Below are 124,373 nucleotides of genomic sequence, written 5' to 3' on the forward strand. Positions count from 1 at the left end.
CCAAAATCCAAAATGATTTTATTTGCTATAAATTAAATTCTATTTTCATATCCATAATGTGTTGATTTTCGGTAAACAGACAGAGAAAAAAAAAACTGGACATGCATGAATGCCTTGGAATGAGCACATGTGAATCTTAGACTTCCCTAGTAACTCCACAAGGTCACTTTCCAGTATGATATGGATTAACAATTAATCAATTAAGTCTTTAATACAAGTAAGTTTAACATCTGAAAGCCAAGTTAATCTGGAATTATATGGCTGATAATATTGTACCTGACAAAAATAAATAAAAATTATATTAAAAATTAGACACTTCACAGAAAATTTGTACTTCCATAAAACAGGCATACTTGATATCAGATAAAACTAGCTTTAGGCAAGGAAGAAAAATATCTTTATTAATATTTTTCATTTAACAGAGTTGTACTATTTTAAATACCGGTAAGATTAACTTAAACTATAATGGGTAGTCTCTGCTTCATATTCACCAATATTAGCTGCTATTTTCAGGCACACCAGATAAGTCTAATACATATTTCTATTTGTTATTTAATTATTTTACATTATTTAATAAAAAAAATAAACACAGCAATCAGAAGAAATAAAATTCATTTTAAAAATTTTTTTAGTAACAGATATAGTACACGAAAAGGTTTATAATTTTACCTATCACAGCTCAGCAAACTTACAATGTCCACATAAAACATTGTTTTGGTGGCAGTATGATTAATTAGGGTATATTTCAGTGGACATTAAAAATAAATAAATAAAATTAAAACATTTCTTCTGTGTACCATATTGTACTTACAAACGTTTAATGTAAATCACACAAATCAAGAAATATATTTTTCTTACCAGGAAGTCATTTTATAAACCGCTTATGAATAAATTAAATGAAGCCTGATGACTGCTAAATAATCACCGCAAATATTTCAATTGTCTAATAGAAAACAACAACAATACTGGCACAGTTCATTTCTAGTTAATTACAACTTATATTTAGAGCAATCTTAAATTTAGAGCAATTTTACAATCCTTGTTATGTACGTGTGAGACAGTAAAAATAGTACCTACAAGGAAATTCAGGGTGTCTACCAGATCTAGTAAATTAAATTCCCTGATTTTTCCAGGTTTTCCAGGTCTAAAACTGAATTTTTCCAGGTTTTCTTTAATACACAATTACGACATTCCAAGAAACTGAAAAAAATTGCATAATATTACATTGACAGGTTTCAAAGTATTTCAACTTACTTAAATTAGTAAAAAAATTACCTTCTTCCAAACGTAGCCAAAGTGACTCAATTGATGGCAAATAAAAGATGCTGCTACAAATATTTCACACACTTCCTTTTGCAAAAAAAAATTAGTAAAAGGAAGCTCCCATCAATTTCGCAGTGACTCAACTTTTGCGTCTATTGCACTTACTTCAGAACGAGCCAAATCCAGCATTCGAGCCTTCTTCAACTGCAATGCCTTGATCTCCTCTTCAACTCTTCTTTTTTCTGCCTTCTTCTTGTCTGTAGCTTCCTTTCCTTTTTGTTTTGTTTGCAGGGCTTCCTTACGCCTACAACTAGCATTTCTTACATACTGCTCTACACCTCCAGAACGTTGAACAAAGTCATACATCTGTCTTTGTGCGATCAGTATTTCTTCCTGCAAGTTTTCAGTCAGCTGATTAGAATTCACTGAAAATCCTCTTTCCAATGATGCATTTCCATGGGAAAGTACCAACACCATCCTCACAAACTTTAGAAGGCCTGTTTTGGAAGCTACTGTATATGCCTTAAGAATGAGCATCCACAAGTGATCAAGGCGCCCGTCTTCTCGAGAAAAAGACGAGAACAGTGCTGCAGAATCTTGCAAGGAACATGCCAACTGATATGATCACTCAATGTTATCAGCTTCTTGTCCTGATAGCCACCTGTTTTGAAGACAACATTCTAAACTGTACTTCACACGCTGTTTCCTCACACCCGAATTTAAAGCCACAGACGGACATAAGCAGGAAATTCCCTTGGTAAGATTGTACTTCAGGGGACTTTTGTCTTGAAGTTTTTTTACCATAACCTTTAGACAAGTCCTATCATTTTTCTGTAACAGGACAGACTTTTCTGGTACTTTCTCTTTCTTGATGGCATGGCGTACTGCATAACCCAACTTGATATGGTTAGCAGTCAATAGATTTTCCTGGTTATCTACATCCAATGGAGATACATTGCGTTTCTCCCTAAAGCTCTTCAGTACTTCTGGTTTCAAAATTTTCCTGCCAAAGCTAATAAAACCAGTGAATCATAGAGAAAAGGTGCCATGGGTGCTTCACTTTGGAACATTGTGAGAAACAATTCCAGCTCTGATGCCAAAAAAAGGAAGAATGTCAATTTTACTTTTAGAAGATTATCTTCAAGAGCACATTTCACTACACTGAAAGAAAGAGATGAAATAGAAACTTCACTAACCAATTTCTTTAGGTGGGGTAACGTTTTCATGGCACGCTCAGCAACTGCAGTATTCCATATGATTGCACAAAATTTATTGGGAAAAAGCTCTGATCCAGTTATTCTAATGTAATCTGCCCTCCTTGCAGATATGTGCTTAAACAAATAGTAACTGTGCCTCAAAAAACTAAAAACGTCCCATTGTGTAACAGAAATTCCAGTTTTGAAAGCACCATGGACCGTATGAACCCCACAGCTACCAATTTCTAGCAAAGATGGTGAATCTTCACCAAAAGTGTCGGTGATATGTATTTTCAACGCTAACAAAAATGTCCAGTTTACGTTGAGGGCATCCATACCTAGATACTTAAAATTAAATGCACCTGTCGGTATAATCTGAACATGGGAAGCACATGCTGCAGCACGTCACGTCAGCAGGATAACAGACCATCTTGAACCAGTTTGTATCACGTGATTTGATGCCACTTCCGAATCTGATGGTAAATAAAAGAATTTGGACGTGGGAACTGTTCGTTATTTGCCATTCAAAAATAAAAATGGGAGGGGATACACATGATGCCACGCCAATGCAAGCTGATCAATAAACAAAAAATGTATTGCCAACTACAACCTACCAAACAAAAATTCCCTGATTTTTAAAAAAATTCCCTGATATTTCCAGGTTTTCCAGGTTTTCCAGGGTCAGTAGACACCCTGGAAATTGTGAATTAAATAAATGGAAAAATCAAGAATCATTCAATGAAATAATGCAAGTCTCACCTAATTATGACATAGTGCACAGCCCACCTAATTATGACATAGTGCACAACCGCCAACAGAATGTACCAACATGTGTTCTCGTAGTTATAAGTTGTCCTGCGGTATAAACTAATATGTTTTAGTTGTTTAAAAACACTGCACACTTATGAAAGTTAAAAAATACAGATGTGAGGTAATATAGGTGGCAAGGTATTATAAGTCGTATACTAGCCAACTTAAAATAAAGCAAATGTGTAGTAGTTAAACATGGGTAGATTCCACATTTCTTCGATCCCGATTCAAATCCCACAATTTCCCTCAATTCCTAGTTCAATTTCAACTCTTATTCCCAATTTTACAAATCCATGAATTTGTGTTCTTGTGAAATTCCTCTCTACTGTCATACTTTTTTTAAAAGTCTTGTTTTTTGTTTTACAAAGTTACTTTCCACAAAATTGGAATATATTCATGGTTTAGACAAGTTCATAGAGAAACACTTCATTTTGGTAAAGTTTTGATAATTTTTTTTTAATCATCCTGACCTAGGCAATATTTGTAATCATATCCACAGGAAAAAAAATCAAAAGAAAAAACATTTTATTCCATGACTTTAAAATACAATATTTGCTTATGAAAAAAAAAGACAGTTGTTGATTTAAGAACTTTTTGAGGTGTTAGAGAATTTTCTAATTAGAATGTTCTGATAAGTCTTGTGGAAAGGAAGTTCATATTTGATTTGGAAGTGATACAACAGAAGATAATTTGAATTTATAGAGTTATATAAAGCAGTTACTGTTCATTAATTTTTATAATCAATATTATATTAAGAAGAATTGATATAACTTCGAGAACTAATAATTTAAAGACTTTATAGTCATACTTCCTTCTACAAACTTATGTTGTAGAACCTAGGTTTAAAATGCTGTCATCAAGGATAATTGTTCTACAAAGACTTTCTAAAGCTACAATCTCTATAATGTGTTACTGTTCTGCAATTATTATCTAAAGCTACATATTACACGTTCGTGTGTCAACTCTGCAGCATATATCGACTTTGACTTGTAATTGTTTCATAGACAGTTTGCAACTGCTACCCGAAAATAATGATCTACTAGCATCGTAGAAATGGTCCAATGACAACTGAATGGTGTAGAATTGAAAACGCTACAATATCCTTTTACGTGCTTGATGAAAGCTTGTTCCCAGCACCAAATGGTATGTAAAATTATGGTAAAGGAATTGTGTAAAAGTGTTGTTATAATTGCTCAATTGGTATTAGCATTCCCATTATAACTGATCCAACCTATTTTAAATATTACTGCAGATATAACATATTTCCTAACTTCAGGTGTTCTATATTATCTTAACACAAAACTACAAGATATGATTCTGCATTAATCTACACACCTATAAGAATACCTTGTTATAGATAATAGTTTCTTATGCTGCTATACTGCATTGAACTTAGCTATTTTTTTATTTGCATTTAATAATTTTTCTATTAATAGAAAATACAATTTACATGATTTTTTCTTTTGTATGTGACTTAATAGTTTACCTGGTTGGAAATGTTTAAGAGCTGAGGTGAAATTTGAATGGTAATGCTAATGTCTAAAATCTTCATTAATCATTGAGATAATAGTGTAAAATCTATTTTTTTTATAATCATTGTAATTCTCGGTGTTACATCCATACAAGTTCATTAAACAGAATACAGGGTTTTATTATAATTCTCAAGTCAGTAGCTATTTATTTTCAATCTTATCTCAGATACATATTAGAATCACAGGTAAATATATTGTAATCTCTCATTGTTTTGGGAAGCAAAAGATATATAAATATATATGGAATAATTAATTTGTAAGAGTATTCTTTTAGTGTTTCACTTGATTTACACTGACATTAAAACACTAACTGATTATGAGTAGAGACAGGTGTTTTTCGCGATGCGCGAAATCGCGAAATATTAACGAAATTAATATACATAAACTTAAAAACGCGAAATTATCAATTACTTGGAGAAATCATGAAAAAAAAATTAAGAAAAAACACACTGAAAATAGCTAAATGTCCGTATTTTGATGACTCGATAACAGTAGTCGATTATAATTGATTGTTAACGAATTTCAATAGTCTAGGAAGTCGTATTCGTGTCGCGCTATCGCCTCACCAGAGTCGCCACTCGCCACAGTTTGTTAAAATGGCGTGGATGTAATCAAACTTTTTGCTCTGTTTCTTTTTGTAAAACGTTGATTTTAAAATGGTTGTGACAGTATTTGACAGGGCGGCGAAGTTTGCGAGTGAAGGATTCTACGTCTTTGACAAAGTGCAAAAAATTCTCATGTGCAAGTACTGCAACGATAGAATAGAGTGGCAACGGAAAGACACATGCTTGAAACACATAAAAAAAAACAGTGCGTCGCATAACAAAAACAAGGAAAGTCAACAATCCGGTGCAAAAAGGCAAGTTTCCCTGGAATCAGCCTTGTTGACGGCAAAAAAAGCAAAATTTGACAAGAATGAGTTCATTATGTCAACAACTCGAGCTTTTATCGAAGCGAAATTCCTGATTTAAAAACTGGATGACCCGAAACTTCGTCAATGGATGCACAAGTACATTGTAAGTAGGGCGTACAATATTTTAACAGTTTTGTGCATTCTTAAGCAGATAAACAGAACGTTACGAAAATAAATTTTGTTAGGCCTACCTACTCTTGAAATGAGAGTTACATTTAATTATGTTACAGTAAAAATTTTACAACACATTTTAATTATCCACCACTTTTTTTTTTAAGGCGCTGGGAACTTGCCGTCTGCCAGTAGAATACGGAAATGCTCTGCATAGTTGTTGAATTGTTGCTTGTTCTGTGCAAATATTTGGTAAAGTTATGTATGAAACTGTGTAGTTCTACTCTTAAATGACATATTAAACACAATCATGTAAACTTATATTTATAAACCTCATATTGAAGTTTTAAAAACAACGAAATTTTTGATGAAACTACTGATAAAATAGCGAAAAATATACCGAAATCATCTCGTAAAAAGTAACAAAATTGTGCAAATTTTTTCACCGAAAACACCTGTCTCTAATTATGAGATATTTTCTGTTTATCATGATTCAAATTCACAATAGATTTAATAACGCAAGTTATCGGGGTGACGGTAAATGTAACATCAACACAAACATAAAAACAGTGCATTGTGTAAAATAATTTGTTTACACATGGTAGCAACATGTTATGCACAAACAATAAATCTTAGGCATTTAATAACTTTATATATGCATAAATCATATTTTAAAATAACTTCATTTGAGCCAAAAATATTTACATAAACGTATCAAAAATATTACGAGACATTAGCTTTAGTATACGAAAGAATGGAATAGAATAAATGCTTTTAAAAAAATAATGCTTTAAATATTTACTTCATCATGACTAGTGATTGCTCTTGCAGATGTTGGAAGTGAAAGATATTATGTGTAAGAGAGAGGAAAAAAGTTACGTTAATATTTTATTGATGAAATAATATTATATTGAAATAAAGATACACCTTTTTCCCCATAAATACAGAAACCTAACTTTTGTTAGTACAGTGTTGTAGTTTATAGGTGATTGCAGTTGTAATCTAACCTTTAAATAATGTACCACGACTTTTGTATATTAGTGCTAGGCGATTTGCGCAAACATTGTAGCTTACTGGCCAGAAAATACGGCAATTGTGGCAAGAATCACTTAATTTATGTGAATCCATTTCACATCCAAATTATCGACAGTTTCTTATGACCTACCTTAAATATGATACATTTTCCTTATATGGTACAATTCCTTACAGCTTGTGAATCGACAGTTCCGATTCCAGGTAGACTCAGTGGAATCAAAGTACCGAAGAATCAACATGCCCATCCTGGTATTCATACATTCCATTTGTTTCTTTGAAAATGTATTTATCAGTGAAGAAATAAAAATTAAATAATCCAGATGTTTAATCACCCATTAACATATTAATGTTATTTTTACGTAAAAAAAATCTGATCACACGCATTTCAAACCAAACACATTTTCACAGGCACAAAACATAACTCGTGGTTTCATCAGCCTATCACAAGTCACCCACCCCCCTGTTCGCAAACAGAGCCAAACAGTTGGCAACACTGTGCCACAGAGAGCACATCTGCTGGAACTGACACACCAGAGCTTACTCAGGAATGGCACACCAGAAGGCCTTTACAGTTATCAGCCCCAACATCTGCCATGAAACAGGTGGAAGGTAGAAGATGAATTCTTCCACACTGACACTGTCCCAAAGCCTTAATACGTAGTTAATAGTTACTGTTTCAGTATGAAATAAATCTGAAATGCCTTGAATTGTAAAATACATAGTTCACTCTACTACAAACTCAAATGAAATTTTTTTGCTAACTTGCTCCAATTGTTAAATTTTGAACCTAAATGAGGTTACCATTAGGCACAATTTTTGTTTGTAAATACATATGAACTGTTCCAAATTGGTTTTTAAAACTGCTATTTACACATATTTATAGTAATTCAACAATCATCAGACTTGCATATACATTTCGAAAAAACCACTAACATTAATGTACGCTTAAAATGTATAAAAACACCCCTTAGTATAACAGACAGCTAAAACTTATTTTCACTTCACAAGCTTACAGAATAACATGATACAGTTTTGTACGACATACTTATACATAAATAAAAATTGATTATTATTTCACACACCTTGCAAATAAAAATAATAAACTGCCACAGCTGCATTATTGCCGCATCAGAAAAAAAAAAGTAGAAAAAAGTAAAGAATGGAACATCTTGTAAATAGAGAGCCATCATCATAGAAGGAACAGAACTGTGAAATCTCATTACAACGTACCAGAAATCCTGCTGATTAGTACTTAATAATGTAAATACCTAACAATGAGATGTTATTAAATGCACAACATCTCGTAGGGAATTGAAAATCAATACCTTAAAGTGGGGTAGTTCAGAATGAGGTTCCACAGCAAAACATTAGAGGCACAGCGACGAGATCATATTAAAAGGGCACATTCGGTAGGTGACATCAGCGACAACTTTTTCAAAGCCCTTTTCAATAGAATGATAATAATTATTTTCTGCCGGTGTGAAATGACAGACGCACCACCCGAGGTGCTACACGCAGCCGTACTCGTACCAGATGGAGCTCTCCTTGGCCTTCTCCTTGCCGGCGGCCTTGCGGCCCGCGTCGTCCGAGCCGGCCTTGGACGGCGTCTGGCTCGCCTGCCCGGGGCTGGCCGCCCGCGTCCCGGGACTGCCACTGCGGGGCCCCTCGGCTCCCACCACCGTCGTCACTCTGTTGTACACCACGTACCTGGAACCACCATGCCTTATGGAGTCCATGGAGTCCATGGAGTCCGTGCCTTGGTTCGTCCAGCAGCTGACTCTCAAGTTCCAAGTGTATTGTCCAATTATCTTCTGCTTATGTAATGTAACACACACACTTAAACCCACAATAGTGTATTTCATATTTCAGGCTACACGTTGTAATTATGATTATTCCTACTCACCTTACAACTCAGGCCAGCCCACACACATCACTTTCCATTTAGTATTATATAAAAAAAAAATTCCACATACGTAACTATATTGGCTCTAAATGCAGATGTTTTTAAAAGGTGTTAAACCAAGTACATTGAGAGATAATCGAGAGATATTAGGATCTGACAAGCACAGAAGGATTGGTAATTTGTAAAATACTGGATTAAAATAAATTTGATTAAAATAAATTTATCACTAGAAAAAAATTAATTTGGTTGGTTTAAAATGCATTAAGAAAAGTTTAGGAAAAGTCTATAAAAAAAAAACTGCACATAATCATTAGTAGTAAATACCTGTCGCTCTGTCCATTTTGTGATGAGGATGCGGGTGAGGATTGGTTGGTAGGTGTTCCAGCCTCTTCTCTGTCTGCTAGTGTCTGAAAATTAATAATAATAATATCATCTTGCTAACATTTCTGAGAGCCACATTTATAGTCTCTAACATCCAAACAGCCACACACACTTTCTAACAGGAGAAAACATAGCCAAAGTAACTCTGGTAACTAAATCACTATAATAATACTTTACCAGACAAAAAAAAAAGTATTTTCACAGATTAAAAAAAATGGTTTCAAATATTCACACAAAATTTTGGCATCTTGGACGTGGCTATTGAAAGAATGATAGCTTGCTAGAGGTCAAACAGCTACACATATTATATTTCGTAAATATTAAGACTCGCGTGCAGTTTTGGTTGTTTCAATGTCTCGTCATTAAGATTATACTACGTATTATGAGAGCTTTCCCGGTGAATTCATCATGATAGCATTCGTGCGTTTTGTTTTATCTCAAATTTTCTCAGTGGATATTTACTACATACTATCTAATAGCTGTAAAAGTTATTATCATTTGGGCGACCTACAGTATGAAAATAAGATCTGTTCAGAAAATTGTGACCCAACAACAAAGAACTATAGGAATAAATTTACAAGGAAATCACTCAAACATTATTAATGACAAGATAATGAAATAAACTCGACGAGACCGAGCCTTAAAGGCAAGAGAGTAAACATGAAAGAACAAAAAAGAAATGACAGGTAGGGCCAAGATTAATATGGTGAATTGTGATAAAACCTAAACAACCCTGCAAAACATGCTAAAACAACATATCACAGAAATGCACGTTAATACACCATTTAGCACCGAAATGTAAATAACACCATAATATCCAATTAGTGATCTAACAAAAATTAAAACAAAAAACAAAAATTTTCTTTTACTATTGTAAATTAATTCACTGTAATTTATTTAGCAAGAATTTTGTACGAAAATGCAAGAACTAAGTAACTTGTAAAAAATTAATGTTACGTAGTTTGATCTAGCATTTTTTTTATTAGTAACAAAATTTTACATTAACAACATTGGCATATTTTTCAAACACACAAAAATTTGCCTATTTATTTTTATTTTCTGAGTAGTTTAGTTCTAGACGAGTATTATAGTATATGTGCATCAAATGTTGGTAAAAATGTGAAATTGTCAAACAATGCACTCTTTTTACAAATAAAAATAAAAACACCGACTCTGTTCTAAAAACTAAATTTACTTAAAATTAAAAACCACAAAATCTTGTGTCTATTGATAGGGGATAATAACGTCTTACGGTTGCACAATATTAGGCAATGTAAGGTCCGCAATATAATGAGTTGGCGTGGGATAAATTCTGAATATTTTGCGTAAAATTTTAAGACACGGGGTCGCTGGCTTCTTCGTGATCACCCGAACATGAAGACCATGACATCCCATCATTAATGGACTTGTTATGTCTTCAGTAAATTCTGAAAGATATTATATTCCTTTTTCCTAAATTGAAGCTCTGGCTGCAGTCACTGCACTAACGATGTGGAGGTGTATGAGCATCTGGCCAGTCGCTGTGTATTACCGCATGGCATGTCAGGCTGCGTCCTTATTCCTTACATTTTTAGATGCATGTTTTTTACCAGATAAAAACAAGTTTCCTTCGCCTCTTTTGAACGGGACTTATAACTGGACAAGTTCTCTTCCTGGTAAAACACAGGCTATAAAGTGGTTGTTAGATGTGCCTCTGAACAACCACGTTAAATTTTTCTTTTGTTCTGCATTAGTTTCCTCTAAATTTATGCTGCTGTATGTAGTGGAAAATAAAAACCCTCCTCATATTCCAAAAAAAATTAGGACTTTTTTCTCACATAAAAAAAATCACAGTGACCCTGAAACTGCAGAGCCCTAAACGAAACAGCATAAGCATGGGTGAGTGCTTCCAGTTTCATCTAAATGAGAGAGGAACAGGCAGAGACAAATAAACAAGCTGCTAGTTTTACACCTGTCACTTATACTGTCATTATCACAAATACAGTTTTTTTTTTTTTTTTTTCCCCCCCAATTAAAACTGAAGTCAAAACCAGAGTTTCTGCATAAAAATAGGTTGTGTAGCTGCATAATTATGTAGTGAAGTATGTTGTAACATTTTAGAAATCCTACTAAAAATAAAGATTTTTAAACTTACCCACCCTGTCCTCTTCACCTCTTAACCCCAAATGACTGCTATTGTTGATACTATCAAGGAATTGTGTACCAAAGGGTCTTTAAAGTTCCATGTACAAAGCGAAGACTGTTTATGTATGTGGTTCCTGCTTATGTGGGGTGCTGGCTGGTATTGTTTGTAACTGCTTGCTGTTGGTTTGTGCCCACCTACGTGGATGCTTCCTGTAGGTGGTGCCCACATAAGCGTAGTGCAGACAAGCTTGTGGTGCCCAGCCACATGCAGTGACTATCTCTCTTTGTGTATTTGCACATTTGTCATAAATGTAATTTTTGTCATTTGTATTCAGTTTTTTCGTGCCCATCATAAAATTGCCACAACTGTCAAATGGGCATGTCACAAATCAATCAGTTTGAACAAGGGGCACGACAACTAAATTTCCAAAGGAGGGGGGGGGGGGGGGGGAATATACCTTTTTTTTTATAAAGAATCATCGATCCCCCCCCCCCCCCCTTATTGAAGCGGGAGGGGGCGGGGGGTCCGGGGGTCCTCCCCCGGGAAAATGTGTATTTCAAGGTGGAAAATGGTGCTATTTAAGTATGTAGTTTTATTATCTAAAAATTGATTACACAGCACTTTCTTTGCCCCCGTTTGCCGCCCCCACTTCAAGGTTTCAGGGGGGGGGGGGGACAATACACCCTTGCCCCCCCCCCCCCTGTTGTTGCGTCCTAGGTCTGAACATCCCACACCACAGTTGTCCGTCTGTACGTCTTGCCGCACCACCGGACACCGTAGAAACCACTTGCCCCTGCTGGCAACACGATGGCACAGCCGTGTCGAGGCCAGGACCCACCTGGCTGCCGGAGGGGCTGGCGTCGCGGGACTGGCTCTTGTCGCCGGTGTAGTAGACGGCGCGCCTGGTGCCGGTGCTCCCCAGGCTCAGCGTGCTCTGCGCCAGGCTGTCCGGGTCGCGCTCCCCGTCTGGGCAGGACCACGCGATGTGCACGCTCATCAGCACCGGCTCATCGTTTCACAGTTACACTCCCCCACACATTCATTTGTTGAATTGTTCAATTTACAATTATAATTTTACACGGGTACTCTCTCATGAACCAATGAGCTGAGCATCGTAAAAAAAAATATATATTTTAAAAAAATGTGCCGACAGCAGACTTAACGTTAGCAGCATTAAATGTTTAACTTATCAGTTGTGCCACATTCGTTTACTGCCATGTACATGTCATAATTTTTGATGCAGTGAAATTCCTATGCATTCGTATGCACATGCATTGTTGTAATTTTGTCACCATGGATATATTTCACATTAGTATCCTATTTGCAAAAATTCCAGCATATATTCATAATTTAAATTTTGCCCGACTGAATTATAAAAATACAACTGCGCAGTAAAAAATTTAAAATGCTTTGATTTTCGTGATGTTCTTAAACAAATATAATTTAAAATTACATAAATATTAGGACAGTAAAAGTAGGTAATCCATATTTTTAAAATGCATTCTGGCATACTTACATTTAATCAGATCATTGCAGTTACTAATAACCCAGTCCCACGTACACAAGAACCCTGTAGCCGCTTTAGCAGTTACCGTACAAACCCCCGAGTACAGGGCCGGGTTTTTTTCACAAAAACTGCTCACTGTCCACTTAGAATTGCGCACCTTGAAACATTCAAGTATGCTTTAACATTAAAAAAAAGTAAAAACAGATAAATTTACTTGACTGTGCACAAAATAGCAATAACATTATTTCTTAACACTGAGTTATTGTGTGTCTTGATTAACCTTCATTTAATAAACTGTAGTAAATTTGATTTCCGTGTGTGCATAATTTTTTTCTCTGTCAACAAACTGAAAGAAGATGTAAACAGAATTTTTTGTTGCAGAATAACCATCTACATAGAAAAGAATATGGCAAATGAATCAGTGTGTGTTCCATTATTTCTAATTGCCTACAAGTCTGAAAAAAATAATAGCTAAAGGAACACACCTTAACACTTAAAAATATTTTCCTTCTTAAATATAACAAACTCAATTGTATGGTAGACAGGTTGTGTGCAAAACAGAATTTTACGTTTCAGTTTTTTATAACATTTGTGGCATATATGCATCTTGCATTCCAAAACAAAAAAGTCTCTCTTCTGATAGTAATTACTACCTCAGAGTTGTACACTATGCCAAACAGACAAATAACTGTGCAGTAGCATGCCAATATAGGGTATGAGGGAATAATAAGCGGTGTTAAAGGATGTAGAAACACGAGCGGATGTAGAAAAATTAGGAATGGGCCAATCAAATCCACAAATATGCACCATCTAATCCTTAGTATTTAAAGGATTCAATATTCGAGGAAAAAAATTCAATGAAAAATATTAGTGGAATTAAGTAAACTAAATAACAACACTATTAACCTCTGAAGATTAGTAGGTCAATTTTCATACCTGTCATGTTACGATTCCCCAAAAATATTGTACTTTTAAGATGTAGTTATATACATAAAATTACAATAAGTATTGATTCTAAAAACTTAGTGCATGAATAAAACATTTAAATGGTTAAATGTTTCAACAGTATAATTAACAATTTTCATGTTTTGTATGTTATTTTACTTTGGACCCTTGAAACCTAGATTCAGATTCGAGGGGTGTATTCAAAATACTCTATGGGATTCGAATTTGAGAAAATTGGGATATGAACCCCATCACTACTATAAATGAGTGGGTTAAAGTCACTCCGATGGAGACGAAAAATAAAATTTAACATATTTCGGTGGAGGCGACGTGCAAATGTAGCGGACGGCCCGATATCGAGGTCTGTCTCTATTCAGGTTAATATGGTTATCAGTAGAGACCGGAAAAATTTGCGGGTTCAATGACCTCCAGGATAGACTCCAATAAACCTCTACACACTCGGGAAAATGCCAACTGTTCATTGGCTGCTGACTTGTGAGTCGTCACGACTGGGTGGCCTGTGATTCGACACTTCTATGAGTGAGGGTCTCTAATTGGCCCTCATTACTCCAGATTAACAGTGAACCAATGGCAGAAGCAGCACTAAGGTATAATTATTTGAATTTTAGCATAACACGGAACAAACCCGCAAATTTTTTCAGGTCTCTAGTAATCAGACAAACACGCTGGCCGCACTCCTATGTGACGGGAACCCGGGCCAGCACAAGGTAACCTGCTGCGGAAGGCGGGCGCACATCCTCCGAGCTGGAGCACAGCTCGATCTCCGGCTCCGAGATGCAGGGGTGGGTGTGGGACATGGTCAGCTTCACGCCCTCCTCCTGCTGCGAGCCCTCGTGCCACGACTGCCGACTCTGCAACCCAACCAGGTCCAATCCAAGCACGGCCGACTATCTGTTAAGTACTTCTGTGTTTGAAAAACGTTCATGGTCTTAATATAAAAATTAGTAGCTGATAACTGTTGTAAGATTAAAAAACTGAACTTTTTTTCATTAAACGTGGTACAAACATCATGCTAAATAAATTACTTTAATGGAGTTTAACATTTAAAAGAAGAAGAATTTGTCACGTAATATTAGGGTTTAATTAAAAATTTTCATTGCATTTTGGTGCATTGTGGTGTATTAACTTGAATTTCTGTGTTGTATGGTGTATCGACAAGATTTTCGGTGTTATTTTGGTTTTATTGCAATTCACCACATAATCTTGTCCCTAGTTTAGTAGATTTAGTAAATGGTCAGGCGGGACTTTAGTTTTGATGTGGAGCCGTGTAATCCTTGCTTGTTTAGTTTGTGGCCTATTCAATGCACGCACAACAGGTGCATCCACTTGTAGGAACACTTACACAGGGTCGTTCATGGGTTTCTTGTGGAGAGTTAATTCTCATAAACTGATGTATTTCTGTACTATAAACGCTCAATTCGTTTATAGATAACCAACTTGATATAATTAATGTAACAAATTATGTAAGGGAGTTATAGTTCTGGAAGACGTGCGAATAAAGCCTACATTTTATTTATTTTATGGTTTAAGGAGGGAAAACAGTTTTGGAAGTATTGATTAGTCATTCATGTCTTCTATGGAATTTATAAATTTTGATATTTCAAATTTAGCGCTGTTATCTTCTTCTTTTCCTTACTGGTTTTGTTTTATGAAAGTTTTAACGTCGATGGTTGTCAAAATAATTTGGCTGTTGTTTTAGAATGTTTGAAGGATTCGAGGCTTTTGGGTAGGAAAGATCTACGAAGGGAACATACATGTATTCGGGTCGAATCACTATTTTTAACCGTTATACTATCTATAAATTGATCCGGGACAACCGCAGAGTTCGTTATTTAGCTGACAACGACGAGTGAATAGAAACTTCTGCACTTTTAGTGACGGAATTAGGGAAATTTCCGAACTTCAAGTAAACTACACTACTGCGTCGGTCGTTTCGTTTGTTGAAGATTATGAACGAGAAAGACATTTAAAATCTTCGGAAGAGCTCCAGAGGAAAACCACCAGGCGTTCCTAGCGTTTGGCGATGCCGATCCTGAACATCCGAAGGACGAGTCTTTGCCGGGACGACATCCCGCTGTCTACAGATGTGACTGCAGTTTCTTCAGTGAACAGACTGTAGGTGAGGTCCATCCGTTTCTGATTTTACCACTTTCCAGAGCCAGAAGGACGTCCAGTCGCGGAAGAACGAGACGACGAATTCGCCGTAGTTTTGAACTCTCTTTTCAGTTCGAATCCAGTGTCTACCCAAATCCAGGAAAAACCCAGGAGTCCTACTTCATCACTCATACTCTCCGAGACACTAGTTTAGTCGATAAACTGCTGACGTGATTTTAGATAATACTAAACCTACAATGCAGGTGTGTAAATACTATTATTTAGGAAAGGCTTTACTCTTATGTACTAAAGGAAGTTATGACTCTCCCAGTAATATTAAATAATAATGGAAATATAAATTGATAGTTTCAACTATATGGTGATTACTGTGATGAGTAAACGAGATTAAATCCTAATGGTACGAATTAATCCTTTTCGGTTTGTATGATTTTTAAGTCAGTAGTTTCAAGGCGCCCTTTAACATATAAATTTATATACCGACTAAGTTTCGCTGTATATATAGCACTGGCAGTCAATGACAGTGAAGTATTATTTAAGGTCATGTGGATACTAATATATCAAGTCATTGAAGAAAGAATTAGCTATCAAATGAAAATCGTAAGCTAATGATAATTTATTCGTTGGTATTACGAATTCCTATACTGCCAGTTTATCTGTGGACTCACCTGATTGGTCTAGCCAGAAGTAGAGTCATCTTAGTATGACTAACAAAATTAGAAGCAGGTGAGCAACCATAATACATTTAAAATAAGCTTACAGAAACACCACACAACTTGTGTTACAACACCAGCCCAGGATGGAACAGAGACTAAGTATTACAATTTAAACGTAAATTTTAGGCATTTTAAAATTACTTAGGTGTCAATATTTTCAATAGACGAGCCCTTGCCCCCTGGTTCTTTTAATAATTTTAAATGAAACTAACTTTGCTGAATAACACATTATTTGTTGCTTGGTTTTGGAATGAATTGTTTAACGTCCATTGAAATCTTAACTTATTGATTTACATTGCTATGCTTCTTTCTCAGAGTGTAAACACACCCTTGACTTGTCTTCTCTCTGTACCAGAACCGAATATGTTTGTGTGCTGATTAGTTTTCCCTCCTCAATCTCGTGGGATTTTGGATTGCTTGATAATCCAAGGAGGTTTCATTATCTCTAGGAAAAGATTATAATACTGAAATGCAATAAAATTGAAATAACACTGTTCAGCATGTCCATACAACATCAACACATAAATACAAGTTAGAACATTATATGGAACCAAAATATCACTGAAAACATGAAATCAATCAGCTATTTAACAAAACTTAACTCAAATTACAAAAATATTTTATTTTAATACGGTAAATTCATTTAAAGTAATTAATTTTTCATTAGTTTTGTACCGAAATATTGACTAAAAAGATCGGAAAAGATCTATATTACGTTTTTTGATCTTGCATCTCTTATTAGTAGCACATTTTTACATTAATGACAGTAGCTGAGTACTAAGAAATTTTTTTTGCATCAGATTTGTAGAATACTCTACAGTATGTCCACAAAAGAATGTCTCAGTTATAAAATTTAATTGTATCAACTGCAAGTGTTGTAGTTTGTTAATTCAAATTCACAGTTAAAGAGTAACTTGAACGTTTTTAGATAAGCGCATGCATGAGTACTGCTTTGTTGTTTTATCGCTTGCAGCACGAAAGAATGGCTCTTTCCCCAATTAGTACAGGGTGAACCTGTAAACTTCATTTCGCAACAGGAGCAGCTCCACCCCATTGGAATCTCTTTTTACAGGAGTGGTTGAATGAATGTTGAAATCCCTGACCGTTGGATTGGTCATAACGGTCGAGACGACAGAGATCTTTTTCGCTGATCTCCATGTTCACCTGACATAACACCATGCAACTATATCCTTTGGGTCTTTTTAAAAGATGGTGCCCATGTTCCACCGCTATCTAATGATTTGCCCGAGTTGAGATACATAACTGAAGAGGCTATTGCTTCAATTACTCCAGATGTTTAAACAAAGTGTGGGAAGAATTGGACTTTAGCCTGGAGGTGTGCCATATAACTAAAGGTGTACATTTTGGACATTTATAGAAAAACTAGGTTAGTTTACCTTCAATTTGGTGTATGATTTGTTGTAAATAGTCTAAATTAAACTAATATAATATACCATTGAAACTGGGACATTATTTAAGGATATCCTGTATTTTATTTAATAATCACAATGTATAAAAATAAAAACAATAAAACAGAAATCTGTTTAAAAAAACTGGCCTAAAAATAAATCATAAAATATTGTCTTGATTTATTAATAAATAATTGTGATATTAAATTGTGCATGATATATGTTGTAAATGGAAGAATTCTGTTAAAAAATTGTTACACAAGATGTCCACACAAATTTGTAATAATATTTCCCTGACCATAATTTTTAACTGAACAACACTAATTATTTTAAATTATAATTTACCTCTGTTGAAATTTTCTGAAAGGAAAAAATAAATAAACTAAAAAAAGAAACAAAATCCAGCCTCCACCATCTCCATAGCTAACCCAGTTCTCTCTCCCTCCACTTTACTTCAAAAAGAACCTTGCACACACCATTTTATAGAGCATATGATTATGCAATAAAACAACTGGGGAAAAAATACTTTCACAGTTTGAGTGATGGCAGACTGCAACATGTATTTTCCCCCCAAATTACCATCACCAGAAAATTTTCATTATTTTCTAGGAGTTTTAAAGTTAAACTCCTGATCGTGGAATAGGGACTATACTTGCTGGTAATTTTTTTTTATATATTTGAGAAAATTTCATTTGGATGTAACATTATTCTTATGGCTAAACGTGATTAGTAACTTATTTTATTTTATAAATCTGCAAATTCAAAGAACACAACTTGACTTTACTACATGGTGCATTATCTACTGTATCTTCTCTCATTGTTATTCCACACCCGTCAACAAAAGTTTGGAATACTGCTAAAAAGAGTATTCTGAGGTATTCCATGCAGCATTGACATAGGTGACTATCACTATAGACTGTCACAATCCTGAAATCCGATAGTTTACTACAGACATACTTTGAGCTCATATACTAGTCATGTGAACATACTCTGAGTGCTGTAGTAACATATTACCAAATGCTAAAGTCAGTTTGTGTTCAGCCTTGCAGTGACATGCCACGTAGACGAATACAAACGTTTGACAGGATTCAGATAGTGGCTTTACTTTCGGCACGTCATATACAGCAAGATGTTGCTGATCTCGGTTAAATGTCACACAAAGCAGCATGACTAAGATGTGAAGAAAATAGAGGGAGAAGGAAAAATGTGGCCGATAAGTCTCGTTCTGACCGTACTTGTGTTATAACACTGTCCTGAGGGGGGTTTTCGAATTGGCGTACGTTTATATCTTGGGTGCCACCGCGTGGATGGGCACGTGGACCCTGCTACCGAATCTGTCCCAGGACCATGACGTGACCCATGTAGAGCTAGGCTCGACTTGCTAGCTCTCAGCGGCGGGCACGCTATGTCACTGCTCGTCACTGTGCTGGGAAACTCGTGGTCGAGAATTAAGTGCAACCAGCTTAGTGAATTTTGAGCTTTATTGGCGCCGACACGTACACTCAAGACACACACAGAAAACAGCACATAGTCCAGGTTTCTTGCTGACCAGGACACCGCGTGGCCTGGCTCCGAAAGTGTAAGTCCGCCAATTAATCTAAAAATGCTCAGGGGAGCTTTAATTAATTAAGTTAAACAGTCTGCCCCCGGGGTAGGCCTCCAAGGTTGATTAAAAAAGGTTTAAAAAATAGTTACGATGGCGGATGTTAACGGATCGGTTACAAGCGAAAGTTGAAGTCGATGAGGTGCTGAGGTGCGTCCTACCCCGCACAGCGAACGGAAGGGACTGCTGCTGGGCCTGGGTGTCATGGCCACAGGAAGTGCTGAACTTACCGTTAGTACATTAATATTAAAGACAGTTAAACATAACTATTAAAACCTTTTAAAACTTACAAGTTAATTATGATATAAGGATTACATATTACAGATATTTAAGAATTACATTATTTAAAAAACATACAGTCTCCACTGCTCCAGTTAGGGTGGGCGCCGAAAGGGTTCGTGCAGTGCGACCGGACCCACGCACACACGCACTTGTTGGCGGGAGGCGTGAAACAGAGGGTGTCGGTAAGAGGAGAGGGGGTAGGCAGTGGCGTGAGGCACATCGGGCTTAGGGAGGGCGTAGCCCTGGTCGACCTCAACACCAGTCCAGGATCTCTATCTCCCAGTGACAGCTCGCAGACGTCCAACATCAAATGCCAGGGCTCTTATAAATTACCTTTCCAGAGCTACAGGGGTTCATATAGCAGACCAAACAGTGCGCAGAATACTGCATGAATCTGGTCTTCAGTCCAGAAGGCCAATGAGAAGCTTTGCAATGAACCAACGGGACCAAGCTTATCAAAGGAACTGGGCTTTTTCTCCATAAAAATTTGACAGTTTCAGAATAGAACCCATGGCCGACAAGGCATGACAATGCCTGCCTATTTGCATAAACCTGAAAAGTTCCTGCCTGCTAATCTGAACTTTCTTGAATATTTCGAAGTAAAAAAAAATTCCTGGCCATGACTTTTTTACCTACTTGCTTGTTATTTAGTTTGGAATACAATTATTTTGAGACCTGACACTCGACATACAAGAGTGTGGAGAAACTCTGGAAGATGTCAACAATCTAGGCATGTCATAGAAGTTCATGTTCAGGGCAGGAATAATGCTGGGATGGCAGAACCCTCTCAATTCCCATCCAAGGTGCCAGTAAATGGCTTCTATACATTCAAGAGGTGCTACATCCATTTGTGTGGCATTCTACGATCATTTCATCCTAGCAGATGACAATGCAAGACCTCGCCATCATGGGAGAGTGTTGCAGTTATCTCCAAAGACACAATACTGTATAACTCAACTGGATTGGCCTGCACAATCCTCAGACATGAAAATACAACTGAGCATTAGGGGTGTGCGAATATTCGTAAACACGAATAGTCGCGAATAGTAACTGACGAACTATTCGCATTCGTAAGTCAAATAGCAAAATTTAAAATTGCGAATACTGTATTGGCCCGAATATAAGGCGACCTGCAGTTTTAAGAGGCCAAACAAATGTAAAAATAATTTTGGTAGAAATTAATGTGAAAATTCATTAGACATACATTTTGTGTTGATAAATCCTTTTTGCATTTATGTATACTGCATTTACTTTCCGTTTCACTTAAGCTACGTATTACTATTAAGTAGTGTGTTAAACGTAACAAAGCAAACAAAGAATGCAGCTTGCCGGAACAAAACAAGTGGCTAGCTGCCATGTGAAGCATACGGCCATGAATAACTTCGGTGACGTGACCGCGAATATTTGTCCATATTACTCTCTGACAGAGTGTCTCTGCCCTATGAATTTAAAAAAAAAATCTATGATAATTATGTTGTTTGAAAGGTTTTTACATAAATAAAGAGTGGATTACTGTGAAATTATTAAAATAGCTTTTGAAGAAACGTACCAAATTCCTGTAAATATGGCGTCTTCGTGCGTGTTCGGCAATGTTCGTTTTACAACAAAGAAATATTGTGGAAAGACAGTTGGCAGCCGTATATTTCCAAACATTACATCCGAAATGTTCTTAACATTTTCTGTTTGTAAACGAAAACAATCCTTCTGAAAATAGCTGTGATATTTTAGTACAAATATGTATTTCCTTTGAAAATCTGAAATTAAATTACCGTAAATGTTAACACGCGATTGTACACAAAGAACAAATATGAATTGTGTAATAAAAGGTTGCCATTTTGAGATGCTTCAACATTTACATTTTTACTCAAACACAAATATTTTAATTTTCAACTTTAAACAATTGTAAATTACTGGAATATTGAGTGGATTTATCGTTTTCCCCATGTGAGTTAACGTAGTTTTAGTTGATAATATAAAATCGTGAACATTTTGTTTAACAATGTTTCTACTGTGGGGTCGTCCATTAATCACGTGATGTTTTTTTAGCAAATTTTTAACCCCCCCTCCCCCCTAGTGATTTGTGGTGAGGTTTCAGACAACCCCACCCCCCCACCCCATTTATCACGTGTATTTTTTGGTGCAAAATATTTTTAAAAATTTCGGAATATTATCTTTAAATATAGGTACAATCTAATTTAATTCTGGAAAATTAAGCACAGTGATAAAAATGTCCAGACACACATTTAGGTTGCAGGTTTATTCTCACTGGCATAAAAATAATAAAGGAAAGGCTTATATGTGATTTACGCATGTATTCGGTGCCAAAATCACAGTCTTACTAGCGACTGGCAAGCCGAGCCGGATGGTTCATGTTGCGGCGGGCGGGGATATTGTTGACTGGCTACGGCGAGTCAAGGTCACGCATCGCTTTGCGGTTTAGTAGAAATCGGACGAAAAAAAAATTACACGTGATATCTCTCTACACCCTCCCCCCTTGTGATATTTCGTGATTCTTCCCGACCCCCTCCCCCCCTCCCTTTCGAGCCTCACGTGATTAATGGACGATCCCTGTAGCTTTCAGCTTGAAACTAATGTTTGCGGTGCTGACGTCATGGGTGCGAAAATAAGGCGACTTCCAATTTTCTCATCTCTCATTTACGTAAAAATGGTCACCTTATATTCGGACCAATACAGTATTTACATGGCTGTGTTTTATTTCTCTTGGTGGTTCCAAGAGCTTCAGTTTTCACCAGCTTCTAATATAATTTCCAAAGTATTTATACATTCTTACTAACATAACCGCAATGTATTTTTAAAAGGTTCATTTCAAGGAAAAAACCAAACCAAAATCATCCTACATTAAATCAACTTGTTTCAAAAGCCAGACGGTAAATGTTAACACCAAACACGACACCATAACTCTTAAAAATACTAAGTGAACTTTTTTTTGTGGTTTCATACACAGAAAATATCTTGTATAAACTAAATATATGAAAACCTGCAATTGTTCAGGGTGGTAACATATAAAAAAAAGTATATATATATTACAACTATATGACTTCGAAACTATTCACATTCTATTCAAAAAATTTACTATTCGATTCAAAAATATTCTACCATCAAAATCCACTATTCGCACACCCCTACTGAGCATGCATGGGGCATGCTAAAACTGGCAATTTTAGACAGTCCAAACCTATCAGACAATCATCAGGAACTTACTGAAGCTGCAACACAGCAGTGAGACAGTTTGCCACAAAACAATCTCAATGAACTCATTCGAAACATGCAGCAAAGTGTGGAAGAACTCATCCATATGCAGGTTGACCATACCCATTACTAAAGACTGGTAGCACCGTGCGATGAAGTGTTACAAAGAGTTTTTGTATGAACTTAATTTCAATAATTGCCTTATGGTTTGCTTGTTTCGTAAATATTGCTCAAAATGTTTGATTCCAAGGGAAATATGCTTCTTTTGTTCAATATTTTCTGTAAAACCACCAAATTGTCGACTAATAATCCAATACAGTCACATCAATGTTATTCCAGACTTTTGTTGAGCAGTGTACATACGTCCCTATTTCGATCAGTTATACAAATGGAAGCATAAACCTACCCTAGGCACCTTGTTGATGAGATCAGACCCAGCTTTCTTAACTCGCCTTACCAGCGAAGCACCAAAACTCTTCCTGTTGGAAAAACAAAAAAACCATTATCAAATTCACATCATTAGCAAAAAATTAATTTTAATTATAATTCATCATTCAAAAATTAAAAATGATCTCATGCCTTACCTGATCAAATGTTGGAAAATAGCATTTACAATTTTTTTCAAGCATTTCAAGATCCATCATGTTTTTTTGACATTTTTTTTGCCCCAGATAATATATTTAAACTATTTTACAGCATTTTAAATGTAAGCTAACACTTACGGAAAAAAATTATGCATCTTCAATTGCAGTGACTTGAATAGGCACCAACTTATTTTGTTCAGCCCATCATCTGATACGAAGACTTCAAAACATTATTTCTAATTCATGTGTTTTCTGATGGGCAGTTTGGCACAGGAGACATTTGGGTATCAAGGTGTGTAGTAGTTCTACATCCATGACATCAAAATAATAAATTTCTGAGAAAATTTTTTATTTTTTTATTATTAATGAGTGTGCTGTTATTTATTTCACGTAAGGGATTTAAATGAACAAACTAACATCTGCTATGGTCTCCATCCTTACAAAGCTAACAAACTTGCTTGGAATCGCCATTTTAGAGTCTAAATCAAACAATTGTGCGACCAAGTTATGGCTAGGGCCAAGTAGTTCTGAGATTTCAGGTGGGAATGTAATTTTACAAAATATTGACTATACCATTAAGAAAATCTAAAAATGGTATTTTCAACCACTAGATTTACTTGATTATCCCACAAAACTAACATAGCTAACCTAACTTAACCTAAACAAATGTTCAAAAGATTTTACACTATTTTAAATGTACCTAATAAACTATTGATTTTTTGTTTTAGGTAGTAATACTTAGAATGGCAAAATAATTTATAGGAAGCACTCAAAAAAATATATATACGTATTTATATTTTTTACATAAGTCACAGTTTTAAACTGTTACCACAGTCAATTTACGGATAACCCATTCAGCCTTGATACAGCACCATTAATACACCTTCCATAACAACTAAAACCTAAATCACTGAATTGGTACTGTTTTGAACATGGCTTCAAACATAAAATCCGTTGAAAAAATACAGCAGAATGTGAATTGTTTAACATTTAAGTGTGCTCAACTTTTACATAAATCCAAACTTGTACTAGCATTAATCTTAACCTGAATCCACGCACCGTTTCAGCAGCAATGTAAACATTAGAGCTGTGCCGATCCGTATCGGCAGGTACCGATATTGCGATATTTTGGTGTATCGGATCTTATTCAGGATCTACCAAAACGAGAAAAAAATTGCTGATATGGTACTGTATGTTTTTGCCCAGATATTGTTATTGTTGAATTGTTTTACTTAATTATTTCGAGGATTTGTAATAAACTTTACCATAATTATTGCACGAATATGTATGTAATAATTATTTAAAATTAGGTTTCATAATTAACTTCGCAACACGGTATAAGTTTCCCCGAATTATGTTTCCTTTTTCTTGTCATGTTTATCGTGCGACATAAACTGGGGATGTCTCGCAGTCTGTACACAAAGACCGGGCGCGGTAATAAAAACCGTAAATATACATCTAAGATAACGTGTGTACAAAATACAAAGTGCTTTGGCAGTTTTCTTAAAACATTAGTCTGTTTAGCTAACTTATCCCCAAAAATAAATTTTCACCAAAGCCAACTAATACACAGTTTTACTTCTGTTTACATTACATACAAAAGGTCGGCCGGCAGTAGTTTGAGAAGTTAGCGAGAGATGGCTCTCCCGTCGCTACATTAGGTAGTTTTTATGTTTCAATGCAGATGGCTCTCAAAGCGTAATCGATTGACCAAATTTCGATTTTCTTTTAGAGTACTGCTTGAATACAATACTAGTGATAGGCAGAACGGTTCTTTTTACCGAATCGGTTCTTTTGGATCAGTTCCGTGAAATGATTCGTTCAGAACGATTTGTTCATCTCGTTCATTTCGTTCTTTTCTGTGTATGGGATCTGGCTCTTATCAGGTGTCGTAACTTATGAAACAAGATTATTTATATGTTATTACTTTTTAAGTTACAAATATTAATATACAGGCTATTTACACTCTAGTGACAGTAAAGTGTTTACATGTAGACCAACACATTTAGAGAAAAAAAGACAAAAATTTAATACTACTACTGCGATTCAGTATGAAGAGAGACAAATGAAGTACATTAATTAACCCAAAAATGGTAAGTGTGAACATTTGTAGATACTTTCCCTGTTATTTTTAATTCATACTGTTTTTTTAGTTTTTTTTTCCAAATTTGTGTATGTGAATGTGAAAAAGCAATTTTAAACCACTATTTAACAGTTGACATTTTCAGGTATAGATACTTTTCATGTTACCCTATTTTATTTGACCAGTTATCGTTTGCTCTTGTGAACATGCGCACGCTTCCCTATCTATGCTGTGATTACTAATTCTTCAGACTCCTGACGTCATGAATCATTTCACGAACGAATCAGACCGGGCGCGTGGCCGGTTCTCTCATCTCGTTCTCTCCGCGTTTTCGTTCTTCCGAATCTTTCAAGGTATCGGCTCTCAAAGAGCTGGTTCTTTACATCGCGAACAAATCGCACGATTTCGTTCTCTCAAAGATTCGTTCACGAACGACCCATCACTATAAAATACGTGTTTTGTTTATTAACTGCAACGAAATTGCTCAAAATTATTATTTATTGTGACGCCTGTAACTTTACGAGATACTTCGGCTTTATTATCAAAATATAAACAAATGCAGTAATTAATGCATTCTTGAATTTTTTTACTAGACTTTTTTTTCGGTTATGCTAAAAGTCGGCAATTAACACACGTGGTTGTTATTTTTCTGTATGAGTGGTGTTGAGTCAGTACATTTTAATGGCTGAATAAAAAAATATATATATTTGTGAGAATACCATGTTATTCATTTGAAAATACTTTACAGTTTTAGAAGACGATAACTCCAAAGCTAAATGTACAATTTGTGGTGTTATAAGATCGAGAGGTAAGTTGCAAGCATTCATTTGCATATTGGAGGGGGAAAAAAAAACACATTCAGACATTAAACACAAAACAAATTTGCAACTCCTGTTATATTTTAAATTTTTATTTTAGTAAGTGAAAATTGAAGGTTGGAGGTACGTATATATATAATTTTTATATTAATAAAAATTTTAGCTATTGAAACATTCACAAAAATGTAAAAATAAGTACACATAAATATTAAAATTATTTTATATTGTATCGGTCCGGGATTGCCGATATTAAAAATTAATATCGGTAGATCGGTGTATCGGCAAAATTTGTAGATCGGCACAGCTCTAGTAATACATACATGTTAGGTTTGTAAAACATGGCACATGCTGCAAAAAAAGTACAGCTTGAATCTATGATTCCATGTTTTCCAACCTCATCTTTCTGCAACAATTAATATTTCATTCACAGAAGAGAGCATTGTTTTACTCATAAAAAAGGAAGTGTGACTCTTACAATGGAAACTAAAAACTACGTTTTGTGTGATATGTAACACTATCTATTGGGTCGGCCCATAAGTATTAGCAAAAAGACTTGGGTCGGAGGTTCAAATCCAAAGTGTTAGCTTTATAATGTTAACTTTTCATAACAAATTTCTTAGTAGAAGAGATTTACACTGCAAAAAAACACAACACTGTTTTGCAATAAAAAGAATGTTCTATTTAAAGGAGGAGTGGTATAACACATCACAAAATATGTAGCTACTAAAATAAAGTGAATTCATTTTCACTGGTTTGTTTTCAAGAAAATATCTGATGGATTACTTCTCACAATCAATGTAGCTGTGTTAGTAATATATATGTATTATGAAAACGGCTGGCCCAAAACGTCTTTAAAAACTAGGTCAGTCACCCCCATGGTTTTACTGTTTCCACATGTCTATGGACATAGCTTCCGATAAAACTGGCCCAATAGTGAAAACAAGGGTATCCCAGAAATTTGTGATTAGTAATATTATAACATTTTGTTGCTAATGAATGTGTTTAATAAATTTATTTGCTGCAATATCATTTAAACTATTTTCAATAATCTCTACTTACACATAAAACATGACCTCCATCTACACACGAGAAAAAATTTTTAATGGAAAATCATTGCACGATATATTCAAAGAAAATTGGTACAAAAATATGGAAGGCAAAATAAAATCTCATTAAAAAAAATTACATATAAATTATTATTATTGCATGATCTTGACTAAACATCCAACTGACCCAAAATGAAGAACAGGAATGATTTGAAAAACAAGAGAAAGCCCGCAGTACTCACTTCTTGGTGGAACAGCTTTCCATTTTGCGATAGTGCTCCATGATTTTCTCTTCCAGCTTCTCCTTCTGACGACACAGGTTGTTGACCTTGTCCCTGTGGATGCAGAGCAAATGGAGAGGTACAATTAACACTGGCTTGAAGAGTTCAGTCATCAGGCTCACGGATGAGGCATGAAGACAGATTCTCTTGTGCACAATTGCATAACATTGGTTTACCTACCACCTGCCAATAGAACTGTCAAATTCAACTGATGTAAACAATGTCACTTATGTGTTTACTTATGGTACACCCACAGTAAAAAATTCTATTGTTAAAATTACAAAAGGGAAAATACTAGAGATGTACGAACCTGCAAATTTTTAAGTCGAGTCGAGTCGAGTCGAGTCGAATTTTACAATAATTAGTTCGAGTCGATTCAAGTCGAGTTTGTAGATCATAAATTCAAGTCGAGTCGATTCGAGTCTGAATTTTTATTTGAATCTTTGACACTTAAGTCGAGCTTGAATATTTGCACTTTATTGCTAAGAGTCCTTAGATAGTTGTCTTGTTATATCATGGCCCACTTAATCAAATATATTTAAAATACAAGTATTAATACAAATAATTCATTTAGGTTAAATTCTTAACTGATATAATACAATTCAATAATTGAGGTATAGAGCATAGAATAAAAGTATTTTCGGAATTTTTAAATTTTATTTAATAAATATCGCCCAACTGTGAAAAATAAACAATTCGATATGTCCTAAAGTAATTGGAATTTCTTATATCCACCGGCTTTAATGAAAAGAGGAATTTAAAGAGCATATAATAAAAGTATTTTCAGATTTTTAACATTTTTTTTTTTCGCAAATACCGCTCAACTACATATTTACCTTATTTTGAACCGAACGAGTTAGCTGCGGCCTGTAGCATTCACGAGTCAATAAAAAACATTGAATATAATTTAGGCTTGTTGGCGCGAAGGTTAGGGTAAGATTCACACAATCATTAGAACATTTTTGAAAACTTTCACTTATAGGAAGTGTAAGGCCATGCTACAATTGGCGCAACATTACAATAAACGTTCCCATAACAAATATAATACATTTAAAGATTATTGCTACAACACTAACGCCGTTACGTTGCCGGCCGATCGCAAGCTGGCACTTCCAACCAATACATGCTTTTGTATTTGTATTGAATAGTTACACTTTATAAAATACTTTATACTTCATAATTAATTTTAACTTGCCACTTAACTTGGATAGCAAACAATTATACAAAACGCAATCTCGCCGAACGTAATAGTGTAAACAAACACGGAAAAAAAATTCATGTTCGCCAACCTATACTTCCTAAAATTAGTGGAGCAAAGTTTTTTAAATGCCATTTCGTGATTGGTGGCGTATCAGTCGCAAACATGCGCACAAATATAACGATACCGTTAATTTATTATTGTAACGTTGCGCTGATTGTAGTACGGATTTACTAAAAAAAAAAAGTAATATTTCTGCCGATATTATGATTATAAAATTTAATTCATGTTTTGTTTATTAAAAATGTGTTCGTCTTCTTTACTATGTGGTCACACCTGTTAAGTTGGCAATATGTAAAACTAAAATATAAATAATATGGCCGATTGTCGTCATTGTTTGTAAGTACGTGTTTCGGTCTTACGTACGTAATTTTTAGTGTCGGCCGAAGTCACGTAAGGAGACATTAAGAATTTATTGTAATTCAATTTTATTATATTTTATCATCGAGTTTTACCCGAATTTCCTTTCGAGTTTCGCCCCGTCGAGTAAAATAAAATCGAATGCCGAGCCGAGCCGAGCTGATGCTACTCGCTCGACTCGACTCGAATTTTCGAGTCTCGGCCCATCACTAGAAAATACATATACTGACAAGGTCTGCAAGTACGTATTTGAAAAATATTAAACATTTGTGATTAATTTGATATTCAATATTCATAAATAATTTGATATTAAATTTTGTTTTATTATTCGTTACCAATAAATAAACCAAGTGTGACTCGTCAACAAAAATTTTACTGAAATAATTTAACATGTAAAAATTTCAGATCATTTATTCAGAAATTTATAATTGTTTCAGCAACATACATACATACATTTTTTTATGTGCAACAATTAATCTGAGATTACAATTTCAAATCTATACTATAAATATAGGACCATCGTGTCTGTACATTGAAATTAATTGCCAAAAGCTGATTGTGAGTGATGTAGGGAGAGTAACAGAATATAATAAGACCATTTTTAAAAACTTTGTCCTGTTTGTCTGTTTGAACACGCTAATCTCCAAAACTACTCGACGAATGTTCATGGGGTTTTCACAGATAACTTGAGCGTAGCTTGGGGCAACATATAGGCTTTATTTCATTCAAATGGGTTCACAAAAAAAAACGGCATCTTAATTTGACGTTTTAGGAGTCTGCTCAGATGAATGCATTTCGTAGAAAAATCGAAACATCGAGCTTCATTAGTTGCTTTTTAAAAGGCACTCAAACAAGTTTTCGGAAGTTTACCTAAGTGACACAATCATCACGGCATAGCACACATTTAATTTAATTTTTTTTACCTTTTATTTACAGCGTAGTACACCTTTTATTTTTTAAGTACCACAATCTTATTTTTAGGATTACAAACTAACATGAAATTTACCCGTAAGGATTTACTGATTTCACTATGTGTTTTGGATGTTAAAAACTTAACGAAATTGCTTTGGTGCTTCTGATAGGTTTTATTTATATTTGACGTGTTAGCTTAAAAAAAAACAATTTATTGAGTTTGTTTTGTGATTTGGGAGCCTACTTATTACATTCTCTTGAAAGTAACATCACAGAGGCGGAAATGTTGACAGGAAGTGGCGCAGACGAAAATTTAATTTGAAAGGTTTTAATTTCTGATATTATTTTGCCTAAAACTTTGTACCATAGCTTTTCATTTATATTAATGGCACTTAATGCAGTAAACAAAATAGCTATGGTCTGTAGCCAATCCATTTTCATGGTGCTTTTTTCCTTGTATTACAGTACACACATCATTCACAGCGTATCCGTACATTGAATAATTATTGCCTGATATAAGAAATATATAATTACATTAGGTATTTTACTGGAAATATTGTAACTATGTTTATTAGTACTTTTGTGGCAAGAATAAAGACCACTATAACAATAACAGGCTGACTTAAGTACCAGTAATGCTTTTTTTTTTTACAGAAATCCTTAAAGAAAATTAATACTTTGCTCATATTATGACATGAATAAAAATTTAATATAAACTTTAAAATATGGTTAAAACTTCTTTTTTTAAAAGGTTTTACGAGGCAAAATTCTTGCTTAAGATCTAAATGTTAGTGCTGAGAGGCTTGTTTGTGAAAATAAATATGGTATTGCATGCAGTGCGTATTATTATGAATTTTTTCTGGAAGCGATAAGTAAAATTCAGGATTTTAAGGTAAAAACAAAATTGTATCCCCGAGGACTTTATCTGCGAGATAATCACTGCTAGTGTGTGGTACTCTTGCTCTCGTTTGCTGGCCATCTGTAGATGTTCTCCTCCTACGGTACAGACGGAGGTGGGAGTCCATACACCGGTAGTGATAACTGTGTTCCTGTTATTGCATGTAGTGCCCGCCACTAAAGTCTACGACTGTTGGTGGGCATGTGACAAATAAATAAATAAATAAATAAAATAAGCACGTCAACTCGTAGGTCACGACAAGGCTGCGGACACTCACGTGAACAGGCGTTCCTCCAAGTGGTGGTGCTCCTTGTCCTCCAGCGAGTGGGTGAGCAGCTCGTGGTACTGGGACAGCAGCCGGGACACGTGGTCCATCAGGGAGCGTCGGTCCTCCTCCAGCCCACTGTTCATGTGCAGCAGCAGCTGTCCACACACATACACTCACACACTCGCTACCCTGACGCTCGCCGATACCACACGTCCGGCAGGTCGGCGAGTGGAACACTTGGAGCCTGGCGCATTTTCAACATGACAGCGAGAGGTGACCAGATAAGAATGAAACACGAGTACCCCGAGACAAACCACAGCTCACTGCAACAGCCACCAACTTTCCCAACTGCGAAAAATCTCCATTTAACCTCGTACTATATTGGTGGGAGACCAAGAACGGACTGTCTCACAACAAATCACAAAGATTCTAAACATTAAACTTATTCAAAAAAAATTTTATTTTGGCAAAGTGGTCCACATTATAATTCATGGAAACTAGGAAAGACCTCAGCTGGGACAGTCGGGAGAGTGAATGACAGGAGAATGTTGGAAAAACAAAAATAAGGATAGCTAGACTGAGACACAAAACCAGGATTTTACCACTGCGCCATTGGTCTGCGAGTTTTAAACGTGTCGATTTCTTGCGACTGAACATTGACTTAGTGTGAAAAATGGCATATTTAGACATGCTGGGAATGAGAAGGAGGCGGAGAGTTAGACGGTCCAAAATGTTTATTACAACCCCCCTCCCCCCCGGCAATTTCAACGCTATTCCAAGGAACTGTGAGGGGTCGTATAAACTGGGTTTTACTGAATTAATGTAATTTATGCTAGATTCATGATAAACCAGTAACGTGAGATGGGATGGCACACAAGAAGTCCTAAACTATTGATCCAATGCACCATACACATTTCAGACTGGATAAAAAAAAAAACTTATATATTATTTCTCTTTTGAAAAACGGTTGATTTTATAATGAAATGGAGCTCACGATCTTAAAAACCAGCTATCCTGTTCAATTAACATATTTACCACTCTAGCCTGTATGAATGATGAAAAAGGTTATTTAAATAAATTAAAAATAGTAAAGCAACTAAAGAATCCATTTAAAAGGTGAAACAGGAGTACCCAGTGAAAAATCTACCATTTCATTACAACGACCAGCACTTGGCACTTGCGATATAAATCTGAGTTTGAACCTGCCGACAGTGAAACAAGGATCGCCTGGCTGACGGAGAGGTAATGTTGAAGGGGTTACCTTGCAGCGGTTGGTGAGCTTGGACATGTCGACCTCGAGAGCAGTGAGCTGGTCGGTGCGCACTGCCAGCTCGCCTTTCAGCTCGACGCTGCGCAGCTTGAGGGTTCCCGCCTCCACGCGCAGGGCCCGGTGCTGGTCCTGCAGCGTGCGGTACTCGTGCTTCAACTTCTCGCTGGCCGTGAAGAGGTTGCGGAAGTCATCCTGCCGCAATGAGATGGACCCTTCACTTACTGCGTCTACGTGAATGAACTGAGCTGATGCTAGCACACACCGACGAACTTCGGATGTCAGATTTTGACGGTTCCCACGCTGATTAATTTGCTGAGGACAGGTGGAACCGAGAACCGGAACAGACCCATCACTACTCCTAGCCTTTTTCCCGGTAGGACATTACCTTTCACACGCCCCTCTGTTAACACCTGTTCAACCAGCTTTTAGCACCTCTACCCCTGCGAACCACGTCCCAGCCACAGATTTAAAATAAAGAATAATGGAACGGTAGGATGAAATAGCATCACATGCTGAAGTCTTTCATTTGTAACAAATGCCTATTTAATCATTTCTGCATCAACTAAATACATTTCTTGAATGGTTACCAAGAATATCACAATTATAAAGTATGTATAATACTAGATTTCTCCAAGTTTGTATCAGTTAGGTTTCACTAACGTCTAACGTATGTAATTATTTCCCTCAATGTATGTATAATTCCATTTTGACTTTAATACTGTAAATTTTACAAACATCGCACCAATTCAACCCATGACAATTTATTTTTATGAGTTACCCTATTAATAAGTTTTCTTGCTTAGGAAGCACATTGTTTGGTTTATCCAATATTTTCTTAAGAGGGTTTTACTAATAAAATATTTCACATCTATCAAGCAATACGAACCTGTCTAGATACAAATATATTGACTTGTCTAGCAACTTGTACACTGCACCCTCTAATTCATTTCATGAAAACAGAGCAATATTCAAAACAGCACTAATCAAGTATGTATTTACTATAAAAGTATATGTTAATCAAAATAATTAGTTTTCCAATCAGGTAAGTGTGCCTGTTGACTTCCATCGTAATCACGACACTGCTCCCGTTAAGAAAATTTGCTTACGACATTGTTTACATAATAGGGCTTGGGCACAGCATTAATAAGTAGCTGCTAACAACATTTCTGAGTTACAAAATATAGGAGATGTACTTCAGTTCTAATAAGAATTAAAAAAAGCATAAACTTAACAGTTATTATTATCTAAAAGATTATTTAACCTGTTAACTAATTCCTGGCTGTATTGTTTACAAAATGAGCATCTACCATGATTTGCCAATAGTGCATCCTAGTAAACGCGAGGTAAACTAGCCCTGAAAAATTCTACCTCTACCCTCTAGAGATGCTGACATGTGGGATGGTGTAAAATAAACATTGGCTCAACAAACACATGGGCATTGTATAAGATAAATACACAATAAAGAAAGCAAATTGTTATTGAGGAAAGAGAAAATTTTTTTTATGATTCATTGTGTAGTATATAATGCTACACAAGTGCTATTGCCAATGAATGCGCAAGAAAATAAAAATTCACGTAAAAAAATTCTACTCCGAATCTATGACCACGCTACTTCAAATAATGCTGTAATTTATTGGCTTCGTTACTTCAAAACAGCCCAAATTGAACAGTGTTACTTCAATTAGAGGGTGTACACCATTTTGGCTACATAATATTGTAAGATTTTTTTTTTAAATATAATATAATTTTAATAGTTTTTAAGTTACACCGTGCTACAATTCATATTACTAGTTACATAGCTGCTTAAGTATTACCAACCTCAGTTACTGTTATAACTAATGATTTACTCACACACACTATGAATCTTTTTAGCAATAACTAAATCCTATTGCAGTTAAACCTTATTTTAATATATTACTCTAAAAGGGTAACTCATGTTGTACCTACGTATATAGTACATACCAGGTAGGTACCTTCTGAGCTGTCAACACAGGAGTAAGGACTGTAAGTGGCAAGTGGGATGGAAGGAAAAAAAACACGTATCAGCAAGGCATGACCAAAGTGGTCTGAAAAATCTCCTTCGGTACTGCATTTTTCTTCTAGTGCTATCGCGATCAAAATGTATATGAACCATATACAATTAGAGCTGTGCTGATATGAATCAGCAAGTGATTTTGCTGATATTTAGTTGAATCTGCATTTCTGCAGATTCACGATACGCTTGTTAATTTTAGGCAGATATTATTGAAAAATGAAAGTGACTGTCATAACCTAAAAATCCACCAGTACCTTTTTCACTTTTCTACTACTATGTACTTTGAACATCATTTCTTAACTACTTGTACCTGCCATACATAACAAACTAAAACATCCTATGATTTAATAACGTTCTTGAATCGAATAAATCATAAATAAATATATCACCAGCACAGTAAAGTCCGATAAGAACAAAAACTTTTTTGTAAAATACCAACTGCTTGAACTACAAAGAAATGTTCGTAATATCATAACAGAGACTTTTTTAATTAACTTACGTAAGTTTTGAATTGATTAAAAAAATAATAATCAAATAATTTAGGACTTCACATAACGTAAATTACTTTTAATGTTTCCTATGCAAAGCGACCACATGAATTCCATTTCGGTATAAATGTTTGGTACCGTAAATTTTTGCTGAATCACGTGTTAAGATGGTATTGGAATTCCTGTTCTTGAAGTATAAACATGTACTAAGACTCACAATTTTGCTCATTTTAAACTATGTATTTTATGTATCAATATATTTCACAATTACCTATCATTATATAATCTTATCTTATATAATTATGTATCCAGTCTCCAATAGTAAATTCATGTTTCAATAAGCTACAAACGGGTCGTCAACAAACAAATGAAAAAATGTTTTTAAAAAAAACGGTTATATTTTGTTTATAAACTAAAATACATGTACATTTGCATTGCATGCTTTTCTTAGAATGATTATATTGTGTAATTTAGTAAATTTATAAAAAATACTTTAACCAAAATGTTTCTCCTCTTATCAGTTCGGAATCTGTGAATCAGACACAATTGTATCGGCATATCAGCAACAGTTGTATCGGCATATCGGCGTATCTGCAAAATTTTGGTGAATCGGTGCAGCTCTACATATACATAATGCTTAGCGAGCAACACTTACATACATGCAGCCATCCTTATAACGAGGATTTAAGTTTCAAGAGAGCTGACATGGACCATGCCCAAGTTGGCAGTACGTATTTGGTTCCGCAGGTTCCGCAAACTCTTTGGCACTGCCGGTCTATTCCGAACAACACTTTTCCACCGAGCTATGGAGATCAAATCGCAATACCGTGTTTTATCGCATAATGGTCGCACGCGTGTAATCGTCACAACCATATTTTAGGCTGTCAAAATTGGGATAAAAAAACTTCTCGCGTAAACGTTGCATGATGTTTTTGGTCCCGCAAGTAGTTGCCGAGTGCTTTGTGTAGGTATCTTTTCCGTATCAAACTATGTATTTTAAAGTAAAAATCTAATATTTATTCGGTCATTACCACTTACTTAATAAATTAACGGAAAAATAAGTTGTTTGACGCGTAAATTTTCTTATAAAGATGTTTTTAAACGTTATTTGGTTATTTCCTTTATCTGATTGTCTGCGTCACCGCGGCGTAGCACTTATAAAAACGTCAGATTCAAGTGGCTTGCGTTCGCGTTCGCGTTAAGAGTTTTGGTTCTTCTATTTAAAGTTGAAGAAAGGTTTTTGTTTAAGGAATTATTAATATAGATTGTTTGGCGTGCTCTTGTACACTCCATCTTTTTGTAAATAAATGTACTTTCCATGAACGGGTATTGTTTTTATGAATAACTTTACCTAACAAAATTTTTTTTTTCCCCGCACATTCGTCGCACCCCTACTTTTCAAAATTTGAATTTTAGAATAAAATGTGCGACGATTATAAGAGAAAACACTGTGGTTTTCAAGTTTCATCGCGATAAAGTTCACGCTGCTGGTAACCTATCACTTCGCGATGTTCGCAGTACAACTGATACCTTTTTACGAAGAACGTGGGAAGAGAAAACTGATACCTTTTTGACGCTGGTAACGAGAATGCTGGGACCGCTACTGCGTCAGCTACTTGTAACCAGTAACTGGTTGGTGCAACAACCCACCTTGAGGCGGGAGTGCTCGGTGCGCAGGCCGTCGAGGGAGCGGAGCCGCTCCTGGTCGTCCCGGCAGCGCGCCTGCTCGGCCTCCTGCTCCGACAGCTGCTGCCTGAGGGAGCGCACCTCGGCCCGCAGCTCCCTCTGCTGGGTCCGGGCCCCGTCCCTCTCCCGGGCCAGCGCCTCGTACTGCCCCGCCAGGGCCTCGTGCAGCCCCCGCAGCATCACCTGGTCCTGGGCCAGCTGCTCGTGGGCGCTCCGCTCCGCCGTCCGCTCCTTCAGCAGCTGCCGGCCGCCACACAACACACCCCTGTAGCGCTGCCATCACCCTGTCCTCACCAACACACACTGGCGGCGGACAACTCAAAAGACAAAATACAAAGCACCCCACGATTTTTTTTTAGACGTGACAACGTCTAATAAATCGATGAACGCCGGCTGCACGCACGAAAAAGTGTCCCACTACGGGTGTGTCCTGTTTGCTCATTGTACGCATGCGTGGCATCTCTCTTCCACTCGATTGGAACAACCATCGATTTGACTTTTCAATCATATTTTCGTCGATTGAATTATTAATATTATGTAATTTAACGATCGTCCACCGATTTTCAGCACAATTGGTACGGTTATTTAAAAGTAATGTTGAAAATTCAAATACGTTTTGAACCAACAATGGTGTTTTACAGTTACACATAATAATTCAAATTACACCCAGAATATTTTGCACAATGTTTTAAAAAATATTGTAACACATTATAAATCAGTTTGGTGTATTTGGGATGCGTATTTGTTATAAAATCGTGTTAATATTATACCCCTATCGTGAACAAAGTTTTTATAAATATATATATAACATTTGAAACTACCTTATCTTAGTATGGCCTCGTGGGCGTGTGGTTAGCATACCTAACTCTAAAACTAAAGGTTGTCTGTTCGAAACCCGGCAGCTGCAAAGTTTTTTTTTGTACTTGTAAAAATAAATATGGCGCACGCAACATTTCAAAAGTAATAAATATATTTGAATTAATGAATGCAAATAAAAGTAAATTTATTAATTCAATTGCACATTTCATTTCACTCCTGTGTATCCATACAAAATAGTGACAATTCAATAAAAATTATTCAATTTTATTCATAAAAGTATGCAGAGGTAGATTTTATCATGCAAAAGATTGAAAAATTAAAAAAAAATTCTTCCTCAAAGAATATAATATTTTTAATGCCTAAATGGTTTGGTTGCAAAAACATATTACGGCTCAGTCTCAGGCCGAATATTATATTTCCTTTTCTTCTGGATCAATCATTTCATCAATGTTTTGTTATGACGTCACGTTAAACTATCGTCCGTAAACCGACTTTACAGACAAAAAATTTTTTTGTTTCATTAAAATTAAATGGTTTTGTTTTTACTTGATTCTTATTCTAAGTTCATGCATTTTAAAAAAAAAAATTTATACAGATTTGTAGTTAATTATTTTGCTGTTGAACAAATAAATTAAATTTAAGATTACTTTTTTTACTTTAGAGAGTTCATACGTTTAAAGCGTGTTTTTAATTATTAATAATATAAATTTATTAATTTTATTATTAATAATGTTTATGGCATGCATTATTGTGGAACACTGCAAGAAGTTATTATTGGCTCCTGGTTGGTGCTTATAGCACGGTATCCCCTCTTAAGTACAATGTCTGAACGAGCATGCAATCTTCTCATCGGGCATAAGGCAACTATGAAATATAAGTAGTAACTATAACATTAGCCGAAAAATAAGATAAAGGTGTTATGCAAGTCCCACGAGTGCTTTCAAGCATCTGTAATAGACATTTCATGCCTAATTATTCTGAAAACACACGTTTACAGTAGAATACCGGTACAACGTACCTCATTATAACGTATATTTCACTTTAACGTATTTTTTTTAAGTCCCCGCCAAAAATCGTATCTTCACCATACAAAACAGTTTCAGTTTAAAGTATCATGTTTTCACTATAACGTATAAATTCTACTAGAAGCGTGGCATTACTACACTAAAATTTACTTCAACTGGTAAATAAATTTCCAGCTAAATGATTAATGTTGTAGAACAAACATACACAAATACCACCGCAACATATTTTCTAACCTCTAAACCCTCAAAACAAAGTTAACAAACAGTTGCGCGCGCTACCATAGATTAAACCGTACATAGTGTGCGACGTGAGCAACACAACACCATTCGATACATCGAAAAACGGAAGTTCGAGAGAAGTATTAATTATTTAGGCAAAAGTGTTACGCTACGCTAAAAATACTGTTGATGTCTGTGCCGGGATTGTTATTGTTGAGTTTATTTTCAGGTTACGTTATTTAGACACCGCATTGTATTTGTACTACAATATGAGCGATCCTGGAGATAAAAAGAAACGAAAGCAATTCACGCTTAAGGAAAAAGTGGAAATATTCAGAGAACTAGACAAGGGGGAAAAGCAAGTCATAGTTGCAAAGACATATGGCCTTGCGGCTCTCCTGTAGCTATTTTTTTTAAATATTTTTTTTCTCTCTCTGTATAGATGATATGTATGTATGTTTCAGTACTAAGTACTTTCAGTACTAAGTACAAAAACTTGAGGTCCCTGTAAGTACTTAGTACTGAGATTCTACTGTAAGCCATTTTCACCCTTCTAAAAATATTTCATAAACAAAATATTGAAACCAAACTATGTACTCATCTGTCCTCAGCATATTCTTACATGGTTTACATAAACAGATGTCATCAGATATCTTGAACAATTTTTAAATTGCATGGTTTTTTTCTGAAGTTCTGCACACTACATGTGGACCCAGGTAGGCTGGGCCAAAAAGAAAATGTGTTTTATATCCGTGTCTTAGATTGCAAATATATCACTGCCTGTGCATGTGCTGATCACACTATTCAAAATGAACGGGATTAAGAACTCTTAAAGTTTTAAAAGTCAAGCTAGAATCATTAGAATGATTATTTTGGTTATGTCACATTAATATGTTCAAGTAGATAACATTTCCACACATTTCAGCCCTTTCCTTTGATTTATTTCGTTACAATCCATGCATTTAATCACTGGAATTCGATTCTATTGAAGTACACTTATTTCTTTATAAATGGGTTGTTTTGGTGCTGTTTAGAAGTGTCGGTTGCACCGCACAGGAACGCACCTGGACCTTCTCGGCGGCCAGCTGGGAGTTGGCGAGCTGCAAGGCGGTGTGCTGGGTGGCGAGGCTCGTCACCTGCGACTGCAGTGTCGCCACCTCCACCTGCAGGCGGGCGTTCTCCCCCTGCAGCGCCCCCAGCCCGTCGTCGTGGGCCATGGTCTCCTTCTCCACCCGCCCCTGGGGCTCCTCCCCCTCCCGGGCCAGCAGCTCCTTCACCTTGAGCCGCACCTCCGCGCTGCCCGCCAGCCTGCACAGCTCCTCTTTTTAGAACTGAACACCACATTTCTTTTTTTACAAATTTATAGGGATGTGCGAATCCTTGATTTTCAGTTCGGTTCGAATCCGATTCGAATCCCTGGCAATATTTGAGTTATGAATCCGATTCCAAATATGAAGCACAGAATAATTAAAAATAACTGATTAATTTAAAAATAATGTGTGTTCTCTTTTTTTAAACTGTATATACTGGCAATTATTTATTACACTTGAGATTGAAATTTTTATAATTATGTAAACTTAATTAATAATAAACAGTTTAAAATATGAAAACCAAAACATTCGATTCTCCAACTCAATCGTAATAAACTGCATGCCACAAAGAAATCTCAATTTTATAAACGTTTCAGCAAACGAAACAATTTATTCTCCAATCAATAGCCATGACATTTTTTTCTTGTAGGTATGTAATTGTTTTTAGTTTATAGTTTTATATACGACAAAATTCGTAATTATAGTTTAAGCTCTCAAAATCTCGAAATTCTTTTAATGTCACTGTGTTAATTATTTAATTTACATTTCTTTCTTTGATACATAATATATTAAATACTTACGTAATACAGTACACTCCCTATTTAACGCGGTTGTCGGGGGACATAACTTTTACCCGCGTTGTTGCATAACCGCGATGTTTCTATGTGACCAAGGTCAAAAGGCATAAAACACCGCCTGTGTTGTAATAGGTCGGCAAGCACGCACAGTATAGACGGCCCGCCTTTGTGCGGACTTTGCATCCGCAGTTTTCACTAAACGCGGGTTAAAAAATAAAAATAATAAACTTTAAAGATAAATATTAAATGTTGAATTTTATTTTTTATTTTTCCGCATGCCGCGCACAGTTTGTCGCACGGCCTACGAGCGCGCCACACGCCGCCATACACACGTGCGGCACACAAGCTGCTGCCAGTCTCGTGGTGTCAGGCACAGTATCTGCTTCGTCTGAGTGTCCGTAACAAAGTAAGTGCAGTGTGTGCGGTTACACACGATTCTGTGGTCAAAGTCTTCTAAATAGAAAGGCCATAGTAATACTTCAAACCGAATATGAATCGCAAAGTACCGAGTTTGATTGACAAAATAAAAATTCTAGATTTACGTACTTACAGATAGCGTGTCTTTTGCAGAAGTATGCAGCAGATACTAAAAAACCATTCTAGCATTCGTACAATATAAAATAAAGAATCGTCTATCGTGTAAAGTGGTTAAACTTTGTTATCCATGCTTACATTAAATTATAAATGGTCACATGTGGGATACAAAAATTGTGCCAAAATAATTTTAGCGCAATCAGTGGCGCCGTATTAAAAAGTCTGTTAAACATTGTCTTTACTTATTCCATCAAACGCTGTGTCAAGTTGCTGAGTGTGTGTGGCTCGGATCGGCAAGTTTTATATTCCCCAGCCTCTGGTTAAAGGTCGGGAGGCCGCTACACATAAACATATCCGGGGCTTGTTTACTACCTCACGGCAAAAGTGGTACAGTATGGTTCACAAGTATTGGACCACTGGGAATTCCTCGGCAAAGATTAAAAATACGCTAGCTGATTTACTTTACTATTTAATGTTAAAACATTATACCAAAGTAAAAAGATGAACGTGTATAATACAACGAATAATATTACGTCTGTAGGTTCAAGTTATAACAAAACATTTATATGTCTCCGCTTGTCAACACACGTGAACACGAGAAGTGTGCCGACGGAAATGAGTGAACCAGACTTCCCCCCTTTCGGCTTAATCGCCCCTCTCATCCCTGGCGCTTATATTCCACTCCTCCCGTCTACCCGGGTGTCTTGGTCGCATATTCTCGACTCGCCTCTCCCCTCCCAGCGCTTGCCGTCAACCAAACCTATCCAAAATCAATCCCCAGCCGAGTCACGCTGGATAATGTCGCTGGACGGTGGGCTTTATCGGGTCCCCTGTTCGATGCTTTATTTGTGGGTTAAAAAAAATGTTAAGAACTAGTGTTTCAGAAAATAACACTGGGCTGGATTGGACCATAATTGGAAAACACTACAAGATAGAGGAATAATGTACGGAGATATCTTGTTTAGAATTTCACTGCGGACATTTTCTACGCCTAGGCTTTTTTCTGCCCGATGCTTAGTTTGTGAGTTACAACGCAAAATTATCCTAATCGGCTGTCAACCATTTATTCCATTATTATTACTGTAGAACCTCGTTAATCCGTGACGCGCTAATTCGGGAATCGGATAATCCGGGACGATTAAAAAGTGCAGAAAAAAAAGAGAAGTAAAAATTGTCAGCGCTTAAAATTAACGTCACGCGGGCCGGCGGCCGGCAAACACTGCAATCCTTCGCGTGGGCCGCCAAACTCTGCAACGCTGTTTGTACCGACCCTTTGTGTCGTCCCCCTTTCAGCTGTCACATTTGTCACTCTTTAAACTTGAGGGGGATGTCTTGACTTCTGCTTCCCGTCTCCAATTGTTTGTTTCCACCCGCCAACGCACGGCAGGCGCCTGGCGAGTGACGTGTCTGGCTGGCATTCGGCTGGACGAAGTGGGATGATTGGGAGGGGGGGAGGGGGGGGGGGGGGGGGGCTACCCAAAATTTATGTGTGCAAGTTCAGCACGATCTTATCTTTCTCTCTTCGGCTGTTGTAAATGACCGTGAACTAATGGCTAGGCAGTGCCGTATTTTTTTAAGCCGAGACTAATTCGAAGACGGCCCTTACCGTGAACGGATTATCCGGGTTTATTACTTTTTTTTTACAGGATTTTAATTATCCGGGCATCGGCGGGTCCCAATTAACACGAATAATGGAGAGTTTACTATTTTTTATCCATCTGCTGCCAAGGCGCAGTAAGCCTCGGTAGATGTTACGTCACATGACCTTGGCCTTAACCCAGCTGCACGCCGGTGTCTGAGAAGCTTGACAAGACCTTCCGGGCTTTTAATCGCTAGTCCGTGAAATTCTGTAATCCGTGATTATCTCGGTCCCGACCACGAATTAACGAGGTTCTACTGTGTTATTATTATTATTCATTTATGATTGGGGGACATGGTTTGACCCGCGATATACCCGATTCCGCGATCTATCGGGGCGCGGTATACCGGGAGTTTACTGTAGTAGCCTAATTTGATTTTTCACTGCTAGTATTTTTGAACTGTATTAAATTAATTTATAACTTTTGTGAATATTCGTAATACTGTTCGAATCCATGTGCGTACAACGATTCCGGGTTCGGGTAATTGTGGATTCGAACCGTACCCGAAAATATCGGGTACTCGCACATCCCTACAAATTTAGTCTCTCTACTGTTAGAAAAGTAAAATAGCACGGAACCTCATGGGTAGAATACGTTACACGATGTCCAAAGTTATGAGTCTTTTAACTATATAAACAATAGAACATATATGTAGTATTTTTGTTTGGTACCACATTCGTCTGTACAAGCGATTTACACAGCTCCTTTTAAAGCAGTGAGCGAAATAAAAATAAAAAGTTCACCAGCTGCAACACAAAAGTTATCCACAGAGAAGATGTACACAGTAAACAATAATGCAGCTGTACACCGGAAGGACAGGGAAAAGGAGAGGAAGTGGGAATAAGCCTGCGTGGAACACCATTAGCAAACTTTTCATTATATCGTTTAAAACTTTTGTCTGCAAATCTAATGATTAGATAGTCCATGTACCTGCTCCAGAAGCTAATTCTATGGTAGGTGCAGAACCTGCATGTGATTCTTGTCTAGAAATGTAGTTGAAAACAAAATTTGCGTATATTTATCAGCATTATTTAAAGAATTATATGTTAAATTTAATATCAAGAGTTTCGTATTATGAATGTATTTGCAACATGAGAACACATGTACTATTTGCTCATTACCGAGGTTAGATGTTACACATAACTGACAAATACTGAAAGACTCGCTCACTTGTTTCTATGTATTTTTACTCTACAATTTACAATTTTTGTAGATACAGTAAACTCCCTATTATCCGCGGGCGGATGATACGTGGTGCAGATTATCCGCACATGCTACGAAAAAATACAGCACATATGTAAATCTGTATTTTATTACACGTGAGCAAATTTGAACTCTACTGACGCGTGTTATTGTGTGCAGTATACAGTAAAACGCCACAGGCCTTCTCGGAACTCACGCAGTAGGCTGGCATGCATTGCTATTTTTGTCTCTGTCACACTTTGTTTCTAGTCGTATGGTTGAGCACTTTTATGTTTACATTACTGAAATGTATTGTATGTTGATAATTCAGTAAAATACTAAAATTTTAACATCATTTAAAATTTTTTACTGTTGATTGTAACTTTTACTGTACTTAAAGTTTTAGATTTTAAAGTTGAAATTAATGTTTCCTTTTTTGTTTCCCATTTTCGGCTCTTTTGCGGATTATCCGCGATTTTCACTATCCGCGGTGGCCCTGCCACTTAATTTCGCAGATAATCGGGAGTGTACTGTATAAGAAAAGTTTTGTGGAAATCAAACTTTGGATTTAATTTTTTTTAATGATTCGGCTGTTTGGAGTGTTTGTAGTTACGGTAAAGTCTTCTGCCATAATAATTTCTCATATTTGCACGTTTCCACTCAAGACCAGGATTACCAGTCTCTTTTATCCATCATTTTTTTTTTTTTTTTTCGTAATTTCATTCTGACGTCAGGATATGATGCAATTTTAAGTTATAACTGGTCAAATCTTAGCAAATAGCAAAGCTCCTCTGTATGAAGTAAAATACTACCAGAAAATGCATTAGTAGAGACAAAATTTTGTGGTTTTATTTTAGTCCAGTTTCATGTTTAAAACAGAAGATTTCGGTTTTATTATTTTTTTTATTTTTACAAAAGCTGTTTAGTAATACTAACTCCACCAAAACAGTGATAAAATTGATATGCTGCAATTATTACAACTAAACAATTTGTAATAAATTGGTCTAAGAACAGATACATTCAGATTTTAAAAAAAATTAATGAACATTTGTAGCTTAAAAGTGATTCAATAAGAATAATAAAACCGATTTAAATTAATTTTTCTTATCCATGCACTTTATTAAAATAATTTGTCCAGAAATGACATTCGTCGAATTTCAAACATTAAAATATTATAATTTTACGATTTGAATTATGTTTTGGTTGGATGCTACTCGATTCCACTAATAAACTTGCATTTCCTGTGTCATGCGGTGATTTGACGCATGGTTTATCAGTGTTGTTTTGGTTTTATCACAGTCAGTGGCGTAGCCAGGATTTGTGTATGGGGGGTGTTAAGAAGCATGGCCCCTCCCCCAAATTGTAGCGGGGGAGTCCGGGGGTCCTCCCCCGGGAAAAATTTCGATTTTAAGGTGTAAAATAGTGCTATTTTAGCAGTTTTCGGTTCTTAAATTTAAATATTGTAAAGGTAAAAATTTTTATTAATTTTTTTAATATGAAATTTGTTTGAGTGATGAATAAGAAATTTAAATAAAGATTTGGTGCTAAGGGGGGATAGGGGGGAAGGGGTTTAAACCCCTAACCCCCCCTCCCCTGGCTACGCCCCTGATCGCGGTGCATGAGACTGCGAGCGAACCTCTCCAGCAGGGTGTCCGGGTCCAGCAGCTGCTCCAGCTCCAGGCCGATCCTCTCCAGCGCGAGCCGGGCCTGCTGCTCCGTCTTCTTGTGCGCGATGAGCCTCGCCTGGAGGGCGGCCAGGGCGTCCCGGTCTGCCGCGGCGCCTCGGGCCGCCTCCTGGCCGTCCCGCACCAGCCCCTGCAGCCTGCGCACGCCGCTGCCCCGTCACATCCGACCCTCTCGCGCAGCATCACTTCCTGCATCATTTAACACTGGACCCATCCACACAAATAAAAAATTTTAAAGGTTCGGTTCGTTCGAAACCTCAACCGACCGGATGTTCTTCCACCGATTACTTTGAAATTTTTGACACGATGATTTCATTCGAATACACGCGTGTGTTGTCGTTCCGCCAGCTGTCTCATTTAATCAAAATTTAATTGGCGTTTAAATAATTTGTGGCGGTATTTCATTTTGCTTTTATTAAATGTTAGTTTTTCATACCTGAAAAAAAAGAAAAATCTATTTTTTTCCTCCAAATTCGCGTACAGGCTTTTTTGGAGTCGAAAATTTGGAAGAAAAAAAAAGGGGGGAGCAAATACAGGAGTAAATAAGGTACCTATCTCACACCTGTGACAGGTAAAAAGATAAATAAAAATGAATGTTATATGTTCATCTGCTGTTTTATAAAGATAAAGATACAGATAAGAAGATATAATAGACATATAGAGACATGTGAGAGGTATAGATAGATATAGATACAGGTATTTACTGTACATGAAGTAGCCAGCATTGTATGAACTAACCACAGAGTGTAGAAACTTAGTTTGGAGGGATGGGGGATGATTTTTTTTTCAAAATCTCAGGCAGACAATGAATTTACTCATTTTTGGTTCAAGGTCAAACATACAAAATTTTACCAGGCTTGATTAATATTATAAATTATTCTGATGTTAAACTTTAATATGTAAAGACTTTCAATCAGTAAAGACTAATTTTAGAGTTTAGAATTTTTAAAATAAATGTACATTCTTTTTTAAATTAGTATTACGTAATTTTTAGTTAATTTAAATCCCTAGGTTTAAGGTGGTAAAACTTCTCTCAGAAAACATCCTACACAGAATGATGAAACTTAGGATATAGTTGGTACTTAATTAATCTCTCGCAGCTGTTTTTGCCCTACTGAGAGAGTGGTAAATTCTGATTAACGTTTCCCCTTATGCTTTGAAAAAGTGATGGTGATTGTTCAGAGGAAAAACTTCAATGCCCCGAGTTACATTTTGACTGGATTTCCTAGAATAATTTTAATATTGACTTTTACACTAATATTTATTAAAAAAAACATTTAGCCTTATTTTTTTTATACACCTAACTACCCTTCCTCATTAACATTATTTTTATTTATTTACTATTTATAACATTTTATTGCAAATTTTAAGCAAATACTTTTTTTTTGTGTTTACATCTTGGGATACGGCATTTGGTCGAAGTAATTTTGTGAATGGAATGTAAGTCAAATGAATGGCAATGTGTAACCACAGTACCGCCATCTGTGGAACTCACAGAAATCTTCAAAAGATGGTGGACCAGCGTAATTCATCCATTTATATCGCTTTCGTGAACATCGTAGAATTACACAGCGTTTAGATGTCAAAAAAAATTTATAATAATATAACTATCCTTTAATACTTTATGTTAATATTTATAGTCATAAAAATATATGACAACTTAAAAAATATGTAATAATCCTGGTACTACAACCCCTTAGTTAACACTAAAATTAGAGATAGCACAGTGTTCATCATACTGCAGAACAAACAACCAAATGTCAGCCTACATATATTCTACACCATGAAAAATAAAAGAATTTTGCAATGAAATTTTTACTGTTAAATCAACTCATTAAGATAACTGTTTATTTGTAGGAAGTATTTACAGACCAATTTCTGGCATTTAAGCAAAAACAAATATATACACTTACACTTAGCATTAAAAATTATCTTGTAAAATGTTTCAAGTTAGGTAAACAGAATCTTAGTTTCATTACTTTTCAGTGACTTTTAAAAATTTCTTAACCTTTAGACATCATGGAGAAGTGAGACAAGAAGAAACAGCATAAAACAAAGTTATAAACTTGTTTACTGTGTGCCATGATCAACAATTGGAGACCGATTCTCATTTTTCATGTTCCGAGGGGCTTGTTAGTTTATGAACACTAAAACCTTTGAATATATATACTGTATAGAAGTCACGAGTGGATAGGATTTACTCTACGTTTTTCAGAAGCGTATGATGAGCAGCTTGGGAACTTCACCGCTGCAGTGCGCTGCCATAACGCCCTGTATTGTCTTAGTTGTTATTTACACGTTAGAGCGCAGCACTGTCGCCCGCTGTCATTTCCCGCACCCCCCATCTATCATTCACTGCAACTCAAGGTCGTTCAACAGGAGGGGGAAGGGGTGTTTGAAGAGTTCGACACTTGTCCGCTAGGGACCACCACAAGTCGATGCCCTAGAGATGGTGGCGATTGCGGCGGTGAATTAACCAACTACCTCAAACCGTATTAGAAATTTTAACCTGGGCTGGCGACTTCTATACAGTATATATATTCAAAGCTAAAACTGTACCTTCTCTTTGGAGCTCACAATATTCTAGGAGGCACCACCCTCTCAAAACTTTCTGTGCATTAGCTACATAAATTAGCCCACATCTAGCTTAAATATGTTAAAAAAAATTAAATTCTAGCCATGTAAATATTTTAAATAAATATTACCAATTATAGTACAATACTGACAAAAATGAAGGGGATCAAAATTTATATTAGATTGCTTTGTTTGGTAGAGTTTAATGTCACACAATTATGCACAGAGCTGAAGGCGACAGGACTTCCAAAATCAAAAGGGCTCCAAACCACTTGGGTACTCAACAGGTAATGCTTGGCGAGCAGTTAAGTAGATACACACAGCAGCATTATTACAATGATTGTTGTTTTTAGAAGAGTTGATGCGTACCTGAGCTGTGCCAAGTTGGCAGTTTTTGGTTCCCTATTTTCTGCCTACTGTTTGACTCTGCCGGTGTATTCAGAACAACACTTTTCCACCAAAATATTGCAAAAGTTTTTATATTACATATTAATAAAATTTACATTACCAGTTACTTATCTGCATATTACCAACCTCTTTTACATCTAATCATTAAATAAAAAAACAATTTGTATCCTCTAGCATATACTAAAAACTACTAGAATTTAATTTAAATTTCATATCTAAACTGTAAATAATATTTAAGTCCTGCTAGGGCATTGGGATCGAACCCATGATCCTCGGCACATGAGCGTATAACGCAAATGATTACGACCATCGAGAATGCAGTTTAAATCTATCTTAATAATAATGGATTTATCGACTTTATGAAAGCAGATACAGCGAAACCCCTTATTTACGTTACCGTTATTTACGTTTTCCCGTTATTTGCACTATATTCTTCAGGTCCCGTTTGGTTCCCATATAGTCTAATACAATACTTTCCCGCGAATTACGTCTCAAAAATCGAATCAATCCCGCTATTTACGTCACGTAACAACCATAAACAACCAGAAAATACCGTGGAGCTAGTAGGCAATGAACATTTTAAATAGCAAAATATGCATACAGTAGAACCCTGTTATAATGTTCCTGCATATAATGTTTTCCTGCTTATAATGTCATATTTTTAAAGTCCCAATATTTACCCCATAAGGACAATGCATTTATTTCCTGCATATAACGTTCATAAATAGTGTAATTTCCTGCTTATAATGTTTGCTTTCTAACATTCAATAAATGGGGGGAAAATGTTTTGAAACCCAATTATTCCAACACTTATGATAAAAAGTTTCCTTTATGTATGTTTATGTTTACAATCACTACCGTACAATACATGAAGTTTGTTAAAATACAATTTTATGCAATATACTGAAGGTACACAATGTTAATAGTTACGTGTCAGTTGGCACCCTTAGTCAACTCTTCTCTTCCTTGCCATTCCAGTTGGTATTCAGATGCACGTACATAGTCCTACGATATTTAAGTTGCCAACCATTGAGCGAGGGCATAACAAAGTGTTTTCTATTGCTTACAAATAATTTTTTTTTTTTTCATTCATACGTAGGAATCCCAAAATTAAACATTTTCAGGTGGCAAAGGAGTAGACGTTCTCACTCTTAATGTTGTTGTCATGAATCGTGAGACAATTTTACAAAAAAATGTGGCAGTGTATCTTTAAAGACAAACAAAATTTAACCAGGGAACAAGACGAAGTTGAAAAATTGTTGGCTTGTTTCAGAAAATTCATGTATCAAGTATACTATCTTTGGTTTTAACATTAAAATTGTTTACATAGCTTGGTGAGTCCATTGGTACAAAGCTCGAACATTGTTAAGTGCTAAATTGAGATTTCCTGCTTATAATGTTTTCCTGCTTATAATGTTTTTTTCTTGTGCTCCCTTGAAAAACATTATAACAGGGTTCTACTGTATTTTATAACATGAAAAGTTGCTTTTATTTCTAAACATGTAATAATTTAAGCCTAGGCGTGTAAAAGTACGAGTAATTATAGCAGGAGACAATCTTAAATGCACGAGGGAAAAACGTAAACTCATGAATGTACAAACATGGCTGCTTGTAAGTTCTGATACTGTATTTATGTCACAACTTAGCCGAAATACTGGATCGAGACACAAACTTCACAAGATAAAATGAGCGGTGTCTTGGTAACTGTTTTATACGTCTTTTGTAATTTGGGAAGTATTGTACAGTTGACGCCATATTTTTTAAACTAACCATTTATTTCTGGGGATCGTAAATAATTAATTATTGGTATCAAGACATCATGATAAACGTAAACTTGAACATGTCACGGCAGCGAGAAAACTGGTGCGTATACCAATAAACTGGTATTAGAACTGGATAAAATTGGTACACGGGAGGTGGAGCTTATATTTTTTTCCGCTAAGCTCGCTTCTATTGGTTGGCGGCTGATGGCGTCATGAGTCTGGGCGGAGCATACAGTGCGCATGCGCCGCCGCGTCGTTACAGCAGCTGACCGAGTACAATGACCTTTCTCCGCGTTTGGCGCGCTATTGACGGTAAATATTCATCAATTTGCGGCCTTTTCTTAAAAAATTTTTTACTGTGAGCAATGTGTATGTAGCCCGTATTTGTTATAAACCCTGCCGGTTGCAACTGTATTTATAATTTGGAGAGGCAAATAATCTCCTTGAACAGCCAAAAAAGCAAGCAGAAGAAAATTTCAAATTTATTTTTTAGGAAGTAATCAGAAAAACATTTTGGCTTTCATTCTTTTTTTATTTTTGTCAAATGTGGTAAATTAATAATTGATTAAATACTAAAGTAAAATTTGTTGTTAGTGTGTTTGTACCTGCATTGTAGTATGTGCTATTAAACAAAAGGAAAAAAAAATTCTAAATAAGGTAAACTGTACTCCTTTTTATACTTTTCCCTTTATTTACACTTTCCCGCTTTTTACACTTTTTTACTTTGTCCCCATGAAAAGTGCAAATAAGGGGTTTTGCTGTACGTAAGTACAAGCACGATGGAGACACCACGTACTTGGAGACTTGAGTCCCAGCTTCGTTGAGCTCCTTAGCGAGCTGGGTCAGCTCCTTCTCCTTGGCCTCTGCCTCGCTAGCGCAGCGGTCCAGAGCCACTTCCTTCTCCTGTCCACCCAGAACAAGCACTGTCATGGCATCGCACAGAGAAACCACACTCCTGGTTGCATCAACTGCATAGGTTGAACAATGCTGGAAGCTGCAGTGTAGTACCACACCACACAGGCTGCAATAGTTTCACAACACCATCATTGCATTAGTATACATGTGTAATAGCAGCCGACATGTATTGATACGATTGCTTTGTGCTCTGTTTACATCAAGTAAACACATTTATATAGTTTACAATCTCAAATACAATTCATGGATTGTGTGAATAGCTTCCCATAGTAATATATCTATTTCACTGATAGCAATTAAGAAATAAAAAACAACATTAAATTCATGGTTGAGTCTCCATTTCCAAATGTTTGTTTTGACATCTTATTCTTGGCTCCTTTAAAGCTTTCCCACAATTACAAGCCATCTCTTTTCTCAGTTCAAATTCCTTGCATTAACAATATTAAAAATATGTGTTTGATCATATTTAGTACTTTATTTTGTGAGCGTTTTTTTTTTTTAATTTTTAACCACATTTATGAACGAGGGTCGAATTACGTTTCACAGATATGTGCGTTCTTGTAATATCTTTGTGTCAATACATGTACAAAGTTGTGGTTTGTTACGCGACGTAGACTGCGACAGAAAACTTAAGCATATAATATTTACATAATATAAAAATTAGTTTGCGGGAAATCTTTACTATTAAAAAAATTGGTTTTCCCCAAAGTATTGTCACGAGGAGACGTATTACTTTCCCGAAGTTCGGGAATGGTCGCTTTCCCGACTTTTATCCCGAGTTTCGGGATCCCGTCCACCGCTAATATTTTAATGAACTTCAGTGGAATGTAAATACTAAAGAGGTTTTCATTTAATTTTTTTTAATTTGCATTATAGAAATATTCAGTAATAATTGTGAATGAACGAAGCTAGGTAGTGAGACGCACCTCCACGGCCTGGCGAGCCCGGGCCAGCTCGCGCTGCAGCCCTTGGACCTCCTTCTCCAGCGCCTCGGACCGCTGCAGGAGCTGGGCATGCCGGGCCTCCAGCTCTGCCGCCCGCCCCGCCTCCCCCCGCCAGCGCTCCAGCTGCGCGCAGTTCCCCTCCAGCCGGCGCTCCAGGTCGGCCAGCTGCAGCTGCAGCCGCTGCTTCTCCGCGCGCGCGCCCGCCAGGCCCGCCTCCAGCTCCCCCGCCTGCCGCTTGCTGGCCTGCCCGCACCACACTCCGGCCGTTCTCTCAACCCATCACCGTCCCCTTCGTCCTCTCCAGCCACTCCGTCCCCTCCGTCCTCTCCAGCCACTCCGGCCACTCGGTCCACTCCAGCCACTCCGTCCACGCCAGCCACTCCGTCCACGCCAGCCACTCCGTCCACGCCAGCCACTCCGTCAGCTCCGTCCGCTCCGTCCACTCTGTCAGCTCCGTCCACTCCGTCAGCTCCGTCCACTCCGTCCGGCCGTTCTCCCAACCTACCACCATCCTACTACCCCAGGGGCGTAGCCAAGGAGAGGGGGTTTAGGGGTTCAAACACACACCCCCCCAGCGCCAAATATTTAATTAATAATCTTATTCTTCTCTCAAAACAAATTTCATATTAAAATTAATAAAAAAATTTTACCATTACAATATTTAAATTTAAGTACCGAAAACTGCTAAAATAGCACTATTTTACACCTTAAAATCCAAATTTTCCCGGGGGAGAGCCCCTGGACCACTGCTTTCATACGGGGGGGGGGGGGGGGGGGGGGGGGGCATGCTTCTTAACACACACACCCCCCCCCCCCCCCATACACAAATCCTGGCTACGCCACTGATGTACCCCTACCTGGCACACCATGAAACAAAACTAATTTTTCAGGATAGCAACTTAACTTCCAGGTTTCTTTGCTAGTAGTGTCCATTACATTCAATATATAAAGGTATTTTATGTCATTTAAAATATTAACAAAATTTTTAAAAATAAAACAATTTTATGTTTCTGCTTATAGGTACTTCATGTTATTAATTTTTAAATTGTACTAGTTTGTATTTTTATTTGCCAAAATCTTGTGGCACACATAGAGGTTCCATAGCATAATGGTTGGGAAACCCTGTGCTAGAGCCTTCCAAACGTTTTGCCAAAACCAATCATACTAAGATATTCTGTTGCGGTTTTCTCAGGAAATGAGGAAAACATGCCACCAGTTGTAAAATTTTAAATTCCATTAATATTAATTTCATAAAAAAATCACCAAAAGTATGTAATAAAAACACAAACTATAAATCAGGAATAACACAATCCTCCTTCATTTTGTTACAATGAAAATCCACACTTAAAAACCAAATGTCTCATATTGTTTTCAAACGTTAACCAATAAGCGATAAAGATCTACATATGATGGCCACAGAGGGCGAAGAAACACTTAGTAAAAGCTTGTAGGTTGTCCTCATAGTCAACCTCCCCAGAAGATGGTAGTGAGTGCAGTTCTTCCACTAACTCTTACCATTATGCTCAAGCTGATAATTCATAAATGTTTGGTAATATCCTGTTCTCTACTCTTAGACATTACCAAAATCCACACAGAAACGTGTTATTACAAATAAAACTTCAAAATTTACACATGGGGACACATTTGAGAAATTAACATCAACATCCGGCAATGCTTTGATTTCATATTGTCCATCTCCACTTGCATTATTAAAAAGTTCAGCTAATACAAATGAAGATATTCCACAGTAAAAATAAGAAAAGCTTTGTTAATTCATAAAGCTTACAAATAAAACTTCTTAGTTATAACAAAGAGATAACGTAATTTAACAGTTGCTGAACCATACTGTTGCAAATACAATAGACTCCCGATTATCAGGGTGCTGGTTATTGTTAGCAGATTAACCGTGCCATATTTCTCTTTCATATACCATAAAAACAAAAATTATTTTTGAATTTTTATTTCTGTGCTCGCCCGATGGCAATGGCACTGTGCAATGAATTAGTAATGCAACAAATTAGTGGTGCAATGAAATAATAATGTGACGAATCAACAAAAAAATATTTTGCTTTTCTTCAATAGCTCTTCACTTCATTGCATAATTATTTCCGGCGAGGCCCAAGTGTTCAGCACACGTTTATATTCCGCCATCCTCCATGTCAAGAGCAGCTCTGGAGAGAAATGCCAGAAGCTTTCCGGACTAGTTTACCTTGCACCACTAGAATGCGCTAGTGGCAAATCATGGCAGACACATTTAGTAAACAAAAGTGTCTGGAATTGCATTAACAGGTTAAATGATCTTTCTAATAATAGAAAACATTAAGATTATCTTTTTTAATTCTTATTAGAACTGAACTATATCTCTTCTGTCAATAATATTATTATTTTGTAACTCAGAAATGTTGGCAGCGCCTACATAGGAAAAAAAAATGATATGCCCAAGACCTATTATGTAACCAATGCAGTACATGAAGTTTTAAATTTAATTTTAGGGTGTTTAATCTCTGTTATTCAACATTTCTTTTGATGTACTTCAAATGTATTTAGATACGTATTAGCAATGTAAATTAATTTTATCGGTAGAGTATTGATTAAAATGGTAGTCAGCAAGCAATCACACATGCCTATTTGAAAAACAAATTATTTTGATTAAAATACTCTATGGCAAACACATATGTGACTAGCGCTGTTTTGATTAGTGCTCTGTTTTACTAGAAAGAATTAGAATGTTACTTTGAGGAATGGGTGATACAGAGTTTGTCTAGATGGTAGGGATAAAAAAAATTTCAATTTTTTTTTGACATCGCTTTAACCGTGTTTTTCAGTTATCCGTGGACCCCGTGACAGTCATTACCCCAGATAATCGGGAGTCTACTGTATAGAACAAATGACATCACTGCTGTATACTACCAATAAAAAACTGAGCTCTTGTCTGTTCCAGCTCAGACAGCACAGGAACAACACAAATGCATAACCTGTGTGTTAATCCTTACACAAAGGACAAAAGTAAAAGTACTGTTTCTATGCAGTGACTTGTGTTTACCTGCAGGTCCTGAATGTGCTTGTTGTTGGTAGCAGTGATTTTCTCAACCGACTCATGGAGCAGTTTGTTCTCGCCCAGAGCATTTTTGAACATCTTCTCTAGGTCACTGTTCTGCTGTGTCAACCTCTCACAGGACTCCTGCAACTCTTCCAGCTGCCATGCAAGAAGATAAAATGTGTTCAGTACAAATAATTATTCCCAGCAGCTTGGTTAACTGTATTATCTGAACAGACGTAAAAAGACGAGAATGGAAAAATATCAACACAAGAAAATTATGTTTAGCCATAATTAGTTTAAAACTTGTCCTGTTCCCAATTTTATAAACTCACACTGTCTCGAAGAAAGTATTTCATCTAAAGAAAATAAAATAATTACACATTGCACCACAACTGAAATGGCCTGAGGAAAGTAGTAAGTATCACTATGATATAACAATTGACACGAAAATTAATTATTTCACTAAAGAAAATTATGTTCATAGGACCATTTTTGCATGCTTTCTTCTGGTTCCAAGGCAATACATATGTATTAACTTTGAGGCACAGATGCAGGCAACCTACTGATACACTTCACAGAAAATGTGAAATTTCAACGTGATGCCTTAACTAAAGATTTTTCTTTTTTTTTATAAAAAAAACTGTGTGACATTAAACTTACTGTTACTTCACTTGCTAAATACAATCTCTGTAAAACACTCACGAAGGTCTCCTAATTGCCTATGATAATTTCTAACAGTACTAAAATGCCATACATTCCTTTAAATAAGACATATTAAAGGACATAAAGCAGGGTGTTTTTTCACAGGGTTCTGGTGATAGATCAACTGCAGAACTTGAATCAAATACAGAGAAGAGAGAGGAAATGCGGAATATGAAATGCCAGAGACCTTGATCGAAAGCAGCTTCTTGTCCTTCTCAAGGTCAAGGATGCGAGAGTTGCTCTGGTGGAAGGATTCTTCCTTGAGGCTGTCGATGGTGGACAAGAGGCGGCGGTTCTCCAGCTCCAGCTTCAAGGCTCGCGCCTGGGCATTGGTCGTCAGCTGTTCCGAGAGGCTGTTGCTCCCGGAACCTGCCCCGTTCCACACCCATTACACACACGTGCTCACTGCCACACAAGGATCTGTGCAAGTCTTAAAAATAACTATTCATAAGATGTTTACTTACAAAACCTGAATAAATACAAAATATAAAACAGTGAACAGTAGTTGTACATACTCTTTGTCATTAAGTCTGTTATCATACCTTCCCATATTAGAACCCAAAACCTTGACTATCGATTACACAAAACCTCCAACAAAAATTACCTTTAAGATCAATCTATCTGTAGAGCCACGATTATATGGTAATGCGCGATAAAACGAAATAACACCGAAAACCGCTTGAAAACACGAAATAAAACGAAATTGTGCGAAATCCGCGATATGTCACGAAAGTTCATCTATCCTGATTATTTACGTTTTTTTTTTTCCATTCTGTAAGGACAATTCACTACCTTCAGCACAATCAAATATTTCTTACAGTAACTAGCAGCCATATATATTATAAGCGACGGTGATTCATTATAGATTTTAAAATGAAGTCTCGGAATTAACGTAATATTTTCTTTAAATGGTAATCTTGTGTACCATAATAATTTAAGATATTGATAACTATTATACAATGGCCACCGTTCACTTTCTGTAAATACAAAAATAACAAACGTCCAAAATATGTTTTTCTAAGATTACGTTTTTAATCATTGAAATATTACACACTAAAGCGCATTGTTTTTACTGTTTATTTAAAATAAAGTACGTAGGCTACGAAAATAAAATTAACCCTGCTTAACGTAACAATTGTAAATAATAAATAGTACATGTTTATGTCGGTATTAATTTTCACGTAAGTATGTTGGTATTCGGTATGCGTTTGTATTCACATCTATTCTCCATTGTTTTGATCTTTCCAGCACGGCAAGTTTTTGCGTATTGAGAGGTTAAATTTTTCCTATGTGATTAAAAATTTTTTTGATAATGCCTAAAACTAAGGTTTCTGCCAGTGACCGATCAAAAGAATTTTCCAGTGAAGGATTTTACATCAGTGATAAAATTTTAATGTGCAAATTCTGTAACTGCAGGCTAGACTACGAGAGACGCTATACGCTTGTGAAACATGTCGCGAGTGAGAAACATAAGCGTTTGAGGCAAAACTCATCTGTTAAACGACATCCTTGTCTAAGAGTCTTTAATGCCATTAATTTGCGGTTCAACCCAAGAAATGTGAGTAGAGTTAGCATAGAAGATGCAAACCTACAGAAGTCTCTGCATAACTTGCCTTCTGTTTCCCATCTTCCCATTGATACATTCATACATGGCTATTTATTTTATTTATTGATTTATTTGTATTTGTGACATGCCTACCGACAGCTAAAACACTTTTATGGTGGGCACGAAAAAAAAAAAACAAAAAAAAAAAAACTAAAATACAAAATACAGAAAACAAAAAAAAAAAGCTTATAACAACACAGAAACACAAATACATAAACAAGACAAACAAAGATATATAGAAATAAGAACAATAACAACTAGGTCATTAACAAAAATAAAAAACAAATACAAACATAATTAATACAGGTAAAATCAAATTATTAAATGTTAAGAGATATTGAAGGAAAAATAATATAGCTATGACAGACATAAATCAGAATATATATAATTAAACATTGTTGGAATTCAAATATAAATTATTGTAATTTGTTATAAGTATTGAGATTTTAAGGAATGGACTGGGTTATCGCTTTGTATCACTTTATTCGTTCAGTAATCAACATTTCGTCACCTTACGCCATTGATAGTTATTCTACCAGTGAGGAAGAAAGAAACGAAAACGAAAAAACAAAATAACAAAACAATTGCATAGTGAATAGTGTTGCCACAGGGCATAACATAAGGGTCAAACAATCGATATATAATAATGGTAATAATAATATAGAGTGCAAGAGTTCAATGTCTCAATACTCTCCCTCATTGAAGAGTGCACTTTAGTCGTCATCACTTTAGTCCAATTCCATCCATGTGGTTTGATAGCTTCGGTCTGTGAAGTGGTTTTGTTAACATGTCCGCTAAATGGTTGTCCGTTGATATAGGTTGAATGTCAATTAGTCCTTCCTGTACGACTTCTCTGACGAAAAAGTGCCGGATCCGTATGTGTTTTGTTCGTCGGTGCATTTCCGGGTTCTTGGCTAGTTTGATAGCGGATTCATTATCGACGTAGAGGCTCGGAGTCTCACGAAAGCTGCCGAGCTCTGTTAGAAGTCCTCCCAGCCAGACCAATTCCCTTGCGGCCTCACTGGCGGCCACGAGCTCTGCCTCAGTAGTGGATATTGCAACGCTGGTCTGTCTCTGACTGCACCATGAAATTGCTCCTCCAGCATACTTGGATATTATCCCTGATGTGGACCGTCCGGTGCTGGGGTCTCCACCAAGATCCGCATCACTGTAGCATTCGAGGAAACTTGGGTCCTTTCCTGATTGGTATACGATTCCAAGTTCCTCAGTTCCTTTCAGGTATCGGAATATTCTTTTGACACGAACTATGTCTTCAGCAGTTGGTTTTTCCAGTGCACGCGAGGCAACGCCTACAGCGAACGCGATGTCCGGTCTTGTTGCTACCATTAAGTACATCAGTGCGCCTACCGCTTGACGATATGGGTAGTTTTCGATTTCTCTCCCTGATTCAGAATTCCCTTGTGGATTACTTACAATGGGTGTCGACACGCTCCTACAGTTTTCCATGCCGAATCTCTTCAAAATCTTCCTAGTGTAGTTCCTTTGGTCTACTTTGATTGTACCATCGTCTTGATGGGTTACTTCCAGTCCGAGGAAGTAGGACAGCTTCTTATGGCTGACTTTGAACTCAGATTTCAGCGCTTCCAAAAAATTGTCCAACTCCCTTTTGCTGGTTGATGCAATTAGCCCATCGTCAACGTACAGTGCTAGGATGAGTTGATCTTCACCTATTTTTCTTGTAAATAGACAGGGGTCAGCACTACAAGTAGTGAAATCTAGGGTTTTCAGAAAATCAACGAATCTCTTGTGCCAACATCGTGCTGCTTGTTTCAGTCCGTACAAGCTCTTTTTGAGTCTGCAGACTTGATTTGTGCCGTCATTGTATCCTTCGGGTTGCTGTATGTAAATTTCTTCGCTATCATAGAGCTCACCATAGAGAAAGGTAGTGGACACATCAAATTGGGCGAGTGACATCTTCTTGCTTGCTGCGATGCTTAGGATGGTTCTTATAGTACTCATCTTCGCAACAGGACTAAATGTTTCATTGTAATCTACCCCTTTCTCTTGTGAGAACCCTTTGACGACTAATCTGGCCTTGTATCTTTCAATGTTTCCATCTGGGTTTTCCTTGATCTTGTATGTCCACTTGCAAGCCAGTGCCTTCTTGTCTTTGGGTAAGCTCTGAAGCGTCCACGTTTCGTTTTCTGTCAATGCCTTCATTTCTGTGTTCATAGCTTGTCGCCAGCTCTCGGAGTTTTTCGAATTTATTGCTTCCTGGTAAGTACCTGGGGTGTCGGGATTTTCTGTCTTAATGAGTGAAACGTATTCTTCGTATCGCTGGGGGGGTCTTATTTTGTCCCTGTCTCTCAGTGCCATTTTCTGGTTTTTGACATTCTCTGGGTCGCTGAATTCTAGGAAATCTTCCAGATCACTTGATTCTTCTTGACATTTTTCGGGAGTATTTTGGCTATTGAACTGTTTTTCGTCCTCTGATTCGATTTCCTTTTCTTGACCCTCTTGTGACTGAGATTCCTCACACTTTTTGGGAAGGGAAATTGCCATTTTCGTTGTCAATGGTTTTTCGTTGAAGACTACGTCTCTGGATCTTATAATCCGTCTTCCGTTGTTCCATATTCTGTATCCGCAGAAGTCGTATCCAACTAGGATACCTTTGATGGTTTTTTTGTCCAGTTTACCCCTTCTTTGCTTTGGTATGTGAGCGTAGCATTCAAGGGCGCCCATATGATAATTTGTAGGGGGGGGCCAGACTTATGGGTATGAAGTATTTTTAATATTTTGGAAGACTTAACTGCAGCTTGTTACTAGCCATAAAATAGTTCCAGTTCTGACCCTGTTAAAATTTTTTTGTCCTGTTACTAAAATACTAGACCACAGTACTCATTCGCCATAAAAAAAATCTTTATTGGCTACTTTATTAATTAAATATTAACTATTTTATTGAAACAAATGAATTTTTAGCAACACAAATGCAGGAATACAGTCCTTATACTTTTGCAGCGTCTCGGGTACACGGATATCAAGCATACAGTCCTTCAACTAATTGCTCTCTTTACCCCTAAATAAATATCGCGTACAAATTAAATTAAAATAATTATAAAGTTTAAAACGTGTTGGTCAAAAGATTCAACTTTGGGAGAGAAACGATTTAAATATGTTATCACAGTCAGAAAACAGTTGTTTTTAAATGTAACACCTGGACTACGCTTATAATTATAGTCAAAAATTGTTTCACAATTAAATGAATATTACTATGTTTCGATATGAATCATAATTGCTTATCATTTAGAATTAGCACAGATGGATTCAGTAGTCGAGGACTATAAGTTTATTTAGTGATAGTAAAGCGCAGAAAAAATTAGTTTATTATTAAACTGGACAATTTAACCAAACATTATTTAGATGTTAAGGAATTAAGTGACACCAAAACCAATGAAAATAATCGAAAATTTCTAAATGCTGACACAACTCATATATCAGCTTTCCACAGAAGAGTTTAGTTCGGCGCAATTAATCCACACAAAGCAACTGGACACTATGTCGACGCGTATTTTAAGAATATAAGAAGATCCACATCGCACTATAATTTTTTTTTTTTTTTCGTGTCGTGTGGTGCGGGCCCATAGGCTACAGCCTAGATAGCCTGCGCGTAAATACGGCTCTAATAAACCCTCAAATAACATGTTCAGTACTTAACTTCAGAATTAAGAGTACATTAGAACCTCGATTTTACGGAGCCCGGACTCAACGAAGCCGCGATTTTACGAATATATTTTTCAGGAACCATCTAAAATTCGGAAAATTTGACACCAAAATATATTAATTAAATAACACTATAAAAACATATAAAAATATTTATTTTTAATGCACAGCGTATTCATATTTTAAAGCTAATACAACAGCCATTTACCGTTAGTGAATATTGTATAAGTTACTGCGGCTTCAAACTCAAAATCGAGAAGAAAAAAATGGACTAGGTACACTTTATTTGTCGCAAAGTTTGAAATTTCTTCGATTATAAAATTATGTCAAGGTCGTAAAAATATTTATTTTACCGCAAATGAACTATACTCGACATTCCTTACCCATTCCAACATTTCCAGCTTCAGAGCATAGCAACTGAGCTTGAAACCTTGTGAAGCGTGAGAGTAAGAAACGATATTGAGTAGCTACTTCCTCTCCTTTACGCTAATATCCAGCAACCCATGCCATTAGGCATTATCTTGACATGTGTCGCATTCATTACCTTCTCTGCATCGGTTTCCCAGTAAAAAACGCTCAAAAATGGTACAAGTGACGCAGCAAGTAGACGTGACGAGCGGATTTTCAACTAAGCTTTTTTTAACTTACTATACAAACAAATAATTCCCTATGGCTATCACAAATTCAAGGGCTTCTCGCACTAAAATATACTGTGTTTTTAATGAATGTCTGTCGTTACAGAGCAGCGATTTTCCTTCACCAAATAAGCCTATGATTAGAGACCGTAAAAATTCGCGGATTCCTTTCGAGACAGGCTGGAATCCAAACTCGTTTAGCTTAATGCTGCGTCAGTGATTGGACCGCAATTTACCTGAACGACTTTGAGCCAATGTCAAACACTCAATAGAAGAATTATCGAATCATAAGAATCGCAGTAAACAGTTCTCCCGAGTCGGTAGCCAATGACTAGGTGATAGTTGCCCGAGTAAATAGGAGCATTGTGGAGTCTATCATAGTGGTCATTGAAACCGCGAATTTTTCCAGTCTCTACCTATGATCACTTTTATGAAACAGTACAGGTGTACACTGAACTGTGTGCTTGTTCTCCTCGATTATGTTACTAAAAGTGCGTTCATTAATATTTTTCAAGCCGATCTGTTAAAGATTAACTGATAAATATGATAAGGTGAAGTCCATAAAAATGCAAGGCCGGGAATTCTTCCAGCTCATCAACCCGACCCTGGATAGTCTCGTCTGTGTTCAGTCGTCTCTGGCAAGGAGTGGACAAGTTTGCAAACTCAAATATAAATTTATTTTAGTAGCACGCGTCTTACGAAAAGGAAAGATATCCAAGAAAGGCATGTCGGACAACCTACTGTCACCACACGAAAGTTAACATTATGCAATGCGTGGTGCAACTGTGTTTAGTCGCTTGATGTCACTTTTATATCACTCGTGAAATGAGGCAAGTCGTGGAATATTAAAAAAAAAAATAAGGGGAACGCAGGGGATGGCAGAGGGCAGTCATTGTTTTTACTATTTAATATTATATATTCCGTTCAATAAATTATAACCTGTATCTTCACGGGGTGGGGTGATTAAAATTTTATGAAGATAACGATTTTACGAATGCAATCCAAGCGACCGTGAGCGTACGTAAAATCGAGATTCCAGTGTAAATTGCTTCCGAGTCTACTGAAGGTAGCGGAATCCTTATCCTTTTAAACTCTTTATAAGGGAAAAAGTGGTTTTCCTCTAAATTCAAAATTCCAAAATAAATTTTATGTTGTAGACTTTTCTGAACAATAATTCTTATTTGTGTAACTTTAAAAATTGCGAATATTCTGAGCGGATGTGACGAATGAGGAAAACTAAGAAACACTACATAATAACAATGGTTTTTATCTTTACACTTTTCACTTATTTATTTACACTTTAGTTATTTATCCTGACTGAATACACTAAACTAAATCTAGACCAGATGCATAAAACTGTAGGTAGACCTAAAGACTATTGAAAAATCTCTGTTTTGAGACGTTATTTGTGAACATACACATTATTATGACGAAAAAGTAGCAAAACATTTCGCCGTCTACAAGTACATGTCAACTTACGCGTCATCTAACTCTGACTGGTCTAAATCTGTTGTGTTGTGTTATCGCGTGAGCTTGGGCAGGATTACGAAGGGGAAATACTCGCCACGGGCGTTGCGCTTGAACAGCGTTTTCTCCCTGTACACAACACCTTATATCGCAGCATGAGAAACTAATGCTTGAACTAACATAAAAAATGAAGTAAACATGTAAAAAACGATATACAATAATATCTTCGTGTTGAACCACTTCTACACAATACCGAATTTAAATAATTTTCTTTAAACCCCTGACTACACTATATATTTTTTTCCTTCCCTGAAAGCTAGGGGGGGGCCACGGCCCCCCCCTGCCCCCGGGTATGGGCGCCCTTGGTAGCATTCGCTTCCTATTATCTTAAGGTGCTTGAGGCTTTCTTTCTTCCCAAACCAAAGTTCAAATGGAGTCTTGTCTTCTATTGTGGTTGGACCAGTTCTATTTAGAATGTAGACAGCTGTATTGGTCAATTCAGCCCACAATGCTTGAGGTAGGTTGTCATGAGCGTGTAACATAGCTCGAGCAGCTTCCACGACCACTCGGTTGTCTCTTTCTATGTATCCGTTCATCTCACTGCAGTAGGGCATCATGAGAATCTGTTGGATACCTTGGTCATCTAATAATCTCTTCATTTTGGAGTTGTCAAATTCTCCGCCGTTATCACTCAGAAATGACTGTGCCTTGTGACCAGCACGTTCACATTCTTTCAGCACTAGGAGGAATTTTTCATAGACCTCAGATTTTTCCTTTATGGAATATATGAATCGAAATCTCGTGAAATCGTCTTTGAATAATACATAATAACAGGAACCTGAACATGATGGTTCGAATGGGCCGCATACATCGGCGTGGATGATTTCACCGGGTGCTGTGGCTCTTTTCCTTCTGCCAAACTTGAGTCTGTGTGCTTTGCCATAAACACAGCCTTCGCAAACTTCAGAATCTATCTTGACAGTTATGCCTAGTTCTCGTTCGATGAATGCCTTTACATGCTTCTTATTTTGATGTGCTAAGCGTTCATGATAGAGCTGCAGAAGATCTTCGTCGCTGGATACAGAGTTTACATGATTAGCACTGGATAGATGCAGTTGATACAGTCCACCATTCCGCATTCGGGAGCCGGTCAAGATGTTCTTGTTATTGACTTGGAAACAGCATTTCTCGGCTGTAGAAACGAACTTGCTGCCAGGGTTTTTGTCCTGAGCAGACAAGACAGAAAATAGGTTTTTGCTCATTTCTGGCACGTACCAAACATTAGAAAATGTTAATTCTCTCTGTGTACCATCAATGTAGGTGTGCACAACAATATCGCCTGTACCGATGGCTGGCGCACTAATGCCATTTGCTGTTGTCACCTTATGAGAATTCTTTAACAGACATATAAAGAGACTTGTTGTTGCAAACATGGTTTGTGGCGCCATTATCTACAAACCAATTTTCATTATCACAGTTGGCGGAAAATACATCATTGTTGGTAGCATATAACACCATGTTGCTGTCAGAAAGGTCTTGAGATTTATTTTTAGGTGGCCTACCATCCCTTTTCCATTGTATGCAATTCTTAATAACGTGACCTTCTTTATGGCAGTAGTAACAGGTTACTTTGGACTTGAAATTATGTTTGAATGCAACAAGTGCCTCTTGTGAGTCTAAACATTTGGCCTGAGAGCCTTTGATTGCTAATTCTCTTTCGTGGGTACAGAGCTGACTGGTTAAATTCTCAACCGTCCTTTCACTTTTAGGCATTAGAAGCCAGCTGGATTTGAAAGAGAAATACTCAGGGGGCAGAGTCTCCAGAACCTTACAAACGAGTAACATATCTGGCAGAGTTTTAATTTCCATGCTTTCAGACAACTGTATGTTGAGGTTATTCCAAATATTTTTAATCTTTGACAGGTGACTAGCCATGTCGTCATTGGAATCTGACTTGTACGTGAAAAATTGCATACATAGACAGAAAGCTTTATCTTCAGTGACACCTTCATATAATCTATGTAACTCTTGCCAGACTTCCTTTGAAGTGTTGTACCTCATTACTTGAGTTAAAGTTTCTTCTGTCATGTTACTTGTCAGAATCAATAAAGCTTTCGTGTCCGCATTTTGGTAATAGTCTAATTTGGTATCATGAGCTGTTACCTGTTGAGCAGAAGCCGTTGGATCGGGTGGGACAGGCTTGGTCAACTTGCCGATGACAACGTCCTCACCCCCGGGAATACTTCTGAGTAGGATAAGTACCTTGTACTTCCATGTAGCCCAGTTGTTCTTTCCTTCGAGATTGCCAATGTTTACCTTCAGATCCATTTTGAAAAACTTTGACTGACTAATGGATCAAGAACTTGAAACGGGTTAACACACGCGCAACGAAAAGATAAAGTCGATAAAAACAGTCCAGCGATCCTGGGCCCATAACCTATTGAGATTTTAAGGAATGGACTGGGTTATCGCTTTGTATCACTTTATTCGTTCAGTAATCAACATTTCGTCACCTTACGCCATTGATAGTTATTCTACCAGTGAGGAAGAAAGAAACGAAAACGAAAAAACAAAATAACAAAACAATTGCATAGTGAAAAGTGTTGCCACAGGGCATAACATTAGGGTCAAACAATCGATATATAATAATGGTAATAATAATATAGAGTGCAAGAGTTCAATGTCTCAATAATAAGTCTATAAATAATATCATTATTAGTAATAAGAGTACACAGAGTAGAGCGTAAGCGGGAATTGAATTGAGGAATTCTTAAGGCAGTATTTTCAAGAAGATAAGGGCATCTGAATTTATGAATGTAATAGGGATGGGACGAATTCACATTTTGGTCGAATCCGAATCCTTGTTCGAATCCTCAGTGTTTGTCATCGAATCTCGAATCCCAGTCCCGCACTAAACTTCACATGTTATTAAAAAAAATCACACATTTATTTTAAAAAATTACATAGGCCTATGTATTAAAAAAAAATCATGTGTATGTATTTATAAAATAAGTGCATAGTGTATACACCTGATATAAAATAGAGACAAATAACCTCAAAAACCACACACGTAAGTTTGCATCTGTCTAATTCTCTGTTAAATTAATCCTTCCTATGTTTTCAATAAAATACGTTTGTATAACAGACACCACTTAAAAAAATTTACGTTTTTTTCTGCAATGTTATGTAATTGAAGGTTGGAAATGATCGAGTAGTTATGCCAATTGACAAAATGCAGCGTAGTTTATCTTATGTTTGTGCTTTTTCCGTTACCTTTATAATATAGTTTTGGTATACAATTTTCTAGAGCTGGACGAACCTCAGTTCTCTGGTTTCGAACCGAGCAGAACCAAACCTCATACATAAATAATTGTTTTGAATTAAAATGAACCGACCACCAGAATTTTGGTCTTTAACTGAATGGTGAGAAAGAAAGGTTCTCCAGCCATATGTAAAATTAAAACATTATATAGCTTAGCTTTATTAAATTGCAAAACATGTTATAAGTAAAGTTTATGCAATAAATAATGAAGGAAAGAAAACAGTTTATAGAAAATAATTTTGCATTTAATTTATTTATATATACATACTTTTAATTCATGAAGAAGTTCCATCTAAATTTCATAAAGAGTATCTTCCTTTTTCAGTGTACACTAACCTTCATTAAAAAAAATATAATATTATAAAGATGACCAACATTCAGCACAATGCCACATAACATATTTTTGTGGTTGACATAACCTAACATTTTTAATAAGTAAAACTTTTTAATAGGACATTAAAAAAAAGTTGAATGTGAATTAAGTTACCTATCTACATAAAAAACCCCGCTGACTGCAGTTGCTGTTTTCTTGGAAGAATTCTGCTAGTCAGAAGAAACTTTAGACATTTTTTGGGTGGTTCTGGGTCATCTGGGTCGTCATTATCTTTTCTCCATTTGGAAAACTTCAACGACGTAAGCCTGCTCATCGCAAATCACCTCCAGAATAATAATATTGTAAACGTAACGTAAGAAGTGTGGTTATAGAAATTTGCGTCAGAAAAAAGAAAACACGAGAAATAATGTGGCTGCCGCGACTATGCTAGTCAATTTAGTACCGTACTGTAAAATTTACTGGACCAGTATTTTTAATACACAAAATTAAATTAATATTTTCAGTACCTGACTGTTATAACCAAAAAGACCAAAGAAAATAAATACATCCCAGTAATTTAAAATATGTATTTTACGTAATCATTTCCTACCGCATTGGTCTTTTGTTAACTTGATCACGTTAGTTTTGCCGAAATACGAGAGTTCTCGTACATGCGCTTTAGTTTAACCAACGTATGGGGTACGCAATGTTTGGTGATTTTACAACACTTCTCGTACACGCACTATAGTTAAAGGTATAATATACAATACCTTTGGTATTTGTACGATAGTTTATATTATGTAGTACGAGAAATGCATACAAAAATCTCTAAAGTAAACAAAAAACAAAGCGCGCCTATATGAAAAAAAATGCTATGCGAGTTATGCGACAATTAATAATTTTATTTTTATTTTGTCTGCGCTTGAAACTGTTGAGGCGACGATTATGCGATAAAAGTCAGAATATTACAAGTAATGGAATTTTGTTGTGCTGTTTTGTGAATGGTCTCAAATGGGGGTTAGAAAATTAGAAAAACGTAATTTTTTTTAAACGAACGTTCGCTTTTTCGAATATATTTTATGAGGTTTCGATGAACTGAACGTAAGGGTTCGGTTCGGTTCGGTTCTAAATTTTCGAACTTCGCCCAGCACTACAATTTTCAATTACTACCTAAAACTCTTAAAAACCCACCTCGAATCCTACCTCGAATCCCACCTCGGATCCTACGAATCCTCGAATCCATAGGATTCGGTATATTCAACGAATCCAAGATTCGAAAATCCCATCCTTAGAATGTAATAATTATGAACAAAAAGAGCATCAAGATAGGCCCTACGGTCTACCAGAGGTGTCCAATTGGGGCGTGGGAGGTTCCTTGTAATAATTAAATCTATAACTTTATTTTGAATACTTTCGATTTTTTCAGTATCTGTTAAGTTGATACCATTCCAGATAACAGAGCCATATTCTAATTTTGATCTTATAAGTGCCATGTAAAGAGAGATAAGTGAGTCTGAGTTGGTTGCATAAGAAGTAATAAATTTTATAAGCGCTAGAGTTCTTCGTGCATAGGAATATATGTAATCTACATGTTTATGGAAATATAGTTTTGAATCAAGGATGATACCGAGATCCTTTGTGTAGTGGGCTTGAGAGATGATAGAATTCGCTAATTTGTATGAATATTTAATCGGATGGTATTTCCTAGTGAACGATATAACCTTGGTTTTATCTTTGTTGAGTTTGACCAAGTTTCTTAGACACCAATTATTAACTTTAATAATATCTTCTTGTAATAATTCAAAATCCTCTAAGGAATAAATATTTTATAAATTTTTAGATCATCAGCAAAAAGAATTCCGGTAGAGTAGCAAAGTACTTGTGTAATGTCATTAATAAATATATTAAAGAGAAGAGGTGAAAGAGTACCTCCCTGGGGAACACCAGAACACGCATTATACTGAGAAGATCTATGATTGTTGATCGATACAAAAAAACTTCTGTTGGATAGGTAGCTTGAGAACCAATTGATATAGTTTCCACAGAGACCAAAATGGGATAATTTAATAAGAAGTAAGGAATGGTTTACAGTATCAAAGGCTTTAGCCAAGTCGAAGTAACAGGCATCGGCCTGACCCCTATTTGTAACTATATTATATATATACAGGATTAAGAAAGGTAAGAAGATTAGTGGTAGTAGACATACCAGACCTGAAACCATGTTGATTATTGGTGAGAGTATTACTAAGTTGAAAATTTAAAAATTTAGCTATAATTTTTTCAAAAATTTTGGAGAACCCATTAAGTAATGATATTGGCCTGTAGTTTGAGACGTCTAATTTTGAACCATTTTTATGAATAGGAATAATTTTTGCTATTTTCCAATTATTGGGAAATATATTCGTTTTCAGACTGGTGTTAAAAATGTGATAAAGTAGAGGTACTAAAAGATGGGCACAGCCTTTAAGAATAAAATTGGGAATGCCATCAGGACCTGTGGATTTAGTTGATTTTAAGTCCTTAATTGCCCAAAGTATTAGACTTTCAGAAATTTTAGGCACAGCTATAGTCTCAACAGACATGACCGATGTAGTTATTGGGGGAGAAGTATTTGGGGTTACATATACACTAGAGAAATACTGAGCAAACACATTCGTTACCACATTCGGATCATTTGATATATCCCCATTTACTTTAAGGGAAAGTTGTTCATAATAACCATCTTTCATTAATTTAACATATCTCCAGAAACTTTTAGGGTTTTTCTTGATATTGTTGTTTGTCGATTGAGTCCAGTGGATTTTGTCGCGTTTAATTAGAGATTTCACAGATTTTATAAAATGAGAGAACTTTTCATACTAGAATAGATTATTATTTCTTTTGTACAACTTGTGGAAATGTTTTTTAGATTTAAGAGCACTTATTAATTCGTTGGAAAACCAAAGGGATATTTAAATTTTTTTTTTAATAGAAAGAGGTATATAAGTATCAATTTTTTCAGAAATACAAGTTGTTAGTTGATCCACGAGATCATTAACATCAGTAGAACTATAAAAGTATGACCAGTCACAGTCATTAATAGAGTTGTAAATACCAAGATAATTCCCTTTTTTGTAATTTCTGAACACAGAAGAGGGATTAATATTATTGTGACATGTTTCTAACATGATGTTAATATTTAAAGCGGGATGGAATATATCTTCTTTGATAAGGATATCAGCAGAATGTGATACCAAACAATGAGGAAGATTAGAAAGACACAGATCTAAGAGATTTATAGCTGGTTGGGTACAATTAAATTGTGATAAACCAAGACTGGATGTGAAATTCAGTAGGTAACTGGCTTTAGATTTGACATGTGAGTGTATAATGTTATCAGGATTAGAATTAGACCAGTCAATGCCAGGCACATTAAAATCACCAAGAATCAATATATCATCACAACAGACTAGCAGTTTATCTTCCAAGGCTTCAAAATAATTCCGGTAAATATTAGGTGTGATATCTGGAGGTAAGTAGATAGTACCAAGTATTAATGATTTCGTAGGCGTTAGTTTTATTTTTAACCAGACAGCTTCGATGCCGGGGAAAACGTAATCATACAAAGGATGCACTGATAAGAATTTATGCTTATTGATGGCAGATAAGACACCTCCGCCTCTATTCTTCATTGTTAGTTGTGAGTTTCTATTGTCTCTAAAAACTAAATAACGGTCTGTAAAATAGTGAGAGTTTATATTATTTTTGTTGAACCATGTTTCAGTTAAACAAATAATATCAAAATGTGAACTAATTAGGTTTTCCTGAAATTCAATAGATTTGGTTCGTAAACCTCTCACATTTTGATACGCAACTGAATATTCTTCAAGAAACTGTTTCACAGGTGGAGATTAAGATGCTCCTCCAGGCACCAAGATTGAAGTAGATGTGGATGCGGAAATAGAAGTAGAGGTGGATGTGGAAGTGGATGCACTAGGCCTGATGATGGGTTCTTCAGATGCAGAGTTGTTGTTTAGAATTTGATCATGATGTAGTTTGCCGTAGAAGGGGCTTAACAAGCAGCCGTTTGGCCAAAATACAATGTTATTTATTCTAGAAAAGTCCTCTTCCAGCACGGAGATGTGGAAAGATGCGTAGGAGTTGAATTTAGTTTTGAGTGTAGTTACTTTAACTTGGGATAAGTTCAGTTCATTAGATATGTAATCAATGATGTCTTGTTCTTGCACGGTCGGATCAAACCTAGTTATAAAAAGTGCCTTCGTTTTTTTATAAATAGGTTTGGGAATCATTTTTAACGAGGATATATTTCTAATGCCCACTTTCATGGGTGTTTTTTTCATGACCAGTTCACGCTTCATTTCCGGATGGCTTGTTGACTTGGCTTTACGTGTGTGCTGTACCAGCATAAAACCATCTGTCTCGTCACATTTGTTATTTTCCTTTGTGCTGTCGCGCTGAGTGGAATGTAGGTCAGAGGACAGGCTGCTATTACCGGCGCGGTTCTGTGGAATCGCGCGGTCAGCTGGCTTGGCGATGAAAGGCTTCTTGAGGGCCTGGCTGTATGAAGATTCAGGATGAATGTCAGAGAATAGTTTTTCTTTAGTATTAATTAGTTCCTGCCTGATTTCTGCTGTTTCCGCTCTGGAATCCATAAGCAGGGTTTTCAGTATACAGTTCTCATTTTTTAACTCTTCGATTTTTACACATACCGTATTCATTATTTTGAGCAGATCTTCCATGTTCACCATGTTCCTGTTGATACTTTCAGAAGTGAGGGAGTCATTCGATGGTAGTTCCAGAGTGAACACAGGTTTTACCGGTGTTTTTTTAGGTGGTGACCGAAACATGGTCGCACAGACGTCACTGTCTATTACTGATGTAGATACATCGTTACTTGATAGATCAAAACCCGCGAATTCCGATTGGTCTAGTATTGAGGAATTAATAATTAATGATCCTGAGCATTAAATAAAAAAGTTTAACACGGAGTTAATCGCTTCAAAACATCGAAACCGAGGAGCGCGCCCGAAACACGTCCGCTCAGTCTGAACTTTCGCCCGCAACTTTCAAAAAAATAATTGAGGATGAACTTTCATTGACAGAAACAAGCCAAATTGATGTTGCAAAGGTACTTTGCTCCCTTAAAGGGGACTACAGTGAATTTGCTCAAGCCAGTTTAAGGGCAATCTGGTTCCCAACATCAAATGTTGATGCAAAACGTTCATTTTCCAGGTACTCACTGGTAGTTAGTGACAGAAGACAACGTCTCACTCCAGAAAATGCAGAAAATTTAACTATGATAGCATTTCAATAAAACCGTCTTAATAGTAACTTTGGAAGTGCTTAATTGTGTAATTTTGTAGTGTATGTGATTGTAATTAAGTCGTGAAATTTTTAGTAGTTATTTAAAAGTTTGAATTTATGAATTTGCAAATGAACTTAATTATCTATGAATTAGCAAATGAACTTAATTGTAATTAGATCATGAGGTTTTAGTGTTTATTAATATTTGTTTTAATAAATTTGCATGTCGTACAGAAAAGCAAGAAAATTTTGCCGTGGGTATTTTGAGCAAAAAAATAAAACCATATAACACCGAAATCTTTATTTCTTTACACCGAAATTTGTCTTAAAATAACACCACAAAATCTTGACTATCTATCTGTAATATTTTGTTCAAATGAATGTGATAAATATTTTTTTTCCCCAGTTCTTAGCTTCATTTTTACAGTAAAACCCCTTTTTTTTATATTTCTCAAGACATCGGTGTAAAAAAAACATACAAAATGAATTCAAAAAAAAAAAACAAAGAAAGTAAATTTAAACTGTAAGAGCATGTCACTAGATCACAGAAAAATTCTGTTAAATGCACAAAATTGTAAAATTTGAGGATGTGGAATAACAGTTTTTCCTATATTTAATTTCAAAACCAAACTGCATATCCATAAAAAAAGTATTTAAAATTATGTTTAGGCATAAATAGGTACAGTAAGTGGTGCCAGAGATTGACGTCCAGACGGGGTTACAGCCCTCACACGCCCACCTGCATCCAGGCTCTCCGCCTCGCCATCCGTGCCGGGAGACGGCGGCTGCAGGGGGCACGAGGCCTGCACCAGCAGCCTGAGCTGGGCGTTCTCCTCGAAGAGCTGGCGCAGCCTGGCCTCCGTGACGTCCTTGTCGATGGTGAGGTCGTTGATCTCCTGGCGGTGCCTCATGAGCTCCGCCTCGAGGGCGAGAGCCTGGTCCCCGCGCTGCCTCGCCCGCCCCAGCTGCTCCTCCAGCATCTCCCGCGTCTCCAGCAGCACCCTGCGCGCGCCCCTCACTCTCCCTCACCGATACCTGCTCCCAGGGTCCGATTCAGGGGAGGGCAACCGGGGCAAAACGGAGGGCCCCCACAACAATTTCATATAATTCTTGTCTCCGATAATATTTATGTATGTTTTATAAATACTAAGAGAATCTACTTGATTTCACAATAAATTATTTATTGGAAAACTCGACAGAAAAAAATTGTTCATTTTATTTGGAAAATAATTTTGGGGCGAGGGGGCCTCCGCTTCACTGTTGCCCCGAGGCCTCCAGACCTCTAAATCCGGCCCTGCCTGCACCCCTCTTTAACTAACTTAACACCACCTGCACATGCCCCTCATTCACACCACCACTCACACCAACCCTCGCATGTACCTTCACACTTAAACAACTGGGTACCCCTTACTCACTCACTCATCACTAGAGACATGCAAAATTCGCGGTTTCGATGGCCTTCAGGATAGACTGCACTACCCCTGTACACTCGGGTAAATAACGCAAGTTCACTGGCTGCCGACTCGTAAATCGTCTCAGCCGGTTTCTCTGCGATTCAATACTTCTTTGGTTGAGGGTTTACAACTGGTTGAGATCCGTCCAGATGAACGGTAAGCCAACAGCAAAATTATCAGAGGTATGTGTGTTTGAATTCTAGCCTATCACCGAATGAATCCGCGAATGTTGCAGGTCTCTAGTAATCACGTGTCGCGGACAAAGACCGGACAGCGCCCAGCACCAACTTGTGTCTAGGCGCCCATCTCAATTTTATAACGGTTCGTTACATACAAAAATAAAAAGATTTAAAGCGTCAATTGTAGTTTTTGTTGTTTTATTTTTCAAACTAGAATGCATAGACGAATCCAATCATTTTCACAGTTTTTCTCACTCGTTCAACACGTACATCTGCCCGTCGAAAAATGCTCGTAGTTCGCGTGATGAGAATTAACGAAAAATTAGCGTCCTTCAGTAATGTTTTACCGCAAGTACACGAAGTTAGTGCGGCCTCAAACGTGGCCGCACCCAGCGAAAACGAATTTCGCCACGAGCCAAAACGCCGACGAAGGTGGCCGCAATTTCTAAATAATGTCCTAAAGAAATATAAAAAAAATTAGGTTAACTTAATACTCGGCATGGCTCTGACCACCAACGTTAAATGATCTATTCAAATACTTTTACATAATTTGCGAGAAGCCACCGAACGCGACCTACTGGTGCAGTGATCGACGGACGACTGGTGAACTCTTGCCACACTCTCCTCCACGCAGGGAGGAGAAGTCACATGACCTCACCGACCAATCACACACACGCTTCATTCACACTTACAGATACAAGCCAATCACAGAACAAATTACAATACATGAAAAAACCCTGTACACACAGAACTCGGGGCTTCCCTTGATCTGTCTCTTTTCAATTTCACATCAAAATCGGGGACTCCCATTCTCGTTCTCTCTCCCACACCGTGAGAGAGCAGTTATCACTCAGTTCCCACGCATTGGGGGAATTCCCGTCTTTATCTCGGTTGGCGGGGAAGCACAGTTTCTTTCTCACTCACACTTACAGGCCTCTTATGCCTCTCTTTCTAACCATCACACCAGACACAGTCCCTAGTTCTAAAATTATGCAACACGTTAATTAAAATTAAGAACAGCAATCATAATACAAATTACTTTACAAAATTAAACTCATTTAGAAAAAAACCTGAAAAAGTAGGCCTAAACCGGCAAAAATCTAGTACAGCGACTTCTTTGTGAATAATTACATAAAAAATAGTAATGATTAAAAATGTTTAATAAAATACAAAATACCTTCTCAAAACACCTAGCACGTGCAAAATAACATCATAACGTCTGATTATACTGTTTCAAAACATATACACCACTCAAAAAACATTGACTTATTAATATTTACATATACAAAAACGAAGTTTAAAAGAAAATATTTAGCTGAGAGGGCAGGGGTCTTGCAATGTTACAATTTGTACTGTCCTTTGTTGGACACGCAAGATAGGAGAGAGTTTCGGTCCGCATCCCAACCGACAAACAAAAAAATAAAAAAAAACTGTGACATGTCCAAGCTCCGAGCACAAACGAATGAGAAATATGTACAAATGGTCCTAGTTCCCCTTGTATTCTAAAAGGTACAACTGACCTTGTAGAACAATGAAACCCAGAACCCCCCACCTGTTGTCCTCGCGCAGCTCCTCGACCCTGGTCTTGTAGAACTCGAAGTCGCCGAGCTTCTCGCGGTAGCGCTGTGCCTCCAGCTCCAGCCGGCCCGCCCGCTCCGCCCTCTCCCTCATGGCGTCCAGCTCGTCCCGGTAGGCCTTCGCGGCCCGCGCCTCCCGGGTCAGCTCCTGCACCTGCGCGGCCGGCCGGGCAACACAACCACCGCTGCAGAGTTCCACCCCGCTGGACGGGGCGGCCCAATTGTTGCCCCTCGGATGGGCAGCCCTTCAGGATTTTTCTGACAGTGGTTAGTTAGTAAAGTGACCTAACCTAACCTAAACTAACCTAACCAACCTAACCTAAACCAACCAACCTAACCTAAACCAACCAACCTAACCTAAACCAACCAACCTAACCTAAACCAACCAACCTAACCTAAACTAACCAACCTAACCTAAACTAACTAACCAACCTAACCTAAACTAACCAACCTAACCAACCTAAACTAACTAACCAACCTAACCTAAACTAACTACTGTCAGAAAAATCCTGAAGGGCTGCCCATCCAAGGGGCAACAATTCAGACAACATTTCAAAAACACTACTGTCAGAAAAATCCTGATGGGCTGCCCATCCAAGGGGCAACAATTCAGACAACCTTTCAAAAACCACTACTGTCAGAAAAGTCCTGATTGGCTGCCCATCCAAGGGGCAACAATTCAGACAACCTTTCAAAAACACTACTGTCAGAAAAATCCTGAAGGGCTGCCCATCCAACGGGCAACAAGCAGCTCCCCCTGCTGGATTATACCATACAGTACTTAGTTTTTACCCCTAAATAATAATACACTTGATTTTTACCAACACTGCTGGAACTAAAAAGTGAAGGTTGCATTATAATTGCAAAACTAGTATCCTGGAAGAACGTGAAATTAACAGTGATGGGAACAGCTTAGTTGAAAAACTACCCAGGTATGCCAGTATAGTCCGCTCTTGTTTATGGATTCCTGAACCTAAGAGGAGTTGGGTACCAGCAGACGTGAGACGAGACGGGATACCATTCGGAATGTCGTAAAGGGGAGGGGACCAGAGTTTACATGGGGTTTGTCGCTGGGTTAACCTCTACTTCCTTCTGCTTCTCTTCACTGTGGCTGCCAACTAAGGCACCCCTTCCACCACTTTCACCTTCCCAGATGAGCACCCTATGAAGCAATCCTTGCTTTCTGACTAATGGATTTCAACAAACAGCCATAAAACTATTTTTTTTTTCTGATTTCTCCTTGCTGTTACAAAAAAAGGCTATGCAAATCACTTTAAAGGGGATTAGGCCTCTCCATCTTGGATTTTGCCATCTTTATGCTAAAATTATAATTTTGAACCATATATCTCAATTTTTGTCATGTTAAGGATTAAATAATATCCCCCCCGACTTTCTATACCTTGTTGCAACCACATATTTACCAACAGGCTCTAGTGTCTAGTCTGTAAGCACCGCGAGGAAACAAATTATTTCACGCAGGCGACAACCATCTTGATAATAACACCAGTTTAGAAGAGTTCATGTCAACAAGCAGCCAAAGCTAATTCTTAAGCCATGTCAAACCAAAGAATTTAGCAAGGAAGCTTTATTGCACGTGGCTTTTAAAATATTTGAAATTGCAAAAACTCTAGTGAAAAAGTAAAAAATGTAATGATTTAAATAATTTTTAACATTTGTGTGTTTGAATTGTGATTCCAATCCAAAAATAACTTTTCTTAAACTCACAATCAAAAAGTTTGGGGTCACATTATATTCTTAGTCACAATGTTTTCAGGTAAATATGTACTGTAGTGTTAATGGTAATACGTACCTAAAAAAACATACCATACTGCATCAAAATTTTTTAAAAAATATTGACTCATAACTTTCAAGAGTACTTACAATCAATGTTGTCAGTAATGATGTATATGATAATAAAATCTCAGACATGTCTTTTTTGCACACAACCATAGATTGAAAACAAACACTATCTCACATGCGTCATTTTTTTGCAAACAAACACAAATGTCATAAAAAACATACCATATTCAATCGTAGTGACAGATAAAAAATAACAAAGGAGAGTACGATGACTAATCAGATGAAGTTTAATGAGATTGTGGGAGAAAAGCTTGATTTTCAAGCCCATTATAAGAGCAGATCAGCTCAGCTAATCTCTACATCATAAAAACAAAATTAAAAAAAAAAATTAGGTTTGAAAAGCAAAATACCTCTTGTTTAAGTTTGGTGACCTTTAACTTATAGTCCTCCAGCTCTTCTCGAGTCTCTGCTAATGCCTCAGACTTCTCCTCCCTAAAAAAAAATATATTTGCACAGGGTTGTTCACACTGCAATACAAAACAAGATGAGGAACTTTCCATACTTTGATACCTCAATATCTGACGATACTACATTGAATCCATAGTATCAAGTATTCTTAGGATATACATGTACAACCAGGCCTACACCAGCTAGCAAGGAAGCGTTTCACCAGCTACTGCAGAATCGGGAAGGTTGTTAATGCATGCAGCAGAAAAAATGTAGATGTGATCCTAAAAGGATTGGGAGGTTTTAATGATACATTTGCTAATACTGTGGAACCTCGCTATTATGAGTACGGGATACGAGACCTTCGAAGATACAAGAGTTTTGTAATGCACCATCAGTTTGACTACTTAAATCATTCTTAATTTTTCTGGTAATAAAATTGAGTGTTTCCTTGTTGGCCCTTCCGTAAGAACGAGTGATTTAAATAGCATTTTAAAAAAAAAGTTCACGCAGTTAACACAAAGACCGCTAAAAGACTGACAAGGAAGGAAGTAGCGTGACTGATGACTGGTGACAAGCAACGTGCCTTGTCTCTCGTTCCACTACTTTCCCTAGCAGCGAGGAAGGGGGAAGAGCAGAGGCAGTGGGCAGGATTTTGGTGACAAAAAACTTGCGCATGCGACGGCACTGAGGCGACAGCTACTTCCCATCCTTTCTTTTCCATCCGTTATTGTCCTCTCTCTCTCACTGACTTTCTCTCTCTACCCTAGGTTGAAAGTTGACATTGAACAAAGGTGCTTGAAAAGACCCATTTGGTATGGGGTGAAGGAATTTTTCAGCAGCACATGAGGGCTCACAAAAAAAAAGAGGGGGGGGGGGGGGGGGGGGAAGAGGAAAATGCATCAGAGCTGCCACGTTTATGGTGAGACTGGCCATAAATATAACCTAACCAGAAAGTATAAACTTATTACGTTCACCGCTGCGCATAAAGCACCGTAGTGTGTGTCTGTGTGTTGATACGTCAGCTAAGGTTCTCCCATAGTCGCTAGCTGCTGCGCTGGCTTTAGACTATAGGGGGGAATCTAAAAATAAACCAGCCTACACAGGATGGGTAGCCTTTGCACAGCATTCTTCTCAAACTTCTTTTATTTTCCTTTCACCACGGCGCGATCGTGGCCCCAGCTGCTATCTTAGCTGTGTTCCGTTGCTCCCTCATGGGTCGTCAGACCATTTCATTCCCGATAAAACGAAAATCATTGCAGATACAAAAAAAATATGGAAACCTTTTCAATTTGTGATTTAATTAGCTACAACTTTTATTCAATGCGTTTTTTCACTAAAATTCACCAATTTAGAGTTACGGTGTGCAATTAAGACATTTTTAGAAGGTTCAGGAATACATATTAACTTTGACTTCGAATTTTCTATGTTCGGTTATTAGGAGGATTCGTAGGTACGAGGATTTTTCCCGCCATTGTCAGCTCTCGTAGTAACGAGGTTCCACTGCAATCTGTTGCTACCTACTTCTGTATAATTTTTGATTTAAAATTTTATTTTTTCAGGGAAAAACCAAAATTATTACTAAATTTGGAATTCATAATGAAAAATACGGTTTGTTCTTACTAAGAGTATAAAAAATATTGAACAGTACCAAGCTGAAACCAGTACCAGGTATGAATACACCTATCCCTCACTTAGCACAACTAATTTGTTCCTAAAAATGCTAGTTTTATTTGAAATCGTGTATTCTAAAGCATTAGTTTCCATAAATAGCAAGGCTAATTTAATTAATCTGTTCCAAAATTGTCTAGGAAAATATACTTGAAGTAATATAAATGTGTAGAATAACACTCAACGATAAATATGTCACACCATTTATCTTTATATGCCTCCCATTGCAATTTGTATGACAAATATGACACCGCGTAACGGGAGATATGTGGTTATGTACTTTATCGTCAGTCGGCTGGCTGACTTGCCTGCCCGGGCGTGACCATATCACGTCGCGTATCTTTCCAAACCATCATTTACTGACAGTGAAACCGATATTACTGTCCGGATAATTACATTTCAAATTTTCAAAAATTAAAGTGCTTGCCATGTCTTATCGCTTAATCGTCGCACAATTTACAATAAGATCAGGTTTCAAAAGTAGGGGTGCTATTTTTATGCAAAAAATACTGTTGTTAGGAAAGTTATTCATAAAAACATAACCCATTCATGGAAAGTAGGTTTATTTAAAAAGTAGAGTATAAAAAAGCACGCCAAACAATTTAAATAAATGTCATGCAATAAACACCTTTCTTCAACTTTAAATAGTAAAACAAAATCTGTGACCCAAATGTGAGCCTGAACTAACGCATTAACTATCGTCGTAGTACACACCACGAAATAGTGCGGGCTATGAAATGTAGTAAACTCGGCACAAGACAGAGAGCGCACATTGAATGCAATCGGCGAGATATCAATATCTATATTAGACTCTTCAAAAAAATTGTGCGCCCAATTGACTAGCTTAAAACTAAAGTGCAACCAACATAAGTGTGACCTTCATGACAATCTGCACGCCGTAATACTACTAGTTATGTCTCAAATACTTGAACACGATGCATTACGCTCTGACTTGGAAGCCTGATTCCACTATGATTCCAACTGCAGGTGATTACGCACGTATAGTTACCGGCAGATGAATGGGCAGACGTTGCTTTTGTTTGTGTGAATTTCTTGCCACTGGCCAGACTGAGTTCACGGACCGGTCCGGAGACAACGGTACGGCATGGCGGCATACCCGCGGACAAGGAAAAAAAATTTGGTCCTTTACACTCCATAGCCGCAATTTTAACTTGCCATAGCTGAAATCTTTACAACAGCCGATATCGTAGTCAGACCTGCGTGCGCATATCTTCCCCCCTTGTTTGGCTAACTGGATCCCACGGCACATCTGTTTTTTACAAAAGTTGAAACAGACCTACATTTTTTTTTGCCTGTGGAGATTCTGCGCTAACGGAAATTTCCAGACGTGCTATTCAAGACTGGGGCAGTAAAATTAACATTGCGCTAAATGAACCCGTGCAATCTGAAGACGTGCTAAGTGAGGGATAGGTGTATTGGAATTGTGGTATCGTTCCAACTCTGTAAAATGCAGATGGAACAAACCCAAGAAGGCGGACTCACAGCTCCTGTCGCAGCTTCCTGAAGCGAGCCTTCCAGTCTGCCAGCTCCACCGACAGATGATGGGAGTCGCTGCCGTTGAGGGGACTGGTCACCTTCTTGCCCGTGGGGGAGTCCCCCAGCACCGCGTCGGCTCTCTCCTGGGTCACCATGCCCGTCCAGTTCTGAACACGCATCGCAGCACCTCTCGAAACACTCGCCGCTACACGGACAGAACTATTGCCAACTTAGCATGTTACAAAGGTGTGTCAGTTTTCCTCCAGATGCCGGGTCAGCATGGTTAGAATGGAGTTGGCACTTAAAGAGACCTACAGAGGGACAGAACTGTTGTTTCCGCCAGTTTGAAGCCTGGAGAATGTGAGAGGTGATTTCAAGTACGGGAAATGGGAGTACGTAACAAATAAAACAACTGTTCCTAATTTGATGTAAAGTCAATCTTAAAATAGCTGAAATATTGTTTATTTTTGTTTATGTAAAACCAACACCTATAATACCAATTTTTTTTAAGGTACAGCACAAATTATGTTTTTGGAAAAAACCAAATTCATAGATTAAAAATAAACCTTCCAAATCTCCAAAAAATCTGCTCTACTAACTACGCTGATGATGCATGTATGAGCTTACTTAAAAAAAAATACATTCACTTTCAACTTTGCTATGTATCTTGGATGTAAGCACTAGAAATATTTATAAAAAAAATATGCACTGTGAAACCCTATCTGCACTCTACCCCTTTCTTCTAAATTCACTCCACTGAACAAACATAAATAAAATGGAGGAGCAAAAATTTACTACCCAAGTAAACACCTACTACTTTCATACGTTCATACTTTCATTGAAGTGGGTGATAGGAAGGTTACTAGCCTAATTGATACGGGAGCCAGTCAAAGTTTTGTGAATCAAAAATTCGCGGATGAATGCATGAAAATAAAAAAAGGATTAGGGAAGGGAAAGGTGAACCCCTGTTACTTCAAAATTCAACTGGCGGACGGTAAGATATACGAAAGTAAATCAAGGTTATTTTGCACATAAAAGTTGAAAAATTTTCATGGGTATGAAAATTTTACGTGATACCTAATTTGATATTTGATTTAATTTTAGGTATGGATTTCCTGAGCGACACTTGATTGTAAACAGAGAAAATTGAATTTTGGTTTTGAACCTCGGCATCAAATAATGCTAGAAAAACCTAAGAAAAAAAAGATGGTGTGTGGGGGGATAGAAGAGGCACGGGAAAGGTTAAGTGAAAGAGAGGCCGACAAGATACAGCAGGTAATACAGGAATTTAAGGATGTGATTACTACTCGGATAGGAAAGTGTGAGTTGGCCCCATATGTCATTAAAGTAAACGATGAAGTGCCAATAAAATGTGCCCCATACCAGTGTGCTCCCCCGAAAATGAAGGCATTTAAGGGTATTATTCGAGATTTACTCGAACAGGACATTATTACGCATTCTGACTCACCGTATGCCTCTCCCGCATTTTTAGTAAAGAAGAAAAGGCCAGGGGAATACAGGCTTGTGCTGGACTATAGATTTTTGAACCAGAAGGTGCTATTAGATCCCCATCCTATGCCGAAAATAGAAGTTCTATTGCAATATTTGAGCAAGGCTAAATTTTTTACGATTTTGGACCTGAATTCCGCTTTCCACCAGTGTATGTTGCACGAATCCAGTCGTAAGTACATGGGGTTTGTCACCCCCTGGGGTCATTACGAGTGGAAACGAGTCCCCTTTGGGGTAAATTTTGGTGAACAATGCCTTTCTCGTATTCTGGGAAAAATTTTGAATGAAGAGCAGTTTAAATTTGTGCTTAGTTTTCTTGATGATATCTGTATCTATTCAGAGTCTTTAGAGGAGCATGTAGAACACGTGAGGGTAGTGTTAGAGAAATTACGATCTGCGGGATTTACCATTAATCCTGACAAAGTTTGTTGGGCCAAAAACCAAATACATTTTCTTGGGTTTGTGGTAGGAAATAGGAAGTTAGAACTGGACCCCTTGAAAGTGGCACCGATCGTGCGTTTCCCCCCCCCCCCCCCCCCCTAAGAACGTAAAAGGGAGCATTTAAGGAACTGAAGAAAGCCCTTTCGGAACCACCAATACTCTCGTTGCCAGACTTTGACAAAAAATTTATTGTGCAGGTGGATGCGTCTAGTTTAGCTTTGGGCGGGGTGTTATTACAGGAAGGTCCTAAAGGGTTGCAACCGGTGATGTACGTCAGTCGTACCCTTAATCGGCATGAACGTAAATAAAGCGTTTATGAGAAAGAGGCTTTGGCCTGTATTTTCGCTGTAGAACGTTTTGAAAGTTTTTTGGAACATGCCGAGTTCGAGCTTTGTACCGACAACCAGGTGCTCACATGGTTATTTTCCCACCCCCGCCAATTAGGGAAAATAGGGCGGTGGATAATGCGCCTAACCCGTTTTAAGTTCCAAATCAGACACGTAAAAGGTAGTGAAAATGTTGTTGCCGACGCGTTATCCAGAATGTATGACCCTCAAGATTTTGAGGCTGAGAAAGAATATAGTGAGGTGGATGATTTAGATGCGAGTAGTGAAGCTGAGGATTTGGTAGTTTGTAACGTGTTGGGCGAATTTCCCGAATGTTTTGTAGATTTGAAGGAATGGCAAAGCAAGGACCCGGAAATTAGGGAGATCCGAGCGGGTATTCATGAACCTAAATTTCAAGATTTTCAGATAATTAAAGATAAAGTGTATTTCGTAAAAAATGGAAAAAGGTTAGTATATGTGCCGAGAGGATTAATTAATATGGTCATTAGATATTTTCATGACTCAGTAGTAGGGGCTCATGGGGGTATTGAAAAGACTTTTGAAAAAATTTCGGCCAAATTTTATTGGCCTGGGATGCGGTCTGACGTGGAGCAGTATGTGAGACAATGCGAACTTTGCCAGTTGGCCAAACAGCCACGTAACACTAAAGTGGGAAAATACTCTGTGGAGAAAATTACTCGACCATGGAAAGGGCGTTTATTGACGTTTTTGGTCCCTTACCCAGGTCTATGAAAGGGAATAATTGCTTACTTATTCTAGTAGATGGTTTCAGTAAATTTTGCATATTTTTGGCCATGCGCGATATAAAAAGTGCTCAAGTGGTGAAGAATTTGGTGGAAAAAGTGTGGAGTTTATTCGGGGCCCCAGAGCAACTAATTTCGGATAATGCTAGTTACTTTAATAGTGAAACCTTTAATCGTATGTGTTTAAGATGAGGCATAAAGCATATTAATACTACTCCATATTTCCCAAACCCGAACTTGGTAGAAAGAGTAAACAAAAACGTTAAAGTTGCCCTAACCATTTTTCACCGACGCGATCAACGCAAGTGGGATACATATTTACCTTTTTTAAACTTGGCTTTTAATACGACCAGGCATGGTGCCACAGGAGTTACCCCCGGGCATGTATTTTTAGGACGCGAGTTATGCCATCCATTGTTAAATATTTGGGGGTTGGAATCCGATAATTTGATTATACACAGCCCCCGAAAATTAGAGCAGCTGTGGGAGCAAGTTGCTGCAAATTTGGATAAAGTGAGGCTTAAAATGAAGTCTCAATATGACAAAGACCGGCTACCCAATCCTTTCACTGTGGGTCAAGAAGTAGTATGCCGTCAATTTTGGCAGAGCAACAAAGCCAAATTCCATGCCGCTAAGTTGCAAAGTCCATATGGGGGGCCGTTTATTATTAAGAAATTTCTAGGTCCAGCAACAGCGTTGCTTGAAGAAGTAGGAAATAAGTTAAGAGTGCGAAAAGCACATATTACGCATCTTAAGAAATTTTGTGGTAAAAGGAAATGAGTATGTAAGTTTTGGAAAATTTTATTAAATTTCTATTTAGTTTACTGATTTAAGTTTACCATAGTTGTACCTGTTCCACGAGTGTGTTCTAATTACGTGTTGTTCTATCTTGTGAAGCATATTAAATGTGCCTTGAGACTTTTGAGACTATTTCTAATACTCTCCTTTCGAACTCTAATTTTCATACTTGCCTTATTATATGTTGCTTTAAGTGTTCAAGACTTATGTGGAACTTAGGTAGCTGTAAGATTATGTATTTTAGTTACAATTTTTAGATTCCTTTTTTGGCCGGGGAGATTTGTGGCTATAGGCGGCATGGCCACTTGATTTTATTTTTATTTTAAGTAATTTTGAATTATGGCTATTACGTAATTTTAGTTTTAATATTTGCCCCTTTCCTTTTTTTAAAAGAAAGTATTGGTTTGTTATAAGTTTTGTAAATCTTATTTTTAAATATGTTTTTATATTATGTTATTTTTTACGTTAATGGTTTAGTTTCTTAATATTTAATAATAACGCTTTGGACTTTTAATTAAAATACTGTGTGCGACGCTTCCCCGCTGTGAGCATGCAAATGGACTGTTCCAAGGCTATAAGGTGATGGGGGAAATACGTCAAGGAGGACAGAATGAGCTGTGCGGGAGTCGTGAGCTGATCGCCGTGTGGCGCGTGTGCGCTTCGGGCGTAACGGGCGCGATGATGGCTCGTGGTATTGGGCCGGGCCAAGCTCGCGAATACTTTTTAAATAAAATCAGCTGACGTGTATTGAGCATTGGGGAATACTTACGTTGTCACGGGTGCTGCCAAGAAGAAGAATTCACGCTACATTTTCCGTTGAATGCAGAAATAATATGAAGCATTTAGCACCTCTGCTAAATAACAGCCCGCTAAACTCCGGGCCAGGAGGTCCGGGGTGTGATTCGACGTACATTGTTCATCCAAGTAAGTGATTCCGGCTCCGAACTTTTGCCCCTGTAACCCCGGGGCGTTGATTTGGACTTTGCCAAAATAAGAGTGAATAATCCGAAAAATAACTTCTGCCAAAAGACCCTGCCCACAACTTCGAGTGTATATTCCATCGTGGTACCCATTTTTAACGAACCTTGTATCATGCTTGCCGCGAAGCGTCGTACATTAAAAATCACCCAAATGTAGTTAAGACATTTTAGAGTGACATTTATTTTTATTAACTTTTATTTAAAAAGAATTGTAATTCATTATTTATATACATATATATATATATATATATATATATATATATATATATATATATATATATATATATATATATATACATATATATATATATATATACATATATTTGGAGCTGCTTGTCATCAATGTTTGATTTTATTACAGTATTTATTTATTGGTATATACTAAAACGTGGCTCTATTAAAAGCCTCTGTAGCACTATAGGGCAAAAGGTTATAGGCATTATTGTAATCTTTTTGAGATTTAGTTTTCAATTAAATTGCCTGCCATGTTCATGCGCAAGTAGTCCCATTAAAGTTGTTGGCATTGCAAGTAATTACGTGTTTTTCGTTTTAAATACTATTACTCTGTTCTCTTCCTTTTCCAAAAGGTCTTTGAATAATTTACTTAAGAATTTTGGGGCACTCGTTTATTGGAGCAGCGCACAAAATAATAATTTGAAACGTGGAGTGTTTAAGGCTGTTCCCAGACGGGTGTCTGACTTGTGGTGGTGTGACACAGGGGGTGTCAACCAAGACACTCTGACAGCAGTACCTGCAGGTATTTGTCTCGCTCGCGAACAAGTCGGCGAATGTGCTTCAGCATGAGGTCCGGTTGCAGGAGTTCGGACACCTCTTGAGTCAGCACTATTTCCTGTTGGTCCGTCACCTGCCCAAAAAACAACACAAGCACGTCATTTTTACTAGTGCCACCAATGTCCCACAAAGGTTCATAAAGCAGTAAACATGATATGAATTTTATAGCACACTCTTGTCAGCAGGGAAATAAAAACAGTGGGTTTTCTTAGAGTACTGTCATTCTGCCCGCCAATGAATTCTGTGGCTTCTCTATTTCACTGTCCACACCTCAATTCATCTTCAATGACCTGAATATCAACAAGAAGTTCAACTCCAATTCCATTATTTCTGTATAGCTTAATAGATATCTCTGCCACCTCCAGAAATCAGGCTGAGCAACACAAGCTGATACCTGCACCCTGGTCACAAACACTGCAACCACCCCATCTATGCGCCAGCCTATAGTCTGTTTCATCCTTAGTTTTCTGTGTGTGTTTAAATGGGAATTTACTCTCTTTCCAACACACAATATCTGCTATTAGCACTCTTTCTGATCTTAGAAAATTAATAAATAGTAAAATTTAAAAAAAATTGTAATCATCAATGGTATAAAAATAGTTGTTTTAATGTTAGCAAGTCACATAGCATTAATATGGCAACAGTGAGTGCAAAAAATGCAATCTAAGCATAAGACAGACTATAATACATAGTTACTAACAAAGCAATATTCTGCACTAAAAGGGTGCCTCTAAGCTTTCCTGCTAAATACAACTTGTTCTGGTCCAACAAGCCAGACCAAACAACCCCCACAACCCACCATTAGGTAGCGTAGTGGCAAAAAAGGACGAAACACTTAAATTCCCCTTGCAAGCAAAATACCTAAGAACACAAAGACAGTTGGTTATGAAGATGATTATGACAATCTTATCATGTCCTGTTTACATCACACCACTGTACTAATTGCAACCCGATATAGTGCCTCACGATTGTGATTACAGTGAGCTACAGACCACTTAAGTATATTGTAAATATGGACTGTAATAACAAAACTGATTAGTTACTACCTACATCTCACAAAACAAGAGTGATGACTATCGGAATGCTGGCAGTTCAAATTAATCAATTTCAATTCACTGTTGATTTCAAAAGAGAAGAACCAAATTATTATAACTTAACTACAAAAATTAAAAATAGTGAACAGAATATTTAGTGATAGCAAACACTCATTTGCAGTCACAATATTTGATGAACACAACGGTTTTATTTTCTGTTATTTATTTTTAATGCTAAATTTCAATTAGTCCGTTGAGAAAGTTTAATAAACAAGAGAAATTTATTTTAGATTATAATGAAAATACCAAACAAACTCTGTGTAGTTTGCTACAGATGAGCAGTGGAGAACATTTACCAGTTATATCAACTGGGAACATACAAATTATGGATTTGATCACGAGCCTCTCACCTAAAAGCATCAGGTGGACTGGGAAAAAACCAGGTTGAAAAAAAAAACCAATAACCTGGTTTTTGGGTATAAAACAGGTATTTTTTTTTAATTACGTTAGTTATTTTGGTTTTCACAATGTTCAAATAAAAGCCATACAACATCCCACTTTCCACCAATCATAAAATTTATAACATCACAAAACTGAAGTCCAGCAAATCTGTACATCTGATTGAGACTTAACCACAGAAAGGGTATTTCCCCACAGGAGGAGGATTCTCCATAGAATGGGTGTTACCTCAGAATGGGGATTTACAGTACATTCGAGAATTTCCCACAGAATAGGAACTAACTATTTAATAATTTTCGCAGGCTTTCATGGCCATTGTCTGAAGTAGCTTGGCTTCTGGGTTGTAGCAGTGTCCTTGGCGATAAATTCACCGACGTTTTGGTTGACATTGCAGTCGCCATCATCAGGGAGCAGTTACCTGCAGTGTCGACCGAAACGTCAGCAAATTTATCGCCAAGGACACGGCTACAACCCATAAGCCAAGCTACTTCTAACTATTTAACAATTTTAATTTTGGGGTATTAAACTGGGTACATGATTTAAAACTTATTCAGATAATTTAAAATGATAAGATCTTGATTGTATATTAATTTCTTTGTTCCTGTAGATCGCAAGAAACATTAATGACCAAACTTTTGTTAATAAAGTGGAATTAGACCTTTAATTTAAAAAAAATTTAAGATATTGAAGGTGTTGAACTGCAACCTCGTATGTCAAAAATGTTAATTTTACAGGGCAGTCAAAAAAACACTTTTAAATTACTATATTTACTAAATATTAAACATTAACTGTTCATACATGTTTACAATCAAAGTAAACTCTTTAAAATTATTTCATTCAATCCATTTTTCTCAAAGTGACATACAAGTATGCTGTATGTAAATATCGGTGGAATGTTGACAAACGAGGTTGCAGTTCAAAACCATCTATATTCCTTTTAAAAAATTATTTTTTATTATAAGAACCCCACCTGCTTGATGCACTCGACGATGGCGTGCTGGTCGTCCACGCTCATCTGCTTGATGCGCTCGATGAAGAGCTCCTTGCTGGGCGACTGCACGGCGCAGCCCAGCAGCAGCAGCAGCAGCAGCTGCATGTCCTCGATGCCCGCCCTGCTCGTGGGGACCTGCCCCAGGCGCACCGAGTCGGGCAGCGCCAGCACCACCTGGCAGAACTCCTCCTGCAACCGCCCGCCCCCCGCGGGGCCCTGCTCCAGCCGCAGCAGTGCCAACCTGCCTCCAGCAACTTCACACCCGGTCCTGGACCCGATCCAGCCCAGGACCGTGACCCGTCATCGGGAGCCAGCACGTCAGACGAGTGAATGGAGACGGAGTGACGGTCATTCTTTCTCGTGTGAGAGAACAAAAAAAAAAAAAATCAAACGATTTATTACTCATTATCACAGTTGCAGGTATGACCAACAAAACTGTACCTTAAACTCTGAAATTAAGTTATAATAAATAATTTTAACTCAAAAAATAAATAAAACGGAAGGGTACCATCGAACCCTATGTTTTGAAGTGATCAGCGTCAATAAAAACACTGAGAGGAGATTAAAACGTAGCATTGACGGACTGCGTGGGAAGAAAGGGGGGAGGAAAAAACGGGAGTGCCTCGAGAAAATCCACCAGCTCACAGCAATCCCCGCAACATTACCTACCACTCCCCCCCCCCCCCCAAATTTTCATCTGACATTTCCCTCTCATGGGAGGTGAGTGATTTGACTCTTTCCAACTTGGATCGATTTATCAATCAAAAGAAAAGGGAAAAAGGAAGAACACTATTTCAAACACAATCATGAAAATGTTTGACCAAATTCTTCCTATACTAAATTTATTAAAAAAAATTCCTCTTTCAAATGATATCTTGATCTTTTTAATACATATTTTCTGCTACTTAAAAAGGTCAGACATAATGTTGTGAATGGTTAAAACCAATGTAACTTACATCACAATCACATAACGTACAGTAATTTTCTGTTTCAACAGCTGAATAATGCAATCAATCAAAGCTCAACTGTTACAAATTTAAAATTTAAAATATTTTTTTATACATATCAACATGCTAACTTTCTGCACAGTGCACTCTTTGGCACCCCTCCTAAACAGGACTGTCTTGAGAACACATATTGGCATTGTAAGCACCCTTTCCTAGTTTAACAAAAAAGTTGAATGATACAAACTTAAAACAAATAGTATACTGGAAAAATTTCCTATCTTTAAATATCAAATTAGAGAAGTAAATTTCAGTTAAGATAAATACACATTACAAGAAAAACTATGGTAATTTATTTATAATCCTATCCTTTTTAATGGGAAAACTTAACAAATTAATTAAACCTTATCTCCTTAGTTTGAGAAAGAATTATATCTAAATGGGACAACAGCTGAGCTTGAAATTGTCTCATTATGAAATAATATGTGTATAAAGTGTAGCAGAGCAAAAGCAGAATGATAGTACATTATCAGAAATGTTTCTCTTAAAATGCTGTTCTACAGACTAAATAAACATGCCTAAAGTCATTCTGAAATAGGGGTATAAATAATTTATTATTTTGTCAAATAAAAATATTGCCATTGATTTTCTTTTAAAAAAAATAATAACAAATTCACACATAAGTGGCTACTACAAAAACCCATTTTATAATATTGCTAAATATTTGGACACAACACCAGTTGGTAAAACTTTTGTTATCACGTATCCTTGATCCTAATGGCTTGATCCTGTATACACTGATCCTGTGGTACATGATGTTATGCTGCTTGCTGCTTTCATTTAGTTCGTCAAAATATTTTGGATATATTAGTTTATTTATTTATTTAATTTTTGTTCTGTAGATCCCATATGGAGTAAAGGACTCCGGAATATAGAACAAGTCAATTAATACAAATACAAATATATACATATATACAAACAAACTGTACAACCACAAAAACTAAATATTACACAGTACTTTTACATTTCAAAAGTAAGAAACATGGCTACGTGATAAAGAATAATTACCAACGAGTTGTGTTTAGTCAGTATAACTGAAAGTGTATTTTGTAATTGTTAATGACATGATTCATTATAAATTGATATTGTATATTAAGGTCCGTTTACAATTTCAATGGGCGATGGTCCGAATCTCCCTGGTCCGAATACATTGGTCAATGTGAACTTTTTATTCCAATCTGTGTTCTTTGGTAGGATAGAATAATGAACACATGTGACATTTGTTGTTTCCATTTCAAAAGGTAAACAGAAAATGACGAACATTAGCATTTACTTTTGCTTTACAGAATAAAAATAAATATTGCTGAACAATCACAAATTTCACAAGGTAAGTACATATTGAAAAGTTAGCAATGAACACATTTATAAAACATGAAAATAGTGAACACAAAACAACCAAAAAGCATTTATTTTGGCGCTATGCATTAGCTGCGCTCCGGTGACTACTTTAGAAATCAGAACTTTCGGACCGTGATTCGGACATCTGACAACGCAACTGTAGACAGGGCTGTTTTCCATGCGACAATGTGACGTCATTCACATTAGAATAAGGACGCTGACTGCCCACAGGTTCGGACTATTGTAAATGAACCCTTACACATCAGAGATGCTGAATAACATTAAGTAAGTATCAATATTAATATTGAAATGTCAGTCTTCATTAGCAAAATCCTAAACTGACAACTCACCTCGAATCTCAGTTGCAGTTACACTACACTTGCACCCACCTCATAGAGTGTCTTAATGTTCCTGATGATGATGTCCATGTTTCGTATCCTGACCAGGGTGTTTCCCAGGCTAGGTACGACTCCATGGTGAACCGGCTCAGGATCACTATAAACCATTACCACAGCTTGTTCATTTACAATGCCAACACAAAAAAATATCATATGATGTTTAACCAGTAAAAAAATACACATTACGTACATTTGCAAAAGCACTTTATAAATCAGCACCCCATCAGCAAGGTCTTCGTAATCAGTCACTGTGTCCGAGCTATCCAAGCATGAGCAGAACTGCAAACAAAAACAAAAATATGCCCGATACCAAGAAACAGACAACAAAAAAATTTTAATTCAAGGTTTTTAAGAAAACAATTTTTGCTTACCCATGAAACCAAAGGCCTGGACATTAAATCTTCCACCTCTGTTAATGCCATTGTGCCAATCAGTTTGTCTGTGGGCTAACAAAATATTTAGATACTTGTGCATCTCTTTTTATGGCAGGAAAAACATCCTGCAAAAGTACATAATTCACAGAAGATGTCAAGATTTAGGGTTAGCACTCTAAAAAAAAACCCTCCAAAAATGGAATTATTCAATTCCTGGTTTTATTTTTAATGACCATGATGAGGCACATTCAGATATTTTCAAGAACTTCACATGTAATTAACAATTTTACATTCGCCTGTGCGGTAACTCAGCCGACACAATGCTCAAGTCCAGGTAAACTTTTAATGGCATTAAGGGATTGTGTAAAATTATTGTAAATTTTATCTTAGTGTAAATAGTGCCACAAATTTGTTTTGTGTTTAAATAGTAGCCGAGACTGTTTTCAATATGATATCTCATTTACATTTCAAATTACCTAATTTTGAAGAATATTGAAGAATATCAAAATAGATGTGATGAAACAATGAACTATGATTGTATCATCAGATCAAATAAAACTCCGAAAATGACATTGTTTGTATTGTAATATTTTTGTTATGTTCAGGATCTTTCAACGTACTAAATTAGAAACCACATATAACACGATCAATGCAATGCCATCAGTATCAATAATAAACATGGATACGTGATACGGAACAAATACCGGATGGAAACAGGTTAGGGTAAAAACAGATTAGGGTAAAAACAGATTAGGGTAGAAAAAAGAATAGTTTAGAAAAAAGATTAGGGTAGAAAAAAGATTGGAGTAGAAAAGAGATTAGGGTACCTAGAAAAAAGATTAATGTAGAAAACAGATTAGGGTAGAAAAAAGATTAGCGTAGAAAACAGATTCCTAGGCTACGCAATATTGCTAAGGATCTCTGGAGAACAACAGGATAAATTTGCAGCTAATATCAAGTAAACAGTTGGTAGAGTGAACCCAGGATCTGAATATTGCTTGTTGAAAAGTTTCTCTGCTACACTATTGAAGAAAATACAATTTTATGTCACAATATTATATTACAGGTAATATTTACAAAAATTCTACACCGACCAATAACCAAAAATAGCATTTTTTTTAACGTGTAGCTGTAAAAGTAGTATTCAAAGTTTACCGGGACTCCAGCATGGTGGCAAGTTCAACTACCGCACAGGCAAACATAAATCTGAATAGCTGAATGTGCTTCACTATAATCGTTAGAAATAAATCAAGAAACTGAATAAAAAATTTTTTCAGGTAACTCCCTCTAATTTTAGAGTGGTGCTCTGGCACCAGACAATTACCTTACAATTTACATGTAGTTTCCACATTTATATGCTACATTGCCAAACTACAAGTCCACTATATACCAAAATTAATAATTACTTGCATACATGCCTGAAGAAAATTTTGCTAACATATAAACCAAATGTTATTCATACATTTTATCAATGCTCAGTGGAAAAAAAAAATCACGTACACCATTTACATTCTACAACAGAGCTAAACTTAGAAAATGTGATTATACTTTGATTCTTTCGCAAAAAAAAAAAAACATTTTTCTGCAACACCTTTTTGCTTTGGAAGGCAATTAGAGGAACAAAGATGTTTAAACAATACAATGTACAAGTTCACACAAATCATCAAACGCTATACATACTGCACTAAACTGTGATAAAAAATGTTCTGCCATAACATTTGAATAAGAACGGGGAAACGTGCCATTCCATCACTATGTCCAATAACAAAGATGAACTTCCAACATAAATTCTCTTGCATATGAATAACTTGTAAACCTACCTCACATATAAAATACTAGAAATATCCTAACTACTTCGGTTAAAGACATGGGTTTTGAAATAATATTGATTTCCAAATCCCTTTAAAGGTTACATGCCAATTGCCCAATACACTTGTCACAACAATAAACCATTACACCTGTTTCACTACAACGTTGCCAAACCAAGGTAACTTGAAAATAACGTGCACTCACACTTCACACGCGTTTCTAGGCAATCTGCGAGTAGTGCACCTCCATGGTGCAAATGCGGGTACATGGAGTAAAAATGTTCGAAGCACAAGCAATATCTGCTAATTTCGACGGCTTTGTTCGTGAAGGAAGAAACTTTGAAACTTGGGCAATATTTAAAATAATGAAGGACATAGAGCAAGTCAAAAAAAATTTCATTCGTAATTTTTGCCTGATTTTATTAAATGTATGTGTTAAGTGTGTATGTGTGTGTATTAATGTGTGTATGTATATGTATGTGTATATATATACCTACATATACATATTCACACACACCCATATAAATATGTGTGTGTATATATATATAGCTGTGTGTGTTTTATTTGGACATTTTGACGTCGTACCGACCATGGCCGTTAAGCCCGTGCTCCGCACCGCCAGTACCGTATCCCGTTTTCGGAGAGCGCCCCTCGCCCAGCCGGATTGAGTCAAGCGAGCGCCCCCGGCGTGACCTCAATTAACTGAATTAAAACGACAGGACACAAAACCCCAGTTGCTCGACTACGGAAAACAATGCCCAAATGAGGCATTAGGACGAAATTAAGTAATCACATGCAGTGAGCAAGTGCGTCGTAGGGACTCCATGCATGCGCGGCTCGCACGGAACAGAAAACAACCCTCGTTACTAGCCACAGCGGCTACGGGCCTTGATTAATTGGCCTATGATAGTGGTCTAGCCAAACTAAGGGAATTCAAACCCAAACAGTGCACATTGAGACAATTTGTAGTTAAATTTACAGTCGCCAACATGGTGCCGCTTTTTTAATTAATTATTCAAGTAAAACAATTGTTAATCCTTAGGGAAATATTTACCAGGTGCAAAGTTTTATTCAAGCACATGGAGCATTTTTTTCACTCATCATATAACCAATTAAATTATTATAAGTTTTTGGTGCCGAGTCACAAAGAAGAGAAAGTTTCTCTTCCTTGCGAGGCGGCCATGTTTGGCAGTCTCCAACCACTCCGCGCCGGGAACAGACGTGTGTCCGTGGGCAACATTCAAGTTTGTTTCATTGATTATTTTTATTCTGTACTACATCTTCAAATTTAAATCCTTTTATTAATTCACCGCTGCCCACGTCGACTCGGCGCATATTTTGCGGAACCGGGCCTATCCCGACCGTCTTCAGTGTGATACCGCGCTAGGTATTGTATCACGGAATGTACGGTACTGGCCGACTCCAGCGAAAGTATTTTTAATTAAGGACGCCGTGCATATGCCTGCCGGCTGCACTCACGTAAGTGTTTCTCCGAACTTAGGAGCCCGCTCATAGAGCCCCCCCTGCAGCCGTTAACTTTCGGCGCTGGCCGTCTCCAGCGAGAATCGACCCACGTCCCGCGAGACTGCAGTGGTAACCATTAGTGTCGTGTAGTGTTGTGTTTTTTTTTGTGTTAATTGTGTAACCGCTAGACGTCGCCAAGTGTTGGTGAGAGTTTTTGTAGCGGGACTAACTTAAAGGTAATTCTCACCAACTCGTATACAATAATTTTCCGTAGTCTCCCGTCCTCCACACGGCCGAGCGGCATTCACAGTCAAGGGAGAACCATTCAGGTTAGATTCAAGCCGTGTACCTGGCGGGGCACGCGGGGGCAGAGTACCCACGACCCAACATCAACGGCCTAGCAGTCCGCTAGCCTGGCACCCCTCCGGACAACAGCAGCATCGCGACGCCCGTAGCACCCGTCAGGTACCCCCCGGACCTTTCACAGAGGTCGGGTGAAGGCAATTTAAATAGACATTGACGTCCCTCGGCTTTAGGCCCCTGATTCCCGGTTTGCGTAATTGTCCTGTTTTGCCTGTGTAGTTCTCATCGGTGAGGAGTGAGTTCAGGCCAACGTGGCCGGGACCAGAAAATACGGGACCTGGAGGGAATTTTAGGTGAGAAGGAGGAATGGTAGGCAGCTCCAAGGATAACTCGGTGATGTCCGTTCCACGAGCCCCTTTTATTGTCGCATAGAGAGCCTGCCGCAGCCTGGCGGACACGTCGCGGAATGAGCGCCCTCCCCGCCACGACCCGGACCCCCGGAAATAAGTCTCGTCTTTAGAATATGTCCCGACACGAACAGGGGAGATAATCCCTTAACTATGGTTCCGATTACAATTGTTTTGTAATTGTGCACAGCGCATGCGCGGTCCATCACATAAGAGAAATAAGGTCCTATGAGTATTTGTACTGACTGAAAGGTTCGGCAGTCCGTAGATGCGCGTACACGGCCTATGACGTTTGGCTGGTGAATTCCCGGAAAACTCGTAGAACTGAATACAGCCAGCGATACAATAAATGCAGCTCAGCTGCAGAGACGACCAGTGACGTTTACTGTCGGCGAACTGCGGTAGATGCGAAAACGCGCCTCACGAGCAGCGCGGAGCGGAGCGCACGTCTGCCCTCTATCGCGTCCAGAACACCACTGCACTCCTCCGCCCGCCAGCGGACCGAGGCCCGTGGGCCGCGTAGGTGGGGAGGGGAGGGGAAATCGGCCGGCATGGGAGAGGCCCGTCCCGCGACACGCCAGGCTGCGATTACATTACTAGCACAGCATAAGCACTTGAGAAAATCACAGAATTATTAACACAACTTCAGCGAGTAATTAATTAAAAAGCAAATTTACACATGAATTAATTAGTTACGATTACATGACAAGCGAAGTATTTACACAGTGTTTCAGACGTGAGAGTTTTGTTACGTTACGAAATATACACAATTGTTGAGGCTCGTGACCAACAAAAATAAATAAAAAGCATAATTATTTATAACACAAAAAGAAGGCCACTGGCATGCTAGGGCGCACGCAGGTGCGTCCCTGACCGTAGCACTTCACAGATGGTGCACTGGGGGGACAAAACTCCCTTAGGACCACGTCGGTGGACAGGTACGGCCTCTGCATCTGGGAGGGTACGACGATTGTCGTCAACATTTAAGGTCGGTATTTCAAGACACCAAAAAAAATGGTTTAAGTGAAGAATATGCTACACCTGTTTCCTAACTATATTCCTAGTGCCTATTAGGACACAGACATGTGATACAGCAGCAGGTCCACTTACTCGACACACAAACCCCCCCAAATTAGCTGACCACCCACTCCCACGTATCTCAGACAGTCAGTGTATTTGCATGCAATTGCACCTGCTGTCAGCGAGTGGATGCATGTTCCATGCCTGCCTTGCCAATAAGTGGGCAGGACCCCCACAAGATACTGCACTGGCTAGAAACCATGTCATATGCCATGTCACTGCCCAGTGGACAAGTAGCTAAAGTGAACCAAAATGACCTCCATCTAGTGTCCACCAATGAGTCAACTCTGACCCAAGGGGTCTCAGGCCCGACTCCCCGACTTTCCAATGGGATAATGCACCCATCGTTGGCAACATTCCACCCATAACCCATGAAGATCCACCAAGTTCACAGAGTGCAGAAACTGACATCACCTACTTATAGCCAATGTCTCAACATGCATCTGCCATTATGTCACCCACTAGGCAACCCTCAGTCCAACTCACTAGGAGCATATGTAGCGAAGCTTCAATGGCTAATGGATTCCCTGCTATGATGCATCCCTAATGTGACCAACTCATCCGACGAACCCATTATTCATTATCCAGATTATGACTCACGGCCGGGGTCACCCGAGAATTGGGCCTTAGGTGGCATTTGGAAACTAGACTCACTGACCCCACATTCACAGTGAGGGTCGAAGAACCCGAGAAGATGGATGGTGCAGTGGCCCTGCACTCCTGATCCCAAACCACATGGTGCACCCTGGTGGCAATAACACTCATGGAGGCAGGAGATTACTCCAACTAATTGATCAGCGGAAACCCTGCATCGTCACTAAGCGATACTAATATGGTCATCCAAATAAATACGAATCCCTTGCTGTCCCAAATTCCTTATCAATGATGCATAGATCAGGGTGCAAATACACCCACCCAAGCTGTTTCCTTTTATTGCTATTGCTAGTGACACAGAAATTTCGGTACTTCATTCTATTCGTCCACCTTACTGATACATGGTGATGTATCCCCTGAGAGCCTAGGGTCTCAATGCAACTTGCTAGCCAGTGCCCAACCTATGACTTCACTACCTCAGCAAAGCTGTTAGACATCAGCACAAAGCGCAATAAACAAATCAGGCCAAGAGTCAGACTTATGCGCCCAGCGAAAAAAACTTACATTATTAAACTTGATTACAAAATTATTTAATTATTATTACATGTATTTTACACACACATAACTTAGCATTCAGGCAGAAAAATACAGACATACCAACGAAGTGATACAGGTTTTGAAGTCGATAGTTGCCCAGCGACTATTGATACATCTGTGGGACAGACTGTCCGACACACTAAATTATATGTTACTATTCGCCGGTGTGTGTTCAATGCACATGCGCTGGCTGAGGCGCCGATGAAGCATAGCGGCGACCAGAGAGAGCACCAACAGTCGACGTCAACTGTTTGCAGTTTTCTTTCATCCGTATCATGGGATCCTGAGTGACTTTAACAGCTCATGGAGCCTGTACCTACCGTTCGCGAATCACTGCTTCACTGCCTCACTGCTTTATTCTCACCGATAGTAACCACCCTTATGTAAGTCTTTCAAATCCCTTTTCATCGGCTCTGTAGCTGACCACAACCTCGGTGTAATTTTAAAGAGCTTATCTCTTAACTTAAATATTTACATTCACAACCATGCATTCTTGAGGGTTCCCCCCTCCCCCCCATCGTAGAAGTCAATGGGCTGCATGCATGTCCATCCTGAGGTGGGAAGCTGCACTTTTGAACATTTCATCTTTCGCTCACACTGCCATCCACAGAGGAAACATGCTGATGTTTAACATAACTAACTACATAGGTACTAGTTTAATTTCCATGGGACTTTGCTGTAGGCTGTATTCTTACATGTGAGAAACATGATCTTGAGTGCCTTTGCCCATGCTTAACCATCGATTCACACTGTGTATAATGTAACATCGTCATCATGGCGAATCTTAATATAATGAACTGGAATACATTCTTCGCGAGATGTCTCAGATGCCTAGTAACCACGCACGTACTCTGAACCCGGTGTTCATATATTTTTTTGTGATTTGTAATGACTATTCAGTGTTTTGTCATCGTAAAGTTTTCTGCCTTGTATCCCATTTTCGCCGTATATCACGGTACCATCTTAACATGTCCAAAATTCTGTATCCACATACCACCGAGTGAATGTTCACTCCGTAGCTTCAGAAACTGTTAATTCCGCATGTCGGTTTTTAATAATAACGTCCAGATTATACAAGTGCGCTTGGCCGAGCTCCGGCACCATAATGCAATAGGCTGGGTGCTGTGGTAGCAGCATGTATAAGTGACCATTATGTAATAAATCCACACTGCTGTAAATTCTTCCCTGTTTTCGTTCAATTGCTATCACCCACCACCCTTCTTGAGATTTATTTCCAGCCACATTATTCACTTTTACTTATTGTGATACAGTCCAGATGACATCCAAAATAAAACTTTATGGTGGTTGATCCCCGCACACAGCTTGTTTTACTACTCTGGTCGTGTTTGATGCACAGCACAGCCCTAATCTTGCAACACATGCGGGTTTGAGGTAGTTACGAAACATAACAGGTTGTGTGATCAGAGGGATTACCGATGGTTGGCATTAGTGAGGCTCGCCTTTGTATTTTAGACGTCTTAGACAGTTTCGTATGGATTTTAATGCAGTAAGTGCTCGAAAAACTGGCTTTCATAATGCTTGCTGTATGAGGCTATGACTGATGGACTTCAGACCTGGAGCTAGCAGTGTGCTGAAACATGACTGTCCTACGCACAGAAAGTGTTTTGTTTTATTTAAATAACATTTTTTAATTATTATTATTATTATTTATTGACATTTGATGTTTTGTTCTATGATTATATATTTGGACGTATCTGCAACTACCGTTCTCTATGGCGTAATCTGAATGACGCCGAAGCTCAATTAACAAGACCCCTCTAGGGAACATTGGACTTAAAACGGCAAATTGAACTTTTTATTTATAATTTATAAAACAGAATTTCCATTGTTGGAAAATCATATTTTAAATTTAAGGCATTTTGATGTATAAATTTGTTTTGTTAATTGTCTGTGAGTGATTTTGAACGTGTAATTAAGTCAACAATCTTAGTGTTTCAGCCAATCAGCGACGGTGTTACTTAAGAGAAGCGTCACTACAAAATTAACGGTAAAGAGTCTTGAATTAACGGCGATGATGGCTACATAGCCCGGGTTTAAATCCCCTCAAAAATCAACGAAGATAAATAGCTGGGTAGATCATCCTACAACCAGGATGCTTAATACATCGTATAAGCCTAAAGTACATGTTATTTAATTAGGGCACGTCATAACTGACGTGTATTTAGGTGTGATTTACCGTGAGTAAACAGCCGATTCATGATGCTATGTTAATGTAACTGTTTTCTACCTACATACATCGTAATATTGCCGACGGACTTTTAAATATTACATTTCATTGTTGAGCACGTTAAGAGACCTATTTAGAAAAACATTTTATAAAAAAAACAATCACGCATCCTGTTTCTACACTTGACTTTGTTCAAACACCCAGAGGTGAACTGAGACAGATGTCTCAAGATGCTCTACCGCAATTATTTATTGAGTTCAGCCGCGGAATATAAAAATCAATTTTAATAAAGAACACTACAAATAAATATTATCTTCTCACGTAAAATTTCCGATTATAAATTGAGATTTCAACAGGCATTATTATTTTGAAACTATATGAACTTTTGTTTTTATGCTATCATGTGTGCAACCTAGATCCAGCAATTTTAGAAAACATGAATAGCATACCACTGGACCAACTAGAAACTAAAATATAATTTTATTTGATTAAAGAATATTGGTGTTAATCATATGTTTCCATGTTGTCATTTCACAGTGTATGTGTATGTGTCCTTTATGTTTTCAAGTTGTCTGTTGTCTTTATTCTCATGCCTTGTGAAGATTTTAGAGTGTGAGAATATTTCATCTTTCCCTTATGTAACAAATTACATTAACCTTGACCTATTAAGGAGTTTAAGTTGTGCATAAGGGTGGCGCCCATATATGAATTTTGAAACTTAATAACAGAATATACTTATTTTACAGAGCCATAAATATCCACAGAGAAATTATTTATTATTTAAACTCTGACAACTAAATAACACCATTCCTACATCTATAGACCATATTCAGGAAGTGACAATTATACTTTGTTTCTACCTAACAACACCACACATTATCTGTGTATATGTGTAGATAGAGCATAGCACAGAAAGTGGCAACCCAACAAGTGGGGCCCGATTTGTTTGTATCCAATCTATTAGGTTTGTTTACATACAAGTATTTTATTGGACTGTCAAGTACGCAGGATATTTGTTGTGATTGTTAATCGTAGTTTGTTAGAGGTCTAACACAATGGCTCAGCAGACATATAATTTGAGAAGTAGGGCCAACAGTATGTGTGAAGAGTGTCCCACGACTCACAGCTCTGACAGTGACACATCGTCGGCCATGGAGGACTGTAATTCGCCAGAGACAAGAATAATGAATGTACCTACACACTCACACACGCAGCATAGTGAGAGGTTAGGGCGGCCAGTGTCACCTCTTCCCACAGGAGGGGTAACACCAGAACAGGACAAAGCAACAACTGCACCGGGAACATCCACATCGAGTCCTGACATGACACTAATACTACAACAGGTGTTACAACAGCTCACAAAACAAACCGAGCAGTCTGAAAACAGGATTATGTCTAGGCTGTCCAGTCAGGCTGAACACACAGAGCAGTCTGAAAATAGGATAATGTCCCAACTCTCCAAGCAGGCAGAGCAGATGAAGACAAAACTAGACCTCACTTGTTCTAGTGTACAAAGTCTGGAACGTAGCATAGAGGAGAAGCTAGTGCAACAACAAAGAGAGATCAACCAGGTAGTGGAGAAGGTGACTCAGACAGTTGAGCGGGTAGGAGAGTTGGAAACACAACTACTAGCCATTCGCGAAAATGTGACCCTAGAACAACATGGTCTGAGGGAGTTTTGTCAGCGCAGTCAAGTCAGCATGAGGGACGAGCTGCATGGGCAGACTTGACGACTCGAGGTCAGGCTGGAGGACATAGAGGTGGCGACCTCTAGCCTACGAGATTGTCTGCAGAATCTGACTGTAAGTCAGAGTCGTACACCTGACACAACTGGTAGTACCCATAGAGAAGCAACTGAAGTGCCACCTACATGTACAGTTAGACAGCCGTACAACACACCTGGGTGCAGTTACAGCACCTACCCTACAGAATCACTACCCAGACAGACTGTAGAGACTAGGGCAGCAGTTGAACCTAGGGCAACTACCACAACAACAGAGCGTCATCTGGACCCGGAAGCTCTGATGCACCATCCAGCAAAGCTGTGGGCAGAGGCCATGCCTACATTCGCAGGCAGAGCAAATGAGAGTCCTGTGAGGTTCCTCAGAAAATTCGAGGAATATGTGACCATGTTTAACCTCACTGACGGAGAAGTTCTGAAATGTTTGAACAACGCGTTAAAGGGTCAGGCATTCTATTGGTGGGAGCTGACCAGCACCAACACCCACAGTTTCACTCAATTTAAGGAGCTGTTCAGACTGCAATTCTGGAACATCAGAATCCAGAGTAATCTGAGAGCACAACTCCACACAGAGAAATACGACCCAAGGAAGGGCACATCTCTGGAGGCACATTTGTCTAACATGTACGACAAAACAAGGTATTTGGACCTCCCTATGACCGATGAGGAGTTTGTGGCTGCCATGTTAACACAGCTGCCGCTGAAATACCAGAAGCAGTTGTCTGGCCTACACTATCGTGATGTCACTGAGTTCCGTGACCGGCTGCTAAACTACTGGATCGAGTGGCACCCAGGACAGAGGAGGCAGACCGAGCACCACCTCACCAGAAGCAGCACCAGGTCAACCCTTACTGGCAAGGACGTGAGGGGAAACAAAAACCAGAGCGTCAGGCCGCAGTAAACTACATGAGCTGGCAAGCAAGGGGAGAAGCACCTCGTGGTAACGGTGGGCCCTACCACAACAGATACAAAGGGGCACACTACAACAGGAAGCGTACCTGGTGGCCCAGCAACAGGGGATACCACAGCGGTGAAGAGGGGGCAGAACGAGCCAGGAAGAGTGCCCGTTATGAAGATAGAAGGCGGTCCTACTCGCCGGACCAACGGCCACCCAGGGGAGTCCCACAACTACGGTCGTCGTGCCTCATCCGATGACGAAAGAGAATATCACTACAACCAGCACCGTAGGATGAAGGAGAGACAATACCACGACCAGCGTGAAGATTCCTGCCTGCCATACTACCGAAGCCCCAAGACGACAGACAGCGGTGGAGGCAAGCCCCACTACAGCCCCCCGTCTGAGCAACCGGCGTCGCCCAACAGGACGTTTCGCCAGAGCCAACAACCTGGAATGACCAATCAGCAGGGAGCACGTCCACGCTATCTGCTAGAAAACCCTGTTGCGGCAGAGTTTAAGTCCGCAGTACAGGAAGCAGCAGGTACCAGTACATGGTACAACAACAGAAATGTGCCAGACTCGCAGGATGCGCGAGTATCAGCAGGCACATCGTACTATTTGGATAGGTCCGAGGCGATCAACCCTATCTACTTGCCCCGACTGAGTCAAGAGCAAGAGGAGAAAGATTTACCCACTGGTGAAGAGGTGGAGGAGTTCATAAGAAAGAAACTTAGAGCAGAAGCTGCAGTCCGCAAGAGGAGGCACCCCGCATCAAAATTAGCAACCTTCAAAATTGGTGACCTAGTGCTCAAGAAAACTAATCCAGTGAGCAGAGCTTGGGAAAATGTTACCAAGAAATTGTTTTTATTATTTGATGGTCCATATGTTATAACTGGATCCACTCATGAAAATTGCTATGCTTTAGCCGAGCCATTAACAGGCCAGTCAATAGGCTGTTACAACATTGCACAGCTGAGGGAATATAAGAACCCTACAACTGCAAATTAAATATTGGTCGGTGCACTAGTTAATGTTTACCTCATTGTCATGTGAGCGAGTAAGCTGGAGTAACAGCTGAGAGCAGTCTGTATGTGACGGCTAACACAAGAGCCATATAATCCCCGTGTTTATAGTGTGTTAGGTTGTTATGTATATGGTACGCCAGGAGAGGCGTAATATAGCCGTTGAGTATACCCTTGCGTAAGAGCGGAAGTGTAATTCCCGCCAGTGTCCTGTGACGAGGTGAAGTGACATGCCACCCGCACTGGGATTTTGAGTAGCCAGTGAAGCTATTATGGGTATAAATTATTTATGAGTTATTTGAGTATTTTACGGCTAATGTATTCTTCGATTTGGGTACTGACCCACTAACACTAACACATATTGGGAAGCACTAGACTCGCCCTATTTACTGTGAAGAGCTATGTAATTATCTAGCAAGAAGACATGAGGGTAACTGTGTTCGACAAAATACATGTGAGATGTTATTTCACCTAGCTGTGTACACATGTGTAAACACTGGCATGCAAAGCAGTTCTACAAGCACAAAACACTTTGCAACTACAAGCAAAATTATTCTAGGTTACCTTGTTATAGGTTATTCCAGTTGATATTTCGTTGCACTGTAACACTTTTTCTTGCAGAGATCACCACAATTTAAAATGAAAGAGATATATTATTTTTGGTTTGATATGAGAAAACTAATGAGATTTGAAGGAGTAATCCCTTTTCTGATGTTTTATGTTGGTATCACTTGGGGATACTGATTAGTAAAGTATGCATCCATTTCGCATACAAATCCAATCTGTTAGTAGTGTTGAATTTAATTAGGTTTTATTCCTATATTTGTGGTTAAAAGAAAAAAAGAAAGGGGTATGCTGATCTGCTATGAAATGATAACAAGAAATTTGCAGAAAACATCTATATGAAGTTTTATTGTGAAAAGGACCCTATACAGAAAATTTATAAATTTTCACTATATGAATCACTCGATTTTTCGAAGTTTGTTTATTTATATTATTTCCTTGAAGAAAAATCTTGGTATAGGCTGACCTGAAAAACACTGTGTAGAATCCTATGTCGCGAGATGACACGCTCTTGCAGTGAGTGTCCACAGGCCTCAAAATACACCAACTTCAAGCTATACAATCCTCCAAGCAAAAGGGAAAAATTTTCAAGAAAATATAAATTATTTTCAAAATACTAATTCAGCTCTGAGAAGAGAGAAAAATGAAAAAGTACTACTCAGCAGGAGCTGTTGCAAGCTATCCTGAAGAACACATGGTTTGTTTACAATTGATAATATAGCATGTTGCTATCTACACCAAGGCTAGGAGCCTCAGACACATTACAAGGCTTAATTCCTGTAAGAAATATATTTGTGAGAAATTAACGTGAATTTCCGACCCAGCGAAGCCCGCTGCGGGTCGATAAAACACGATAAAAATGAAAGTGAAATGAAACAGCACCGAACAGCTGATCTGCTCCGATAGTCGCCAAAGTGAAATCGGAGGCCACCAGACAGCTAACAGAGTTCAAGTTACTCATTCGCCGAGACGACTGAGATAAAAAAAAAAAAAACAAGAGAATTCGCCTGTTGCTGTGAGAAAAGAGGCGGATGAAAAGTAAACAAGAAAAGGAACATATGGTGTGATTTCTTTCACACAGCCTGTGGAGGTGAAGAGAATGAAACTGGAGGTTATGCCTTTTTCTGCTATTCATGTGGAAAAAAGGGCCATAAACAATACCAGTGTCGTGTGAAGTTACGAGGATCAAGTTACAGAAGTCCAGATGCAGTACAACCGACAGAGGGGTCATCCCGAGGAGCGAAGCAAACTACAGGCAGAAATTACAGCAGCAACTACAGCTTCGGAAGAGCAACAAGTAAAGGCAGGTTCTCTGGCGCAAGAAGAGGTGGGCCAGCTAGATCATACATCGCAGAAGAAGATAGTGATTCAAGTCGAGTGGTGTTTTTGGCAGATGAGTTTAGAAATGAAAGTGAAAAAAGGAAGGTAGTAAAATTGTTTTTTGTGTTGGTTCGGGAAGTTCAGTTCATATTGTGGGAGAGAAAGGGTTTTTTTCAGATTACATAGAGCTAAGTGCACCAAGACGAATATGTGCTGCTAAAAATGGAGTCGAATTGGAAGCTGTTGGTATTGGGAATGTAAAGGTATGTGGTTACAACTATAATAATGATCCAATTTATTGTACTATCACAAATGTGTATCATGTCCCTGAGGTCAGAAAAAACTTGCTGTCAGTTTCAAAATTGGAAGAAAAAGGTATGAAAGTGTTATTTGATAAGGGCTGTGTAAGGATTTTTTTGAACAACAAGTTGATCTTGTTTGGTTGTAAGCAAGGCTCACTATATACAGTTGAGATGATATTGGATGGTCCAGAGACAAACTATTCATGTACTCAAAAGGGGAATGTCAATGAAAATGAATCGGTTAATTTATGGCATAGACGCCTTGGGCACTTAGGATATTCAAATTTGAAACTGTTGTGGAAACATAATTTGGTTGATGGTTTAAATGATATAGCAAATGTAGATAGTTTCAACGCAATGTGTGAACCTTGTATCTTAGGGAAAATGTCTAAACTACCTTATAAAGGAAAATATGATAGGGCAGTCAAACCATTAGAAATAATCCATACTGATGTGTGTGGTCCTATTAGCCCAACATCTTGGGATGGATGTAATTACTTTGTTACATTCATTGATGATTACACACATTTTGTTGTAATTTACTTGATAAAAAATAAGAGTGAGGTACTGGAAAAATTCAAAGATTTTTTCTATTATGCAACCAAACATTTTGGTGCAGATATCTTGAAATTGATATCTGACAATGGCGTAATTTAAAAGGTTCTGTAGTAGTAAGGGTATTAGGATGGTGTTCACTGTACCCTACAATCCCCAATTAAACGGAGTGGCAGAGAGGTTCAATAGAACCTTAGTTGACAAAGCAAGAACTTGCTTGGTTGAATCTACTTTGCCTAAAGATATGTGGGGAGAAGCGATTTATTTTGCAGCTCATGCCACAAATAGAAGTCCAACCTCAGTTCATAGCAAAACACCTTTTGAATTGTGGGAAGGTAAAAAACCTAACTTAAGTAAACTCAGGGTATTTGGTAGTAGTGCATTTAATTACATTCCAAAAGAAACACGATCAAAATTAGACCCTAAAGCACAGAAGTTAGTAATGGTTGGCTATGGCCAAAGAGGTTACCGCCTGTGGGATAAAGAGCAGAGGAAAATAACAATTGGAAGGAATGTGATATTTGATGAGAGTATACCTAACTTAGTACCAGAGACTAAAAAAACACAATCAGAAATTCATGAATTACCTAACAGGGACTGGACACATGTAGATAACGGCGTAGGTATGGATGTAAATAAAGAGGTTCAACAGAGTGAGGAACATACAGGTATGGACAAATCGAATGCAAGAGGTTTAGGAAAAAGGGCAGTAGTTAGACCCAAACGATTTGATAATTATGTAGAATATTTTTCAGACAGTGAGGATGAAATTTTGTTTGCTATGTGTACTTCATATCAGGATAACATACCGTTGAGGTATGAGGATGTAGGTAACATGGAGGATAGTGATCAGTGGTATAATGCAATAAAAGAAGAAATCAGTGTATTAGAAGATAATCAGACTTGGGAAGTAGTTCAAAAACCTGAGGGAATTAAACCTATTGATACTAAGTGGATTTTTTCAAAAAAGATATTTGGTGATTCATGTCTGTACAAGGCTCGTTTAGTAGCAAGGGGGTTCCAACAAGAAGGCTTATTAGAGGATAGTTATTCACCAGTGTTGAAATTACAAACTCTGAGGATATTGTTGTCAATTGCAGTTCAACGTGATTATCACATACATCAAATGGATGTAAGAGCAGCCTTTTTGTATGGTGAAATAAAGGAGGAAGTGTATTTAGAACCTCCGGTAGGAATAGAAGTAAACCAGAATTGTGTTCTCAGACTTAAGAAATCTATGTATGGTCTTAGGAGGTCTCCCAAGTGCTGGTATGAGAGATTTTCAAAGTTTGTTACAGATCACGGGTTTAAACGTTTTGAAAATGACTATTGCTTATATGTGAATGTAGATGTTTACATTCTTTTGTATGTTGATGACATATTAATTCTAAGTAATACGATGGAAAAAATAACGTGGGTTAAGAAAATTTTGAGCTCAGAGTTTAAAATGAAAGACATGGGTTGTGAAAATTTGAGATATTTAGGTATTAATATTTGTAAAGAGAGAGATGGTTTGGTACTTGACCAGAGGGACTATTTAAAGAATGTATTAAAATTGTTCGGAATGTATGAAAGCAGGTCGGTGCAGACACCCATGGAGGTTAATTGTAAATTGTCAGAATCTGAAATGATTGATATGAGGCAAGAAGCCAAGTGCAGGTCATGTATTGGTTCTCTGATGTTTGCCTCAGTTGGGTCTAGACCTGATATAACAGCTGCAGTGTCTTACCTAGGACGTTTTCAATCAAAACCCAGTGAACTATTGTGGAACAGCCTGAAACGGGTGCTAAGGTACCTTAAGGGCACACTTCATTATAAATTGCGTTACAATAAAACTGAAAAAAATTACCCTTTAGTAGGGTATGCTGATGCTGACTTTGCGAGGGAACAAGACAGAAAATCAATTTCAGGATATGTTTTTAAGGTTTATAATAATACAGTAGTGTGGCGTTCAAGGAAACAGTCAACAGTTGCCTTGAGCACTACTGAAGCTGAGTTTGTAGCACTATGTGAATCTGTGATGGAAGGGTGTTGGATTAAAAAGATACTAAATGAAATAAATATTAAGTGTGATACTATGATAGTGTATGAAGACAACATTAGTACCATAAAAGCAGTGAGCAGGTGGGATCAAAAACGTCTGAAACACATAGACGTAAAAATGAATTTTGTAAAACACAAAGTTGAAGGAAAAGAGGTGGTGCTTAAATATGTTAACACAAAAGACCAGCTAGCTGACATTTTAACTAAGCCACTAACTGCTGAGGTATTTAGAGTATTGTTGAAGGAGTTAGGATTGTATTAGTCATATGTTATGACATTGTATAAGGTTAATTTTAAAAGAATTGTATCATGAAAATGTCAAGTGGAAAATGTAAGTTCTGTTTTTGTATATACTGTTACATTCGAAAAAAAAAAAAGGAAAAAAAAAACATAATCATTGGGGAGGAGTGTTGAGTGTAACATCAATATTGTATATGTATCTATGCTCTCTTGTCATCTATGGTCCAATGCTGATGTTCTTTTTTTTAATGTTAGAATGTCTGTACTGAGAAGTGCCCGGTGTGACAGTATTAAATTAGGTGGAAAACCATTCGTAACTTTGATGACTGATATCCTGGAGTATAATTAACAGTGGTAGCAGAGCGTGGTTACTGCGGCTTCAATGCATTATGTTATCGCGAGAGAAATACTGTATAGTTCCATATGCAGGAGAAAATTTTTCTGCTTGGGAATTTAGGGTCAAGAGTATATTGAGAGAAAATGGCGTGGCGAAGGCAATTGAAGATGATCGGTTTGCAGCGGATGACAAAAATCAAGCAGCCGAGGCTCGGGCACAAGCTATTTTGATAGCAGCTGTTGCGGATAGCCACTTAGAATATTTACGCAATGAAAACTCCACATTCGCCATGTTTAAAAACTTGGAGGACAATTTCAAGAAAAAAGGAGTGCGAAGTAAACTTTTCTTGCGCCGACAATTGAATACAATGAAATATAATTAACAGTTACCTAGCTAAAAATACTTTGTTTAGCTTAAACAATTTTTGTTTAAAGAATTTAAAGAACGCATTTAAAATGTTATTAAAATCAGGCTATTATAATAACAGCCTATAACACTGTATATAAATGTAATGTAAATGTTATGATATGAAATTGTGAATTGTAAATTTTTATGAATTGTTGATGAAATGTAGATGTAAGATGTACATGAAGTTGATATGTGAAATGGTATTGTGAAGTATACAGACAGCACTAGGCTTAGGCCGCATGCAAATTAACATTGTAAAAATCACATCCTAACAATATGAGAAATGTATTAATTTTTCAATTAATTTATGCAAAGTTGTGGTAATTTGAATTTAAAAGCTTTCAAGAAATATGTTATTCATGTTTAATAAGCTTATTGTTAATTAAGCTAATATATTATTCTTGTTAATAGATTACAAACCGAGAGCTATCTGAATGATTTTATTTATTATTATTACATATAAGCATTAATATTTTAAGTATATTTGTTGGTCCAATGGTATGTCTGCATCAAGTAAAGAAGTTGATAGGCCTGCAGACACTCGTGCTTGCAAGTGCACGATCACACATGTTATATTGATAAACTTTGATTTAAGAACGAGAGTTTTAAATTAAGTGAGTGCAGTGATTACACTCAACAATAGGAGCGAACAGAGACGCGAATTCCTTCGGAAGTGTACCTAACAATGACGTGTGCTGCAATGATGTGCTGGCGCCGCGGTGCTCCGCCGCGTCACGCACTGGGCCAGGACCAGGGCGGCAGGTGTCGTCGCTCCGAGACGATTGTCCCAGCGGGAGCAGGTGGCGGTGACCCCGTCTGCTGCTCCGTCGCCGCCGCGCGCCTGTGACGTCAGCCGATGTCCCGCGCTGAATTGGTCGGCAGGGCTGTCCAAGGGCAGCTGAATCACCACCCGATGATGTATGGTCCCAGGTTCACCTTCCACAGGATGCTGCCAGCACCACGGATGGAGGCCGATCCACTGCTACAGTGATGACCTGGATAAAGTCCCATTGTTATGCAACATGTACATTTTCCTCACATACTTCCCTGGTGATTGCGACGAATACTTACTGTAAGTATTATCCTCCGAGTGCCACTGCATACAACTTAGTTCCAGGACTGACGATGCTGAAACTTCAACAAGATTGCAAGTTTTCCCGCGAAAAATGCACCGACGACCAGCGCAGGTCTGAACTCTGTGACGGAGTGCCGCGTACTGAGGGAACAGTCCTCGAATCAGGAGGAGGGGTGCGGGACAGGTGTCCTTTCTCGCGCCAAAGTTTTTTTATTCTCCCTCTTTCTTTCGTCGTTTTGTGGTGTCGCGCGAGTCGTTGCCTGGCAACTAACTTTTTTATTTAACTCGAGCAGCGAGTTTCCAACTGAAAAGCACACCGTGTCTTGTTTGAAAATTTGAAAACTGCAACACACTATGCTTATCAAGGGCGGCAATTCTGTGCTGAAACATGACTGTCCTACGCACAGAAAGTGTTTTGTTTTATTTAAATAACATTTTTTAATTATTATTATTATTATTTATTGACATTTGATGTTTTGTTCTATGATTATATATTTGGACGTATCTGCAACTACCGTTCTCTATGGCGTAATCTGAATGACGCCGAAGCTCAATTAACAAGACCCCTCTAGGGAACATTGGACTTAAAACGGCAAATTGAACTTTTTATTTATAATTTATAAAACAGAATTTCCATTGTTGGAAAATCCTATTTTAAATTTAAGGCATTTTGATGTATTAATTTGTTTTGTTAATTGTCTGTGAGTGATTTTGAACGTGTAATTAAGTCAACAATCTTAGTGTTTCAGCCAATCAGCGACGGTGTTACTTAAGAGAAGCGTCACTACAGAATTAACGGTAAAGAGTCTTGAATTAACGGCGATGATGGCTACATAGCCCGGGTTTAAATCCCCTCAAAAATCAACGAAGATAAATAGCTGGGTAGATCATCCTACAACCAGGACGCTTAATACATCGTATAAGCCTAAAGTACATGTTATTTAATTAGGGCACGTCATAACTGACGTGTATTTAGATGTGATTTACCGTGAGTAAACAGACGATTCATGATGCTATGTTAATGTAACTGTTTTCTACCTACATACATCGTAATATTGCCGACGGACTTTTAAATATTACATTTCATTGTTGAGCACGTTAAGAGACCTATTTAGATAAACATTTTATAAAAAAAACAATCACGCATCCTGTTTCTACACTTGACTTTGTTCAAACACCCAGATGTGAACTGAGACAGATGTCTCAAGATGCTCTACCGCAATTATTGATTGAGTTCAGCCGCGGAATATAAAAATCAATTTTAATAAAGAACACTACAAATAAATATTATCTTCTCACGTAAAATTTCCGATTATAAATTGAGATTTCAACAGGCATTATTATTTTGAAACTATATGAACTTTTGTTTTTATGCTATCATGTGTGCAACCTAGATCCAGCAATTTTAGAAAACATGAATAGCATACCACTGGACCAATTAGAAACTAAAATATAATTTTATTTGATTAAAGAATATTGGTGTTAATCATATGTTTCCATGTTGTCATTTCACAGTGTATGTGTATGTGTCCTTTATGTTTTCAAGTTGTCTGTTGTCTATTCTCATGCCTTGTGAAGATTTTAGAGTGTGAGAATATTTCATCTTTCCCTTATGTAACACATTACATTAACCTTGACCTATTAAGGTGACGTCGTCTGGCCGACGACCACCCCAGAGCCCGACCTGCACCCGCCAGTATACGCTCCCGCTAACGGAACACACCCCTGGCCATGGCCCACCCGAGTCAGGCGACCCGAACAGCAATCAAAGACAAAGCCGCGGAAACCTGAGTAGACAAGAGAAGAACCGTACCCATTCCTCCTAAAACATTAAATTAGGATTTTAGCGACAATAAAATCTCTTCCAGACACACCCGTTTGGAGTCTAGCGTAATGAGGTCACGCCTGGCGCGAGAGAGGCCGAGCCTCCCTCGGACGCCATGCCAGTTCGGCAGTTCAGCGCAGCTCACGGACCGGGGCGGACCTACGTCCCACGGAGAGGCAACATCCTTTGTCTACATCGAAAGTAACGTCCGGTAAATATAGTCACTAATTAACAGAACCCCTTTTATTACTTAACCTCTCCGTGAGTACCCGGTCCCTTTTTTCGGTCCAGGACCTAATCCGGCCGCATCAATTTAAAGACACCCCGCACCACACTTGGTCAGCGGGGCTGCTCTTCAGTATACGGCACGGGCCGCCTCCCGCAACTTACAGAACTTTATTTAAGGTCACGCGCACGGCGCTGACCACAAACCCGCAAGGGAACTTGGACAAACTTAATTGCGGTGCGTGTTTCACCACAGTGGGCACAACACCCGCGCCGAGACATTTGCATACGGGATTGGCCGTCTCCAATCGTCCACCCCCTTAATTCAGTGTATTTTTGTATCCCGTATTTTGTATTGCTAACTTACGTTACCCGAGTAACGAGTGCCACGTAACTTGTGCGCGCCCCCTTAATTCAGTGTATTTTTGTGTCTCGTACTTTGTATTGCTAACTTACGTTACCCGAGTAACGAGTGCCACGTAATTTGTGCGCGCCCCCTTAATTCAGTGTATTTTTGTGTCCCGTACTTTGTATTGCTAACTTACGTTACCCGAGTAACGAGTGCCACGTAACTTGTGCGCACCCCCTTAATTCAGTGTATTTTGTGTCCCGCCTTTGTGTTACGAAATTACGTTACCCGTGTAACCAGTGAGACGTATGAGACGTAGCAGCGTCCGAGGCCACGTAACGCGGAACACAAACCATACGGCGCCACGGAATAACGAGTAAACCCCCCCCGGGGACCTCTGTAGAGTGTTGTATTGTGTACGACTCGTTCCTATGAATAAAAGGTACGACACCACCACCTTAACTCCACGCCTCTTATTTAAAATCATCTCACGCAACACCGCCGCCGGCCCTAGTGGGCCACGCAGGGGCACATACATCCACGACCCCCAAACTCACGACTAGAACCGAGCTAGTCTGGCGCCCACCCGGACAATACGTAGCAAGAACCGCCTTTTCCCACTAGGAGCCACACCGGGACTCGAGCCCGAGACCCCGGACGACGGCATTTGGCGCCCGCTGCGTGGGGCAGAAAATAACGTGAAAAATTTTTTTTTTTCTCACTTCTGGACATTTTCGAAATAAATTCACCAACAGGCGACAGCGGAGACACGAAACGGCCATTTTGGACACAGGAAGGGTCGAAGGCCAGACAGACCGGCGCGACGAGGCGAGCGGACAAAGGACATTCCAACCACCCCCACCCCCGCACGTCATCACGGCGAGGCGAGCAACGGAGCGACGTCACCACCCCCACTCCACGCGGACCGTTTTCGCCTCCTCTTTGTGCGGCTGTCCGGGCACCTACCCCCACCTCGTCACTCCGCTCCACGCTCTCCGCTTCGGGCAACCATCCCGATACCCCCACTCCGCGCGGACCGTTTTCGCCTCCTCTTTGTGCGGCTGTCCGGGCACCTGCCCGCCGCCGATCTAAAACCCGCGCGCTACAACACGCGCCCAGACTACGAACAGCCCGTCACAGACGGCGAACTTGAACGTACAACATACAGCTCAACATGCAGGCACCACCTACAGACCTCGTGTGCACGCGTTGCCTATTACCAAGGGAAATAGACCTATTGACGGGATCACTGCCGTGGTACAGGACATGCCAATGCGCGAACACCCGGGACAACGTCACCGAACAGACCTGGGGCAAGCCCTGGAGCGAGACGTTACTCGGCGAGCCGCACACCCAATTACCGTGGTCATGGGCACCGCTTAAGACGGAGGCACAAGCTAACGTCACACTGGGAGGCATACTACCGACTATGGGCCTCACGAGTGCCCGGACCAATCTGGCACCCAAATACATCCCACCACCAAGCGCAATCACCGGACCAAACATGGGGATGCATACACGCAACCCGTGCTACACAGGGAAGTTAGCACTACCCGAGTTCAGCGGAATAGGGCACGAAGTACCCAGAGACTTCCTAACACACTGCGAGGTTAGACTGGCACGGTCCGGAATACCGACCGATGAATGGTCGGGGCGAGCGAGCGAACAGCTGAAGGGGACCGCCCGCCAATGGTGGAACATCTGGGGACGCTTCGGCATGCCCTGGGAGGAGTTTGCCACGTCATTCAACCGCCGATTTGACACGGAACACGCACTGGTCCAATGCACGACACAGTTCTATGGCGAACGCCAACGCGACGGCGAACCCGTCGAGCAGTTTCTGGCCAAGAAAATGCAACTGTTCAATCGAGTAGCACCCGGCGCTGCGCCAGCCACCGCGCTCGCAACCATTACCACCCTCCTACACAATGAACTGCAACCGTTCATGCGGTGTCACCGCGCAGAGGAAGTCGAGGATTACGTCCGACAAGCCATAGACACGGAACGGAACATCCGGGGACTGCGACACTACGACCCCCCGAACACCGGCCGGGACCTGGCCAGACGCCCAATGGGTCAGAGAATAGCCAGCGTCCAGAACAGGGAAGCAGGGGGCTACCCACCCGACCGCCCGCGACGAGCCATCGAGGACGCACCACCACCTGGTAGGCCCGATGGGTCATCGACACAGCAGGAACCCCCACTACCGCGATGCCAGTTGGGCTGCCCCGCAGGTACCCGCCACTGGCATGTCGACTGCCCACGCCGGCAAACACCACCCTTCACCAACACGTCGGGAAACGCCCATCCGGGGGCACGGCGGTAAAACCCGCGCCTCCGAGTAACCCGAGCCAACCCACACCCGCCGCGGAAGCAGCCACACCGCAGATAAACCAGCTAGTCCGCCCTCGCGACGGCCTACTCCGTATCCCAGTGGAAGTCAACGGGCAACCCACGGCGGCCCTGGTAGACACGGGCGCGAGCCACGTGTTCGTGGCCCCCCACCTGGTACCCCCCGGCGCGCTGCAGCCCCACCAAGCCGAGTTACGGTTAGCAACCAGCACGCAACCGGGAAGGACAGTAGGGCAAGCCGAACTCGAGGTACGCATTCGGGACGACGTCACCACGGTAACCGCCCTAGTGGTGGAGGACTTACACGAAGGGATAGTACTAGGCCAACCATGGTTAGCGAGACAAGATGCGGTGATCGAAATGAAACCCAGACGAGTTTACATTGGCACCCGCGAGCGGCTCACGGTGTACGCCATAGGCACTACCCCCGAGAGTCAGGGGGAGAAAGTAACCTTAGACCAGTTCCGCCACAACGTCCCCCACGAGTACCGAGCAGCAGTGGAACGCGTGTTGGCAGAAAGGCAGGACGTCTTCGCGGTAGCCGACCCACTGAAACGCACCACCATCACCGAACACCACATCCCGACCACCCACGACAACCCAGTACACGAGGCCCCGAGAGGCTACGGGTTCCGGGAACAGAGGGCCATCCGGGAGCAAGTGGCGGACATGCTTCGCGACGGGGTAGTCGAGCCGTCCAACAGTCATTACAATGCTTGCGTCGTATTAGCCCCAAAGAAAGACGGTTCGCTACGCTTCTGCGTCGATTTTCGGCCGCTAAACGCGATCACGATTAGCTCACCCCCACCTCAAATCAGCGTCGACGCCGCCGTAGCCGGACTCGGCCGCGCGAAAGTCTTCAGTACGCTCGACCTGAAGGCTGGGTACTGGCAAGTGCCCATACGGGCGGAAGACAGGGGGAAAACCGCGTTCACGATACCAGACGGGCGGAAGTTTCAATTTCGCGCCATGCCTTTTGGGCTAAAGTGCGCACCGGCCACGTTCCAGGGAATGATGACCCGAGTGTTGGAGGGGTACCTGGGCCAGTTTGCGATCGCGTACCTCGACGACGTGATCGTCTTCTCCGAGACGTGGGAGGACCACGCCAGACACCTGGCGCTGGTCCTAGAACGCTTGGCCACACACCATCTCACGGCCGCACACCACAAGTGTCATATCGGGACCCAGGAGGTCGAATTCCTGGGCCACCTAGTAAGCGCGGCTGGCAACCGACCCCAACCCGTTCACTTGCGCAAGATCGCTGAAGCGGCACCACCGCGGACGAGGAAGCAACTCCAACGGTTTATCGGCCTGGTGAACTGGCTCAGGGGGTACATCCCCGACTTCTCCCGTACCATCGCACCACTGACCGACCTCCTGTCACCACGGGCACGGTACCATTGGGGCGAACCCGCGCAACGCGCCTTCGAAGAAATAAAAGCCGCCTTCACTCGCTGTCACACCCTCACACGAGTAGACCCCGGACGCCGCCTCTACCTTCAGACCGACGCCAGCGCACTCGGTGTGGGCGCGGTGCTTTTTCACACGGACCCGAACGGGGTCCGCGAGGTCATCGACTACGCTAGCGCGAAGCTCGGACCAGCCGAACGCCGGTATCACAGCAACGAGCAAGAGTGCCTAGCCGTAGTCTGGGCCATGAAAAAGTACCAGCCCCACCTGGAGGGGAAGTGCTTCACACTGAGGACGGACAACAGCTGCCTCACCTGGCTGCGTACGATGCAGGGGCGGAAAGGCAAACTCATACGATGGGCGCTATTCCTCCAGTCGTTCGACTTCGACGTCGAGCACGTTCCCGGCACGGAGAACCAGCTCCCCGACTTACTGTCGCGGGAACCCGACGACCGAACAGAGCTGACGGACGAGGACGACTGGGAGGAGATTCTACCCCCGGACACACCACACGGACACGCATCGCACGACTCAGCATGCACACGAATCACGGCCGACGCGGACGAGGACGAAGACCCACCCAACACCGTGGCCGACGTCCAGGACCGGGTACGTCGAGCACAGGAAACGTCAATAGACGCGGCAAGACGCCGCCAGCAAGCGACCGCCGGACACGAGGCGTGGCGCATGCAAGACGGCCTGATTCAGACTCACACACCCGGACACCAGGAAGACTGGAGGACCTACGTCCCGACGGAAGCCCGAGAAGCGGTCCTTCGGTTCTTCCACGACCACGACCTCGCTGGACACCCGGGGACCGATCAGACACGACGAGAAGTCACCCGGCACTACCACTGGCCCCGCGTCACGTACGACGTACGTACGTACGTGCGCGAATGCGAGGTCTGTCAGGCGAGGAAGGCGAGGCGGCGTGACGGCGAGGAGCAACAGCGACCCAGGGAACCCACCACCGCCTTCCAAACGATAGCCTTAGACGTAATGGGCCCCTACCCCCGCACGCCGCGTGGCAAACGCTTCCTCCTCGTCGTGACGGACCTCTTCACGCGGTGGACGGAGGCGTATCCATGCGGGAACGTGCGCACACCTACCATCATCAGCCTGCTGACCAGGGAATTCCTGTCCCGTTGGGGATACCCCCAGTCGGTGTTGACGGACAACGCCAGTCAGTTCCTGGGGCGACATTGGAAGGGCTGGTGCGACGAACACCAGATCGAGCACCACACGACGCCCGCCTACCACCCGAGAGCGAACCCGACAGAGCGCCGGAACCAGGAACTGAAGGCACAGCTCCGGATCCGGCTGGGGGCAGACCACACGCAGTGGGACCTACACGTGGCTGACGCCCTCTTCTGTGTACGACGCCGCACCAACGCCGCAACCGGCCGCACACCGGCCGAAATGATACAGGGCCACAACCTGCCCTTACCGGGAGAATGGGCCACACACGGCGCTCCACACCCCGACGAGACGACGGAGGAACGCGACGAACGACGGGTGACTCTGCACGACGAGGCAAGACGTAGGCAGGAGAGGTACGCCAACCGGATCACCCCAATCACAGATCACCCTCCACCCGCCGTGCAGGTCGGCGATCAGGTGTTCGCGCGACTACACCCACTTTCAGCCGCACCCCGCAACTATTGCGCGGGCCTGGCCCCGCGTTGGGGCGGGCCATACACGGTACGGCGACGACTAGGCAGGACGACGTACTTAGTCCGCACGGAGGGACGGCGCCTGAAAAAGGTGCACAGGGACGACATCCGGCTCACCGCCCTGCCTGGGGAGAGGAACCCAGACGGGGACGCAGGACCCCCCACTCCGGACGACAACGGACGCCGTACGCCGGAGAGCGACGCCGTCCAGGAAGAGGACAACTCGCCAGAAGCGACCCCCGCTAGGAGCCGACCCGAACCGCGCCCATACCGCACCCTAGTGTTCACGAACACCACGTCCAACAGGCCCCGCGACGAACTCGCATACACGCCCGGGACATCACCCGCAGAGGCCGCGTCAGACGACGAGGCGAGGCCACGACCACGGCGGTGGCGGCGCCCGCCCACGTACCTCGACGATTATGCCCTTAGCATGGCCACGGGGGACACCGGGGGCGACCCCGCCCACGACGTGCCAGACGAACCAGAAGAAGTCCACGAGAACGCACCGGAGACGGCAGTGGTACCCTGGGAGGGAAGCGGGGTGTACGAGAGCCCCCCACCGCAATGCTACCCACGGGGCGATGAAGCAGAGGCCGTGGAGATCGCCGAGCTGTCGCACAGCATAGGTCAATCCGATGCGGGCAACGACGACGGGCCAACGCCGATCGTCACGCAACCCGGAGAGACCGACCCGGAGATCGCCGCCTCAGCATCAGCCGCCATACCCGAACGGGAACGGACTCCGTACCAGTCCACGAACTGTCAACCGCCGCCGAAGGAGGACCTCCGCGGACCGGGACATCGACTGGGGACAAGCGAACCCGCCAGCGAGCCCGCGGAACGACCCCGACGGGCCCACAGACCTCCAGTTCGCCTGGCCGACTACGACCTGGGAACGAGGCGCAGAGCCTGTCAGCCGCAAGGCCACCTCGACGAGTCGACCCCCGGATGTTCGGCGTGGGACGACCCGGGACAGGTGCTCGGGCCCTACCAACTGCGGCCACCGAGAGCGCCACCCGGGTGGAGCTGTTGCCGGAGCTAGGAGGCGCCACGACGCCGCCCCCGGCACGCCTGCCACGACGGCAACCGGGGCGGCGCGCACGTTGGCCCAGTCGGCCACAATCACCAGGTCCAGTGCGCTGACCCTATCAGCCGCTGACCCCGCCCAGGCGCCACGACGCCGCCCCCGGCACGCCTGCCACGACGGCAACCGGAGCGGCGCGCACGTTGGCCCAGTCGGCCACAATCACCAGGTCCAGTGCGCTGACCCTATCAGCCGCTGACCCCGCCCAGGCGCCACGACGCCGCCCCCGGCACGCCTGCCACGACGGCAACCGGGGCGGCGCGCACGTTGGCCCAGTCGGCCACAATCACCAGGTCCAGTGCGCTGACCCTATCAGCCGCTGACCCCACCCAGGCGCCACGACGCCGCCCCCGGCACGCCTGCCACGACGGCAACCGGGGCGGCGCGCACGTTGGCCCAGTCGGCCACAATCACCAGGTCCAGTGCGCTGACCCTATCAGCCGCTGACCCCGCCCAGGCGCCACGACGCCGCCCCCGGCACGCCTGCCACGACGGCAACCGGGGCGGCGCGCACGCTGGCCCAGTCGGCCTTGATCACCAGGTCCAGTACGCGGAGCCAACCAGCTGCTGAGCCGCGAACCACGCCGGGATGGAGTGGCCGGAGCTAGGGGTGGCCCCATGTTAGCGGGACCATAAGCGGCGCAAGGTCGGGCTTCACAGGAGGGGGGCGTTTGACGTCGTCTGGCCGACGACCACCCCAGAGCCCGACCTGCACCCGCCAGTATACGCTCCCGCTAACGGAACACACCCCTGGCCATGGCCCACCCGAGTCAGGCGACCCGAACAGCAATCAAAGACAAAGCCGCGGAAACCTGAGTAGACAAGAGAAGAACCGTACCCATTCCTCCTAAAACATTAAATTAGGATTTTAGCGACAATAAAATCTCTTCCAGACACACCCGTTTGGAGTCTAGCGTAATGAGGTCACGCCTGGCGCGAGAGAGGCCGAGCCTCCCTCGGACGCCATGCCAGTTCGGCAGTTCAGCGCAGCTCACGGACCGGGGCGGACCTACGTCCCACGGAGAGGCAACATCCTTTGTCTACATCGAAAGTAACGTCCGGTAAATATAGTCACTAATTAACAGAACCCCTTTTATTACTTAACCTCTCCGTGAGTACCCGGTCCCTTTTTTCGGTCCAGGACCTAATCCGGCCGCATCAATTTAAAGACACCCCGCACCACACTTGGTCAGCGGGGCTGCTCTTCAGTATACGGCACGGGCCGCCTCCCGCAACTTACAGAACTTTATTTAAGGTCACGCGCACGGCGCTGACCACAAACCCGCAAGGGAACTTGGACAAACTTAATTGCGGTGCGTGTTTCACCACAGTGGGCACAACACCCGCGCCGAGACATTTGCATACGGGATTGGCCGTCTCCAATCGTCCACCCCCTTAATTCAGTGTATTTTTGTATCCCGTATTTTGTATTGCTAACTTACGTTACCCGAGTAACGAGTGCCACGTAACTTGTGCGCGCCCCCTTAATTCAGTGTATTTTTGTGTCTCGTACTTTGTATTGCTAACTTACGTTACCCGAGTAACGAGTGCCACGTAATTTGTGCGCGCCCCCTTAATTCAGTGTATTTTTGTGTCCCGTACTTTGTATTGCTAACTTACGTTACCCGAGTAACGAGTGCCACGTAACTTGTGCGCACCCCCTTAATTCAGTGTATTTTGTGTCCCGCCTTTGTGTTACGAAATTACGTTACCCGTGTAACCAGTGAGACGTATGAGACGTAGCAGCGTCCGAGGCCACGTAACGCGGAACACAAACCATACGGCGCCACGGAATAACGAGTAAACCCCCCCCGGGGACCTCTGTAGAGTGTTGTATTGTGTACGACTCGTTCCTATGAATAAAAGGTACGACACCACCACCTTAACTCCACGCCTCTTATTTAAAATCATCTCACGCAACACCGCCGCCGGCCCTAGTGGGCCACGCAGGGGCACATACATCCACGACCCCCAAACTCACGACTAGAACCGAGCTAGTCTGGCGCCCACCCGGACAATACGTAGCAAGAACCGCCTTTTCCCACTAGGAGCCACACCGGGACTCGAGCCCGAGACCCCGGACGACGGCAAAGGAGTTTAAGTTGTGCATAAAGGTGGCGCCCATATATGAATTTTGAAACTTAATAACAGAATATACTTATTTTACAGAGCCATAAATATCCACAGAGAAATTATTTATTATTTAAACTCTCACAACTAAATAACACCATTCCTACATCTATAGACCATATTCAGGAAGTGACAATTATACTTTGTTTCTACCTAACAACACCACACATTAACTGTGTATATGTGTAGATAGAGCATAGCACAGAAAGTCTAGAGCATAGCACAGAAAGTGTGTGGTGTTGTTAGGTAGAAACAAAGTATAATTGTCACTTCCTGAATATGGTCTATAGATGTAGGAATGGTGTTATTTAGTTGTCAGAGTTTAAATAATAAATAATTTCTCTGTGGATATTTATGGCTCTGTAAATTAAGTATATTCTGTTATTAAGTTTCAAAATTCATATATGGGTGCCACCCTTATGCACAACTTAAACTCCTTAATAGGTCAAGGTTAATGTGATGTGTTACATAAGGGAAAGATGAAATATTTTCACACTCTAAAATCTTCACAAGGCATGAGAATAGACAACAGACAACTTGAAAACATAAAGGACACATACACATACACTGTGAAATGACAACATGGAAACATATGATTAACACCAATATTCTTTAATCAAATAAAATTATATTTTAGTTTCTAGTTGGTCCAGTGGTATGCTATTCATGTTTTCTAAAATTGCTGGATCTAGGTTGCACACATGATAGCATAAAAACAAAAGTTCATATAGTTTCAAAATAATAATGCCTGTTGAAATCTCAATTTATAATCGGAAATTTTACGTGAGAAGATAATATTTATTTGTAGTGTTCTTTATTAAAATTGATTTTTATATTCCGCGGCTGAACTCAATCAATAATTGCGGTAGAGCATCTTGAGACATCTGTCTCAGTTCACCTCTGGGTGTTTGAACAAAGTCAAGTGTAGAAACAGGATGCGTGATTGTTTTTTTTATAAAATGTTTATCTAAATAGGTCTCTTAACGTGCTCAACAATGAAGTGTAATATTTAAAAGTCCGTCGGCAATATTACGATGTATGTAGGTAGAAAACAGTTACATTAACATAGCATCATGAATCGGATGTTTACTCACGGTAAATCACACCTAAATACACGTCAGTTATGACGTGCCCTAATTAAATAACATGTACTTTAGGCTTATACGTTGTATTAAGCATCCTGGTTGTAGGATGATCTACCCAGCTATTTATCTTCGTTGATTTTTGAGGGGATTTAAACCCGGGCTATGTAGCCATCATCGCCGTTAATTCAAGACTCTTTACCGTTAATTCTGTAGTGACGCTTCTCTTAAGTAACACCGTCGCTGATTGGCTGAAACACTAAGATTGTTGACTTAATTACACGTTCAAAATCACTCACAGACAATTAACAAAACAAATTAATACATCAAAATGCCTTAAATTTAAAATAGGATTTTCCAACAATGGAAATTCTGTTTTATAAATTATAAATAAAAAGTTCAATTTGCCGTTTTAAGTCCAATGTTCCCATGAGGGGTCTTGTTAATTATTGAGCTTCGGCGTCATTCAGTTTACGCCATAGAGAACGGTAGTTGCAGACACGTCCAAATATATAATCATAGAACAAAACATCAAATGTCAATAAATAATAATAATAATATTTAAAAAATGTTATTTAAATAAAACAAAACACTTTCTGTGCGTAGGACAGTCATGTTTCAGCACAGCAGGTTTTGCTTTTCAAGAGACAGATCAAAATATAATTTAAATATTGGAAAAAAAAAAAAAAACATTTATTTTAAACCTTTTGCTGACAGAACTTAATAATTTTAAA

The 124,373-nt window shown here is 39.3% G+C and overlaps 1 protein-coding gene across 1 annotated transcript; it reads right to left on the minus strand.

The window, feature by feature from the left end:
* Positions 1-1,285: 1,285 nt before the first annotated feature.
* LOC134541639 (protein Daple) lies at positions 1,286-94,608 on the minus strand. Its single transcript, XM_063385215.1, has 25 exons — positions 94,381-94,608; positions 92,558-92,685; positions 92,377-92,465; positions 92,178-92,283; positions 89,426-89,635; positions 86,922-87,035; positions 81,359-81,519; positions 78,148-78,229; positions 75,913-76,091; positions 73,467-73,729; positions 56,587-56,768; positions 55,701-55,853; positions 52,640-52,900; positions 51,595-51,701; positions 46,005-46,190; positions 40,189-40,432; positions 37,026-37,301; positions 32,844-33,044; positions 31,592-31,737; positions 27,848-27,940; positions 23,481-23,553; positions 14,455-14,593; positions 12,108-12,235; positions 9,088-9,170; positions 1,286-8,567 (listed from the first exon to the last, which is right to left on the minus strand). The coding sequence occupies exons 2-25, from the start codon at positions 92,606-92,608 to the stop codon at positions 8,369-8,371; spliced, it is 3,726 nt and encodes a 1,241-aa protein (XP_063241285.1). The 5' UTR covers positions 92,609-92,685; positions 94,381-94,608; the 3' UTR covers positions 1,286-8,368.
* Between the last annotated feature and the right edge of the window lie 29,765 nt (positions 94,609-124,373).

Source organism: Bacillus rossius (genome assembly GCF_032445375.1).
Source record: "Bacillus rossius redtenbacheri isolate Brsri chromosome 4 unlocalized genomic scaffold, Brsri_v3 Brsri_v3_scf4_1, whole genome shotgun sequence".
In the NCBI taxonomy this organism is placed as follows: Eukaryota; Metazoa; Arthropoda; class Insecta; order Phasmatodea; family Bacillidae; genus Bacillus; species Bacillus rossius.

Bases quoted from the DNA above. Each gene is read 5' to 3' on its own strand.
- LOC134541639 (XM_063385215.1), bottom strand. From the start codon at position 92,608: ATGGCATTAACAGAGGTGGAAGATTTAATGTCCAGGCCTTTGGTTTCA. The intron at 33,045-37,025 runs GTGGGTTGTTGC...TCATTGCGGCAG, and splicing joins CCGAGCACTCCCGCCTCAAG to GATGACTTCCGCAACCTCTT. The intron at 31,738-32,843 runs GTAACCCCTTCA...GTGTGTGGACAG, and splicing joins AGCTCACCAACCGCTGCAAG to CTGCTGCTGCACATGAACAG.